Source organism: Diabrotica virgifera, chromosome 3, assembly GCF_917563875.1.
Source record: "Diabrotica virgifera virgifera chromosome 3, PGI_DIABVI_V3a".
Classification (NCBI taxonomy): Eukaryota; Metazoa; Arthropoda; class Insecta; order Coleoptera; family Chrysomelidae; genus Diabrotica; species Diabrotica virgifera.
Genome location: NC_065445.1, coordinates 138231115 through 138375293, shown reverse-complemented (window position 1 = coordinate 138375293; position 144179 = coordinate 138231115). Strand labels below are relative to the sequence as shown.

General features: G+C 33.2%; 1 protein-coding gene across 1 annotated transcript; it reads left to right on the top strand.

Annotated features, from left to right (window-relative positions):
• Positions 1-25326: 25326 nt before the first annotated feature.
• Positions 25327-29407, top strand: LOC126882570 (uncharacterized). The gene is made up of 4 exons (XM_050647542.1): positions 25327-27536; positions 27828-28503; positions 28831-29176; positions 29253-29407. The coding sequence occupies exons 1-4, from the start codon at positions 25327-25329 to the stop codon at positions 29405-29407; spliced, it is 3387 nt and encodes a 1128-aa protein (XP_050503499.1).
• Positions 29408-144179: the final 114772 nt, after the last annotated feature.

The window sequence follows — 144179 nt, the reverse complement described above, 5'->3', positions numbered from 1 at the left end:
CAAATTTTTAAAAAATATAATACATTTGCCACAGTAGGTATGTGTGTAAAAGTTAGGCCACACGTTACTATTTAACTGGACAGTGCTCACACCATTGACTGAATAAAAAATCTTTATTATTAATACTTTCTCCGCAACTGAGGGTATTTTATCAACTGTATTGTTTTTAAACAATAAATGATAAAATAAAAATATTGACAGTTCAAAAATGTGAAAATAATAACTTCATTGTGACACATTATTGCACTGTGTGTGGCGTAATTTTGGGCTGAAAAACTGAAAAATGTATTATATTTTTACAAAATTTTGGAATATGTTTAATTCGTAGAACAATTTTAACAGTTGTTTTCAATACGGATTTCAATCCTCTACAAATAGTTTCTAATGTCTTTTGGTGTAAAATAATTAGGGAAGCAGGAATTCAACAGTTTAGAATTTTACATTGAGTTTCCTATGGCCAGTTTTCCAATTCACCACCCGGTATAAGACGTTTGTAAAAAAAATATTGTATGACATACGTGTTAACAAGTACATTTTTAAGGCACTCATGTGAATTGCAGAATTCGCTTCGCTCATTCTGCAAATTTTCACATGTGTGCCTTAAACGTGTACTTTTAACACTTATATCATAAATAACTATTAATGTTTAATTTTGAAAAAACTGATTTTTTTAAATAACTTTTTAGTAACAGCTAATGATACCAAAAGTCACGAAGAGTAAAAAAATGTAGGTTTTGCTTTTCTGAATATTATGGATTTTTTGTTTTTTTGTGATTATTGACTAGTTCAAGACCTTTCAACTATAACCCCTTCAAAAATTAGTACTTTGAACCGATGAAACTTACAGATCATATAAACAATACATACACGAGTAAAGCAACTTGTGAAATGGTAACGATTAATTTCATTTTGGATGCTAATTAGGGGGCGATTTTCAGGACTTTTTTACCAAAAAAAAGGACCAACTTTATTCTGAACGTAACTTCCTTACTTTCAATGCAAGAAACTTTGTTAAATAACACAAATAAAGTTTTTTACAAAGACTTTAAAAAAGTTGTAATAAGTTTTCCCAAAAAGGTGGCACCAGATTAGGACTTGTCGAAAGTAAACTAAAATCAAGAATCTCAGATGTTGAAAAGTAAAGCGATAAATAAAACTATAAAACACATGATTAAAAAGAGCTTAATAAAAATCTAGAATGCAATAAAAAACATAATCATACAGAAAAACTAAATTTGTGAAAATGGTAATGAAGACTGGAAAGCCTGTAAGTAAATCAGACATGCCGTTCAAAACTCTATATAGAAAAAATAGATGAGACAAAGACCAGAGGGAACCTTGACGAAGGGGTTCAATCGTAGAAACATCTTATGAGTTAATAAAGACCTATAAAGTATCGTCGAGATAATGATGATGATACTGATGATGATGATGATAACGATGATGATAATTAGGTCCGATTTATTAGAGAATTCCCATGTTCTAACGGACGGGGTTGAGTTCGCTCCCAATGGTAAGAATTTTACCTGAACTAAAAAAGGTACAGTCCGAATTGGCTCCCATAGACAAAATTTATTTTACCTAAACATGTCGAAAATATCACCCAGCGTTGTCACTTCTTTCAAATTTTCTCTTTTTGTTAGAAACAGGTACCTTCCTAGAAATATCTATGGGAAAGGAGGAAGACCTAACCCTTCGGTCCTAACTTAACTTTCGGGTATTAGAATGTAGAGCGCAAACCGGCCGATTTCAGGTAAGAGCGCAAAACGGTCGAGCGCATACCGGCCGACACCGATAATTTGTGTTAAAATTGCCACATATGCCAATGTTGAACTAAAACAAACTCTAAAAGTATTTGTCTAAAAGTATAATTTTCCTATAAAAAGTCTATATCACTATGTAAATTTCCTAAGCAGTATAAATATTACACGATTTGGCAACAATATCTAATGTTTCCGCGATTATATGAGAGCCTACCCGCATTCATGCGGGAGCCAATTCGTACCCTTCTAAAATATACCTGAACGAAGCGGAGCGAACTCGACTTCACCCGTTCTAACGAAAACTGTCGATCTTCTTTACAATCAATGTCATTTTCAACACGGATTTTGCACTATCTCCACTCCTCTTTAACATTTCTTTGGAAAACATCGTCTGAAAAAGAACAACAAAATTCTAAAAGAGATGCATAATAAAATAAGGTGGTGATTGCTGCTGTTAGGTACCTACTGCAAAAATTAATGAAATCTAAAAATATATCTTGCCGTACGAAAATAATCTTCTTCTTCTTTCTTTACGTGTCAACTCTGCGACGACGGTTGGCAATCGTCATTGCTATTCTAACTTTTGGCACTACAGCCCGAAAAAGTTCGGTTGAGCTGCATCCAAACCATTCCCTGGGGTTTCTCAGCCAGGACATTTTTCTCCTAACCTATGCTGCGCCTTCCTTGAATCTTTCCCAGAATTATTAATTTTAGGAGTTTATATCTGCCATCCCTTGTTGAATATTGCAGTTTTCTTATTTTGATGGAATCCTGCTGCAGTATCTCCCTGCAGTTCTCTGTTCTTCTTAGTACTTCTTTATTATTTGTTCTTTCTGTCCAGGAGATTCTCAGCATTCTTTGATATGTCCACATTACAAATGCTCCCAATCTATTGAGACATTGTTTATTAAGGGTCCATGTCTCCATACCATACAAAAGAACAGATAGAACATAACACTTTAGTACTCGTTTTCTAAGATTTAAGCTGAGCTCTCTATTAGATAATATTTGTTTGATTTTGTTTGTTATAATCTTTAGTGCCATTAACGTTTGTCCCTAAATAGTTATAATTATGAACTCGTTCTATCGTCTTGTATATCGAACATAATTATTCAACCTTAAAAACATGCACGTGAAATATCCACGATGACAAAACAAAGTCAGAACGGACTAACAATCGTAAAAAGAATTCTGAGAGCAATAGGTACGTAATGAGAACTGAAAACTAATCGGGAATTAGAAATATTTCATATATAACCAGCCATATATTATATAACCAGCCATAATAAAATATAAACGTATTTCCTACTGTCAATTTATGCATCTGCAGTTACATAAATATGCAATTTATCTGAAGATAATAAACCAAAAGCACGCAGGGAACTTTTCTTTAATTAAGTTCAAGACACAATTGATAAACTACCACATTACTAACCAATGATTACCCTAAGAGACTTTAATGATAGTGAAGTCCGCATTTGTAATGAAGTGGTATCATGAGTCAAACAGAGAGTTACCGAAAATTTACTAAACGATAATAGAGGATTAATAATAAACATGTGCGCCTTCAACGAATTACCCATAAATAATACCATCTATGATCATAAAGCTCAGTACAAAATTTACGTTCACAAATACACGGAACCGCAAGTGGACAATCGATTACATAGTAACTAACAGACACATTCATCCGCTACATTGGGTGTCAAAACACTATACTCATCTGATGTGTGTACGTGTGTAGTGACCATTCTCTGCTTTTAAGAAAAATCTGGATGAAACTTAGATCACAAAAAAATTAAAACTAACAGCCCAAGTAGGAAAAATAATATAAAGAAACTATATGACACCAGAATAAAGCAACTTTATGTTAAGAGATAAGGAAGGCAGGCGGAATTCAAATTAGTTGGAAAAAACTAAATATAGTTATTAAAAATGCGGCGTGTAAAGCCTTTGGTATGAGAATAGTTTATAGTAGCAATAACAGAACAATAAGGAAAATCCCATAGTTAGAACTTAAACAAAAATTGTTAATGGATTAGTTAAACTGGAGCGTAACGTAGAAGCGTTTATTCTGGAAAAGACATTTCACAAACCTTGTTAGTCAGAAATCGTTTGTAGTTTCGTAGAGTTTTGCGAGCAGCCGTTGATGGTTAACTGTGTCATAGGTCGCAGTTAGATCTATGAACGCTACTCATGTTATTTCAAAAGTTAATACATTGTACTGGTCTATACAGTGATGAGCGCCCTAATAACCGACAAAATAGCGCAAAAGATGGAAAACATAATACATGCCGAAACAAAAAGAGATGAAACTAGTGCAAATGGAAATGATCGTTCATCATCATCATCATTCTCTTTGCCTTATCCCGATGCGGGGTCGGCTTCACTAATTGCATTTCTCCATACAAATCTATCTTGGGTCATATCAATGTTAATCCCCTTTACCAACATGTCCTGCCTTATTGTCTTACCCCAGGCCTTCTTTGGTCTTCCTCTCCTACTCCTTCCAGGAATCTGCACTTCAGCTATTCTTTGTATTGGGTGATCAACGTCTCAACGTTGAACATGACCAAACCATCTTAACCTATGCTCTCTCATTTTGGCATCAATTGGTGCCACACCTATACTTCCCCTAATACACTCATTCCTAATTTTATCCTTCTTTGTCACTCCACTCATCCATCTAAGGATTCTCATTTCCGCCACATGCATTCGTTGTTTCTCTTTCTTTTTCACTGCCCAACATTCAGTTCCGTACATCATAGCCCGTCTTATGTCTGTTTTATAGAATTTTCCCTTTAGCTTCATTGGAATTTTTCTGTCACACAACACACCACTCGCTTCTTTCCACTTCATCCATCCAGCCCTAATTCTACTGCATGCATCTCCATTTATTTCTCCATTACTTTGTAATAGCGATACTAGGTACTTAAAACTATTGCTTTTCACAATCATTTCACTATCCAAAGATACCATTTTATTTGTAGTAACTCCATCTATAAATGAACATTCCAAATACTCTGTCTTTGTCCTACTAAGTTTTAAACCTTTTTCTTCCAGAACTTGTCTCCGCTGTTCCAGTTTTTGTTCCAAGTCTCTTTCACTATTTCCTATTAGCACTACATCATCAGCATACATTAGGCACCATGAAATGCTACCCTGTAGTTTCGCTGTTATCTGGTACAAAACTAATGAGAATAAATAAGGACTAAGCACAGAGCCTTGGTGCAATCCTACTTTCACCTGAAATTTATCCGTCTCTCCCACACCTGTCCTAACAGTAGTCGTTACTAGACGGAAATGATCGTTATATACGTATAAATTAACATTACATTACATAGTTTTCCACCTTTAGACGTATCAAAGGAGTATGGCAACTGTCACTGTGACAGTAGAATTTTATAAAATACTCCTGTCACAGACGTCTAAAGGTGGGGAACTATGTACTGTAATGTTAACTTATACGCATATAACGATCATTTCCACATCCACTAGTTCCATCTCTTTTTCTTTCGCAATGTATTATGTTTTCCATCTTTTGCGCTATTTTGCCGGTTATCAGCTCGCTCCTCACTGTGTATTGACTTGAACACAATAATTTTTGTATTCTTTATTTTATTCTTGTTTATGAATGTAATCTTCATTTTGGTTACATACATAGGTTCATCGATTTTTGAGATCTATTATTAACGTCTGCTTTCCATTTTGCGCTGTTTTCTAATGCTACTCCTAATTATTGGAAGGTTCGTGCTTGCTCTATATTTACTACCTCTATTGTTATGTTTATCTTTGCCTTCTTCATTTTCTATCACTATAAGTTTTGTTTTACTTTTTGTTAATATAGACTAAGAGGCGGAATATATAAAATTTGCTAATCATTTTAGGCACCTTAATAGTCTATAACTTAAATAGTAGGACATAAAAGAAAACGTATGAGCACTATGCTGTCACCTTTGAGTGGCACATGCGTCATGGTCAACAGCAGCGCATCAAACTTTCCACTTATGGATGGGATAAACAAATTAAACCTCCGTAGCTTAGCCACCCGTTAAGCTACGCAATTCCAAAATTAAATTTTTTGACATTTTGTGTGATCAATAAATAAGACAGAGCAATTTTACCTCACCACCCCCTTCCTCCTTCCCCAACCATTAAAAATGTCATGGTTCGTTTTTAGTTTTATTTAGGTGTGATTAAATCAATTTTAAATTTTCAAAAAATTCACACGTATAAGTATTTGAAAATTTTATAGAACATGTCTATTGTTTATAGATACGTATATTGAGTTTACATAACATCAGAAAAAAAATTTTTTTTGAGAAAAACGTATAACTTTTTTTGGAGATAATTGCGGGCTGTAGGTCTAACTGTTTTATTTTGTGTGTTTTATCAAACACTATACTTTTAATTTTTTTAGATTTTTTTCGTAAGTTCGCCACCTTATCCGAAAAACTGTTTTTAGGGGTTTTTGGGAATTGGAACGTGTTTCACCGTGAACGTGAATGTTCACCGTAAATATTTTAGAACGTGAATGTTCTAAAATATTTAAAGGACCCAGTTAGTTCAATTTATATAAAACCTATAAAATAGGAAATATCAAGCAAAAACATCTAGAAAACTATTAGATTTTCATTAGGCAGCCAGCCCCAACTCTAGATATTTTGCTTTATCGCGATAGAAAAGAGGTTTGCTTGATAGCACAAGAACCGAAGCCTTTTTGTGATTTTTGGAAAGGCAAAGAAGTCAGTTGCTCGACAACCAACGGCTCGCTAGTTTGCCGGTGTAACAGCCTAGCTTGTAAGGCTTTTTTCGTGTATGGACTTGGTGCAGTGTTAAATGCAGCTCTGAGGGCCCTCTTGAAGACCAAAGGCAAGGATTGAAACGGTAAGTGGACCTCTTTGCGCCTCCTTTAATTATTCCATTTCTTTTTTTGCTCATGTTTAAGTTTTTTATTGAACCGGTGTCAAAGCTCCTTTAGAAAACAAAGAAGCAGCCCCTATTTGAGATCCTAACATCAAAGATCGCACATTTTAGTCACTTCGAACGTGGATATTATTTTTTGAGGTGTTTTGATAGTCGGTTTTTTAAAGAATTTAAACTTTATTCTTTTTAAAATTAATTGTTCAATAATTGTTGGGGTGGCTTGTTTTTCCTCGTTTGTATACAATTGCTTGTTAACAATTAATTTTTGAGTATTACATATAATAAAATTTGCATTTTGGAATGACGCCCAAAAAAAACATTTCGTACAGTTTTTTGCTTCTTTTCGTGTAGCAGGTAATGTCAATTGGTTGACCTTGAATGATTTTCAGGTATTCAATACACAGAATTTTGTGAGTTTTCAAATTTTAAAGTCCTCGCCTTTACGGCAGCTAGATAAGGATTTTGTTTTTTTGATAAATTTATTAGTATAATTGTCTAGGTAATTAAACCGGTAAATATTGTCTATTTAGAATTTATTTATAGTTAAAATTAGATTCCCTTTATGCCAGTGACGGCTTGACGGGGGGACGTTGATTAGTATTTTGGATTTTGATTAGGTTAAATAAATTTTTATTCTTTTTTCTCCACAATGGCTGACAAATTAAAAAAATATACTTTTCAAAGGAGAATGGCAATAAGCGATTTAGAAACGTTATTGTGTTTATCCAATTCTGCTCTTACAGAGGTTCATAAGCAGTCGCTTTTTCGTGTTCGGTACTCAGAGTTAGACGATGTTTTGGAGAATTTTAATAAAAATCATCAAAAAATCGTTACAAATCTTTTGAACTCTGAACCTACGGATGCTCAATTAGATTCTGAGGACATTATTCGTTCCCAATTTTTGAATGATTATTATCAGATCAAGGCTAATTTCGCGGATCTCTTTGAAGATGATGATAAATGATAATAGTCAAAAGAATGAGCAAAATATCGCCGCTTCGAATGCAGTACAACCTCCTAGTAATGTTCGCTTGCCACAGTTAAAATTAGTTAAATTTTCCGGTGATTTTACGTCAGCAATTACTTTTTTTGACTTGTTCGATGCGCTTGTGCACCGTAGACCTAACGTTGATGATACGGAAAAATTAACGTATTTGATTCAAAGTTTAGAAGGGTCTCCTTTAAGGTTAGCTAAATCCCTGCCTTTAGCTAGAGAAAATTATGTTAGGATTTATGATAAATAAAAAAATAGGTATTTAAATAAATGTTTGCGTGCAATGGCACATTGGTGCAAAATTGAAGAAGCTCCCGCAACTATGTTTAAGAATTCTGATAGTTATAGTAATTTAATTGATACCTTTTCAGAAAATTTATCAGCTTTAGAAAATTTAGGTTATAAAATTTCGGATTTTGTGTTAGCTTACAAAAGTCTCACCAAGCTTGACGAGGATACTCACCAACGTTTTGAATTATTACATTGGTCTAGTGAAATGCCTACTTTTATTCAATTATCTGATTTCTTGGAAAGTCAATGAATTTCGTTTGAGTCATCCTTGTTGTCGCCCTGTCCTCCCAAGGATTCTAATAGAAAAAATAAATCGCCTTCTAAACACAATGCAAATAAAAATGGTTCTAAAGTCAATAATCGCTATAGTTTTTTTTCGAAGCCTAATGCGACGACTTGTTTGTTATGTTCTGCCGATCACCATTTAAAAGATTGTTCTCTATTTTTAAATAAATCTCTTTATGAACGGTACAACGGTTGTAAGAGAATGCGTCTTTGTTTTAAATGTTTAGAAAAACACGATTCTCGTAGTTGTAGTGTCACCTCTCGTTGTGGTCATTGTAATTCATCTCACCATAGTCTTTTACATTTTAAAAGTTCTGAAAGTGCCACTCACGGCGCTATTTCGGTTGCTGCAGCTCTGACTACTGCTTCTCCTGATGCTCAGGTTAATACTGGAACATTGAGCTCACATGCTGCATCATTAGGTAGTGTTGCCTCAAAAAACTCGAGCGTTTTGTTAGCTACTGCTGTGGTAGAAATTATGGATGGTTGTGGATTGTATCAACCTGTTCGAGCTTTAATTGATGGGGGCAGCATGACCTCTTTTGTATCTCAGTCCTGTATTCGTCAGTTAAGTATTAGACATTCTTCTGCTACCTTATCGGTACAAGGTATTGGTGCTATAAAAAGTACATTGGTTGGTCGAGTTGATCTTCAGATAAAACCTGTGGATAGAGTGGATCCTATTTTTAATTGTGAGGCGTTTATGTTGCCAAAAATTTGTGAGAACCTACCCGTTGTTAGTTTGGATGTTGGGCATTGGTCTTATATGCTAATTTAAAGTTGGCAGATCCTCGGTTTCATCTATCTGGTAAGGTGGACTTATTGCTTGGAGCTGATATCTTTTCTCAGTTATTATTAGAACGTAAAGTTCAAACTCCTAGAGGTATGCCTGATGCTCTTAATACCGTTTTTGGCTATGTCCTTATGGGTCCCTGTAGTTCGGTTCCTATGACATCTGTCACCTCGTTGTTTTATCACGTGGATCAAATGGTTTCGTTGGAGGAGTCTGTAAAGCAGTTTTGGAGTTTAGAAACTGTTCCTGAAGTAGAATGTTCAGCTCCTGAAGATATTCTTTGTGAGAAAAATTTTGTTGAGAATGTTTGTCGAGACGGTTTTGGTCGTTATACCGTTGCTATACCTTTCAGGGAATTATCTCCTGTTTTTCCAGGAATGTTTGAGTTAGCTGTAAATCGTTTTCTTTCCTTAGAAAAAAGGCTTTTGAAAAATCCTAGTGTTTATCAGGAATATTGTACCTTTATGAAAGATTATCTGGATTTGCATCATATGGAGCTTGTGTCAGAAACTTCTCGTCCATTATCTTGTTACTATATTCCTCACCACGCTGTATTAAAACCTGATAGTTTGAGTACCAAGTTGCGAGTTGTATTTAATGATTCTGCTCGAATTGGCAATCAGAATTCTCTTAATCAGTGCTTGTTTACTGGAAAGAAACTACAACAAGATATTTTAACTATTTTATTGGGTTTTCGACTTCATAAATATGTCTTATCCACGGATATTAAGCAGATGTTTAGGCAGATCCGAGTTGATAAAAGGCATTGTGATTATCAGAGGATTGTTTTTAGATTCTCTCCTGATGAAGAGTTACAGGAATTTCGGTTATTAACAGTTACTTATGGTGGTATCATCAGCTCCTTTTCTTGCTTTAAGGACTTTGTTGCAGCTGAGTGAAGATGAAGGTAGAGAGTTTCCCCTTGCCGCTGAAGTTTTGCGTACGAGTACTTATGTTTGTGGTGGTGATACCTTAGAAATTGCGCTAGATCTTCGGAATGAGTTGATATCCTTGTTATCTCGAGGTCAGTTTGAATTGCGTAAGTGGTCGAGCAATGATATGCGATTATTAGAAGGTCTACCGGAGTCGCATATTGTTAAGAAACCTATCGCGTAAGAAACCTATTTCCTGTGATGATAATAGTTGTTCGTCACCTCTAAAAATCCTTGGACTTGTATGGAATGCACAGTTGGATTGTTTTTCTTTTGAAGTGACAGCTCTGGAAAAATCTTGTACGAAGAGAAGTATGTTGTCTGAATTGGCCCGAGTGTTTGATCCTGTAGGGTTTCTAGCTCCCATGACTTTGTTCACGAAGCGCCTTATCCAACGTTTATGGTTGTCCGGAATCGACTGGGATGACTCTCCTCCAGACTCAATTTGTAAAGTTTGGAACCAGTGTAAGGGACAACTGTTATCTCTTGCACAGCTTAAAATACCTAGGTGCATGTTCGTGTCCAGGTATATTTGTTGCGAGGTACATGGGCTTTGTGACAGTAGTGAAAAGGGTTATACCGCTGTTATTTATTTGCGTTTTGTTCTACCAGATGGTCAGGTTTGTGTCTTTTTTGTTTGCGCGAAGTCAAAACTGGCTCCCATAAGAACTGTAAGCATTCCACGTTTGGAGCTGTCCGCTGCAGTTCTACTATCTAAACTCATGCAGTTTGTAGTCACAGTATTAGATCCTAAACTTAAAATCGAAAAATTGGTAACTTGGTCCGATTCTCAGGTAGCTCTAAGTTGGATAAAATCCTCTCCTCATCTTTTTTTTTTTTTTTTTTTTTTTTTTTTTTTTTTTTATTTATTAAATTAACAATGCACCTAATCTTAAGACTAACCAGCATTTTACATTTAACTTAATCTACTACTGTACTGTCCTAGGTATTCCCAACGGTTCACCTTAGAAATTAATAATTATTGTTGCACACATCACTGTTGTGGCTAGGTTCACTGTCCGAATTTAAACTGACACTGACATTTTTATAGATTTATCACTATCACACAAGTTCAAAAGGTTTGGTGCGTTTGAGCCTGCGGACTAGGTTTTGATTATCTAAAAGTTCTAACACTTCCCTGTTTGTATGGTTGTGGAGTCGTTTTTCGTGACCCTTGGCAATCTTCTTTATTTCTTCTTTGATTGTTGCTATACGAAGTTCCCGATGTAGGTCTTTGTTGCGGATATACCATGGAGCGTTGACTATGTTTCTTAGTATTCGGTTTTGGACTCTTTGAAGGCAAGCATAGTTACTCTCACTAGTGCAGCCCCATAACTGTAGACCATAGGACCATACTGGTTGGAGCATTTGTTTGTAAACTAATACTTTGTTTTTGATTGTAAGTTGTGAGCTTCTACCTAATAACCAATATAACTTCTTGTACTTCAGTTTTAGTTCTTCGGTTTTCTTTCTGATATGTTCCTGCCACTTTAATTTGCTATCCAAATGTAGCCCTAGATATTTAACTGTTTTCTTGTACGGAACGATTTTATTGTTTATTCTGACTGGGTGACTATTTATTCTTTTGTAGGTGAAATCGATATGGGCAGATTTCCCTTCATTGATTTTTATGCGCCATTTATTATTCCAGGTGTTTATTTTGTTTACTGCATTTTGCAGGTGTCTAGTTGTTTCTTAGAATGTTTCACCGACTGCTAGTATTGCAGTGTCGTCTGCAAATGTTGCCAGTTTAATATTTTCTGTAACAGGTATGTCACAAGTATATAATAAATATAGTATGGGTCCCAGAACACTGCCCTGTGGGATTCCTGCTTTAATTGGCCGTAATTCTGAATATTCGCCTTCCTGTTTAACTCTAAAAGTTCTATCTTCCAAATATGATTGTATTAGATGTACAAATTGGATGGGAAGATATCTTTTTAATTTTAGTAACAAGCCTTTGTGCCACACTTTGTCAAATGCTTTTGCTATGTCTAGAAAAATAGCTGAGCATATTTTATTCTCCTCCAGAGATCTCTCTATAATATCTGTTATTCGATGAATTTGGTCTATTGTTGAATGTTTATTGCGAAATCCAAATTGGTGGGAAGGAACAATTTCCCTGTGGTCGAGTATAGGTTGCATTCGTGCTAGCAATATCCTCTCAAATAGTTTGGATAAAATTGGTAGCAGAGATATTGGTCTGTATGATTCTACCTTGTTGGTTGGTTTCCCTGGTTTGGGAATCATGATTAATTCAGATGTTTTCCACGTTATTGGTACATATTGCAACCTGAATACAGCATTTATAAGGTTTGTGACTTTTACGATGGCCTTTCTAGGTAATTGTTGTAGTATTTCTCCTGTTATTAAGTCAAATCCTGGAGCCTTTTTGGGATTGATATTGTTTTTGATTACGTTGGTAACCTCTTTAGGAGTAGTAGGCTTTATTATGTCTTGATCAGTATTGTTCAAATCAATTTCAGTGCTTTGATCATCTTCGTTTTCGGCTTGATGATTATTTCCCATTTCGTTATTTTGGAATACATTTTCCAAGTATAAAGCGAAAAGATTTGCTTTTTGTTTTCCATCTCTTGCCCATGTTCCATTTTCTTTTCTAATCGGCGGAATCTGTTGCGTTGGTCTATTTATTCTTTTTGTACATTTCCACAACGAGTAGTCAGTGGTTTGGTCATCTGTCAGATCATTTAGGTCTCCTCATCGTTGGAAAACTTTTGTTTCCAACCGGGTTTCATATATACAGGAACGCATTTCTCCTAATAGTTGGTTTTATGTTCCTTCTGCTCAGAATCCCGCTGATTTGGCTTCCAGAGGTATATTACCTGCTCTAATGTTGGAGAAATCTCATTGGTTTGCAGGTCCTGAGTTTTTGTATAACACAGATCCCATTTCAGACGCTTCCTGTCGCTTTTCTGAATGTGCTGAAATGCTTGATGAGGAGCGTACGGTAACTTTGGCTTCTGTTAATGATCATAATTTTCTTGAGAATCTATTGAATGACATTTCCGATTTCTCGTTTATACGACGACTTATATCTTGGATCTTGAGGTTTGCTTGGAATTCAAAATTCCCAATGATAAGAGAGAAGGTCCCTTAAGTTCAAAGGAACTTTATGAGTCGTTGATTATGCTAGTTAAATATACTCAACATCGATATTTTGAAAGGGAGTTCGAGGGAAATGTTTTTTCCAAACCTTTTCGAAAGTTGTCCTGCTTTATCGATTATCAAGGAGTATTACGGGTTGGCAGTCGTCTTAGATATTTGTCTGTTTCGATTGATAAGAAATTTCCTTGCATCCTACCTCGCGAAAGTCGATTAACTTATTTGCTTATTGATTATTACCATAAACGATACTACTGTCATGCTGGGCTGCGTACAGTTAGTTTTTTGCTTGCCCAGTCATTTTGGATTTTGTCTCCTAAGCGTGCTATACGCTTGGTTTTGTCAAAATGTATGCAATGTTGGAGGCCCAATCCTAGAAATTACCAACCTCCAATGAGTAACTTACTCCTAGTTAGAATTTCCCAGGTCAAACCCTTCCTGAATTCAGGTATGGATTTTGGTGGACCGTTTTATGTTGTGATGAATCGCTGTCGAGGAGCTAAATCTTGTAAGGTGTATCTTTGCATCTTTGTTCGCATGGCCACCAAAGCTCTTCATTTAGAGTTAGCTAGTGATTTATCTAGTGAGACTTTTCTCTCTGCTTTGCAGCGTTTCATAGCTCGTGTGGTAGGGTTGATAATTTATATTCTGATCGTGGCAGTAATTTTGTTGGCGCTGCTAAATAACTTAACCTCATGAAAAATGCTGCTTCAAATGAAAATATTTCCTTCCATTTTAATGCTGCATCTGCTGCCCACTTTGGCGGTTTATGGGAGGCGGGAATAAAGTCAGTAAAGACGCACCTAGCTCGCGTTATGGGTGATCAGATCTTGTCATATGAGGAACTAAACACGGTTGTTATTCAGATTGAATCGTATCTTAATTCTAGGCCCTTGACCCCTATAAGTTCTGATCCTAATGATTTGTCAGTTCTAACGCCAGGACATTTTTTAAACCTAGAAACTCTTTCGGCTGTGTTTGAACCTCTTGATGGAGCGTATATTCCTGCATCTCATTTGATGAGATGGAAGTTAATAAATCAAATGCACAAAACTTTTTGGGAACGCTGGAGCAAAGAATATTTGCATACCTTGCATCAGCGCAGTAAATGGACTTCATCCGATAATTTAAAACCCATCGAACTAGGATCGATGGTTCTTATAAAGGATGAAAATATCCCTCCCTAGCAATGGCGTTTGGGACGAATATCCCAAGTATTTCCGGGACAGGATGGAATTATTAGAGTTGCAGATGTTAAGACCACGAAGGGAAGTCTTCGACGCCCCCTGGTCAAGTTGTGTCCGCTGCCTATCTAAATAATTCCTTAGTTTTTTTTGTTAATTAGTTTCATTTTATATTATTACTATTATATTGTTTAACTTTCGTTGTTTGGGATTCATTCCAAAGTGCCATACCTTAATTTAATTTTTTAGTTGTAAGTTTGTGTTAGTTGAAAATGCACCCTTAAAAGTTGCATTTTGGTGGGGGAGAATGTTAGATTTTCATTAAATTTAAATTAATATATTTTCGCGAGGAAGGCAGCCAGTCCCAACTCTAGATATTTTGCTTTATCGCGATAGAAAAGAGGTTTGCTTGATAGCACAAAAACCGAAGCCTTTTTGTGATTTTTGGAAAGGCAAAGAAGTCAGTTGCTCGACAACCAACGGCTCGCTAGTTTGCCAGTGTAACAGCCTAGCTTGTAAGGCTTTTTTCGTGTATGGACTTGGTGCAGTGTTAAATGCAGCTCTGAGGGCCCTCTTGAAGACCAAATGCAAGGATTGAAACGGAAAGTGGACCTCTTTGCGCCTCATTTAATTATTCTATTTCTTTTTTTGCTCATGTTTAAGTTTTTTATTGAACCGGTGTCAAAGCTCCTTTAGAAAACAAAGAACCAGCCCCTATTTGAGATCCTAACATTAAAGATCGCACAAAAACAGTTTTTCGGAGTTTGAAAGTGACGAACCTTACGGAAAAGTTGGAAAAAAATAGAAATATAGTATATCATAAAGTTTACAAAAAAAATTAAACCCGCAGCTTCAAAAAAAATTTTTTTTGAGGTTATTTACACTTAACCTACCTATCTATTAAAAACATATGTCTTTTGTAAAACTATGCGTGCGAGTTTTTTAAATTCTAAAATTGATTGCATCTCTCACATAGAATCTAAAAAAATTGAATTTTGTGATTGCCTATTTTATTGGTAGGTAGTACCCTTCAATTTATTTATCCTGTCCATAAGTGGAAAGTTTGATGTGCCACTGTCCGCGTATGTGTTGAAACGTAATGGCATAGTGCTCCTACGTTTCCTTTTAGGTTCTACTATTTAAGTTATAGACTCTTAGGTGCCTAAAATTATTCGCATTTTTTACCTATGCCTGCTCTTAGTCTAATAGTCATTTCATATTTTTTAAGCACTTCATTCCATATTATTTTTATATTTCTTTGTAGTTGTTTCTAATTTTCGGCCAATACGACGACGTTGTTAGCGAATGCTCCTGCTGAAATATTTACTCTTCTTAGATTTCTATAACCTATACACATTTTAAGTTACATTACTTAATTATCTCATCCATGTATATTATAAATAGCATTGGACTTAATCCTCTTCCTCGTTTTAGATCCTCGTTTGTAATAAATATTTTGGATGTTTTTTTTTGACTGATGGCCTACTTCATATTACTGTTATAAATGTTGTTAATCACCCTGATCATTTTGTTAGTAATACACATCTCTCTATTCTAATATTTCCTATACTATTTGTCTTTTTGATATTTTGCTGATATTTTTCTGTTATTTGCTTGACGGTGCTTCATGGGTGCTTCTGACTTTTCTGAATCAAGTGATTCCTCAAGTGTGTTGTCAATTTTTACGGTTCAATATTCTTCAATATTTTCGGTACTATCTGAGCCTTATAGGTGTCAATTGGCATTTATTCTTCTCTATGTTGCAACTTCTCAACTCTGTTGTATTTTGTCCCATTTTTTCGTCATTTTACTTGTTACGTTTCACGTGTTCTGTCACACCCTGCAATAGCTTCTTGCAGCTCATTTATGGTTATAGGATCGACATTATCATCTATTCTTTGATTTAACATGTAGATATGTTAATAGTAATTATTAATTAATAAAAACAATATATCACTTCTTAACTTTAAATCATATACATACCAATACTAACATATTAAGAAAACAGCTTCTTCCTTTAAAAATATCTCTAATACATCTCTGGAAGAGTTTCAGATGCGGAGCATATTATTCAAACTTTTATGATATATATGTATCGGGGTACAAATTGGAAGGATTCTTTTATGATCTTGAGAATAATTGAGTCTCTTTTTTATGTTCGTTCATTTATGCTTTTAAAGGAAAGTTGATTTTATTAATAAAAAGTTTTCACTCGATATGTATAGAAGTATATTGGAGGATGAATTATATAAAAATTAATAAGTTCTTAAAATGAGAATAAAAAATTAAAGAGATTAGAAAGTATTTTATCCTGATCGTTATCGTTATTTTAATAAGAAAGTTTTTCGTATGACTTTTGATTTTTAAAAATATTAAAATAAGATGAACATATTAGTCTAGAGATTAACATCGCAAACAATAGGCAACTTGCACATTTTTGTCTTATTACATAATAATCTTCAGTTTCGTTTAAAAATAAGATCTCCAAAATTTCACGCCTCAAAAACCTCATAATAACTTAGAAGTAAAATCTTTTCAAACGAAAAAGCGCGCGAACTCTTGTGAAGTCATATTATCATATTTTGTATGATATTTCTAAAAGCTCATTTAAAATTACATAAAATTTTGTTTACTTTGAAATATAACACAGTTTTTAAAGAGATAATATTGAATTGTATGTATTTTTACTATTAGTCCAGAAAGCCACTGCGCATCCGCCAGGAAAAATATTCTGATTCGGCTTTTTTGCACAATCTTACTCAAAAAGGACTCCTTTTAACAAGTTTGCATGTTGCCAGGACCAAAAGGTGGTCAAAACATTTTTAAACGTTTTTTTTTTGTTTGTTTTCCTAAAATTATTTTTTTTTTTGCATGGAAAAAAGTTCTTTTAGGTTTTTTGGATCATTCCAGACAGAAAAGGTCTTTAGTGACTTTTCTCTAAAAATGATAATTTTTGACATATAAGCGATTAAGAATAGAAAAATTGCGAAGTCGGCCATTTTTAACCCTCAAAAACTATGTGAAAAACTAAAAATTTGAATGTTGCCAAGGTAGGTAGATATTGTTTAAACATCTATTGATGAAATCCTGAAGAGTTTTTTGCAATACCATATTCAAAACTCCTTTGTTTTTTAATTGCTAATCAAGCGTGCGCGACTATTTTCCACCGAGAGTATGGTGCAAATGAAAGGAATAAATTCGTTATTTCGTAAACCGGCGACTGTAAGGAAAAATCCCGAAACAGGTCGATTTTTATTTTTAAGTTATGATATTGTGTCATATCTGGTATACTAGTGACGTCATCCATCTGGACGTGATGACGTAATCGATGATTTTTTTTAAATAAGAATAGGGGTCGTGTGCTAGCTCATTTGAAAGGTTCTTCAATTCTCTATTCATTAATATAAACATTTATATAATTATTTATACAGGGTATCCAAAAAATTTTTAATAAATTAAATTATTTGACAAAAAAAGAAGTAGAAGGGCACCCTGTATAAATAAATATGTAAATGTTTACATTACTGAATAGAGAATTAAAGAGCCTTTCAAATGAGCTACCACACGACCCCTATTCTCATTTAAAAAAATCATCGATTACGTCATCACGCCCAGACGGATGACGTAACTAGTATACCATATATGCAACAATATCATAACTTAAAAATAAAAATCGACCTATTTCGGAATTTTTCTTTAAAGTCGCTGGTTTACGAAATAACGAATTTATTCCTTTCATTTGCACCATACTATACTGTATGTCGGTGGAAAATAGTGTCGCACACGCTTGATTGGCAATTAAAAAACAAAGGAGTTTTGAATAATGTATTGCAAAAAACTCTTCTGGATTTTATCAATCGATGTCTAAAGAATATCTACCTACCTTGGCAACATTCAAATGATCAGTTTTCACATAGTTTTTGAGGGTTAAAAATGGCCGATTTCGCAATTTTTTAATTTTTAATCGCTTATATGTCAAAAACTATAATTTTTAGAGAAAAGTCACTAAAGACATTTTCTGTTTGGAATCATCCACAAAACCTAAAAAAAATAATTTTAGGAAAAAAATTTTTCCATGCAAAAAAAAAATAATTTTAGGAAAAAAACAAAAAAAAAAACGTTTAAAAAATGTTTGACCACCTTTTGGTCCTGGCAACATGCAAATTTGTTAAAAGGAGTCTTTTTTGAGTAAGATTGTGCAAAAAATCCGAATCAGAATATCTTTCCTAGCGGATGCGCAGTGGCTTTCTAGACTATATGGAAAATAAAAGTAAATACTATGAAAGTGTTGTTTAATACCATTCTGTTCAATTAGAACCATTGAAACCCCTAATAAAATATTTATTAGATTACCAGTCGATAAGAAACGGAGTTTAATAAAGTGGTTACAAAAGACATTAAAGACATTTTATTTCATTCTCAGGGTTTTCATGGATGAAATGTAAGCTAATTCTGATGTAAGTATCTGTTGTTTTAATGCAATATCTGTTTTCTGCTTAAATTTTTTTTTAATAAATCAAGTGTATTGTGAGCAAAAAGAACATAAAACGTTTGAATACAGAATGAATATATATGTAAAAGATAAAAATAATAATTTAATATATAATATCAAATCTGTAAAAAAATTTCATCCTTTTTTTAATATGTGGTCACCTGGCCATTATAAACATACTTACATTGGGTAAGTTATCTTATCAGACTGCCTTTTAGCAAAACCCTCTTCGGTCATTTTAAAAAAACTGTCTTAACCAAAACACCAAAATATTATGAAATATACAGTTCACAGCAACTATCTAAAGTTTTTTTTAACTTAAATAGACCATAAAATGATTACAACAAGTAGATGAATATAAAACGTACCTAATGAATGAATGGCGCTGAGTTTAAACATTACAATGACATGACGTCACGACCAATTAGGGCGCGTTTTGGGCTAGCCGCTATAATTTGAATTTTCTCTCGATTTTAATCGTCTTTAGGGGCCAAACAAAAGACATAAACAACTTTTTTACTTTATCGTACTACGTACGTAGTATAATAGATAAAGTTGTAGGATCGTGCAAAAAAATTTTTTCAGATTTCACTTTTTTTCGACGTTTTGAGTCCCCCTGAGTCTAAAAAGCAAATAAAAAACATGTCGGAAGTATGTACGTACGTACGTATGTCGCCACCGCACAGAACTACTGGACCGATTTTGATGAAATTTGGTATGAGTAAGTTTAAGAGAATTTTGTCGAGAAACTAAGCTTTTAAGAAATATATGGGTTATTTGGGGCCCATTTTTGCATGTTTTGACCGAAATGAATGAAATTTAACTCAAAGTTAGCTCATCGATAGGTAAATAGAAATACGAAATTTGACATTTCCAAATTCAAAATGGCGGCCAACATAACATGGCCGACCGCCCACCCGATACATTTCCTTACCTATCTAAAAACTTGTTTAAGATAAGTTTAATTTGAAAAAGTCGTTATATAGCCTAAAGATGGGGCTATAAAAAGAATATTATCGTTTTTCATAAAAAGTTATGTGTTGCCTATATTTAAGGAGTCAAATTTTGACACAACTTTGAACTAGATTTTCTCAAAAATAACTCCCAGGAATTTGTTTATTTTTTGACATATGTTTGATATTCTATCGGTAAATTGAATGACATTAGACATATTTTTTAACTCCCCAAAGGAGGGGAGTTATGATTTTTTTATAAAAAAATATTCGAGTGCTCGTAACTTTCTCTGCAATAAAAGCTCAAATTTTAAATTTGGCAAACATATATGGTACTTTATTATATATGATCACAATAAATTTTACCCAAAATATGGCTTCCGGTTGAACCGGAAATGAAAAAAATATCTTAATTTTTTAGATCTGCCCTGTATATTTTCAGATATTTTGAAAGAATGCAAAATTATCTTTCCAATGACATAAAACTCGTTGCTGTAGCTCAAAAACTCGAAAAGTTACAGTAAATAGAAATTTTGCTATAATCTTGTGTGTGTCCTCTCTCACGCGATCACAGCAGAGCATTATTATGGGGCAGTCAATGAGGGTATTTGGCTCCGAATTCCATCCTACTACATCGATGTACTTGATATTTTCACAGTAAGTAGGGAATAGCTCAAGAAACAAAATCTACCCTATATACTATGGCGCTTTTATCTTGGGCCGGTTCCCACCCCTTCAAGGGGATGGAAAATTTGTTGGTCAAAATAACCACGGAAGTGGCCAAAGAACCTATTTCTAAGCAAAAACTGGTCTATACTTTTTTTTGAGAACTCAATATTTTTTGAGTTATGCGTAGTTGAAAACTGGCCATTTTCATTGAAAAATGACACCTTTTCGGACGGTTTTTTGTGAATACCTTAAAAACTATGCATCGAATTAAAAACACTATATAAAACATTTTTTTGGATTATAAATAACAAAGAGATTCGTTCTTTCGTAAATCTTCTATTTATAATACAAAAAGAGATATGGTAGGTGAAAAGAGTTTGTTTTCTGGTGCATGTTCAAATTGGTGTATTCAACTTGAAATAACAGAGGAACGGTAGGCTTTAGGTGTATAATGCTACCAACGCTTTTTGTAGTGTTTGAAAAGGCCTTTAAAACTAGAACCGTTAAATGTCGGTTACATACAAACTACACGAGATATGGTACAAAGAAATATATGAATAAAGTACTTTAAGGAAAAATACGTACATACATAATAAGTACATATTATATTTAACCCCTCATCCACAAGAATTTAAATGCATCGTTTTTTTTCTGCAGTACCTTTTAATATAATGTTATTTCTACTTTTAAAAAGTTGGACGGGTTTAAAATGAAAGGTTTTTGAAAAAAATAAGATCAAATTATAGAGCGCATTTTTAAATTTTCTTAAAAATCTTCCTTTTTCTCCATGTAATTCGAAAATAAAAATGTTCCACTCCCAAGAAAGGGTGGAAACCGGCCCCATGATAAAAGCGCCATAGTATATAGGATAGACTTTGAATTAGGAGATTGGACTACTCCCAAAATTTCATTAAAATCGATGCAGTAGGATAGAATTCGGAGGTAATATCTTGTTCTTACTCTCGCGCATTGACTGGCGTAATAAAAATAGAATGAAAATGCAAATATTGTAAACTATTAATTTCCCTGAAAAATGAACTAATTTGAAATGAAAGTATGACTAATATTCTATTGATTTATGCAATAATCTCTAGTTTGTCCCCGAAATATGGCATCGAACATTTTCTCAAATGCAGGAATTAATGATGCGTAGAACCATAAAATATTTTCAAGTATACAAGGTGTCTCTAAAATAATAAAATAACGAGTAACTTTGTTATTTCTACAGAATGCCAGTATCTAGTATGATAACGATCATTGATCGGTACGATAAAGTTCTCGGGCGGCCCTTCCGTCCAGCATTTGTTCTTTCATGTATATTTTAAATTATGTGCTGTTGTGAATTATAGCATCTTTTTCGAATTAAATATTTTATGCAGGCTCTCTATTGTGGATATTAGCCATAAACTGTAGAAACCACTACTAATGTTATTATTTTGGTCACTGTTTTGCGTGGATATCATCAGCACATTATTTCGTTTGCGAAATTCTTATTTAAAGAAACTGTTGTATTTTAGACTACTATATTCTGTGTATTGTGCAAACATTTTTTTATGGCGTGAGATTTAAACCAAAAACCGAAAAGTATTTTCTTGGCAGCTGGGCCATTAAGTCAACCAAAGTCAGGCGAATCATGCAAAAGTAAACGCAAATCTATCATAAAAATTCAAGCATAAGACTTACACAATCGATTAAAAATACATATAACAATTTGAAAAATAATCTCTGTGCCGACAAAGATATGTTTGTCGACGTTGTTGATATTTTTAAAAAGTTAAGAAAATATGTAGTTTAAGTTTAAGTGTCTTGTTCTCCAAAAACACTGTCTTTTAAAGGTTATAAATAATTTGAAAATGAGTCTTCTAGTACATTCAAAAATTGGGCAAAATACGTTTAAATCCCCAAAAAACTATGTTTTTTTTATGGTTTTAAAGGGTTTTTGCGAGTTCTTGCGAGTTTTGAAAAAACATGGTTTATTTGTGGTTTAAAGATGTTTCGCCCAATTTTTGAATGTTTTAATGGCAGCTTAATATTTTTTTTATTTGAGCTGTTTACTCAATGGTATGTACTATATTATATTTATGTATATATACAGAGTGTTTACTTAAGTTGTACACATATTGTCTGTCATGTCATCGTTCAGAAGTCTCTATCCATTTCATTGTCACTTGTTGCCATACTTTCACCATGTGAACAAGTCAAACCACAGCTCAGATATTACCTGGGGCATATTAGTAAAATACTTTAAACATCCATGCTTAAGTTAGCATGTTCAACCGATGTTCCCTTGACGGATTACTTGTACAGGGCTTTGACCCACATATTTTTATAAAATTTTATCTTGGTGGTTAGCATGTAAATTTCACGTTGTGAGTATTACCTACAACTTTTCTTAACCGTAGTCAAAATTTCAAAATATTTGCATTATTTTACCAGGTTATATTCATTTTAGGTAAGCACTGATGATGATTGGTAAACCAATCGAAAACTAGTTATGTGATCGTGATGTAGCCCTTTTTAGGGATTTTAAATATATACCTTCTATAAAGGATTTTACTGTTTTTTTAATATAAAATTTTCCCTATTATGAATTTAAATACGTAAATAAACAAAGTTTTCGTTATGATAATGCTCGCATTTTTAGCTTGTTTTTGATATACAAAACAAACAGAGGTAGACCTGCAGCCACCTTCAAAAAAGTTTACGCTTTTTTTCAAAAAAAGGGGCTAAAATTACTCTCTTATTTATTAATCACATAGAAAAAAAAAATGAGAAAATTGACTTCTGAAAATGAGGTTTGGTCTACCTTAACGGGAGTAGGTACCCTTTAGAAAAAATTAAAACGAAACAATAACCTGCACTGACTTGCCTGAAGTTCTAATAATTTACAGTTTTTGACAAGGTAAGCCTTATTACCAAATTTAATTAAAATAAGATAACTTTTCGGATTTCTAGGTCACTTAAAATATTTTTTTTTGTTCAATTTCATACATAGACAAATACTACTTTCATAGGTTGCCTATCAAAAAATTAATAATATTTGCGGTGGCATATTTCTAACGACACCGCAAAAAATGGATTTTGCGGTGGACATCAGAACTCATGAGTGGATCATGTAAAACAAAAATCAAAAAAATTTATTTACTGAAAATTATAAACTAGAAATATTAAAAATTAAAAAATTAAAATTAAAAATTTATTAATAGACGTCGCGGCAGCATTCTCATAGTGGATTTCAATCTATTTTTGAAATTCCCCTTAAAAAGACAAATTCGTTTCTTTTTGATTCAAAAGTGGGCAGGCATCTGCACTGATGAAGTAAGTTTGTAACAGAAACAGCGGCTGTCTTTAATCAAAATATAATATATCAAAATAAAGATTATTTAGGAATCTTAAATAATATCAAATAATTAAATTTTAATAACAAACGCGATGATATAGTATTATCTGATAATCATTCCATCAAATACTATAGGGTTTTTCATCGATTGTCACTTATTTCGAGCTTCTGTCATGTGTCACATAATATTAATATATCTAAGTCATACGTCTTTGGTTTGTATCATGGTATATACGAATAACGTACGACGTAGATATATTAATATTATGTGACACATGACAGAAGCTCGAAACAAATGACTATGAATGTAAAGCCCGATTGCCAGGCTTTAAAGTTTAAAAATCGGAGCAAGCCAAGTTGCTCGAGAGAGAAATTTGTCGTCTCATTTAGTATAATAAAGAAGGACGGAGCATATAAGCTGCGCGTTACGACTTCGGTGAATAGAAGAGAAAAGCATGCTCTTTTTGCATATGGTTGAGAGAGACAACATTTCTCTGTTGTGATTTTATATATGGTTGAAAGTGACAACATTTATCTGTTGTATTTTCATTTAAATTTGAATTAACTTATTTACACGAGGAAGGCAAATAGTCCCAACTCTAGTTATTTTGCCTTTTATCGCGATAGAAAAGAGGTTTGCTTTAATGAGTGCAAAAACTGGAGCCTAGTAGTGTTCGTCAAAAAGTAAGAGAAGCTAGTGCCTCTACAATCAATGGCTCGCAAGTTGTTCTACAATCAACAGCTCGTAAGTTGCTACTCAACCAATGGCTCGCTAGTTTGCCGGTGTAAAAGCCTAGCTTGTAAGGCTTTTTTTGTGTACGGACCTGGTGCAGTGTTAAATGCAGCTGAGGGCCCTCTTGAAGACCAAATGCAGGGATTGAATTGGTAAGTGGACCTCTTTGCGCCTCATTTAATTATTCTATTCCTTTTTTGCTCATGTTTAAGTTTTTTTATTGAACCGGTGTCAAAACTCCTTTAGAAAACAAAGAATCAGCCCCTATTTGAGATCGTAACATCAAAGATCGCACATTTTGGTCACTTCGAACGTGGATATTGTTTTTTTGAGGTGTTTTGATAGTCGGTTTTTTTAAAGAATTTAAACTTTATTGCTTTTATAATTAATTGTTCAATTATTGTTGGGGTGGCTTGTTTTTCCTCGCTTGTATACAATATTGCTTGTTAACAATTAATTTTGAATAATATAATAAAATTTGCATTTTGAAATAACGCCCAAAAAAACATTGCGTACAGTTCTTGCTTCTTTTCTTTTGTAGCAGGTAATGTCAATTGGTTGACCTTGAATGAATTTACAGGTATTCAATAGGTACGTAGAATTTTGTAAGTTTCGAATTTTAAAATCAGTTTGCGGCCGCTTGATAAAAATTCTTGTTTTTTGATAAATTATTAAATTTAATTGTTTAGGTCATTAGACTTGTAAAATATTAGCTATTTGAATTTATTTATAGTTAAAATTGCGTTCTCTTTATGCCAGTGGCAGCTTGACCAGGGGATCGTTGATTATTTGTATTTTTAATTTTACCGTTGATTACGTTAAATAAATTTTTATTCTTTTTCTCCACAATGGCTGACAAATTGAAAAAATATACCTTTCAAAGGAGAATGGCAATGAACGATTTAGGAACGTTATTGTCTTTATCCAATTCTGCTCTTAGAGAGGTTCATAAGCAGTCGCTTTTTCGTGTTCGGTACTCAGAATTAGACGATGTTTTGGAGAGTTTTAATAAAAATCATCAAAACATCGTTACAAATCTTTTGAACTCTGAACCTACGGATGCTCAATTAGATTCTGAGGACATTATTCGTTCCCAATTTTTGAATGATTATTATCAGATCAAGGCTAATTTCGCGGATCTCTTTGAAGATGATGATAATAGTCAAAAGAATGAGGAAAATATCGCCGCTTCGAATGCAGTACAACCTCCTAGTAATGTTCGCTTGCCGCAGTTAGAATTAGTTAAATTTTCCGGTGAGTTTACGTCAGCAATTACTTTTTTTGACCTGTTCGATGCGCTTGTGCACCGTAGACCTAACGTTGATGATACGGAAAAATTAACGTATTTGATTCAAAGTTTAGAAGGGCCTCCTTTAAGGTTAGCTAAATCCCTGCCTTTAGCTAGAGAAAATTATATTAGGATTTATGATAAATTAAAAAATAGGTATTTAAATAAACGTTTGCGTGCAATGGCACATTGGTGCAAAATTGAAGAAGCTCCCGCAACTATGTTTAAGAATTCTGATAGTTATAGTAATTTAATTGATACCTTTTCGGAAAATTTATCAGCTTTAGAAAATTTGGGTTATAAAATTTCGGATTTTGTGTTAGCTTACAAAATTCTCACCAAGCTTGACGAGGAGACTCACCAACGGTTTGAATTATTACATGGGTCTAGTGAAATGCCTACTTTTATTCAATTATCTGATTTCCTGGAAAGTCAATGCATTTCGTTTGACTCATCCTTGTTGTCGCCTTGTTCTCCCAAGGATTCTAATAGAAAAAATAAATCGCCTTCTAAACACAATGCAAATAAAAATGGTTCTAAAGTCAATAATCGCTATAGTTTTTTTTCGAAGCCTAATGCGACGACTTGTTTGTTATATTCTGCCGATCACCATTTAAAAGATTGTTCTTTATTTTTAAATAAATCTCCTTATGAACGGTACAGCGCTTGTAAGAGAATGCGTCTTTGTTTTAAATGTTTAGAAAAACACGATTCTCGTAGTTGTAGTGTCACCTCTCGTTGTTGTCATTGTAATTCATCCCACCATAGTCTTTTACATTTTAAAAGTTCTGAAAGTGCCACTCAAGGCGCTACTTCTGTTGCTGCCGTTCCAACTACTGCTTCTTCTGATGCTCAGGTTAATACTGGAACATTGAGCTCACATGCTGCATCATTAGGTAGTGTTACCTCAAAAAACTCGAGCGTTTTGTTAGCTACTGCTGTGGTAGAAATTATGGATGGTTGTGGATTGTATCAACCTGTTCGAGCTTTAATTGATGGGGGCAGCATGACCTCTTTTGTATCTCAGTCTTGTATTCGTCAGTTAGGTATTAGAAATTCTTCTGCTACCTTATCGGTACAAGGTATTGGTGCTATAAAAAGTACAGTGGTTGGTCGAGTTGATCTTCAGATAAAACCTGTGGATAGAGTGGATCCTATTTTTAATTGTGAGGCGTTTGTGTTGCCAAAAATTTGTGAGGACCTACCCGTTGTTAGTTTGGATGTTGGGCATTGGTCTTATATTGCTAATTTAAAGTTGGCAGATCCTCGGTTTCATCTATCTGGTAAGGTGGACTTATTGCTTGGAGCTGATATCTTTTCTCAGTTATTATTAGAAGGTAAAGTTCAAACTCCTAGAGGTATGCCTGCTGCTCTTAATACCGTTTTTGGCTATGTCCTTATGGGTCCCTGTAGTTCGGTTCCTATGACATCTGCCACCTCGTTGTTTTGTCACGTGGATCAAATGGTTTCGTTGGAGGAGTCTGTAAAGCAGTTTTGGAGTTTAGAAACTGTTCCTGAAGTAGAATGTTCAGCTCCTAAAGATATTCTTTGTGAGAAAAATTTTGTTGAGAGTGTTTGTCGAGACGGCTCTGGTCGTTATACCGTTGCTCTACCTTTCAGGGAATTATCTCCTGTTTTTCCAGGAATGTTTGAGTTAGCTGTAAATCGTTTTCTTTCCTTAGAAAAAAGGCTTTTGAAAAATCCTAGTGTTTATCAGGAATATTGTACCTTTATGAAAGATTATTTGGATTTGCATCATATGGAGCTTGTGTCAGAAACTTCTCGTCCATTATCTTGTTACTATATTCCTCACCATGCTGTATTAAAACCTGATATTTTGACTACCAAGTTGCGAGTTGTATTTAATGCTTCTGCTCGAATTGGAAATCAGAATTCTCTTAATCAGTGCTTGTTTACTGGAAAGAAACTACAACAAGATATTTTAACTATTTTATTGGGTTTTCGACTTCATAAATATGTCTTATCCACGGATATTAAGCAGATGTATAGGCAGATACGAGTTGAGAAAAGTCATTGTGATTATCAGAGGATTGTTTTTAGATTCTCTTCTGATGAAGAGTTACAGGAATTTCGGTTATTAACAGTTACTTATGGTTTATCATCAGCTCCTTTTCTTGCTTTAAGGACTTTGTTGCAGCTGAGTGAAGATGAAGTTAGAGAGTTTCCCCTTGCCGCTGATGTTTTGCGTACTAGTACTTATGTTGACGATATAGTTTGTGATGGTGATACCTTAGAAATTGCGCTAGATCTTCGGAATGAGTTGATATCCTTGTTATCTCGAGGTCAGTTTGAATTGCGTAAGTGGTCGAGCAATGATATGCGATTATTAGAAGGTCTACCGGAGTCGCATATTGGTAAGAAACCTATTTCCTTTGATAATAATAGTTGTTCGTCACCTCTAAAAATCCTTGGACTTGTATGGAATGCACAGTTGGATTGTTTTTCTTTTGAAGTGACAGCTCTGGACAAATCTTGTACTAAGAGAAGTATGTTGTCTGAATTGGCCCGAGTGTTTGATCCTGTAGGGTTTCTAGCTCCCATGACTTTGTTCACGAAGCACCTTATCCAACGTTTATGGTTGTCCGGAATCGACTGGGATGACTCTCCTCCAGACTCAATTTGTAAAGTTTGGAACCAGTATAAGGAACAACTGTTATCCCTTGCACAGCTTGAAATACCTAGGTGCATGTTCGTGTCCAGGTATATTTGTTGTGAGGTACATGGGTTTTGTGACAGTAGTGAAAAGGGTTATGCCGCTGTTATTTATTTGCGTTTTGTTCTACCAGATGGTCAGGTTTGTGTCTTTTTTGTTTGCGCGAAGTCAAAAGTGGCTCCCATAAGAACTGTAAGCATTCCACGTTTGGAGCTGTCCGCTGCAGTTCTACTATCTAAACTCATGCAGTTTGTAGTTAGAGTATTAGATCCTAAACTTAAAATCGCAAAATTTGTAGCTTGGTCCGATTCTCAGGTAGCTCTAAGTTGGATAAAATCCTCTCCTCATCGTTGGAAAACTTTTGTTTCTAACCGGGTTTCATATATACAGGAACGCCTTTCTCCTAATAGTTGGTTTTATGTTCCTTCTGCTCAGAATCCCGCTGATTTGGCTTCCAGAGGTGTTTTACCTGCTCTAATGTTGGAGCAATCTCATTGGTTTGCAGGTCCTGAGTTTTTGTATAACACCGATCCCATTCCAGACGCTTCCTGTTGCTTTTCTGAGTGTGCTGAAATGTTTGATGAGGAGCGTACGGTAACTTTGGCTTGTGTTAATGATGATAATTTTCTTGAGAATCTATTGAATGACATTTCCGATTTCTCGTTTATACGACGACTTATAGCTTGGATCTTGAGGTTTGCTTGGAATTCAAAATTCCCCAATGATAAGAGAGAAGGTCCCTTAAGTTCAAAGGAACTTTATGAGTCATTGATTATGCTAGTTAAATATACTCAACATCGATATTTTGAAAGGGAGTTCGAGGGAAATGTTTTTTCCAAACCTTTGCGAAAGTTGTCCTGCTTTATCGATGATCAAGGAATATTACGGGTTGGAAGTCGTCTTAGATATTTGTCTGTTTCGATTGATAAGAAATTTCCTTGCATCCTACCTCGCGAAAGTCGATTAACTTATTTGCTGATTGATTATTACCATAAACGATACTGTCATGCTGGGCTGCGTACAGTTAGTTTTTTGCTTGCCCAGTCATTTTGGATTTTGTCTCCTAAGCGTGCTATACGCTCGGTTTTGTCAAAATGTATACAGTGTTGGAGGCCCAATCCTAGAAATTACCAACCTCCAATGGGTAACTTACCCCTAGTTAGAATTTCCCAGGTTAAACCCTTCCTGAATTCAGGTATGGATTTTGGTGGACCGTTTTATGTTGTGATGAATCGCTATCGAGGAGCTAAATCTTGTAAGGTGTATCTTTGCATCTTTGTTTGCATGGCCACCAAAGCTCTTCATTTAGAGTTAGCTAGTGATTTATCGAGTGAGACTTTTCTCTCTGCTTTGCAGCGTTTCATAGCTCGTCGTGGTAGGGTTGATAATTTATATTCTGATCGTGGCAGTAATTTTGTTGGCGCTGCTAAATACCTTAACCTCATGAAAAATGCTGCTTCAAATGAAAATATTTCCTTCCATTTTAATGCTGCATCTGCTGCCCACTTTGGCGGTTTATGGGAGGCGGGAATAAAGTCAGTAAAGACGCACCTAGCTCGCGTTATAGGCGATCAGATCTTGTCATATGAGGAACTAAACACGGTCGTAATTCAGATTGAATCGTATCTTAATTCTAGGCCCTTGACCCCTATAAGTTCTAATCCTAATGATTTGTCAGTTCTAACGCCGGGTCATTTTTTAAATCTAGAACCTCTTTCGGCTGTGTTTGAACCTCTTGATGGAGCGTATATTCCTGCATCTCATTTGATGAGATGGAAGTTAATAAATCAAATGCATAAAACTTTTTGGGAACGCTGGAGCAAAGAATATTTGCATACTTTGCATCAGCGCAGTAAATGGACTTCATCGGATAATTTAAAACCTATCGAACTAGGAACGATGGTCCTTATAAAGGATGATAATATCCCTCCGTCGCAATGGCGTTTGGGACGAATATCCCAAGTATTTCCGGGACAGGATGGAATTATAAGAGTTGCGGATGTTAAGACCACAAAGGGAATTCTTCGACGCCCCCTGGTCAAGCTGTGTCCTCTGCCTATCTAAATAATTCCTTAGTTTTTTTGGTGATCTTGTTATTAGTATGATATTGTTTCATTTTTTTTTGGGATTTATTCCAAAGTGCCATGATTTAAGTTATTTTTTTTTGTTTATTAGCTTGTAATAGTTTTAAAATGCACCATTCAAAGCTGCATTTTGGTGGGGGAGAATGTTGTATTTTCATTTAAATTTGAATTAACTTATTTACACGAGGAAGGCAAATAGTCCCAACTCTAGTTATTTTGCCTTTTATCGCGATAGAAAAGAGGTTTGCTTTAATGAGTGCAAAAACTGGAGCCTAGTAGTGTTCGTCAAAAAGTAAGAGAAGCTAGTGCCTCTACAATCAATGGCTCGCAAGTTGTTCTACAGTCAACAGCTCGTAAGTTGCTACTCAACCAACGGCTCGCTAGTTTGCCGGTGTAACAGCCTAGCTTGTAAGGCTTTTTTTGTGTACGGACCTGGTGCAGTGTTAAATGCAGCTGAGGGCCCTCTTGAAGACCAAATGCAGGGATTGAATTGGTAAGTGGACCTCTTTGCGCCTCATTTAATTATTCTATTCCTTTTTTGCTCATGTTTAAGTTTTTTTATTGAACCGGTGTCAAAACTCCTTTAGAAAACAAAGAATCAGCCCCTATTTGAGATCGTAACATCAAAGATCGCACATTATCTGTTTTGATTCACCCTAAATAAGCTGTTCTCATTTTATTTTGTAAATTACTCTGCGATTTAAAAACATATTCCGGTGTGCATCACTTTTTCACTCGACAGACAAAAGAAATTGAAAATAAGAGTTGACAAATCTTTAAACGCGTTTTTCTCTAAACTGCTTTTTTCAAAGGCGGTGCGTGGACCTTGTAACTCAAAAACTACTTGTCCGATCTACCTAGTTTTGTAGCGAGGTTACGCTGTTGAGACATTTTTTGTTTTATGCTTATATTTTGTTTAAAATTAATAAATATTTTGATTTTCACCCTTTTTTGTGTAAAAATTTCGATTATGTGATTTCTGATTGATACCAAAAAGTCAAAGATCGTTAAAACTAAAAAAACCTGACAGCATTACCTCGAAATAATCATAAGCTTATAAAATCTTTTTGCTTTTTTTGGCAACCCATGCAAGCCGTATGTGTCTATGTAAGAAATTTAATAAAAAATGTTTGACCCGGAAATCATATGGGTGCAGGTCGACCTATATTCGGATCCCGTACGATTATAATTTGTAAAAAATATTTTTAGAATATTTCGATAATATATTATAAAAATTATTTACCGATTTATAATTCATCCGTATCCTGAAGTACCCTTAATAAGATATTAAAAAAACAGTTTAGTTGAGATATTCCTTACTTTCTTCGACAAAAGCAATTTACACAATCCATATTTTTTATATCGATATCGTTGTATTTAATTCTTCTTCTTCTTCTTCTTCTTCTTCTTCTTCTTCTTCTTCTTCAGGTGCCGTGTCCGTATTCAGACGTTGGCTGTCTTCATGTTTACAAGTTCATGAAACCTCTCTCTATCGGCTGCTGCGCGAAATAATTCTTCTACCGTGGAACCACACCATTGTCTAATATTACGTTACCATGAAAGTTTCTTTCGACCAATCCATCTCTTTCCCTCCACTTTTCCTTGTATTATAAGGCGAAGTAGATGGTATTTAGGCCCTCTAATTATATGGCCGCATTATTCTGTTTTCTCCTCTTTATGATGTTTATGAGCAGACGTTCTGAATTCATCATTTGGAGAACATTTAAATGAGCAAAACCCACGATATCTTTAGGATTCGTCGATAGCACCACAATTCGAATGCTTCTAATTTATTTAGCATTGTGGTCCATGTCTGACAACCATACAATAATATAGACCACACGTCAAATTTTAGGACCTTCTTGCGAATCTTCATCGACAGGTTTCGGTTACATAAAACTGGTTTCTAGGACATAAAAGCCTTACGTAATATTTCAATCCTGGTTATTATCTCTTCATCACAATCGCAATTTACATTTAACCAACTGTCAAGGTATTTAAAATGGTTTACTCGTTCTATCTCCTCTCCATCAAGAGAAAGCACGCCTTGATCTACATTTATCTTTTCAACTGCCATCCACTTTGTCTTTGAAATATCGATTTTTAGGCCTCACCGATAACTTGCTTCACTGACTAGATTTACTAATGTCTGGAGATCTTCTAAATTTTCTGCAAGAACGGCTATGTCGTCAGCATATCTGATATTGTTGATTACTTCTCCTCCCAGTCTTCTCCCTCTTGTCTGTCATCCAAAGCCTCCCTAAAGATTTCTTCAGAGTACAGATTAAAGAGACTGGGTGACAAAACACAACTTGTGATGTATGCTGACGACATAGCATTAATTAGCAGAAACCTAAACAGCTCAAAGGAAGAATGAAGTAAAAGTCAGACTTACTTTCAATCTTTATTATAACTTCCGACGACCGGTTTCGCTCTTTAAAATTTGTAGAGCATCTTCAGGTCAAAGGTAACAAGTTACAAAATGATTCGGATACAAGGTACTAACAACTCAGTATTCATTATCATGATGTTTATGTTGAAGTTATGTTAACGGGATATGGTGGAATAGACGGAGGATGCAGCATAGGTAAACAAATTTATGGGATTTAGGAATTCTTGAGGGTGATGAGGGTGAATTCCTAAATCCCATAAATTTGTTTACCTTTGCTGCATCCTCCGTCTATTCCATCATATCCCGTTAACATAACTTCAACAGAAACATCATGATAATGAATACTGAGTTGTTAGTACCTTGTATCCGAATCATTTTGTAACTTGTTACCTTTGACCTGAAGATGCTCTACAAATTTTAAAGAGCGAAACCGGTCGTCGGAAGTTATAATAAAGATTGAGAGTAAGTCTGACTCTTACTTCATTTAAAATGAACTCTCACATGCAACCCATTCAAGACTCAAAGGAAGAATTTAAAAAGTTATGTAAGGAAGCATCCAAGAGGGACTTAGTAATAAATCAAAACAAAACAAAATACCTACTTTGCTCAAAAAAAATCCAATTAATACGACAAGTTTAAATATTGGTGAATATGACTTTGAAAAGGTAGACTTTAGATATCTTAGGGTCTCAGTTAATGAAACTAATGATAGAAGCATCGTAATTAATGAAAGAATCCAGGCAGGAAACAGAACATACTGGAAATACAACTTCCTCAAAGATAAAAAGCTTACTCAGAATACTAAACTGAAAATTTACAGAGCAGCAATTAGACCAGTAATCACATATGGTGCTGAAGTAATGTGTCTGGCACCAGTGAAATGGCGACCTGTATCAGGCATACTACGAGGAAGACCCAAAATTAGATGGGAGAACCAGATAGTCGAGGGCATTAAGAAGATGGGAGCTAGAGAATAGGTAACCATAAGCAAAAACAAGAACGAATGGAGAAAAATCGTAGAAGATGCCAAGTCACACAACCAATTGTAAAACCAAAATGTTGGATTAATTCACCGCGACAAACGAATCGGAAGAGCCCAAAGAGGGCGGCAATCATTCCGCTATGAGTGTAGATGCCACGATGATATAAGCCCATAATAATATATTTAAAAAAACAGTTTAATTGAGATGTTCGTTATTTTCTTTTCGACAAAAGCAATTTAGTCCATTCTTTCACGGTTTTTGCTCTAAATTTTAAAGAACCGCTTGGATTGACATGAAATTTGGCATACGCATAGCTTACATGTCAAAGAAAAAAAGTGATATTGTGCCGATATGTGCTTTGACACTGGGGGTGACTTTCACCCCCCCCCCCCTTGGGGGTAAAAAAATATAAGTCCAAAATAAGTCCGGAACTAGATAAACTGACTAATTTTAAGTAACTTTTGTTCTATAGAGCTTTTTCGCCAAGTCAACATTTTTCGAGTTATTTGCGAGTGAATATGTTCATTTTTCAACAAAGTAACTACATTTTTAGACGGTTTTTTGCAAATAACTCGAAAAGTAAGTATTTTGTCAAAAAAAAAACATTCCTAGCAAAAATATAGCCTGTAAAAAAGTAAAAAAATGGTGTACGCGTTAGGTCTCTGGACCTCGTAAAACCAGAGTTATAGCCAATGGAAAATAGATTCATATTCACCAAATTTCAAATAGAATACTTCGAAGTGAAATATCCAAAAAATTAAGCACTTTTTCGGAAAAACCCATTATAACATTTTTAAAGTGGTTAAAAAAAGCTTTATTACTGTTCTTATAAAAAGTTTCTAGCATTAAATTAAAGCAAGTTACGCTCAAAATAAAAGTTGGTCCCTTTTTGTTTTGGCAAAAAAAATCGGAAAAACCACCCCATAATTAGCAACTTTAATGAAATTAATCGTTAGCGCTCCACAAGTTATTTTACCTATGTTTTTTTTATATGATCGGTAAGTTTCATCGATTCTAATTCATCGGTAATTTTGGAAAAAATTTGGTTTTAAAGTAAAATTTTTAAAAATTTTAATTTTGAAAAATATGTTTTTTTTCAAAATAACTTAAAAATTGTTAGAGATACCAAAAATCTCGACAAAACAAAAAAGTCAGCATTGCTTTTCTGAATATCATGTATTTTTTTTGTTTTTCTGTTAGACAAAAATTGATTAAGATTTGGTGTTTCTAAATTTTGCATACAATCGTGATCAGTGACTCGTTCAACCCCTTTTAACTACAGCCCTTTCAAAAATAAGGACTTTGAACCGATGAAACTTACAGATCATATAAACAATACATCCACGAGTCAAGAAACTTGTGAAGTCGTAACGATTAAGTTCATTTATGATACTAATTAGGGGGTGATTTTCCCGATTTTTTTACCAAAAAAAAGGGACTAACTTTATTAAGAGCGTAACTTGTTTACTTTTGGTGCTAGAATTTTTTTTTATAAAAAAAAATGAAGCTTTTTTTAAAGACTTTAAATAAGTTGTAATGAGTTTTCCCCGAAAAGTGCTTCATTTTTGGTTATCTCACGTTAAATTATTCCATTTGGAATTTGGCGAGTATGAACCTATTTTTAATTAGCTATAACTCTGCTTCTGCTAGGTATAGAAACGAGATATATATACACCATTTTTTAAATTTTTTTACAGGCTATATTTTTACTACGAATGTTTTTTTGACAAAATACTTACTATTTGAGTTATTTGCAAAATACCGTCTAAAATCGTGGTTATTTTGTTGAAAAAATGAACATATTCACTGGCAAATAACTCGAAAAGTATTGACTTAGTGAAAAAACTCTATAGAACAAAAGTTACTTAAAATTAGTCATTTTATCAATTTCTGGACTTACTTTGGACGAATACTTTTTCATCCCCAAGAGGGGGTGAAAACCACCCCCGGGGCAAAAGCACATATCGGCACAAAATCACTTTTTTTCTTTGACTTGTTAGCTATGTGTATGCCAAATTCCAAGTCAATCTATGCGGTTCTTTAAAATTTAGAGGTTTGGCAATATTTTACCGTTAAAGAACGTACCAATTTACACAATCCATATATCGATGTCGTTGTATTTCCTTACTTACAAAATAATTACCTTCTTTTTATACCGACTCGGCTCGTACCCTACAAGTGTTTGCTTTCTGGGGCCACCCTTGTTATAAATTTCAAGTAAGAAAATATGAAATTGTGAATTCTGGAGCAGAAAGAGAGGGCTAAGGGCTTTGCATCCCTTGAGCCCTTCTTCGGCGTACGTGCCTCTTGACGTCTATTGTTCAGAAGCGTGTAGCGGAGTATGCCGGATCTTTGCCCTTAGCACCGATATAATGATGGATTTAACCTTAAAAGTAGTAGGATCCCTTCGCATACGAGAGAAGAGTGAAAGAAAGAAGAAGAGACACTAAAAGACAAGTAATTAAAGAATGCTAATGGCGAATGTCGGCTTGTTCATGTGGAGAAAAAGGTGAAGAGGTCGTGTCTTTGACGACAAAAGGAATGCTGAAAAAAGCGGGATTTTTTTCTACTTATATATCGGACGCTTTAATTTACAATTACCCTCAGTAGTATTTGTTCCTTTGAGCCCAACGATTGAAAGAAGAAAGACACATCGAAAAAATCTACTTCATAAAACAATGAATTTGAAGTATTTTTTTCCACCTTTTTTATGAGCAGTATTTTTCTTTTTGCTAGCTTTTGCAAAACCTATTTGGTATCTTTAATTTAAAAATTATCGGTAAAAAAATATAATACAGGATGATCAACTTTTGTGACAAAGTCAATTATATCTGTTATTATAGGAGATACAAAAAACTGTACACAAATAGGAGGCAAGTGTAATCTTCATAATTTTAAAATTATTTACTTATTTCGTTGATTGAAATAATAATAAGGGTTGGATTGAAATATTAATAACCGTCCAATACCTCAATCAACGCTTATATACAAGATCTTGCCTAACACTGGTGCCGCATCAAAGTTTTTTTAAAAGAAATGCCCTGTATTTTAAATTTAAAATTCGGTTTACTTTCTCGTTATAAAGATATAAATCAGTTTTGTTCTATATATGGTATTTAAAAGGTTTTTATTTAAAAAGTTCAATACCCTGTATAATTGAAAGGTACAAAAGCAATAACCTGTTGAAGCCATAGTTTTTTAATGATTGCCCAAATTCATGAAAATAATTAATTTTCCTAATACAAGAAATTAATTTATTTAAATCAATTTAATTCTTTAAATCTAATACAGGGTAAGTCAAAGTAAAATTTATTATGTGCTCAGCATTTTTAAATGCATCACTTTGTATTTTATATGACCATCATAAACTTAAGTCCACGTAAACTTAAATGTCCTCCATCATAATTTTGGAGATATTTTAAATTTTAGTGAACAAAGGGGAATTTCATGAATTAAGATTATTATTTTTATTTGCATTACTATTTACTACTGTTTTAAAGGAACCCATAAAAAATTAAGAAACTAGATAAATTGTTATTTTAAATTGTGAAATGAATTCAGTTCCGGGAGAAAACAATATCGTTATAAAAGCCACAAACATTTTAAGAAACACTTTTGGAGAATAATAATAAAGGACTTCTCCAACTGGACCAAAGTGCACCACCACCTATAAGATGATACAGTGCACTTCATCATCAACCCGTACGCGTCCACTGCTGGATATAGGTCTCCCTCAGCTCTTTCCATCTTTCTCTGTTTTGTGCGGCTTGCATCCTGTTGCCGACAATACGCTTCAGATCGTCAGCCCATCTGGTTGGTGGTCGTCCTCTGCTCCGTAGTGCTTCTTCTCGTGGCCTCCACTCGATAATACGTTTTGTCCATCGGTTGTCTGACAATCTGGCAACGTGCCCTGCCCAATTCCACTTGAGCGACGCGATTCTTTCGACGATGTCCGCTGTTTTTGTACTACGACGTATTTCTTCGTTTGGGATTCGGTCCCTCAGGGAGACCCCCAACATATGGCGCTCCATAGCCCTCTGAGTTATGCGAATCTTGTTCACTACCTTTTTTGTGAGTGTTAATGTTTCCGCTCCATAAGTGAGTACAGGCAATACACACTGGTCAAAGATTTTCCTTTTCGGGCGTATGGGTAAGTCCGATTTAAATACATAGCTCAGTTTACCAAACGCTGCCCAGGCTAATCCTATGCGACGTGGGAGCTCGCAAGTCTCGTTATCTCTTCCCAACCGAATTTCATGTCCCAAGTACTTATAAGATGCAATCTGCTCAATATCCATTCCATCAACAACAATATTACGATTTAGCACCAGATTAGTCATTATTTGCGTCTTGTTGATGTTAATCTTTAGTCCGACCTCTAAGGAAGCGTGATATAACTTGTTCAACATTATTATTGCATCATCCATACGATCGGCTATAAGGACGATGTCATCTGCGAATCTCAAATGACTGAGCTTCTCTCCATTTATGTTAATACCATATTCGTTCAGATCTGCCGTCTTAAAACTGTGTTCTAAATGGGTTGTGAACAGCTTTGGTGAGATGGTGTCTCCTTGCCCTACTCCTCGCTGTATACAGAATTTATTTGTTTGTTGATCAGATAGTCTTACGCTAGCCGTTGCGTTGTGGTAGATATATTTTATCATGTTAGTGTAGCGATGGTCTATTCGGCATTATGTCAATGCTTTTAACATTTTCTGCTGATTTATGGTATCGAACGCTTTCTGGTAGTCCACGAATATCAGTGCCAGTAGTTTGTTGTATTCCGCAGACTTATCGATCAAGTTTTTTATTACCAGTAAGTGGTCGTTTTTTGTGAATTTTTGTGAAAAGTTTATATATGTGTGATAGCACACTGATAGGACGGTAGTTTTTTAGATCTGTTATGCCACCTTTCTTGTGCAATAAAACAATGACTGCATTGTTCCATTAAGAAGGCGTTTGGCCTTGGTAAATGCATTCGGTGAAAAGTTTGGCCAAAACCTGGATAATTTTATTTCCACCTTGTTTGATTGCCTCAATCACTACTCCGTCATCGCCAGGGGATTTATTATTTTGCATTTCTGAAAGTGTCTTTTTAACTTCGTATGGTGTTACTTCTGGCATTAATTCTGATCCCTGGTTTGTGATTTTGGGCAGGAGCTGATCTTGCCTTGCGTTGGTGCTCTCATACATTTCGCGATAAAACGATTCGACAACCTTAAGGATTTCGGCTCTATCCGCAGCAATGCTGTTGTCTTTGTTTTTTATTCTGTACATATTTTTGTTACCAATGTTATTCGTATTTCGCCGCAAAACTTTTAAACTTTTGTTTTCTTGAATTATTTGAGTTCTTTCTCTTGTATTGTTTTCTCTTATGTCTTTTTGGATTTACCGGTGGATATCTTTATTTAATTTCTTCAGTGTTGTTTAGTTGGAGTCGTATTTTTCCGTCAGTTGTCTTCTTTTACTCATTAACTGTTTGGTATTTTGACTTAATGTTTCTTTATGGGTCACGACCGTCGCGTCGGGCAGCACTCCCTTTCGGTTTCTTTTAGTGCCTTCGTTATGAAATTATTTGCTAGTCTGATGTCTTCTATTTCGTTTTCTAAGTCTTGTATACGTCTGGTTAGTATATCTTCATAGAGGTCGTTGTTTTCTGGGGGAATCCATTTCTTCTTTCGTGTTTTGAAGATCATCTTCGTTCTTTTCAAGTTGACATTTCATTGTATCCTTGCTAGGATTAATCTGTGGTCGCTTCCTATCGAAAATTTGTTAAGTACTTCAATATCTTTAATTATTTCTTTTAGTGCACTTACCTATTTATTATACGAAAGGGCGACCCAACAGACCTCGAGAATTACCGACCCATAAGTTTCTTAAACCACCTATACAAGTTATTCACCAGAATGACTAGAATAATAAGAAATAGACTGGAGAAAAAATTAGATTTTTACGAACCTACAGAATATGCAATTTTTGGGCACCTTTGACATTAACGATCACTTCCACTGCGTCAAAATAATTATAAAAAATCCCATCGAATAGAACCTACCATTTGTCCTGGTTTTCGTAGTATCTACGCCAGTAAATGAGAGCAACCACATGATATTACCTCCCAATTATATCCTACTGCATCGATTTGGGAGTAGCTTCTACTTATTTCCTTATTCAAAGTCTACCCTATGCCGATGTGCGCTGTTATCTTAGTGCTGTTTCCCGCCCCTTCTCGGGAGTGAAAAATTTTTTGGTCAAAATAGTCACGGAAGTGGCTAGAGAGCCTAATTCTAAGCCAAAAACATTCTATATTTTTTTTGAAAACTCAAACTTTTTTGAGTTATTTGTGGTTGAAAATTTGCTATTTTCGTTGAAAAATGTCATCTTTCCGGACGTTTTTTTGCGAATCTAACGAAAAAACTATATAAAACATTTTTGTAGCTTATGAAAAATTAAAGATATTCGTTTCTTCATAAATCTTCTAGTTATAATTCAAAAAGAGATATGGTAGGCGAAAGGAGATTTTTTTGGTATATGCTTAAATCAGTGTGTTCAAATTAAAATAACAGAGAAATGGTCGATTTCAAGGGTATAATGTTACAAATATCTTTTATAGTGCTTGAAATGACCTTTAAAACGAGCATTGTTAATTGTTGTTCATTTAAACTAAGTAAGATATGGGTCAAAAAATTAATATGGTTAATTTATTTTAAGATAAAATGCGAAGATCACCTCACCAACCAGATTTAAATGCATCATTTTACTTCTACAATTCCTTTTGCTATAGTATTATTTATATGTTCAAAAAGTTGGACGGGTTCAAAATGCATGCTTTCTGAAAAAAAGTAAGATCAAATTATAGAGCGCATTTTTAAATTTTCTTAAAAATCTTCCTTTGTCTCAATGTAACTAGAAAATGAAAAAGATATACAGTAAAGAAAGAAAATATATTATCTGAAAAAACACTACATTTTTGTACTGTATCTTTTTTTCGTATCTCTTACAATTTTCGAGTTACATGGAGAAATAGGAATATTTTTAAGGAAATTTAAAAATGCGCTCTATAATTTGATATATTTTTTTTCAAAAACCATTTATATTAAACCTGTACAATTTTTTGAACATAGAAATAACACTGTAGTAAAAGGTATTGTAGTCGTCAATTTTTTTGCACCATATCTCGCTTAGTTTAAATGAACTCGACATTTTTAACAGTGCTCGTTTTAAAGGTCTTTTCAAGCACTACAAAAGGTATTCGTGGTATTATATCCCTATAATCGACCATTTTGCTGTTATTTTAAGTTGAATACGACGATTTGAGCATTCACCAAAAAAATCTATTTTCATCTACCATATCTCTTTTTTATTATAACTATGTAGAATACTTATAAATAAAGAAATGCATCTCTTTGATTTTTCATAAGCTACAAAAATTATTTATAGAGATTTTTTCGTTAAATGCATAATTTGTAAGGTATTTGCAAAAAATCCTCTGAAAAGGTGTCATTTTTCAATGAAAATTGCAAATTTTCAACCCCGAATAACTCAAAAAGCATTGAGTTTTCAAAAAAAATTATAAAACAGTGTTTGCTTAGAATTAGATTATCTAACCACTTATTGGTTATTTTGTGGTTATTTTGACCAACAAATTTTCCACCCCCGAGAAGGGGTGAGAATCACCCCCAAGATAATAGCGCCATATAATATAGGGTAGACTTTGTTTCTTGAGCTATTTCCTACTTACAGTGAAAATATTAAGTAAATTGATGCAGTAAGATGGAATTCGGAGCCAAATACCTTCACTGACTGCACTATAGCCTTTACAAAAGAAATTAACGGCGTAACTAGGGTGGAGAATGAGGTAAGTGGTATAGACTACCTAATTCTTTTGTTTCTTACTCTTAGTCCATATTCATCTTCTATATTGCATCTTCCTTTAAATGCTTATACGTTGAACTCCCATAGGATAAAAGTGGTTTCATCATTCTTGATATGGGATAGCAATTGTTTTATTTCTATACGTACAAGGATTTAATATCTGATTCTGGTTTTGAGTTGTAAAAATATAGACATTAATGATATTTGTATCACGTCCGCCTTGACTTATATCATTATTGCCTGTCAGAAAGTGCTACGAAGTTGAGGAGCGAGTGATCCATTCTAGGATTTTGCGGAATATTAACATAGAATGGTAAAGAGTATTATTGTGTATTTGGACTTTTCTGCTGTTTGGCCATCTGGCAAAATAATAATATAAACAATAAACAATAATAACAATAAACAATAATAAACAATAATAAACAATAATAATTATTTATTATTTATTTATCTGGTTTCACTTACATTCAAGTTATTTATTTTGAGCCTGTACATTTCATGATCTCTATTGTGTATCTTACCGGATATGTACATGCCATTAATATTCCATGTGTCAATTTTCGTTAGACTTCAACAGTTGGTTTTTGTTACTTTTTTTTTCTTTATTGCTCCTACTATACCTATTATACCTTATATTGAAAATTCAGTGCGGTAGTTTCTCCTTGTTTTCCTTACTGCTGTACCCGACTCTGTGGAGGCCACTCTACAATAGCTGCCTGATTCGCGACTATACAAGTTTATATTCTCATCAGTAGTCAGTTTTCTCTCCATAATTAATTATCCTTATTAGATTGGCCTAATGGCGACAGTGCCGGTTTATCCACTGGGCGCTTGGGGCGGGCGCCCAGGGGCCCTGGCCCAGGAGGGACCCGAAGGAACCCATCCCTTCATTAATAATTGAGATACATATTTTTTAAAATAGAGAATAAGACTATGAAATACCTGCGATGTCGAAATGGTCTGATTTCAAGACTGATAGTGATAACTTTATAAGAACTATGATAACTTTTACACCAAAGAGTGATTCCTTAGAAAGTTATAAAAAATGTATGAAGCTGGAGACAAAGCTTATTAAAGAATATTAAATGAAAGCAACTCTTATAAAGTAAAACCCATGGAAGCAAAGAGAAGAGAATGGCTAATATACGACGCCAGTAGCAGTGTTTAAGCGGTTTATTATTACCTGTGCAAATTATTTTCAATTGAACAGCAATCCACTGGAAACATTTGAATGGTTTATTCAAATGTCCGAAAGAAAGTAAATTTCATCTGAACTATACTTTTTTGAAAACTCAATGCTTTTTGAGTTATTCGGGGTTGAAAATTTGCAATTTTCATTGAAAAATGACACCTTTTCAGAGGATTTTTTGCAAATACCTTACAAATTATGCATTTAACGAAAAAATCTCTATAAATAATTTTTGTAGCTTATGAAAAATCAAAGAGATGCATTTCTTTATTTATAAGTATTCTACATAGTTATAATAAAAAAGAGATATGGTAGATGAAAATAGATTTTTTTGGTGAATGCTCAAATCGTCGTATTCAACTTAAAATAACAGCAAAATGGTCGATTATAGGGATATAATGCCACGAATACCTTTTGTAGTGCTTGAAAAGACCTTTAAAACGAGCACTGTTAAAAATGTCGAGTTTATTTAAACTAAGCGAGTTATGGTGCAAAAAAATTGACGACTACAATACCTTTTACTACAGTGTTATTTCTTATCTTATTTCTCTAGACTATACTGTCTATTTTCCCCTGGATAATCAATTGCAGTAGACGGTACTTATCGTGTCTCAATATGTGGCCTAGATATTCAAGTTTTTTTGTTTAATTGTGCTCACGATTTCTTTCTCTTTTTCGATTCTGTCGATTACCTCTATGTTGGTGGCATGTTCGGTCCAGGATATATCTATGAAGAATGTATCGGTCATCGGTCCGGGATATACCCACATTTTGCTTTTAGGTTTTTCATGAGCGTCTCTGTTAATGTCCAAGCCTCCACATCATATAGTAAGATTGGAAAAATGTAGCATTTAACTAGACGACGTTTTATGGGAAGAGATAAATCTTTGCTTATTAGGAGCTTTTTCATATTGTTAAATGCTGCCCTAGCTCGTTCTATTCTCTCCTTAATTTCTCGTCTTAATTGATCGTTACACATCGTTATGTTTATACCACGGTTTATCGTTTTGTGGTGTCTTTATGTGGACTGTTCTTTGTTCTATTGCCTCTGCGGCACTACTTACAATATTAGCTTTTAGTTTTGTTCAGGATTCTTCAACGCTGTCTATTTTAAAACGTTTTTATATACTTGGCTTGGTTGGTGTCACGGACTCCGCAAACTTTGTAATCCATTTTAAAAATAGTTCTAGGCTAACTAGGTACTTGAAATTTTCAGGATAGCTCAGAGCTGACTAACAATGCAATATTTAACTGCTGTTGTATGGATAAATGGATTTTTTTAAAATTTCAAACTATTTTAAAAATGTGATTTTTTATGACATTTTATATTAACTATGACATTTGAATTCCATTTTAACGTAAGTCAAGACATTGAGAGCCGATAGCTCAGTGGTAGAGCGTTAGTTGGTGCACACAGTGAAGGCGGTTTCCGCTTACGGTTAAACCGCGCGGACCCGCTTTTTGCTAGAATGAGAATTTAGTTTTTTCCGCGCGGTTTCAATGTTTACTCGAATGAGAATTTAGTTTATTCCCTCTTTTATAATAAGAATTAATAGTTTTCCATGGATTAATTTTATAAATTGTACATTATAATAAACAAAAGTAATAAAGTCAATCTTATTGAAACCGTAATTTTGTGTGACTTAGGTATTTGTTAAATCATTCCAGTATTAACTATTAACTAAGTAAGTACTTGAAAAATAAATTTACAACAAAACTACTTACCTCAATGTTATAACAAGGCTTTCTTCCGGAAGGATAGCCTGCTTATGTAAATTACACCAGTTTTTAATTAAACGATACTCCTCCTTCTTCTTAAAGTGCCTATCCGTTCCGGATGTTGGCGATCAGCATGGCTATCTTGAGTTTGTTTACCGCAGCGCGGAACAGTTCAGTGGTAGTGGTGTTATACCACTTTCGTAAATTTTGAAGCCAGGAAATGCGTCTTCTTCCCGGTCCTCTTTTACCATTTTCACCACATTTCGAAAGCTTCGAGCCGATTCATACATAGATGCAACAGTTAGTGTCCACGCTTCCATTCCGTAGAGCAGAACTGTGAATATGTAGTATTTCAACAGACGGTATTTTGTTTTTAATGATATGTCTCGACTGTTGAAAATGGGTCTCATTCTAACGTATGCTGCTTTCGCTTTTATTATTCGCTGTTGAATTTCTGTTGAGTAGTCCCATTGGCTATTTAAATTCGTACCCAGATATGTATATTCTCAACTCTTTCGATATTCTGTTGGGGTTGACTGTAAGTTGAGCGTTTGATATTGTTTTTAATGATACTCCACTTTCTCCAAAGTATATTTAAAAGTCTCTTGAGTCATTCTCATATACTGGAAGAATCGTCCATTATCTTTTAATTTTTAAAATAGATGATGATATTCTCCATAAATTAATCTTTCTCGGTTAATAGGATGTACATCAACTCTCTTTTTTTTCAGTTTAGTCAAAACAGAATCTAAAGCAATTATATCGTCATCGGAAGACGACATTTTGCTACAAGTAGTAGACGCAACTGCCAAATTTGAACGATCGCTCTCGCTTTTACCCGTCTTCACTGTGTTACCATACACGCGCGCGAGAACCGCGCGGTTTGCCCGTAAGCAGGAACCCGCTTCCACTATGTGTGCCGCCTTAGACCGGAGATCTACATGTCATGAGTTCAAATCCTACGTGTCGCTTGCCTTTTTTTAATTTTTTTAATACATAATTAAAACTTAATATACTTAAAATTAATATTTTATAAGTTAATTATTATACAGTGCTAGTCAAAAGTTCGTACCCCCCCTCGTATCTTTTGAACGGTTGTACCTATAATAGTGAAATTTGGGGGGAGGAAATAAACGGACGTAAGCTTCTTAAGTAGTAATGACAGGTGACGTAATAGTGACAGATGACGTTACAGAGCCACTGTGACCGATAATTTTAAATGGGACCTTATGGCAGGTGATACCTCGTTTGAATGGTATTCAAAATACCTATTCAGTCATACTAATTGTTTTGGGTTTTAGTTGAATTTGATTTTGGTGAATAAATTAAATAAATATAATATTGTAGTTTCGCACTTAATTAATAAAAATTCAAATATCCGCCTATGGTTTTTTTGTCAAAAAAGTTGACGTTTTTCAATTCCCTAGTAGTTTTTAGGTCAACGTCAACCTTTTTGACAAGTAATCGTATGCGGAATTTTGAATTTTTATCAATTAAATGCGAAACTACAATTTTATATTTATTTCATTTATTCATCAAAATTAGCTTAAACTCAAACAAAATTAGTATGACTGAATAGGTATTTTCAATACCTTTCAAACGAGGTATCACTTGCCATAAGGCCCCGTTTAAAATTATCTGTCACAGTGGCGCTGTAAAGTCATCTGTCATAATTACGTCACCTGTTATGACCAGTTAAGAAGCCTACGTTCGTTTATTTCCTTCTTCCAAATTTCACTATTATTGCTATAACCGTTCAAAAGATACAAGGGGGGTACGGACTTTTGACTAGCACTGTATATGCCATTGTAAACAACCGTGGTATAAGTACTTTTTTATACTAGTGTAATTTTTGGAAAATAATCTTGACCTCGGAGGTAAACTACACTATGTTATTTCGAGTAACTGTGTTTAGCGTGTATTTACAACAAAGTTAAGAGCACTTAGGATGTTAATAAAAATCTGATATATCCCATAATTGGTTGAAAAACCATTACCTGCTATTGTATGGATAAATGAATTTTATTTAAATTTCAAACTACATATTTTAAAAATGTGACTAGTGCTCTGACATTTAAATACCACTTTAACGAAAGATAATACATTGAGACCTGATAGCTCAGTGGTAGAAAGTTAGGCCGGAGATCAAGAGGTCCTGGGTTCGAGACCTACCTGTCGCTACCTTTTTTTTAATTTTTTTAATACATAATTAAAAGTTAATATACTTAAAATTCACTTAGTTAATTATTATATTATGCCATTTTAAACAACCGTGGTATTCTAAAAAGTACTTTTTTAGACTAGTGTAATTTTCAGTGTTAAGATGGCTTCTCTAATTTCTTCTTCGGTGGGGGGTGGCTACCGATCATCTTCATTTATTTGAAGCATGGGATCCTCCATCTCGACATTTTCATGATTGCCACTAAGAAGTTCTTCGAAAAGTTTCGCCCATTTGTTTAGTATCTGCTCTTTGTTACTAATTATAGAGCCGTCCCTATCTTTACAGGCTATTATTCTGGGTTTGATTCTTTTATGCATCTGTTTATCTGTTGGTAAATTTTTCGTGAATCTTTCCCTTTATGGCAGTGAACAATTTCGTTTAGAGCGTGTTCGTATTGTTCTTTATGTTTTTTTCTAAATATTCTGTTTTCTCCTCTTCTAAGATTTTCATGATCTTCGAGAGTTGATCTCGTTCTGCACTGCTGGAGTCTCTTATATACTTCATTTTTTTGTTGGTTAATATGTCTACACTCTTCGTCGAACCAATCTTGGTTTCTTCTGGTCTTGATAGGTTTTAATATAGTTTCAGCCGCTGTGTGCATGGCTTTTTTGCATTTAGTCCAATGCTCTTCTATTCGCGGTGAGCATGTACTTAGAGGGGATACGAGAAACGATCATGCGCAAATATCGGAGAAATCTTGAAACTTTCTGAAATAATTCATATTGTCAATTGAAATTGTCAAATTGACGTATATTTCATACCTACTGTCATTGAAGAAGAAAAATGGTATGTTGCTCCACAATATTGTTATGATATGCAAATATTATATAAAATTAAATTTAATTAATTGTATTTTGCTTGCAGTACTGCATTAATAATTAATTTTATTTACTAGGTACATAACCTCAGTATTTAACCTCAGTCTTAATTTTTCTTCTTATAACTTTTTTGGGCTATGGCCTTGACACTTATCCAGCAACCGGGACTAATGCAATTGGCCAATATAATTAAAAGGCCGAAAAAAGTTGCTAAGCTGTGAAACCAGGTGTCGCTTTTCCGAACTTGCACGGTCCCAATATTTAAATTTTCATAGACGTTTGGTAACACTTCGTCTAAGATTTTCATGTAATTAGCTCTAGCAGTTTTAGATATTAGTGCAGTGTTATATTCTGTGGATTTTATGCTGTGACCTTTTTTACGTTAAATATGCGTGCTCTGAGCTTTAATTTTATAAGGTAGTGGATCGGAGTTTTCTTTGATTTATATGAGTTTAAAGTCGATTACAAAATTCTGTTATGACATAAAAATTAAAACAACAAAATAATTTTATATTGAGTCCTATAAATAATAAAAACGTTTTATTATAAAAAGTTCTTTTTTATAAAAGTGTAATTATTTATTATGCAGTTCAGGTATACCTTTTCTTCGATTCGTCATTGGTAGAGAATTTAAGTGCTATTGATTTCAAGGGATACTAGGATCCTACATTATAATTTTTTTATATTGCTCCATTCCCTTCTCCTCGTCGGTTTATATGCAATAATTACTACGTGGATTTATATCCGACAATAGCTTTGCACAAAACTAAACTATGTGGTATGATAGCATTTGCTGACGTTATCGTTCTTACGTCAAGTATGTGGCTAGGGTGCAGTTTTCTGTTAGTAATTACAAAGTCGACCATTGACTTTTGGCATTGTATTGTTTTCTGCTTCCATTGCATATCAGATGCATAGATGCTTTTAAAATGGATCCTTCCATCGGCGACATTTATTATAACCTGCATAATATTCTAGTTTACATATTTAACTCTTTTGATGCTGTTCCCAAATATCTCTCTTTTTCTGTTTTTTTTTTGTCTTTGTCAAAAAATGTCAAAATAATGTGATACATATTAGACAATGAATGCCTTCGTTAAACTGCAAATCTTATCTGAAAGTACATATTTATATAAATATATCCAATACGACAAAAATAACTTACTACTATATTTTATCGAAAAAAGAAAAATAACATGAAATACGAAAGCTAGATTTCTTTTATTAACTCCACATTTAAACGAGTTATTTGCCTTTAAATATTCTCGAAAACTGACGATCATTTATTTCCAAAAAAGAAACATTATCGAGCAGAGGCTCGTTCCTAAATTCAGTTCAGCGTAAAAATATGAATTTACAACCCCCAGTAATATTTTACTTCTATGCATACTCTTCTCTATCTGCGCTCATAATTTTAAAAGAAAAAGTCCCAAGGAGAGACTTTATATAACGAGTCCATTAACGATATTCAGCCAAGTATAAAAAGTATCAAGTTTATAATGCAGCAATTCGGGAAGTAGGTAAGTGAGGGCTTCATTGAGAGATAAAGAAAAGACAGAACACTTTGAGAGACTGCAGACGAACAACTTTGATACAGCAAAGCCATTGACTATTTGGAGCACTTGCAAATTATTATAATAAAAGCGGGAAAACTCCGGATTATGCTTTGTTCGGGGTGTTTTGCTCTATTTTCGAGCTAAAGTGTCTTTTGAATATTTGTATATAGACTTGATTATTTCGACGAATCAAACGAATTCATTATTTTCTAAGAGATTAAAAATCATTGTGGTGGTTTTTACCATCTAAATAATTTAATGGTGACAAACGTGACCATAAAAGAATATAAAAAGTTGGCTGTTCAAACATTTATTGAAGGTCTTCGTGATCATGAAATGCAGAGAACACTGTAATTGGCTCGTCAGAAGACAATGGTCGATGTGTGGTCCGCAGTCCTCGAATACGAATCAGCTACGCATTCCTCTGGTGGTACAGTAAAGTTCGGATTATGAAAGAGGAAGACTATGAAGACAAACCGGATCAGATTGTTAATATGGTGAAAGGCATTACTGCGAAAGGCAAGAAAAAAAGTAAGAACACAAATCAAGAAACTAGCCAGCAAGATGTACTAGTATTTTCCGATGACTACTCACTGACCCGTACCATCGCGATCAGTATTAAAGACTCATAAACAGAGTCAGGCAAATATGCAATAGTGCATAATGCATTTGCATATTTTTGTAGTTTCTTTTGAATTTTGCACATACTGGTATATTTAAAAATAAAGTGCATATAATAGGTTTTCAAAGCGAATTTATTTGTTTATTGATGGTTCAAATACCTTCGTACCTAATATTTCTGTGTGGATCAAGGCATCCAGAATTGGTCATTGATATGGGAAAATTATTATGCTCAGCATGCAGTAAGTAAATACAAAGTAAACCCAAATATTTTAAATTGCATAAAAATAATCAGAAAACCAAAAAATATACATTTTTAATTTAAAATGCTTTAAATAACCCCCGATCTAAAAATTATTTAGTTTACTGTAGGAATTTTTTTGCAGATTCCATGCAAAAAAAAATTCCAAATAGTCCAGCCTTGCAAAACTGCTTTACATACCGGTAAAAAAAAATAAATTAGAAACGGGAGAGAAAGCAAGATTCGAAATCTAGGTGTTTAAAATCAACTAATCGGAAATCAAGTGAGCAAGAAACATTTAACCATGATTTGTTCGAAGCATTGTTAAGCTTAGATATATCTTTGTCCAAATTATCAAAAGAAAATTTGCGAATATTTCTTGGAAAATATTGCAAATAATGGAATATTCCAAGTTAAAGAAGCTTAAGAAGAAACGAGGTCGATTCTGTAGGTATATTCTGCGGTACTGAGTAACATAAAATTAGAGACAATAGGAGATAATTATTTTTATGTATGTGTGGATTAAAAAATCGATTCTTTTGGACGTTACATCGCACATTTATTAATCGGATCTCTTAAAAATTGGCAAGCTTGTAAATCGCATGTAATTGCTTCCAAGAAGTTGAATAAAACCAACGCGCTAGGTAACAGTTTTAAGGGTTGTGCAAGACAGTTTAGCAATTTTTTTTCGTCCTTTATCTATTGCCAACGAAAAATTTTTATTTTTCTTTCAGATGCTGCACCTTACATGGTTAAAGTAGGAAGCAATTTGAAAATTTTTTATCCTCGTTTGGTACATACAAGTTGTCTAGCGCATGGTTTAAATAGAGTCGCAGAAGAAATTAGAAATAAATTTGTTAATAATTTTATTTCAAATACGAACAAAATATTTCTTAAGGCACCTATAAGGTATCAGTTGTATAAAGAACATTTGTCGAATCTTCCTCTTCCACCAAAACCTATTGTTACTGGATGAGAACTTGATGAGAGGCAATGTTTTATGCAGAAATTTTTGTTGAATTGAATCCAGTAGATTCTTCCGAACCACTTATACTTTTCAAAGAATTGGTGAAAAATAAAATAGTACCACAGCATTTTTCATACTTAAAATATTATGTACATACATACATGCATATTTGACATAAATAATACATGCATATACGTGAATATTTGACATAAATAAATGCATATACATGCATATTTGACACAAATAATATGCATATATGTATATGCGCATATATCTTCCTTTTCAGCCTGCATATTTGCCTGACTTTGCTCATAAGAGTTAGTATACGCGTTTCGAACGAAGTTTGGTCGAGATGCAGAACTTCAATTAGTCCAGGGTAATAAGGTTTTTTCCATGACACTTGAACAGCCAGGGTACTGAAGCGTTTTTTCGACAGGTAATACCTATAAGAGCAAGTTGTAACTATTTCCTGCGTAGGATCTGGCGGTCATTTTTTTTTATAGAAAATTAAGTGTCAAAAAATGGCATTTTTCACTTTTTTTCAAATCAATGGAAAACAGGGAAACTTATGGTTTTTTTAGTACAAATATCTTCGAGATTATGGAAAAAGCTTTAAAATGACGTATTACAAAGTTTGATATACTCATTTATTGTTAATATAATTGCGAAAAAAGGTCGGAATTGCGAAAAAAGGTCGGAATTGCAAAAAAAAAAATTCGCAATAACTGTTGTAAAAATTACTGCACAGCTTTGAAATTTTTGTCAAATAAGGGTTCTTTGGTGCTTAATATGTGATAAAAATTTCAAAGAAATTCATTCAATTGTTTATATTTTATTCAAATTGTTTATCCCAGAGAGCATTTCTTTTGCAATAACATAAGTCAGAAGAAAATGACGTTAGAACCATTCCACCAGTGTCAAATGAAAGAGCATGAGCTATATTTTTAACTTGGTTTAAAAAAAGTGAATAAAAAATACATTTATTAGTAATAAATAATTATGCAAAAGTATCGTAAATCTTTCCTTATAAACTTTCTATTTTTTTATATAAAAAATTATACATATTTATTACAATTTTTTATCAATTATGATATAGATAACATTACTTGGTAGTTATGCACTTAAAACAGGGTAAAAAAGTTAATTTTTTTGGAAAAAGTTATTAAAAAAGTTTATAAAGAAAAATTGACGATATTTTTGCATAATTATTTATTACTAATAAATGCATTTATTATTCACTTTTTTAAACCATGTTGAAAATGTAGCTCACGCTCTTTCCTTTGACACTTGTGGAATGGTTCCTAGGTCATTTTTTCTGACTTATGTTATTGCAAAAAAAATGCTCTCTGGGATAAACAATTAGAATAAAATTTAAACAATTGAATGAATTACCTTGAAATTTTTATCACATATTAAGCACCAAAGAACCCTCATTTGGCAAAAATTTCAAAGCTGTACACTAATTTTTACAACAGTTATTGAGAAAATATCTTTCTTTGCAATTCCGACCTTTTTTCGCAATTATTTTAACAATAAATGAGTATATCAAACATTGTAATACGCAATTTTAAAGCTATTTCCACAATCTCGAAGTTGTACTAAAAAAATCATAAGTTTCATTGTTTTCCGTTGATTTAAAAAAAAGGGGAAAATGCCATTTTTTGACAGTTAATTGTTTATAAATAAAAATGGCCGTAAGATCCTACGCAGGAAATAGTTATAATTTGTTCCTATAAGTATTACCTGTCGAAAAAACGCTTCAGTACGCTGGCTGCTGAAGTGTCACGAACAGGGTATATTTTTGTCTTATTACCCTGGCCTAAATGCCAACCGCCAGCACACGGAAAGGCTTTGAAACTCCAAGATGCATCATGTTACCTTTTCTATCTGGTAACAAAAGACACTAGCCATGCCAAATATAGAGGGCCGCCAATTAGATTGGAAGGTTGTTCGCCAATATGGTGAAACAAATCTTTAACGACACTGAAGTCCGGGTACTATACTACAATCACAATAAAAATGCACTAGAAATAAACAAACCAAGAAGACACGCTGCATATTACGAGGAGCTTTCGTAACTCATTATTTACAATGTATATACATTGTAAATTCCAAATCATGATTTACAAAGTTTATACATTGTAAATAATGATTCGGGAATGCTCCTCGTAACATTCAACGTGTTTTGGTTTGTTTATTTCTAGTGCATATTTGTTGTGTTTTTAGTACAGTCTGTTGCAATACGCACAGTTACTGATGAGGATCGAAAACTGTCCCTTGCCATTTTTATACAAATATTGACTTAATAAGTCGGAAGCTTTTGAGATATAGCTTTCTTGGAGAATTTTAAAAATACCATAGACTGATCATATTACGTACGAAATAGTGTCGTGCAGAACGGGAAGAGACAGATAACTTTTGACCACCATCAAAATGAGAAAGCACATTTGGGGCACATATTTAGAAATGATAAGTACGAGTTGTTGCAGCTTATGAAGGGTAAAATCGAAGGAAAAAGGTGTCCTGATAGACGACAAATATCCTGGCTGAAAAACGTTCGCGGCTGCACCGGGTTAAACACACATACGCGTTTAAGAAAAGCAGAAGATAGAGACGAATTTGCAATGGTTGTAGCCAACCTTACCTTCGTTAGTGGAGTCGGCACTAGAAGAAGAAGAAGAAGAACAAGAAGAAGAAGAAGAAGAAGAAGAAGAAGAAGAAGAAGAAGAAGAAGAAGAAGAAGAAGAAGGAAGTTGTAAAAGGGGGTCTAGTTGCCGATACCAGCATGCAGGTAGAATCCCGACATGGTTCCAGGAGGAACAATCTCTTAAGGAGATTCAATGTTACGGTTCCCAATATCACGGAAGTCGGTCCTGACATGTCTAGATGCTTCTGGACCGAATCGAACGAGCCGAGAACTAGTTTCGACCCCTTTCAGAAGCGGAGCGCCAACTTGTCTGAATTTATTCAATTCTATTTGATCTCCAGAAGCATCTAGAGATGTCAGGACCGGCCTGAGTAATGTTGGGAATCGTAGAAATATTATGTTGTATTACAAGCAATATCCTCTATTTTATTTTAAATTTAAAATCTGCTTCACTTCCTCTTTGCAAACATATACATTTGTTTTGTGTTATATACGGTATGTAAGAAGTTGTAATCAAATATCAATGAAAATCGTAATAAGTTGAACTCTCTGTATAATTGAACAGGGGGACAAAAGCAACAATTTGTTGTAGCTATAATTTTGTAATAATTGTCAAAATTCATAAAAATAATTGATTTTCCTCTACAGGGTGATTGATTAGTAGGGTAAAGTACCGTAGATCCGGTATAGTAATAGATAGCGATAAAAGTTAATAGCAAAAATTGTAGCCAACTTTCAGCTTCACATTACAAAATTAGTTAAAATATTACAGGATAGGATGTTCGATAACATAGTGACAGACCAAACTTATATATTTTTAAATGGAACACCCTCTATTTTATTTTATATTCGAGATCCTACTTACTTCTTCACTACAAAAATATAAAGGTTTGGTATCTTATACAGGGTATTTACAAAATTATAACCAATTTTATATGAAAATCGTAACAAGTTCAACTCCCTGTATAAATAATAATAAGCACAACGGCAATGGTTTATTGATCCCGTATTTTTTTATTTATTATCAAAATTTAAAAAAATGATTGATATTGCTAATTTTCTTTATATCTAATACAGGGTGAGTTAAAACGCAAGTACATTATTTTCTTAGTAATCTTAAAGGGAACACACTGTATTTTATATCACTGTTGAGAAGTACCATTACCGTACTTTAATTTACTTATAACATTCCCTATGTCTAACTTTATTAGTTTTCGAGATGGTTTCATTTTTCAATGGACCAGTAGCGTGGCCACCCAGATTACCAGAATTTAATAAACTGGACTGATTTTTTTGGGGTTACTTTAAAAATGAAGGTTATAAAATGCCTCCAACAACAAGAGATGAGATGAAAAATGGAATACAAAGTGTATTTCGAAGTGTTAATTTACAAATGCTTCGTAGTCTAAGCAATTCATTCAATGACCGTTTTTAAGCATGCATAAATGTGTTAGGAGATCATTTTGAATAACTTGTTCATAAATGCGTTAGGAGATCATGTTGAACAACTTGTTTATTTAAATACTTTAATAATTAGAATATTTTATTAAAAGTAGATTTTAATTGTTTCAAAAATGTTGAATGTTGTGGTTGTGTTTTTTTTTTTAAATTTATTACTAATAAATTATTTTTCTTTATTTATTTGCTACATTGTTACATTTATTATGAGACTAGCTGACCCGGTGAACTTCGTTGCACCTTAGATAATGTGTCATAATTAGATAATGTGTCATAATTTTAATTCTAGATCAGTTGGTCGAACGCAATTGCTAGAGATCAATAACTCAAAATCAACTGCTCGAAAATGAATTGCTCGATATAAAAATTGATCGAAATAAAAATTGCTCGAATAAAAAAGAAAATTATATGTCCAAATATTTATTCACAATAATGCAAAATTTGTAGGTATATAAGAGAGGTACATTTAATAGGACAAATTATTTAATATTCTACGTATATAATCACAGATATTAATTTGTGGTTCATAATATGTAATTGTTTATTAAACGCAATAACCTATCAACACTATCTCTATATCTTATATGATCATTTTGAGGTTGTTTGCCACTTATTGATACTCGTTCTCAGAGGCATCTTTCAGTGCATCACAGGTTTTCGATTTCTTTCTAACGCATTAAGTTGGAAGTGACAGAAAAAATGGTACGTCCGTGATCACAGTTTGTTATAACATTTATTCTAGTTGTTGATAGATGGCGCTATAATCGAACAAAAAATGATTTAGGAATTATATATACGACTATAATCTGTACAATTTATAAGACTATACAAATCAAAGAAAATAACATTTTATAAATGCAATAAACACAATTGATTTGTTTTTATACCAAATTGCAAATTAAAGGGTTAAACTGCAATACCCTTTTCATATTTGGCTGATTACGATTCTGACAACTGTCACAATTAACTTAAATGTCAGATTATAATAAATGTTATAAATGTGTATTACCACGGACTTACCTTTTTTGCGGCTACTTGTGACATACTGAAAAATGCCTCTGAGAAGGACCACACTGTTCAATTTTTAGTTCATTTAAACTTTGTTCTTGTTATAGAGCGGAAATAAATTTCTGCCGTTATTTTTCTTATATTTCCAAAGCTCAAACATATTTAACATTTATAATAAAGATGTTTTCAGCATAAATTAATATACGATTATACAGGGTGTAACAAAAATACAGGTCATAAATTAAAGTACATATTCTGGGACCAAAAATAATTTGAATGAACCTAACTTACCTTAGTACAAATATACACATAAAAAAGTTACAGCCCTTTGAAGTTACAAAATGAAAATCGATTTTCTCGAATATATCGAAAACTATTAGAGATTTTTTATCGAAAATAGACATGTGGCATCCTTATGGCAGGAACATCTTAAAGAAAAATTATAGTGAAATTTGTGCGGCCCCTAAAAATTTTATGGGGTTTTGTTCCCTTAAACTCCCCCAAACTTTTGTGTACGTGCTAACTAAATTATTATTGTGGTACCATTAGTTAAATTTAATATTTTCAAAACTTTTTTGCCACTTAGTATTTTTTCGATAAGGCAGTTTTTATCGAGATGCGGCTTCATTTTTAATATGTTTACATACAAAATTTATGGGGGTTTTGTGCCTTTAAACCCCCCAAATGTTTGTGTACGTTCCAATAAAACTATAACTGCGGTACCATTAGATAAACACAGTGTTTTTAAAACTTTTTTGCCTCTTTGTATTTTTCCGATAAGGCACTTTTTATCGAGATGTGGCTTCTTTTTTAATATGGTTCAAAATATACCTAAAAATGTAAATCATAAATAAATTTTTATATTACATATTAAGTCTCCATAATCGTACTTTACCATATACAAATATATGGTGGATTTGAAAAATATTCAACGTATCTCGATAAAAGCTGACTTTTCGAAAAAATACTAAGAGGCAAAAAAGTTTTGAAAACATTGTGTTTAACTAATGGTACTACAATAATAATTAAATTGGAACGCACACAAAAGTTTAGGGGGTTTAAAGGAACAAAACCCCCATAAAATTTTTAAAGGGTGTCCAAATTTCACTATAATTTTTTCTTAAGATGCTACTGCCATAATAATGCCACATGTCCATTTTCAATAAAAAATCTCTAATAGTTTTCGATATATGGGAAAAAATCTATTTTCATTTTGTAACTTCAAAGGGCTGTAACTTTTTTTATGTGCACATTTGTACTAAAGTAAGTTGGGTTCAATCGAATTATTTTTGGTCCCAGAATATGTGATTAAATTTATGACCTGTATTTTTGTTACACCCTGTATATGTGGAATATCATATAATTTGTTCTATTATACTATCTTTCTTATGTCTATATTTTGTACTATTGTGAATAAATATTTTAGATATACAATTTTCTTTTTCATTCGAGCAATTAACTTTGAGTAAATGTGACATTTCGGCAGTTGCTTTTCTCTGTAATAATTGTATAAACTCTAAAAAACGTAGGTGTTCTACAAAATATTTTATAGAAAAATTTTTTGAACAACAATAGAGTTTGATTTTATGCTTCTGTATTTTGGTAAAATTTTAAAAGCATTAAAAAGAGTAAACTGACGGACGGACCTATTGAGACAGAGAGCGAAGTGTTCTTGCGCTAGTTTTTTGGGGAAAAATTATTATTGTAGTAGAGATACACGCCTTCGCCAAAATTTTGATTATTATACCAGAGATGCGCCTCTATAAAAGCATCTGCCAAAATTTTGATTATTATACCAGAGACATGGTCCTTCGGCAAAATTTTGAAATATTTTTGGTACATTAAAAATAGTAATCGATAAATTAAAAACTTCATAATTTCACGGATGTTAGTACAATTTTCGCCCGTTTTTCTCGTGTGCTTAATGTCGTCTCTCGTGCTCTCGTGTTGTCCTACGGGCTCGTTTTGTTATCTCGGAAACTGATTGAGCTAGAGAGACGATTTATATACCGTTGGATAGCGAACTCATCAGGGAGTATAACTGCCAAATTTCATAAAAATCGGTCTAGTAGTTTCGGAGGAGTATGGCAACAAATACTGAGAAAGATAATTTTTTATATATATAGATGTTAAATATTTAAATGGCAATTAAAAAATAACGGTTGAAGATAAAAAAGTGAAAATTTAGGATTGTGTGTATATTTTGGTTCTAAATTGTATAAAATTAAGAAAAAAAAATTTGGCCAAAAAAATTTAAAATAATTTTGGGGGGGCAAGCCCCCTTTTCACTTAGGTAGAACGTTCCACTTCAGAAACCATCCCGGGTTCATGCACAACAACTTTGATTAAGGTCATCATACGATCAAATGCATAGTTTGCGAGTCTATACGGAACATACATACATACAAACATTCATTTTTATTTATATAGAAGAGGTAATATTTAGATGGCTATTAAAAATTAACGGTTGGAGATAAAAAAGTGAAAATTTAGGATTGTATGTATATTTTGGTTCTATATCGTATAAAATTAAGAAACAAAAATTTGGCCAAAAAAATTTAAAATAATTTTGGGGGGCAAGCCCCCTTTTCACTTAGGTAGACCGTTCCACTTCAGAAACCATCCCGGGTTCATGCACAACAACTTTGATTAAGGTTATCATACGATCAAATGCATAGTTTGCGAGTCTATACGGAACATACATACATACAAACATTCATTTTTATTTATATAGAAGAGGTAATATTTAGATGGCTGTTAAAAATTAACGGTTGGAGATAAAAAATTGAAAATTTAGGATTGTATGTATATTTTGGTTCTACATCGTATAAAATTAAGAAAAAAAAATTTGGCCAAAAAAATTTAAAATAATTTTGGGGGGGCAAGCCCCCTTTTCACTTAGGTAGACCGTTCCACTTCAGAAACCATCCCGGGTTCATGCACAACAACTTTGATTAAGGTCATCATACGATCAAATGCATAGTTTGCGAGTCTATACGGAACATACATACATACAAACATTCATTTTTATTTATATACAGGGTGAGTTTTTAGTGCGGGATCGGTCGATAACTCCATTATGGTATAAAATATCGAGAAAAGTTATTTAAAAAAAATGTAGGCAATCATATTCTCCACGCTTGGAAAATATGTCCATTTCTACAGGGTGATCAGTAACTGCGTGGTATATCAAACATATCATTTTTTAAATGGGACACCCTATATATTTTTTCATATTTATATTCCCCTCATAATTATTGTTCATATAATATATGGTTTTGCATCACTATACAGAGTATTTAACAAGTTATGACCATTTTTATTTCGAAATCACTATGAGATTAACCCACTGTATATAAAGAAGTAATTCGTAGACAAGAATTTGTTTTATGTAATAAGATAAACAATATACTGTAGTTTTTAAATTAAGTCCAATTCACATCATTGACGAATATTTGTATACAGGGTGAACTACAAAACCAAATTACGATTTTCTCTATTTTTTTAAATGGATCACCCTATATTTTATTTTTCAACATTGTTGTATTTAATATACTCTTTCATTTTTATATAGCATTCCCTATATCTAAACTGATGACTTTCCGAGATATTTTTAGTTTTCTTCAAATTTCGGGAATACATTCAATTTTTCTAGTAGAAATAAGTTAGTATTGAGTGATAATTAAACAAAATTATTTTTTTTTAGATAAATAACTAACACAAAATATAAACTATAGCAATATGCAGTGAATATACCAATAAATGTGATATTAAGAAATTATCATATTTCCCTAATATACAAGAATCGTAAAATTCCTACAAAAAAACTTTGTATTGTATATAATAATATAACAAGATTATTTTTATTCAATAAATAACTTACATGAAACATAAATCACAACAATATACAACTGATGTAACAGTTTTTAGATTGGTATATCAACAGCATTCTAGGCCAAGAATTTTTTAGTAGAACATTCATTTTTATAAGCACTTTTAAACTACATAACAAAATTACGATTTTCTCAATTTTTTTTTAATAGATCACCCTATATTTTTTTTTGAAATATTGTATTTATGATACTCTTACATTTTTATATAGCATCAACTATACCTAAACTTATTAGTTTCTGAGATATTTTTAGTTTTCTTCATTTGCCATGAATACATTCAATTCTTATAAATATAAATAACTTAACAAATACGTATTATGTAATAATATAACAAATATTTTCATTCAATAAATAACTAACAAAAAAATAATAAACCATAACAAAATTTAACGAATGTACCAATTAATGTGATGTTAAGGATATAGGTATAAAGTAAATGTTGAAAATGAAAACTTTCAACGTCTATGTAATTTTGTAACCGATATTCAAAGGACCGAGCCACATTTCTAACATTTTTGTAAGTCAATATTATTAAAAGCTTCTTTTATTCTATTTTTCATATTATCATCAAGCGTTGTTGTGATGCTTCTGGTATATAAGGTTTTTATATAGCCCCACTTGAAAAAAATCAATTTTGGAAGAACTGGAGCACCGTCGTATAAAAACCTCAACCGTCAAAAAATGTGGACCAATCACATAATCTCTAACAATATCACCTTAAACATTTATAGATCACCTAGTTTGAGTGTTAACAAAGTAGGGATTTCTTGATGCATATTAATGAAATTTAATATGAAAATTATATTATTAATAACTGCGGGTCACAACCTGCAATTAGGAATGTGTTACTACAAACTTCTTGGCTTAGAATGCTGTTGATATAATAATCTAAAAACTATTAAATTAGTTGTATATTGTTTTGATTTATGTTTTGTATGAGTTGTTTATTAAATAAAAATAATCTTGTAATTTTATTATACACAAGATACCTATATTTTTTTTGTTGGAATTGTATGATTCTTGTATATTAGGGAAATATGATAATTCCTTAATATCCCATTTATTGATACATTCATTGCATATTGCTATGGTTTATATTTTGTGTTAGTTATTTATTGAATAAAAATAATTTTGTTTAATTATCATTCAATACCAACTTATTTCTACTAGAAAAAGTGAATGTATTCCCGAAAGTTGAAGAAAACTAAAAATATCTCCGAAAGTAATAAGTTTAGATATAGGGAATGCTATATAAAAATGAAAGAGTATAATAAATACAATATTTTTGAAAAATAAAATATAGGGTGATCCATTTAAAAAAATAGAGAAAATCGTAATTTGGTTTTGTAGTTGACCCTGTATACAAACATTCGTCAATGATTTCAATTGGACTTAATTTAAAAACTACAGTATATTGTTTATCTTACTACATAAAACAAATTATTGTGTATGAATTAGTTCTTTATATAAAGGGTGTTAATCTCATAGGGATTTCGAAATAAAAATGGTCATAACTTGTTAAATACTCTGTATAGTAATGCAAAACCCTATATTATATGAACAAGAATTATGAGGGGAATACAAATATGAAAAAATATATAGGGTGTCCCATTTAAAAAATTATATGTTTGATATACCACGTTGTTATTGATCACCCTGTAGAAATGGACATATTTTCCAAGCGTGGAGAATATCATTTCCTACATTTTTTCTAAATAACTTTTTTCGATATTCTATACCGTAATGGAATTATCGACCGATCCCGCACTAAAAACTCACCCTGTAGAAGAGGTAATATTTAGATGGCTATTAAAAATTAACGGTTGGAGATAAAAAAGTGAAAATTTAGAATTGTGTGTATATTTTGGTTCTAAATTGTATAAAATTAAGAAAAAAAAATTTGGCCAAAAAAATTTAAAATAATTTTGGGGGGGGGGCAAGCCCCCTTTTCACTTAGGTAGAACCTTCCACTTCAGAAACCATCCCGGGTTCATGCACAACAACTTTGATTCAGGTCATCATACGATCAAATGCATAGTTTGCGAGTCTATACGGAACATACATACATACAAACATTCATTTTTATTTATATAGAAGAGGTAATATTTAGATGGCTATTAAAAATTAACGGTTGGAGATAAAAAATTGAAAATTTAGGATTGTATGTATATTTTGGTTCTACATCGTATAAAATTAAGAAAAAAAAATTTGGCCAAAAAAATTTCAAATAATTTTGGGGGGGCAAGCCCCCTTTTCACTTAGGTAGAACCTTCCACTTCAGAAACCATCCCGGGTTCATGCACAACAACTTTGATTAAGGTCATCATACGATCAAATGCATAGTTTGCGAGTCTATACGGAACATACATACATACAAACATTCATTTTTATTTATATAGATTGATAATCAGTAATCGTCAGTTTTAGACAATTCAGTCATGGCTTACTTAAAATTTAAACCCGTAATTAATAATTTGCTTTGAAAAATGAAAATATCTCGAAAACTAATAAATTTAGACATAGGGAATGTTATATAAAAATTAAAGTACGGTAATGTTACTTTTCTTCAGTGATATAAAATACAGGGTGTTCCATTTAACATTACTGAGAAAATAATCTACTTATATTTTGACTCACCCTGTATTCAATATAAATAAAATTAGCAATATCAATAATTTCTGAAAATTTTGACAATACATAAAAAACATGACAACAATAATCCACTGTTTTGTGCTTATTTTTATTTATACAGTGGGTTGAACTTGTTACGATTTTCATATAAAATTGGTTATAACTTTGTAAATACCAATGTACAACATAACAAACACCTTTATATTTTTGTAATGGAGAAGTTAAGATTTCGAATATAAAATAATATACAGGATGTTCCATTCAAAAAAAGATAAATTTGGTCTGCCACTGTGTTATCGAACACCTGTAACATTCTAATTAATTTTAAAATGTGAAGCTTAAAGTTGGCTACAATTTTTGTTATTAACTTTTATTGCCATCTATTACTATAACGGATCTACGGAGCTTTTCCCCACTAAAAAATCACCCTGTATATACATACTACATACTACTAGGTTATACATACTACAAAAAAGTTTGGTTTACTGGCACATTCAATTAGTTTGTTTTTGTGATCTTTGGATCTGTTTCTACTAGATAGAAGCGTGTGTCCCCCGCATCTAAATTATATTTTATTATAGGTTTAAATGGCTTTTTGGCTTTTTTTTAATCATCATTTCAACGAAAACGGAGTTTTTGTGAGTTTTAAAATCTTGTGTATTAATAACACGAACGTTGAGCAAGAATATAATGAGGATTTACTCATTATAGGTATAATATAATCTACAATAAATTACTACATGTTATATATCTTATTTTACCGTACTATATTTTTACACTTTGCTTTACAACTCCACATGTTATTATAATAACCATGTTTCATTAATTGATTAATTCTTTAATATATATGTACTGTTTATTGAGACTGGCTAAATGACTGTGTTCCAAGCCAAAAAAAAAATAAAAAAAACTCCACATATGCCCATTAAAATTGAAACGCTTAATTTTTACAATTTTTACATAATTAAATAACTCTAGGGACAAACAGGTATATCTACATTTTAAATGACGACTTTTTGTTCTTCTTAATTAAGATATAACAACTTCATTACTGACATGTTGTTGATACATTTCGCCATCAATATTTACTAAATACTGCATTTATTTAATTTGGTTTTATAATAAAAGATATGGACACTATCTACAGGATGTTGTTCAAATTAAAAATAAAGTAAAGGTCTCGTGGGAAAAGGATTGCTTGTTTTTTATAATACAGTGCTATTCAAAAGTCTCCTCCACCCTCGCATCTTTTGAAAGGTTATGCATAGATACTTATATTGCAATTTGGATGGAAGAAATAAACTAACTATAACGTAGGCTTCTCAAATATTCATAACAGGTGACGTAATAGTGATAGGTTACAGAGCCACTTTGACAGATAATTTTAAATGGGATCTTATGGCCACGGTTCTTAGACATTTACTACGGTTGCCGTAGTAGACATTTCGACTAACCAATGAACATTAAGACCGCGATTACGTCACGAGAGTACAGTAATTTGAATCGTTATATGATTTTAATATAAATATCATTTATAAAGATGTTTAGTGGATTACAATACCTAATTATGGAAAACTGTTGAGATTTGGGTGGTTTGGTACTTAAAATTAATCAGGACGGATTGTTCATGTTTCACATCATCCAATCTTCGCTGGTCCACTGCTGGATATAGATCTTCCTTATAATTTTCCATATATTTCGATCTTGTGCCCTTTGCATCCAATTCCTATGACAACGTTTTAGATCATCAGTCCAACGTGTTGATAGACGACCTCTGTTTCGGTAGGCATCATCTCTTGGTCTCTATTCCAGTATCCGCTTTGTCCATCTATTATCTGTCATTTAAGTCACGTAACCTGCCCAGTTCTATTCCACTGTTGCTACTCTCTCTACTGTATCAGCCCCTCCTGTTCTTGGTCGTAGCTGACAGTTTGGGATCTTCTCTCGTAGTGAAACGCCCAACATAGCACGCTCCATCGCCCTTTGAGACACATGGATCTTTTGCACTGTTCTCCTTATTATGGTCAACGTTTCCGCACCATAAGTCAACACTGGCAAAATACACTGATTAAAGGTGTTTCTTTTAAGGCATATTGGTATGTCAGATGATTTCAAAATATGGTTCAGCTTACCGAAGAATTCCCAAGTCAATCTTATACGACGGATAAGGTCAACGCTTTGGTTATCTTTTCCTAGGCGAACCTCATGACCTATGTAGGTATTTATAAGTCATTACCGGGTATATGGATCTTGTTCCTATGCATATATCTTCGCTGACTACACAAGATTTGTCATCATCTGGGTTTTAGATATATTTATTCTCAATCCCCCTTCTAGCGAGGAAAGGTAGAGTTAATTTAAAAGTTCTTTGGACTCATCTATCCTATCAGCTGTTAGTAGGTATAATATCATCTGCAAACCTCAGGTGGCTAAGCTTTACTTCGTTTATGTTTATGCCCTAATTCCAAAAGCGTAGTGAACAGTTTCGGCGACATGGTGTCCCTCTGACGTACTCCACGTTGTACTGGGAATTTCTGGGTTTGGCAATCATCCATTCTAACACTTTATGTTTATATAAATTGTGTTTAATTATATTTATATACCGATAGTCAATTTGGCATTCTGTCAAGGCTTCCAACATTTTTTGTTGATTTACGGTGCCAAAGGCCTTTTCATAGTCCACAGATATTAAAGCTAGTGATTTATTATATTCAGTGTATTTTCCTATATGAAATTTTCCATTTTTTTATTTTTTTGTTCATGTTTATCCAACGGTTAATGCAAGATTTACGGAAATCTAAGACTTCGATATCCATTCTACACTGAAAATTTGTCGCTTATACTGAATTTACATTAATACTGGATTAACAATGAAATACATACCGTCCTTAGAGGTCAGCTAAGATTATGTGAATTAGAATTACTCGTATAATTTATTGTAAAAATTTAAATAATACGTAACAAATTTGATCACACTACTGCCTTTACCTGGCATTCTAAAATTTCATCAACCTTATTATTACGTTAACACATAATGAAATTTTAACGTTTTAACGTTTTTTTACATTTAAAAATAGGCTTGTGTACTCTTGTGACGTAAGTCAAGTCTTCCCACCACAGTCGGAATGGACAACCGTAGTAAATGTCTAAGAACCGTGTCTTATGGCAAGTGAGGTCGTGTTTGAAAGGTATTGAAAATACCTATTCAATCATACTAATTTTGTTTGGGTTTAAGTTGAATTTGCAACGTCAACTCTTTTGACAAATATGCGGACGTGTGAATCTTTATTAATAATTAAATGCGAAGTGCATATATTTATTTAATTTATTCATAAAAAATATTAAACCCAAACAAAATTAGTATTATTGGATAGGTATTTTCAATACCTTTCAAACGAGATATAACTTGCTATAGTCGGTTCGCTAAACTCAGACGCAACTGGACAGATATTTTAGTCGATAATTTTTTTGTTTTTTGCCAATTTTGCAAAAATTGGCAAAATTACTAACTATTTAGTGATTATTAACTATTTAGTAATTATTTTTTGCCAATTTTACTAAAATTGGCAAAATTACCGACTAAAATATCTAGAAAGTTTCGTCTGAGTATAGCGAACAGACTATAAAAGGTCTTATTTAAAAGTATCAGTCAAAGTGGCTCTGTAACGTCATCTGTCATTATTAACCAGCTGTTGCTGAATATTGAGCGATGAATATTTGCGTTGCGAAGAATACGTTCTTTTATTTCCCCCCTCCATATCCGTTTAAAAGATACGTTTGGGGGGGGGGAAGGACCTTTGACTATCATTATGTGTGTATACAGGGTGTTTCATTGGGAAACGGAAATATTTTAACGGTGAATAGAGGTCACCGGGCCGGTTCTAGATATACTACATTTTTTGCCCTATTGACTTTTATAACCGAGTTACAGGGTGTTTTATCGATTTTGCCCATTTATTTCCTAAACCATAACTTTAGAACCTATATTTTTTTGATATTTGGTACACATATTTCTCATTCAAAACCCAGACGACCGACATACTAACCATAAGAAAAATCCAGGTCCGGAGGAACAATAAATTATAAAATAATTGTGACCTTAAAATAACACCCTGTATATTCAAATTTTGAAAATCTGTTTGCATATTTGAAAAGAGCACAAAAAAGTAAGTTTAATGGTTCCTTCAATTTTTCGGCCAGACAATTTTATGACTTTAATTTTGAAATTATATTGAATTTTTTAAGAACTCAAAATCAGGTATTATTAACTTTTAGTTATAAATTATTAAAGTTAATGAATAAATACTCATTTTAAAAATAATCAATACTTATTTACCTTATTGGAACGACCCAATTACTAATGACAAGAAAAATCCAGCTCCGGATTAACAAAAAAATATAAACTAATTGTGACCTTGAACCAACACCTTGTATATTAAAAATTTTGAAAATTTTTCTGCGCATTTTAAAAGAGCATAAAAAACTGTGATTAAAGGTTAATTTTAATTTTTTCGCCATAGATTTAATTACATCAATTTTGAAATTATACTGAAATTTTAAAGAACTCTGAGATTAAAAACCAAGTAGATATTATTAACTTTATACAGGGTGCGCCAAACCTCTGGTCTTCTTTGATTACGGCTAAACTATGAGATATACAAAAAAATGTTTATAACAAAACTAATGTGTATCAAAGAGGTCTATAATTTAAAATTATTTTCAATTATACAGGGTGAGTCAGAACGACGGTATGAACCAAAGTTGTATTTTTTTAAATGGAACACCCTGTATATTAAATCATTTTTGAATATATTCTTTAAAAATATGAAAAATTTGTATAAGGTCTTATAGGCCTAAAGTTAATAATTTTCAAAATATTTACATTTTTATTGAGAAAAAGGGTAATATTTATAGGGTTGTGGATTATGTTTCCAAGAAAATAAAAATTTAGGTGATAGGTCAAAGTTTTTAAAATATAGTGTTATTTTTAAATAATTTAATATTTTTTACTTTTAGCCATAAAATATACAGTGTGATCACTATTTGCATATACAATATTTTCTCATTTTTTTTAAATGGGACACCCTGTATATTAGTTTTGCGTTTGGTAGTAAATATTACAACCTTTCTTTTGGTATGAGGTTATATGTACCTAGCATGTTTCGTTTTGTATAAATTTAAAAAAAAACTATAGATTTTACGTTTTTGCGGATTTTTTATTTAAAAATTTTTTTGCAAAAAAAATAATTATAATCTGGTTTTAGAAACATACACTAAAATATAAAATATGAAAATAAAAACGTAATTAAAGATTAAAATAAATCGTATGCTAGTACAATTCAATTGAATTTAATAACTTTAAATTATTTTACAAAAAATATTTTATCTTATTAATGAATACATAAATTAGTTACTAAATTAAATAAACAACCAAATTTTAAATCAATCGTAGTAATTCTTCTACCGCAGCAACTTTCCTGTGCCAAATTAATTGTTAGTTATATTGTATTTACGAGTAAGATCAGTTAATAACTTTTTAATTTACCTACATCTTGAGAACGTATAAAGTATGCTTTGAAACAAATGAACGTTATGGAAGTATATTAAGAAGTAAATAGTATCTATGTACCTACTCGTGTCACATAAGCTGGTAATAATTTCTAATGGTTTCGCCCAAAACAAATGTCATATCCAAAAATTTTTCGGTTAAAAAATTAAAATTTAAAATATAAAAAATTGTTACAAAAATTTCAACTACAAAAGTATTACCAGTTTTTGTGACACCAGTAAATACTATTTATATTAATAAATAATTTGGATGGTACATTAAACATTCATTTGTTTCAAAGCATACTTTATAATAATTTTTATATTCTCAAGATGTATGTAAGTAAATTTAAAAGGTAAATTAAAAGTTTAACTAAATACAATTTAACTAACAATTAATTTGGTACAGGAAAGTTGCTGTAGTAGAAAAATTACTACGGTTGATTTAAAATTTGGTTGTTTATTTAATTTAGTAACTAATTTATGCATTCATTAATATGGTAAAATATTTTTTGTAAAATAATTTAAAGTTATTAAATTCAATTGAATTGTACTAGCATACGATTTATTTTAATCTTTAATTACGTTTTTATTTTCATATTTTATATTTTAGTGTATGTTTCTAAAACCAGATTATAATTATTTTTTTTGCAAAAAAATTTTTAAATAAAAAATCCGCAAACACGTAAAATCTATAGTTTTTTTAAAATATCTACAAAACGAAGCAAGCTAGGTACATACAACCTTATACCAAAAGAAAGGTTGTAATATTTACTACAAGACGCAAAATTAATATACAGGGTGTCCCATTTAAAAAAAATGAGAAAATTTTGTATTTGCAAATAGTGATCACACTGTATATTTTATGGCTAAAAGTAAAAAATATTAAATTATTTAAAAATAACACTATATTTTAAAAACTTTGACCTATGACCTAGATTTTTATTTCCTTGGAAACATAATCCACAACCCTATAAATATTACCATTTTTCTCAATAAAAATGTAAATATTTCGAAAATTATTAACTTTAGGCCTATAAGACCTTATACAAATTTTTCATATTTTTAAATAATATATTCAAAAATGATTTAATATACAGGGTGTTCCATTTAAAAAAATACAACTTTGGTTCATACCGTCGTTCTGACTCACCCTGTATAATTGAAAATAATTTTAAATTATAGACCTCTTTGATACACATTAGTTTTGTTATAAACATTTTTTTGTATATCTCATAGTTTAGCCGTAATCAAAGAAGACCAGAGGTTTGGCGCACCCTGTATAATTTAATGATATTGAATCATTACTTATTTTAAAAATACTTAATACTTATTTACTACGTTGGCTTCATGGATTCTCTGGATTTGTAGCTGTATGCACATCGTTAAAAATTAGAATTGCGAGAATTGGGATATTTTAATGATTTAGTAAAGAACTAAAAAAACAGCTACATATATCTAATAAAAAAAGATTCGTTTAAATAATTCAACAATTTAACATAAATTAAAAATATTTGAAATATAACAGTTGCTCAAAATGTCCGCCATTTTGTTCGATGCATTTCCTTGCTCGTTTTAAAAGATTTCGAATCGATTTTCTAATTACATTGGGATTGTTCTTAATTTTTCTGGCAGCTTCTTGTGACCTTGACAGAATTAATCAATATGATTTGAAAATTGCCGTAATTAAATTATCTGCGCAAAAATTAGACGTGCACGTTTTAACGCACCTTTTATGCTCTTTTAAAATACGCAAACAAATTTTCAAAATTTCAATATACAGGGTGTTGTTTGAAGGTCAAAATTACTTTATATTTTTTTGTTAATCCAGACCTGGATTTTTCTTGTCATTAGTAATTGTGTCGTTCCTATGTGGTAAATAAGTATTGATTATTTTTAAAATGAGTATTTATTCATTAACTTTAATAATTTATAACTAAAAGTTAATAAGATCTGCTTTTTAATGTCATAATTCAATATAATTTCAAAATTAAAGTCATAAAATTGTCTGGCCGAAAAATTGAAGCAGACCATTAAACTTACTTTTTTGTGCTCTTCACAAATATGCAAACAGATTTTCAAAATTTGAATATACAGGGTGTTGTTTTAAGGTCACAATTACTTTATAATTTTTTGTTAATCCGGACCTGGATTTTTCTAATGGTTAGTATGTCGGTCGTTTGGGTTTTGAATGAGACATATGTGTACCAAATATCAAAAAATATATAGGGTGGTTCTAAAGGTATGGCTTAGGAAAGAAATGGGCAAAATCGATAAAACACCCTGTAACTTGGTTATAAAAGTCGGTAGGGCAAAAAATGTAGTATATCTAGCGCCGTCTCGGTGACCTCTATTCACCATTAAAGTATTTCCGTTTCCCAATGAAACACCCTGTATAAGAGCAGAATGTAAATCGTCACAAAAGCTGTCTATAATAGCTTAGATGAATTTAAGACTGTATATTTGGTAGGAGCACAATTTGTGAGACAATATTTAAACCCAGTATACTATGGACATTTCAACTTCGTTTGGTATCATCAAACATGCGTAGATATGCACAAAGTCAAAGCCCCGCCGGCTCACTGTCTCTTGGGCACGGTGGACCTTTGTTAGCATCTCTCCATAAAAAAAGTTCGCCTATAAAGAAGGATTTTAAAAGAATCATCAAAACAATAATTAAACATACCTAATACATCTTCACACCACACACTAAAGATCATTTTAGAATAGTATATTAGCTTCATAATGATAATTAAATGCAAGTTGTATATAGGAAAAGTCAAATAATATGGAATGCAAATAATTTTCCCCTGGTTGTCATATTCTAAATTTGAAAAATATATAGGGAATAATCAGATTTTTTGACATGCCATTCCTATTACAGCGAGCATTTCATTGGCTAGAATTAGTGATGAGTTTATATGACGTCATTATTATATTTGGTGACATTGTAAATTGTAACTGTCATAATATTCGAGGTTAAATATAATGTCAATATAATGTTTATGTACCAAGTCAGTAAAGTGACTCTTTATCCAACGAGTCGGATATTACGAGCAGAGCGAGCGTAGCGAGCGAGGCGAGTAACAGACGAGTTCGATAAAGAGTTTTTTTGCTGACGCGGTGCATACAAAATTTATCGCCAACGATATTGGTTTCAACACTTACTTGCAATTTACAATTTAGAAACGTTTTAAATTTTTGACGTAATAAAAATTTCTGATGACAGATAACTTGGCCGCTTTAGATTTTTAATCCATAGGTATCAATTTTGAATAATCACTAAATCGGTAAAGTTTTGACTTATTTTATATGAATATAATTACAAAATAGTGAGAATTTCACTTTTTGACATAAACTTAGTTAATAATAGCGTAAATTTTGTACAATATTTTTAATTATTAAAGTAAATAATTGTTAAATTCACTCAAATATATAATCCATTACTGCCTTCGACCATTTACATTCAAACTCGGTTAATTTGATTAATAATCACGGCAGCTTATTTTTATATAGCTCCAGAAAAAAATTTTAGTTTGTTTAAATCTGGAGATCATAGAGGCCACCTTCTAACTGCTCCCCTTCCACCACATCTTTTAGGAAAATTTTGTCATTTAAATGTTTATTCATAAAAAAATTGTAAAATTGTATTTACTGGAGCGCCGTCTTGTTTGACTATGAGTAAGAATATGGTGAGGATGAGAAGTTGAGTAATAGTGGAAATTATGTTCTTTCTCAATTTGTCCTGCACCCAGCGACAAAATTATACAATACTCTTATAAGTTATCCCCGTAATCTCTTGAGTCAATAATTGTGCACGAGATTAATGCATCTTTTTTTTAATTGCAATTTTCCTCGTTCTAATATGCGGCTTTTTAATGCCACTAAAGGTACGAATCCGACATTGACTGCAGGCGACAGACGGCAACTGAAGACTGCAGTTGCAGTTGTCGCCGTGACAGACGTCACTACTTTGCACTATGTATTAATTTGTATGAAACTGACTCCGATATCTAACTGCAATTGCTGTCCAACAGAACGTCAGTTGCTAATAATTATACAAAATAATAGTGCAAAGTAAATACATATGTCATGGTAACAACTGTAACTGCCGTCTGCCGTCTGCAGTCGGTGTCGGAATCGTACCTTAAAGATTACATTTAATTTATTTTATTTTGTAATTTTACAAACGTCACATCTTTGTTATTTTATTTTTAAATAATTATTTTACTTTATTTTCTTTAATATTTCATTAATAATTATCTTCTGTATTCGTCTTAACTTGTTTTTCCGTTAAAAACCTGTTTCGCGCCCGTTCTATAGGCAACTCTCTTTTCATCTAAGTCATACTAAACATACTTCATAATCTTACATTCTAGCATCTGATCTAATCTTGTGTTCCATAGTCGTTATTTCAAATTTCATGTTCTGTGTTGTGCGTTGCACTGTGAGTTCGGATTTAAAAGCATAAAGAAACGCTTAAAAAGCATAACAATTTTACGAAAAAAAGCATTTTATTATACAAAAAAAGCATGAAAATAAGCATGTAAATTTTGACAAACCATTTTTTTAAAGAAAATATATATAATTATCTCTAGGCTTAGCTTAAGAACTAGTAAAGACTTATTATAAATTTAATAATAAAATAGAATAAACAAAAAAATAGATAACTGAAACAAAAACGCTTTAACCTAATTTTTATCGACACGCTTTAGATGAAGGAAAATATATAATTTTTGTTTAAAGCATGAAATAACTAGATACTCATTTAATTGTTCCATCGTAAAGTTTCGGCACCTATCACTCAAAATATTTTGGTATATCTAAAAGCTTCTTTCAACGTCCACACTGGTTATCGGTGCATACTTATACTTTGCCACTACTGCCGGATCCATATAATCTTCAACGTGTTCTCAATTTAAAACTGAAAATATTTTCTTCATCTTTTTAAATCCTTCGTTTTTTGTTAATATATCTTGGAATTTTGTTAATACTATCTGACCAATTTTTCCAGGGATACCTTCCATATTTTTTTAAAAACTGTTTATTTTTTAAATCGACTCAACTAATGACATTTGTTGTTTCTCCAAATATTTTATTATTTCACTCAAAAAACAAAAGTTACTTTTGATAAAAGCAAGATTGTTTTGTAATTTTGTTTCACCTAAAACTTCCTGACAATATTTTATCGATTTGCTAGCAGTCTCTTTAAGTTCCAATACAAAGCTTTTAAAATTTTCGAAATATTTGGCGTAGTCTAAAGCTGCATCTAACCATCTACCCCACCGAGTTAACACTGGTTCCTTAAACGAGCTTTAATGATTTTTTTCCATTTTTTACACTTTAAGATTTGATGCTGTTTTGATTATATACGGTGCAGCGTCGAAAAGCATTAATACTATTTTGTTGGTGGGCAGAGCCTCGGGAAGATAAAAATTTGTTAAAGCGTTATCTGCGAATCTTGGAACTGTATTGTTATTTGTTGCTTCTAGTTCTTTTGAGCACACTAAATAACCCTTCTCCAGGATTTCTTCGTGAACTACGCCTATGATTAAATTAGCGTATCTTTCACAAATATACGTAGTCTCGTCCACAGCAAACCAGATGTAATTGTTTCCCACTAGTGTTTTTACTTTTTTTCTGGTTTTATTGTAAATGCAATTAACATCTTTTTTCGCAGAGTACTTTCATCCGGCACATGTCTTCGATAGTAGGTACTTTTCCAAAAATGGTTTAAAACTTTCATTTTGCAATTTTTTTAATGGGAGATCAGAGTCCACAATTGCACTACATAGATCAAAATTAAATTTCTGCTGTTGGCAAATGCAAAAAATGATAATAGTATATAAAAAAGCACCAAATAAGCACGAAAATTTAAAAAGGCATAATAATTTTAAAAAAGCAAAAAAAGCATAAAAAAGGGCTGTCAAAATGACTTATTTTTGCATATTTCGTTCATATTTGAAAAAAAAATATTCCTGCTTGTATTATTTACCATAAGCATCATGCTTAGAAATCCGGACTCTAGTCATGACAGTGACATTTTATCTCCGCCGCTAACAAACTGAAAATGGTAAGAAAGACTTATTTAAAGACATGAAATTTAAATATTAGCTTCATTTTATTTCTAGACGATATCTCTTGGGGTAAGTTTTTATTCTAAGCCTGAATTAATTTTTTATAATCATTTTTTCTTATACCTAACCTTACATGTCTACGAGCACATGGTCAGTTTTAGATACCTATTTCTTTCATCTATTAATATGCTTTTAGTAATCAACTTATTTACCTATTCCCCTCATCTTAATTCCATTTAATTCACTCTTGCCATCTGCTAGTTTTTGAATACTATTTGGCAAAGGTGCATTTTGGTTATTAACTTATTGATTGTCACTTGTATGCATTATATCTTCTAGTTTTTGGAAAGAAGTCAAACCTATCTCCCTTCGGGTTACTCCCTAGAATTGTAAAGAGGTTATTTACTGGAGTAACTTTCTACATGTCTGTATTTTTTTACCATAACAAATGCTTAATGCCCAATGGGCAGATTTTTGTACTCAATGGAGTTAATAAAAAAAATCTCCCTTCGGGAGCCTCAAGCATGAAGCCCACATCGCCGGGGATGACACTAAGGCCGACACAATGAGGACCATGTCATCTAGACTGCAACGAATACCATCTCAACTGCAGCGGCCTAAGGCCATAACAACTGCCCAGGTCTACAAGAAGTCTACAGCAGTACCATTCGACATCAAGAAGTTACCATCGAACCAGATACCACAAGCCATAAGTATAATTTACAAATTGTTAGTTTTTGGCAAGAATTTGAATATGTTTGTTAATGCATTTAGCAAGTCATATTTTTATTATACCTTTATTGAACAATAAACATGATTGGTTAAAATACTGTTTTGTTTGCTTCCATTCTAAATTTTCAGAGTTCATCTTTAAGATTAGGATAAGACGAACACACACCTTGAGAGACTGAGCTAAGCTAGGGTGAACGGTAACTATCTTAGTTGGTTGGAATATTATTTACGAGTACTGTTTCAATTAGCTGGGGTAGTTTATCGCGTTCGTCACTTTCATTACACTTTATTTACAATAGTCTTTGTTCGATCAGATTTCTCGAAATCTACATTTCCAGTTCATTAAAACCGTTCTAATAAACTTTGAAAAGTTTCTCTTCTTGTTTGTTGTCTATCAGGGAATTTTTGATGATAAGCAAATTTTTCTTGGTAATTGCACATTTTGTTATACTCACCTAGCACAAAAACCATATCAATTAGTTCCTACTTAGAAAAATTAACTTTTTCCACGCAGCTTTAGGTATATGCAGTGATGCATTTAGTAGGTACAAAATTCAATTACTTTTAAAATGGTCTATTGTAGAAGGCTATATGAGTATTTTTAAGTAAGATATGGTTTTTCAAAATTTTATACTTTTAATGATTTTTGATATATTTACGATTATATATTTAAATTTCTCATTATCTTTTTATTTCTTGTACATTTATATATATATATATATATATATATATATATATATATATATATATATATATATACATTGTGCAATAAAAACTAAAGCTTATTTACCTTGCATTAAAATAATGTATTGTAAAAAATTCTAGGACTATTTTTAAACAAAATATGCCTTTTGAAAGTGTGACATATACACATGCAATATGTATATTGTATTGTAACAGTATTTATAAAAAAATACTGTTTATAAAATGCTTTGAATAGTCTAAAACCTAAGAAGCAATCATCAGATATAAAATTGTGTCAATAGTATACGAGGTATGTTAAAAAATACGAATTTCTCTCAGGAGTAAATACCTTTATATTTCACAATATTGAAAAGTGTTATTGAGAAAAGATATTTGGAATTAAAAATTATGTTATAACATGTAATTATGTTCTTCTAATTGAAAAAAAATAAAAAATTTCAAATTTTTTCCCAAATTACGGATACTCTTGGATATCCTACGGATATCTTGTTTAAAAATAGTAGAATTTTTACAATACACCATTTTAAAGTAAAGAAAGAAGCCTTCTTTTTTATTTGACAATGTATATACCTAAATGTACAAGAAAAAAAGTTATAACGAGAAATTTAAAAAAATAATCGTATTAAATACCAAAATTCATTTAGGACGAAGCTCTGATGATGGCACGTTATGTGCTGAAAGTACTTAGCTGATATAAAATATATTTTTTTACACACTATCAAAAGTTTTTTGAAAACATACACCTGTTTGCCGTTTTGACCTATTCAGAAGTGTGTATAAGTCTTGCAGTCTTTTCCAATTCCAAATTCATTTAGACAAGGCGAAAACGGCGGGTTCGTTGGGGAAAATATTCCCATGAGATTTTTTTGCATAATTACATTCGTGAGATATCCCAGAATAAGGTTCAAGAAGTCGCCCACGTGAAAAGTGGGCCAAATTTGTTTTAACAATTTTTTTAATCAAATTGCAAAAATCACTATTTTTGGCACGGACAATTTTTTTGTAGGCTTTCTGGACCATTCTGGATAAAAAAGGTCTCTTATAATTTTTCTTAAATTGATCGTTTCCGAGTTATAAGCAATTTAAAATTGAAAAAAAACGAAAAATATTTTTCAAGGCTTAATAACTCGGTTAAAAGTTATTATTATAGAAGTCAGAAAGTGACTAAATCAAAGTTTAATGCTCCCCCCCACCTACAAGATCCTGAAGAAATTTTTGTCATTATTTTATTACTAAGCTCTTATTTTTAAGTAATAATATTGAGCGCCATGCACGTGGTAGGCGGCCGTAAATGTGAGTGCAAGTAAGATGCACAATTGGACTGCCGGAGTGGCATCTCCCTCGCACTCAGCATTTACGGCCGGCTACCACGTGCATGGCGCTCAATATTTTTACTTAAAAATAACAGCTTAGTAATAAAATAATGACAAAAATTTCTTCGGGATTGTGTAGGGGGAGCATTAAACTTTGATTTAGTCACTTTCTAACTTTCATATTAATAACTTTTAACCGAATTTTTAAGCCTTGAAAATCGCCATTTTTCGTTTTTTTTTTCAATTTTAAATTGCTTATAACTCGAAAACGATCAACTAAGAGAACAATTATCTTCTTCTTCTTAAGGTGCCTATCCGTTCCGGATGTTGGCGACCAGCATGGCTATCCTAACTTTGCTTGCTGCTATTCTGAATAGTCCGGTTGTCGATGTATTAAACCACTTTCTCAGGTTTTGAAGCCAAGATATTCTTCTTCTCCCTGGTCCTCTCTTTCCAAATACCTTGCCTTGAAGAATGAGTTGCAACAAGCCATATCTCTGTTCATTCCTCATAACATGGCCAAGATATTCTAGTTTGCGCTCTTTGATTATGTTAATAATCTCGCATTCCTTGCCTATTCTACGTAGAACCTCAATATTAGTCACACGATCCACCCACGAAATTCTCAAAATGCGCCTGTAACACCACATCTCAAATGCCTCGAGTTTTCTCAAAGAAGCCTCGGAAAGTGTCCAGGCCTCTACTCCGTATAATAACGTAGAAAATACATAGCATCTGATGATAGAGATTTTGGTAGCAAGAGGTAAATCGTGGCTTCTGAAAAGAGACTTCATCATTATGAACGCTGATCTCGCTTTTCCTATGCGTTGTTTTATTTCACTTGAGTGGTCCCACTGGCTGTTTATGTTGGTACCAAGGTATGCGTAGCTATATATGTTGGTACCAAGGTAGAACAATTATAAGAGATCTTTTTTATCCAGAATTGTCCAAAAAATCTACAAAAAAATTGTTCGGGCCAAAAATATTGATTTTTGCAATTTGATTAAAAAAAATGTTAAAACAAATTTGGCCCACTTTTCACGTGGGCGACTTCTTGAACCTTATTCTGGGATGTCTCACGAATGTAATTATGCAAAAAAATCTCATGGGAATATTTTTCCCAACGAACCCGCCGTTTTCGCCTTGTCTAATTAAAATTATAAAACTTTGAAAAACCATAACTTGCTTAAAAATAGTCGTACAACCTTATATTTACAGTAGACCATTTTAAAGGTAGGTAATTGATTTCTCTTTCTACTAAATCTACCATTGCATTGCATATATTATGTAGAGATTCGTAGAAAAAAGTTACAGAACAATGCTTGCGGAATAATGGTGAAAATGGCCCAAAAATGCTGTGAGCGGTGAACTTTGAAAAATGATATTTCGGAAACTATATAAAGAGAAAGGATGGAAGCTTTTTTCTGTGTAGCAATGCCTAATTTTTTGAAAATGTTTTTGTAAAAAAAATATTTTTGACTTTAAAAGGTGATATTTCGATAGTAAATTTAACCTGGAACAATTTTTCTGTAGGCGTGTTTGTACCAAAAGTGCATAGAACTAACCCTAAGTCACCCTGTGTCTAGGGACTAATTCACCCCTTTCTCAAAAACACACCCTTTTAAATGGTAGCACTCCGCGGTTATTTCATATATGGAGGTCAATTGACCATATATGAAATAATAAAAGCCCGTTAACGTTGTAGTTCCTTTTAGCGCTCTTATTTTCAACATAATCAATAGCCTGTAACAGGACATGTATATTTTAAACTAAAAGGGAAGTTCCCTAGGTTGGCTGTATACCATGTAGTTAAAAAACTCTAACAAGAAGTAAAACCACTTCTATGTAAATTGGTATATTTATTAAAACTTAAAAATCCCAATGGATTGAATAAAATATGTCCAATTCAGAACGTTTTCAGACCTATCGGTCCATCATCAGTGAATCTACAATAAAATAAGTAATCCCACTATTAGAATTGAACGATGGTTGAAATTTTTTTAAAAAGCTAAAAAAGTGTGGTTAGATTACTTACGTGCATACTTGCTAAATAGCCCCAGAACCAAACAATGGTTGAATTTAAAATTCAATTTACATTATTTAAAAATAATATTTAACAGGCTAAACGCCGATGTTAACGGATATGGCCTATGGGAACATGGTGAAATCCTACCAAAACCTCAATCAACCATCTTAGGCCAACTTAGACTATAAAGTGTCACAAGTGTGTAAGGAACTGTTTGAAGTGACATTGACAGTAGAGAAAAAGGTAGTCGATTTTCAAAGTTAATTAACCAAAAGGTCATGACCCACTTGATCAATCTAATGTTATGGTATACAGTCAATATAAATAATCTTATATTCTAAATTAATTTTATATATCACAATTTCTTTTCAAAAAACCAATAGATTTAAAATGTTAGACATTTTCAGATATTAAAACTTTTATCATTTGTTGTGGGTCATGACCTTTTGGTTAATTAACTTTGAAAATCGACTACCTTTTTCTCTACTGTCAATGTCACTTCAAACAGTTCCTTACACACTTGTGACACTTTATAGTCAAAGTTGGCCTAAGATGGTTGATTGAGGTTTTGGTAGGGTTTCACCCTAGTGGCCTATGGTCTACGTTCCCATAGGCCATATCCGTTAACATCGGCGTTTAGCCTGTTTAATATTATTTTTAAATAATGTAAATTGAATTTTAAATTCAACCATTGTTTGGTTCTGGGGCTATTTAGCAAGTATGCACGTAAGTAATCTAACCACACTTTTTTAGCTTTTTAAAAAAAATTCAACCATCTTTCAATTCTAATAGTGGGATTACTTATTTTATTGTAGATTCACTGATGATGGACCGATAGGTCTGAAAACGTTCTGAATTGGACATATTTTATTCAATCCATTGGGATTTTTTAAGTTTTAATAAATATACCAATTTACATAGAAGTGGTTTTACTTCTTGTTAGAGTTTTTTATGTATATTTTAATTTAAATTCGTGCATTTATATTTATTTATTTATCCTTGTTATTAAGTTTACGTTTTACAAAAGAAATGAATAATAAATATAGTCATCCAAAGTATTTCTATTCAACATCGAGACACTTTCATGCTAAAAGTATTTTCCCATTATCGACGGAAGGAAAACAGTCTGATGGAAATATCGAGAAAAGAGAAATTCTACATCTAATTCGAGAAGCGATCAAAATCTCATTACCGGCGTTCATCCCCTTCGCTCCCCCAGCATAGGTGAAAGAAAAAAGGAGAAAAAACCTTCCACATTCTTGTAATCCCGTAGCTGGGACCCATCCAATCCAGTAAGTCGTAAGTAGGTGTTCGAATGTGAAGAGTATTGACGAAAGAAAACGCGCGTGCGTGTCCCATTCTCCACATGACCGGCGCTGGTGGCAAAGGGACAGGGGCGAGAGGGGTGAGAAAGACGAGCGTGTGTACTTTTGTACTTTTTCCTACATCCAGAACGACGACGACGCTATTTTTCATCCGGGTGGAGCCGGAACACGCTCCCCAGTGCTCCCCATCGCTCCCCATTGCCTAACGCTCCCCTCACTCCTCCCAGATCGATCGGCTAGAGTTGCATATTACGTTTTCACCTCACGTCCGCACAAAGAAATCACCTCGCATCGCTACCATTTATCATAGCATCTCAAGATTGCTCCTGCTGCCGCTTCTTGCTTGGCAACGGGTGGATAGATTCAGGGATGGGGTGAAGGCTTGGAAAAGGGCTTGCTTTTTAAACTTATTATCGCATATTTATAAATGGATTATACTTCGTCTTATTGATATATTATAATGACATAGAATAGAATAGAAATATGCTTTATTGTCACTGAAAATTTTTACAATTTTATGGACAAAGCTTTCATACGGTCAAAAGAAAAATAATATCAACAAGAAATAACAAATAACAACTACAATTCAATAAAATTAGATAAATCGTCAATATACAGTAAATAAGATATAAAACCAAAGACAAAAACAATTAATTGCAAAATTTATATACATTGCAAATTGAAAGTTGAACATACTTACAACTAAAATACAACATTAGGAATTGACAGTTTAAGCTACTGCGTATGAAACCCAATTTTCTTAGTTATTCATTAAGAAATTCTTCTATTGAATAATATGGTCTTTCAGATAGATAGGCTTTTGTCAGTTTACGGAATTTTAGGAAAGATGTTGCAGATTTAAGTTGTAAAGGCAGATGGTTGTAACGTTTTTTTGCGAAATATAATATAGATTTCTTTACTAACTCAGTGCATGGGATCGGTAAATAAATATCAAAGATTGAATTTCTGGTGGAGTAAAGATGATTGGGCCTTGCTGGAAAGGCATGAAGGTGTTTACGAATTAAACAAACCGTTTCTATAATATATAAAGATGGAAGTGTTAAAATTCTGAGATTCCTGAAGTAACTTCTGCAATGTGTAGATCTTCTGAGGCCAAACAGATACCTTATTGCTCTTTTTTGCAATTTAAAAATAACCTCAAATTGAGCAGCTGTACTAGAACCCCAAAAAGGAAGACCATATCAAAGATGAGACTCGAATAATGAAAAATATGTTATTTTAGAAGATGCTAAATTGAGTTCCCTTGAGACAGATCTTATTGCAAAGCAAGCTGAGGCGAGTTTCTTACTTAACGAATCGATATGAAGGGACCATTTGAGGTTGCTGTCTAAAAAAATACCAAGAAATTTTACAGAATCAACGGTACTGATCTGACTGTTATTAAGAGGCAAAGGTTGAAGAGCTCCTTTATAGGATAATGCTACTGTTTTATCTACATTAAAAGAGAGTAAATTAGAGTCAGACCAGGTCTTTATCGTCAATAGATCCGAAGTTATAGTTTCATGAAGAGATGCTATAGTTGAGTTGCTCCAAGTGATACTGGTATCATCAGCAAAAAGAAAAATTTTCCCATCGATTTTTAAATTAGTGATGTCATTTATAAAGATAAGGAACAGAAGAGGACCCAATACTGAACCTTGCGGTACTCCACATACAATGTTTTTGAGACTAGAGTCAGTATCATTTGCTCTAACTAGTTGTTTCCTATTATTCAAGTAGGATTGGAACCAATTCAAAGAAATACCTCTAATTCCATAGAAATTTAGTTTTTTAATCAAGATGTCGTGATTTACACAATCAAAAGCTTTGGCATAGTCACAGAAAACAGTGGCAGTATAAAAATTATTGTTTAGTGCTTGATAAACCTCATGTAGTACAGAAAACATGGCATCAGTGGTACATTTATTAGTTAAAAAGCCGAATTGATTTTGAGATAAAATGTTGTTACCAACGATAAAAGACGTAAGTCGAGTTTTAATGAGGCTCTCAATAATTTTGGAGAGTACTGGTAGTAAGGCAATAGGTCTATAGTTGCAGGCATTAGATTTTTCGCCACCCTTATGAAGAGGAATAATAATGGCTGTCTTTATGCACTCTGGAAATTGACCTTTTTCGAAGGAATCATTAATTAGTGAGACGAGGATTTCCAACACATTTTCTGTGAGATTAGAGAAAATTTTTATAGATAGTCCATCAGTACTACAGGATGATTTGCTTTTGATACTATTGATTGTTTGGGTCAGTTCAGAGTTATCGACTGGTTTTAAAAAGAATGAATTCGAGACCTTTCTTGAATTAGGGAGATAGGAAATGGGATCTTTTTGCGGCAAAATAGTTGATGTTATATTTTTACTGACATTAACGAAGTAATCGTTTAGACTCTCAGGATTTGGAAGGGAAAATGATTGAGCTGTGTGAGTTTTATTTCGAAGATCGTTTATTATAGACCAGGTTTCTTTTGCAACACTTTTAGAGCTTCCCAGACGATTTTGATAATAGGCTTTTTTAGCTGATTTGACAAGTTTTAGATAGGTTGTCCTGTACTTCGTGATATATTCAGTGACAGAAACATTGGTAGTAAATTTCTTGATGTATAGAAGTGAACGGATATTCTTGGCTGATATGCGGATACCTTTCGTAACCCAAGGTTTTCGATGTTTTGGCTTAATAGGAATTAAAGGAAAAGCTTTACTGAAGATGCGGATAAGCTTATCTAGAAAAACACTGAAATTATAGTCCACGTCCATAGAAGGAAACTGCCACTCAGAAGTTAAGCATAAATTTTGGAATTTACGAAAATTCTGGGCGGAAAAAATCCTACCTAAACGTCTGGGTTCTGAGGAGGGTTTGCTGAAGATGTTAAACTTCGTATACACTGCTTCATGATCAGATAGTCCCGCATTAATAACTGTAGAGCAGACATCAAGGGGTGAGAAATCTGAGACAATATAATCGATTATGGTAGATGTAGTTTTTGTAATCCTTGTAGGAGAATTAACGTGCATTGAGAGACCATACGATTCAAATATGTTGACCAGGGATACTTGGGTAGCACAAGCAGCAGCATAATTAATGTTAAAGTCACCGCATAGAATTTTTTTGCTTTTATGAGGCAGGTCATCTAACAAATTTAGCAGGTGTTATGTACATAATAAATACATTAATATTATGAGGAAAATATTATACTTCAGAGGAAAAAATTTACAGTCTCAAGTGTCAGACGAGTCACTAATAAAGATTAGTAGTTTTTATGAACATTCAATATGAGAAAGTTTTTGACTTTCAATTTACGTAGTCTCATTTATTATTATTTTAGGGGAGTCAATGGAGTTTTTGCTTACGGAAAAAATCAAACAAGATAGAACTTTTTGTAATTTAATTAAGAAATGTTTAGTAAACAACATATCACAATGTTCTACTCTAAAAGTGGGTGCTTTACTGTGTATTAAACAAATGAACTGCAAAATTAGTTATTTTTTTAAATAGCGGCGAAAATATAGATTTTAGAAAAAAAACTGACTTGACCATTGAAAAATTCAGAAAATTTTGTACAAAAAAATTTATATAAAGTTTTTTTTTAATTAAATCGACAGTGTCTATAATTTTTTATTTATAACGCTCAAGTTACCCCTCTCACAAACATTGGCGCATTATATAGTAGCGTCAGACGCAGCGCGCGTTTGAGTTAATTTGTAATAATTTTTTAAATAATTGATAAAATTAAATTTTACAAAATGGAAATGAACGAAGAACATTAAAGCTAACTTATAGTTGTAATAAAAGAAAAAAAATGGGCATAAGTACGGTGTGGGCGGAAAGTGAGACTTACATGAATTTTGTTTAAAAATTATTTAAAAATGGGTATCTAATACAACTTTACCTATAAAACTCTAAAATTTGCACAACTTACTTTTCAAACGTTTCACTAAACAATGTTTCATTAAAAAAATCTCAAAAATTTAATTCAAATGATATGACGCCGACGCGACGTCTCAAAAAACGTAATTTTTGAAAACTATGTAGTTTTACAGAATTACTACCACTTTAAAAGGATATTACTCAAGTTTAAACATATATTAAAATTATATGTAGTCTTTAAAATGCACTCAATTATTTTACTTTAAAAATGAAATAAACAACTTCTTTTTGAGAAAATTAAGGAAGATAAAATGTAATACAAAAACCGAAAATTATCAGTTAAAAAAATGTTTATACAAAGTCATCAAAACTTTTTTCTGTACAACTTAGCTAAAATACATTTAATATCAAGCTTAAACAATAACAAACTTAAAAAAAAATTGTTTTTGAACTCTTATACATTATGTCTGCGTAAATTGGAACCTATTGAAAACTTCTTTATCATTAATTTTACGAAAAAAAATTAGTCTTAATAAAATGCTCTGCATCGTATAGAATCTAAGATCCATTTATCAGATATTAAATTTTATTAATTTTATACGGGGTATGTCAAAAAATATGAATTTTGCTCAAGAGTAAAGTACCTTGATATTTCGCAATATAGAAAATTGTCATTAAGAAAAGTTGTTTTAAATTAAAAACTATGTTTTAATATTCAATTGCATCCCTTTAATTGAAATATTGTAAACTATATAGTTGCTTAACTCTTAATCGAAATTTATATTTTTTGACATACCTAGTATAAAATTTAAAACATTTAATACATGATTGTTGCCTCTTAAATTTTAGACCAAGTTGAGCATTTTATGAAGAATAACTTTTTTTTCGTAAAATTGATAAAAAAGTAGTTATCATAATTGTAATAAAATTATGTTGGGTATCCATAATTTGAGAAAAATTGGCAATTTTTTTTTCAGTTAGAAGAATGTATTTGCATATTAAAACATAGTTTTTAATTCCAAACAACTTTTTATGATAACACTTTTTGATATTCTGAAATATAAACGTATTTACTCTTGAACGAAATTAATATTTTTGACATACCTCGTATAAAATTGATAAAATTTAATATCTAATGGTTGAGTTTTAGATTTTATATTATGCAGAGTATTTTATGAAGAATAACTTTTTTTCGTAAAATTGATAATAAAAACGTTTCCCATATTGTTTCTAGTTACCCAGACATGTATACGAGCTCAAAAAAAATTTTTTTTACTTTTCAAATTGAATTGTCAGATTCGGATTCAGCATAACCAAAAACAAAATAGAAACATTTTTGATCAAAGTAAAATGATGAATTCAACGATATTTTTAAAATTGTTTATACAAAACAAATGTTATATTTTAAACAATTAATAAACAATTAGCGGCTAAATCTATGAGTAGAACTTTTTACTTTAACATATATATAAACTAACAAAAAAAGTTTTAGAAAAATATAAGCTTGCTTGAATTTTTTCCAAACAATGCAAATTTTCGTTCCATATTGAGTCCCCTATTAATATTGTACGGATTGATGATAAAGGATATTTGTTTTATAGAATATTTAAACATTATTATTTATCTTTTTATGTAAAACTTAAAAAAACCTTAGACACTCCTTATAACTTGTATTAAGAACCGGAAGATACCAAAATTAATACAGGGTGTTTCATTGGGAAACGGAAATAATTGAATGGTGGATAGAGGTCACTAAGGCGGTTCTAGATATACTACATTCATTGCTTCATCGATTTTTATGTCTGAATTATTGGGTGTTTTATCGATTTTGACCATTTATTTCTGAATCCATAACTTTAGAAATATCTTGTATATTTTTTTTGATATTTTGAAGACTTATGTCTCATTTAGAACCCAAACGAGTCAACTATTAATCGCAAGAAAAATCCAGGTCCGGATTAACAAAAAAATATAAAGATATTGTGACCCTATTGAAAAGAACAACAAAAACTGAGATTAATGTTTTGCTTCAATTTTCTTCGCCGACAATTTAATGACTAATTTTGAAATCATATTGAAATTTTTAAGAACTGAGATGAAAAGCAGGTATTATTAACTTTTAATAATAAATTATTAAAGTGCGCAGCGCACCATTAAACTTAGTTTTTTGTGCTCTTTTCAAATGTGCAGATGGATTTTGAAACTTTCAATATACAGGGTGTTGTTTCAAGGTCACAATTACTTTATATTTTTTTGTCAATCCGGACCTGGAATTTTGCTTGTGATTATTAAGTGGATCGTTTGGGTTCTGAATGAGACACATGCGTACCGGATATCAAAAAATTATACAGGGTGGTTCTAAAGTTTTTGATTCAGAAAGAAATGAGCAAAATTGATAAAACACCCTGTAACTAGGTTTTAAAACACCCTTAGAGACAATAAATGTGGTATATATAGAACCGCCTCAGTGACCTCTATTCACCATTTAAGTATTTTCGGTTCCCAATGAAACACTCTGTATATACACCCTGTATATTATATGCCTCCCAGTGACGTAGTACGAGCAGCAACAGTTGGTTTATTACAGTAGTACAATCCTTTTAGTAGGGGTCCTGGTTTATACAGGAAAATGTAAGCGGGTATGTGGTAATGCTGCACTTCGGTTGCATTGATGCTCTGTTGGGTAAATCGTGCAAGCATCAAATATCCGAAAATATTTTTTTCAGGCCATAAAAATGAAATCCTGTTACAATTAATTTTAGTTGGTATCATGGCTGAGTAGGCCCCGAGCTTAGGTGACTGGTGCCCTGGGCAAATGGTCTACTGGCGCCCCCTTTATTACTATAATGTAAAAGCAAATAATCTATGTTACTTATATTTTATGAACAAGAAAACACGTCTTTCATACACAAAACTGTAGACATTTATTTCTACATAATTCACACTTCCAGCAAAGATTACAACTTAAAATTATATTTTTAAGATCCTACTTTGTACAAAGCATTTTAAGTGACACATTTTTTTCTAGCCTTCAATTTGGCAAGCTTGTTTACTACATCAGAAAAATCTGTGCTTAGGGTTAAGTCTTTTTCACGACACAGTAACATGAGACAATTTAACTTGCTGTCTGAAAGAGCAGATCGCTTAACATTCTTCAGACGATTCAAAGCGAAAATCCTCTTTCTGCAGAGCAGTTGGTGACAGGTAAGGTCAGAAAAATTCTAACAGCTACTTCAAGATTTGGGAAAGTACTCTTCAATTCATTTTTTATTATGTATTCATACACGTCATGGATTCCACTAAATTCTTTCTGTTTTATATGAATATAGATATATTTTTGAAAATTTTGTGTCAGAAATTTTTTAGTGGGTAATTTGTTTCTCTAATTTATTTTTATTATCTCTTTTATTTTGCGCCCCCAAAAATTTGGCGCCCTGGGCAAATGCCCAATCTGCCCATTTATAGCCCGGGGTCTGTGGCTGAGAGAAAAAATGGACGATAACGTAGTTGAAGTTGTAAAAACGAGTGACTTTTAAAGAAGTTTTAAATCGGTCTGCAACTTAGTCTCCCAAATCGGTTGCTACTTAGTCATGTCATGAAAATATCTTCTTCTTTGTGTGCCGTGCTTGTTTTCAAGCTTTGGCTATCGTCATATTAACAAGCTGATGAAATGTTTCTCTGTCGGCAGCTATATGAAACAATTCCTCGGCCGTTCGACCGTCAAATGTTACGCAGCCAGGACAGTTTTCCAACCCACCGTTTTCCTTCGATTTTGCCCTGAATGATCAACCGGAGTAAGCCAGTAAGTGATCAACCTTTCTCATTTTTATGACGTTGATCAATTCTCACTCTTTGTGCATGGTCTCCAGCACACGTTCGTTGGATATGTGTACTGTCCATGGGATTCTGAGCATGCGAGGGTAACACCACAACTCGAACGCTTCTAACTCTAATTCTAATGAAAATATAGGAGAGAGTAATTGATTGACGTTACCGAAATGCCCGATAATCAGTTTGATTTTATTCAACGTAGATGCATATTTCATTATAAGACAGATGAGAGAAAAACACAAGAATAAATAAACAAACGTTCTTATGGTATTCATTGATATTGAGAAACCATATTATAGATCTCCTCTAGAGGTTTTGTGGTGTACTATCAGTAAGAAGAGAGTTCCCGGTAGATAAGTAAACATTGTGAGAGACATGTATGAGAAAATAACAACTAGTGTTAGGACAGGTGTGGAACGGACTGACCAATTTCACATGTAACTATTTTTGATAATAAAATGATTATGAGAAGTCATAGTTTTAAATACTTATGATCGGTAGACCTATAATATTTTATATCAGTATTCCTATGATGTTGAAGCCTGAATTAGAATTAACGGAGAATGTATCAATACCATAAAATACACGGACGATACGGTGGTATTTTCTGAGAGTTATCAAGCCTTCCTGAAGTTAATAAATAGGATAATAGAAGTAAGTCAGAGATATGGACGTTCACTAAACATTAAGGAAACAAAATGTGCATGAACATCTCTAAAAAGGGACAAAAATTTCACAAACAAATAAGTGTGAACGATCAACAAATAAAAAGCGTTAAAACATACACTCTCTTAAGAGAGGTCTCTCTTCATAGTGGTATTTTGAACCTTTTGACCATAGCTCCGAAGATGGCTTTATAAGCCGAAAGCGCTCAGCTAGGATTTATTTGTTTTACACACTTCAAAAGTACACTTTCCCTGTTCACCTGTTGCCATAAGTGCGTACAAAACTTTTTCAGTTTTTCAGTCTTTACATTTACATAATATTTGTTTCATATTAGTGAATGCACTTCCAGCCTTTTCTATTCTAATTCGGATTTCTTTGGTATAATCGTTTGTTTCGCTAATGTTTGTCCCTAAATAGTTATAATTCTGAACTCGTTCTATCGTCTTATTATTTACGTGTAGATTTATGTTTCTAATATTTTTCTTTGATATAACCACGAATTTCGTTTTCTTTATATTTAGCGACAGAGCAAATTCTTCCCTCGTTGCAACAACCTTATCTAAAATTCTTTGATAAGTATGCAAAAGGATGTCTTCATAAGTATGCAAAATGAAAAAGAGCTGTTGACTACAATATAAACAGCCAAAATCGAACACCTCAGTCGCATCATGAGAAACAGCAAATATGGATTGCTGCAGCTAATTTTATAGAGAAAAGTAGAATGAAAACGGTGTCCAGGAAGGCGATGAATTTCCTGGCTGAAAAATCTATGTACGTGGTTCAAAACAACAACCACAAACCCTTTGCAGAGCAGCAGTGTGAAAAGTACAGATTAGCATGATGATCGGCATCATCCGAAACGAATAGGTACTACAAAAAGAAGACGATTATCAGTATTACAGAGTAATGGGGAAATAGATGGGGAGACAGGTAGTATAATTAGAAAGGGACGAATAAAGGGGAAGAATGCAAGTGGTGTGTTGTCGGACAGAGGATTTGAATGAAAGTGAAGGGAAAATTCTATAAAACTGATATAACATCAGCTATGATTTACGGAAAGGTTCAAAAAGAAAGGTTCAACAAATAATTGTAACAACTACAGGCTATTAGCTCTAATATCACACGCCAGTAAGGTGATCCTCTACATACTGCAACGGCGTCTAGAAAACTTCATAAGTTGGCAAATAGCACCTGAGCAGGCTGGATTTGTAAAGGGCAGAGGTACTAGAGAACAAATCCTTAATGTAAGAAACATCATAGAAAAAGCCAGAGAATACCAGATCCCGATATTTATATGTTTCGTCGATTATACAAAGGCCTTTGATAATGTTAGATGGGACAAACTATGGAACGTATTGACGACAATGGGTGTACCTAAACACTTGATTCACCTTATTAGCAAATTGTACCAAGATAACCTGGCATATATTCGAATGGACGGATACCTGTCTGACAAATGCACTTTGGAGACGGGAGTACGCCAAGGATGCGTTTTACCTCCCTTATTATTTAACATCTATTCGGAGTTCATAATGTGCAGAGTATTGGATGGTTGGGAGGGAGGAGTAAACCTAGGTGGTGTTAAGATATCTAACTTGCGTTTCGCAGACGACACTACACTTCTAGCCTCTACTCCAGAAGAAATTACTGAATTATTAAAAAAACTCGAGGTAGAAAGTGCTAAATTTAGACTCATGGTTAACTACAACAAAACCAAAATCATGGTTATTGATCGCCAACAACAGTTTCCTGAAACCCAAACTATTGCGGGATGCGAGGTAGTCTCATCTATGATATATCTTGGAGCTCTAGTTAACAACACAGGCAGTTGTGAACCCGAAATTAGAAGACGCATTCAACTAGCAAGAGCAGCAATGAGTGAACTAAACGGGGTCTGGCGTGATCGTCACATTACTATGACAAACAAAAAGAGACTCGTTTCAACTCTGGTCTTTTCCATATTTTACTATGCATGCAAGACATGGACAGTCAAAGAATCAGATAGACGACATATGGAGAAATGCCTTTGAAATGTGGACATGGAGACGCCTGCTTCGAATCCCATGGACGGCTCGCCGTACAAATATCTCGGTTCTGGATGAAATTAAACCGGATCAGCGTCTCTCCAGTACCGTTTACTCTAGAATTTTAAAGTTCTTTGGTCATATCCATCGAAGTGATCACAAAATGGAGCGGTTGGTGGTCCAAAGAAGGCCTCAGACTCAACGCCAACGCGGAAGATCTCCACAGCGATGGGCGGACATTATTAAAAAGCTTCTCAACAAACAGTATACTGAGGCAATACATGTAACTGATGACCGCGACCAGTGGAGAAATATTATCAATCAAACTGTCCGAGCTGCTGAAGCCCAATTATGAACCACAACACATCTACTAAGATGTTAATGACTATGATGATGATGATTTACGGAACTAAATGTTGCGCACTTAAAAAGAAAAAGATTCAAAGAATGTATGCAGCGGAAATGAGAATGTTTATAAGAATGAGTGGAGTGACAAAAAACGATAAATAAACGAGTTAGGTGAAATGTTGCGACTTGGAGTTGTGGAGCCGTCAAAAAGTCCTTGGTCTTCCCCAATATTATTGATTAAAAAAAAGATGGTGGATTTCGATTTTGTGTCGATTATAGGAAGCTGAATGCTGTGACTGTCAGAGATAGTTATCCATTGCCACTCATATCTGATATCCTTGACAAATTGCGTGATGCTAAATATATTTCTAGTATGGATGTAAAGTCGGCTTACTGGCAAGTGAAACTGGCTGATGACTCGAAACAGTACACTGCTTTCACTGTCCCAAATAGAGGATTGTTTCAGTTTCTTCGCATGCCGTTTGGACTACACAATGCCCCGGCTACGTGGCAAAGATTGATAGATAACATATTAGGTCACGATTTGGAACCCTATGTGTTCGTGTATCTAGACGATATTGTGATAGTAACTCAAACATTTGAGGATCATCTAAAAATATCGGACGAAGTGTTTAAACGTTTAGGGAAGCAGACATAACTATTGGTGTTGACAAGTGTCAGTTTTGTAGACCTGAGTTGAAGTATCTGGGGTATGTTGTCGATAGAAATGGTCTACATGTTGATCCTGACAAAGTTAAAGCCATGCTTGATCTTCCTGTTCCTTGTAATGTATCAGAAGTACGTAGGGTTATCGGCACGTTCTCTTGGTATAGACGTTTTATTCCGGATTTTTCTTCCGTTTTGGCTCTGATAACTGCTCTTCTTAGAAAGAATTCTAAATTTCAATGGACAGATACTTGTGATCGATCGTTTAAAAAGATTAAGGAATGTTTAGTTCGAGCCCCCATTTTGAGTTGTCCGGATTATGAGAAGCCCTTTGTTGTACAGACAGATGCCTCCGGTTTTGGAATAGGCGCTTGCCTCACTCAACCTCATCCTGATGGCGAATAAGTGATTGCTTATTTGAGTCGTTCACTTACTAGACAGGAGCGAAATTATTCCATGACTGAAAGAGAGTGTCTGGCGGTATTGTGGGCAATTGAAAAATTAAGACCTTATTTGGAAGGCGTTTCTTTTACAGTGATTACGGACCACTACAGTTTATTGTGGCTTCAGAACTTACAAAGTTTGACAGGTCGTTTGGCTCGCTGGTCAGTACGGCTGCAGCAATACCATTTCAAGATATAGCATCGTAAGGGTAAAGATTTGGTGGTTCCGGACGCATTAAGCAGATCTGTTCCGGTAATCGATGTTGTAGGTTTACAGGACAATGTTATAAAACCCGTAGAGAATTTGAATAAATGGAAGGTAGCAGCGGAAGATGATAGTTGGTACATGACGATGATGGGTAGGGTAGAACGAGATCCTCGTCAACTAAGTAGATGGAGAGTAACATCTGGTTTATTATGGAAACACATACCTTCTGCCTACTCTGAATTAGAACCTGCGTCGGATTCATGGAGATTAGTAGTACCAAAGAAATGTCGGATGGAAGTTTTGTCCAATTGTCATGAACCTGCGACCTCGGGACATTTTGGTATCTATAAGACTTGTGCTAGGGTTAGTGAAAAATATTATTGGCCTAAGATGAGGTCAGATATTGTTACGGATGTTGGTCGTTGTAGAGTGTGTATCCAACATAAAGTATATCAGAAGCCTCCTTGTGATAAAATGGTGTCGCATTCGGAATCTCACAGGCCATGGGAACTTATCTCTGTAGATTTTCAGGGTCCCTTCCCAAGGTCGACTAGTGGAAATAGTTATTTATTGGTAGTGACAGATTATCTTAGTAAATTTTTTCTTTTATTTCCGTTAAGGACTTCCAAAGCTCGTAAGTTGGTTGAGAAATTAGAGCAGGAAGTATTCCTTATGTTCGGTGTCCCTAAAACGATTATTTGTGATAATGGCTCACAGTTACGCGGTAAGGAGTTTTCTAAATTGGTTGAAAGGTATAAACGTAAGATTAAGTTTACTGCTAATTACAACCCTAGGGCGAATCCCACTGAACGACAAAACCGTGTTATTAAGACCATGATTGCCATGTATGTGTCGGATAATCACCGGACATGGGATGCACATATTAGTGAGATTGGCTGTGCTATTCGTACGGCAAAACATGAAGGAACTAAGCTTACTCCATATTTTATCAACTTTGGTCGTAATATGATGTTAAGTGGTGAAGACCATACAAATAAGGAACTACTTGGTGTGGGAGATGGTACACAGTTGGGTGACAGTAGTCGTAATGAATACTTTAAAGGGATGTTCGCATATGTTAGAGAGCGTTTAGAAGTAGCTGGCAGAAAAAGTTGTAATAGGTACAATCTTAGGAAGAGAGATGTGGAGTATCTGCCACACCAGCTAGTGTGGTGTCGTAATTTTGTTTTATCAGAGGCTAGCCAGTATTTTTCTAGGAAGTTGGCACCGAAGTTTGTTGGGCCTTACTATATTAAAAAAAGAATCTCACCATGGACTTATGAGCTTAGGGATGCTAATTATAAATTTTCAGGTATCTGGAGCGTTAAAGACTTGAAACCAGACCCAGGGGACGACGAGGAGTAAGTTGTACAGGTGCAAGAGAGATTTTCGGGGAAAATCTCTTGTAGAAAGGGGGAATTGTTACCTTTTAAAAATTCAGTCATCTATATATTATTTTTATTAATAAGATTATTCCACTCTTTCATATCGTTTCCCACATTTTTCCTATTTTCTTAAATAAATAATCGAATAGATAGCAGACTTTGCATTTGGCAAGGGTTGTCATGGATACGTTACGGTACGTCACTTTGACAGTCGTCGAATTCTAAAATTGGGGTGCTACTTGCAGCATAAATTTTCAGGCAATTGATCTTGGATAAATCACCCTCATTGGGGATATCGGCCTGAACTTATGTTAATTGAACTTGGCATATTGTAGTGTTGCTCTAAGTACATTTTGTGTAGTTGTCAAGTTCACACCGTCAGATACGGGACTTATCTTCAAAGCACCATTCTAGATACACCGTAACGATTCCTGAAATCATTCTGAAGGAAGAGAACATCAGGTATGTCTAATTCGATTCCCTAAGCACTGAAATACGTGCATTTTTGATTTTCGAGCCTTTTATTTATTCGTTTCTCTGAGAGTTGTTATTTTTCTATTGCAGTTATTAGGCCTTAAACCACAAAATAGATAGGGGTAGATAGTACCTAGTTATTGCTGGAAATACTCTGTGGGAATTAGAAGAGTTTTTTTTATATGTACCCCTGGAAAACCCTTCTGGCCAAAGGTTAGTATAAGATCTTCTATTGTTTTTTTATTTATTGATTGATATAGAATTTGACTCGTTGCTCTGACGTCATTTTGAAGAAATCTACATTAATTTACAGTTTTCATTTTTTTCTTATTTGACATGGCTACTAAAATAGAATTATTTCTTTGACGTCATTTCAGTCAGTTTTTAGTTTTTATTTTTGTTAATTTATTACTTACTGTAGTAGTAGACGTCATTTTGAAAGTTCAGGTTAACTTAGTAATTTTAGATTTAGTTTTATAGTATATGATAGTGTAAATACAAGTAGATATTCTAATACTCTTTAGGGTTTCCATTTATTCCATTTATTCCGATTTATTTACGTTTACTTCCAATTAAGTACTTCCGATTTCTTCTTTCAGTATTTAGTTTTGTTGTGTTTGAAATCGTTTGTTTACGTCGTTGATATGTTACTGGTTATTCTTCTCATTGGAATTGGATACATCGTTGGATATCTCACTACAGAATTAAGATAAGGATTTTGATTAATTTATTTTTTTTATGCGTTTTATACAGCGGTTGCGCCTGAGCTCATGCGACGCTTATAATTTTCGGTTAAATTTTGAGGGCTAGAAGCCCTATTTGCTTTGGCGCATCTAGTTACTTTGTAGGTTATCGTTGTGGTTGTTCAATATTATGGTATTATTATGATTCAGTTTATTATATTTTGTTAATTATTGCATGGTTACGGACTAAATTTATTTATTACTTATTTAATTATTATTAATAGATAATTTTTACGTGAGGTATCGCTTAATTTCATTTGTTCCATACACCACATGATTGGTACTGCAACAATTTGGTAGGTTTGGAGTTGCAGTCTACTTTAGGCGTGGGCCGTGGGGCAAACTTGCCTGGCGCCCAGTTAATATCTATTTCAGGTTAAAAGAGAAGTCTCAACGAACCCCCCCCCCCCCCATCTCCACTAGAGCAAAGCGGGCTACGCCTTTGTTGTCATCCGACAGCCGGTGTAGCAACGTAGCGTCCGCGCACGAGCGGCGAGGCGTTGCAGTATGGCATCATCATTATCGCCAAGGATGAAATTAAGAATGAGTATGACATAGAGTGGCATTAATTGATGACGAAATGTTAAGGCTCCACTACGATTTTTATAGTAAGATTCAACTCTTTTGCTGGGTAAAAACTTAGTTCTTGAAGTTCTTTTTAAGTTTGTGATCCATTTAGAATAGTTTTAGAAATTTGAATGTTGCTAAAGATTGCACTCCTTATACTAGATAAAATTCGATCCTCAAATTCGATTTAAAAAAGCAAGTATTCGTTCCAAAACTGTTGTAGAAACTAAAATAAGGTGTAACCGTTTATGTATATTAGTTAACGGAATTCAATTAAAATTTTGCAAAATGTTTACTGTGTTTTTTTTTTAATTCTAAATAAAATTGCATGAAGAGGCAATTTTTATTGAATATTAGAGCAGTGGGTAGGAATACAAAGCAGTTATTGTCAATATCAAGGAAAGAAATTTGCATATGTCTTTGAAAAACAGACTACAGTCATTGTATATGAAATTAAATTATTATGTAATCAAAAATTTTAATCTTATTGTGTTGCACCTGTTTGAATATTGTGATTGAAATTATATGTAACCATTTTAGTCAACTGCAATGCTATAGGTAATGTTAAACGAGTTTTAATTAGTTTTGTAGATATGAACTGTATTTAATTCTATCTAACTAAAATCAGACATTTTAACGTCGATTTTAAAGTACTTATAGGTCTTGGTCTCACACTAAAAAAAATTATTACCTCCAGTATGATGACTTTCTTTATTCAGTTATTCATGTAATCTTAAACGAGTTTTAATTAGTTTTGTAGATATGAACTGTATTTAATTATATCTAACTAAAATCAGACATTTTAACGTCGATTTTAAAGTACTTATAGGTCTTGGTCCCACACTTAAAACAATTATTACCTCCCTCATGGTGACTTTCTTTATTCAGTTATTCATGTCCAGTCGGACAACTGGAGTATGTTTCTGTTCTATATGTAAGGACTGACCTCATTAGTACTTGGGACCATTTTCTGGTTACACTGTAATGATATGATGCCAGAGCTGGCGATCGGCCGGTCGACCATAGTTAATCAAAGGAGTATCCGTGTTTGCGCATCCCCTCTACATATATCACCGCTAAGCGAAACCGAAGGAGAAGTGGCATCAAGAGCGTATTTAAGACGAGTCAGGAGAATCATAGCATCAGTGGTTCGTAACGTGTTGAATTAGGAATAGCTCAATGGAAGAGATGCACCGGGTTGAGGTGTTACTTTGCCTAGGTAGGCGTCTCAGTATTGACGTGGCGTTCCACCGGAACCGTTACCGCATTGAGCGGTAGTAACGATGGATGGGTGACTGTGCGTCGCTGTTCAATGTTATCGCATTGGATTGAAATGCGATGTCTCCCAGTCTAAATGTGTGGATAGGTTGATTCCATGTAGCGATATTGTTATTGTATATATTGTGTTGTGTATTGTATCGTTTTAATATTGCTATTATGTTTTGATGACAGTAATAAATATGTAATGTTATTTTTCCTTTGCAGAAGATAGATATTATATTTTATTTTATTTATTTTGAACTGTATATAAATATCTTAAATATATTTACTTTGTTTTTAACCTGCGTTTTACTGAGTCTGTCGTCCTGAAAGAGCTACCCGTTACAACACCTCCGTGGCTTCTAAAAATGCAAGCCAATCCGATGCTGGAGCTAGAAAGATGAGAAAATTCTATAATATTCAATTCACGTCCCATCTGTCCAGCACGGAAAAATTCCAACGAAAATGCCTTACATACTTAGATAGGAGTAATACTAATAGAAATAAAAATTAATAACCATTTTCATCTCTTGGCATTACGAAACCAAAGCCGTCTTATATTTCAGTTCGTTTAGAGAGCGCAACAAGCACCCTTACCGAACGGTCTCAAAACTAGTTAGATTTTCATCAGAGAATGCATATGTTTCCTATCTCTAAACCAAACTGAAATAATCCAGATGATGTTTAACTATATCTAGTATTTATAGATTTGAGGAAAGCCTATGGCAGTGTGCGGGTAAATAGACTTTAAGAATCCCTGACAGAGAACAATGTACACTTATAATATATTAATGCGGCGAAGAGTTTTTACCAAGGAAACAACAGTTGTATCAAAACGAGAGATGGACACTCATGGAATACTTTCAGGTTAACAAGGGTCCAAGACAAGGATGCTGTCTGTCTCCTACCCTCTCTAAAATTTATATAAATACAGCTCTGAAGAAATGGTTCAAAAAATGGAAGTACGAATAGAGGAGGGTAATTTGACTACTTGGTTATTTGCTGACGATCAGGTGGTTCTAGCGAAGGATGCAGAGGACGCTGCTTATATGGTGGAGGAAAACTGGTGGAGGAGTATGAAGAGTGTGGTCTGGAAATAAATACAGACAAAACAGAATACATGACAATAGACTGTAGATGCGTAGAACTAGACTAGAACTAGAGGCGAAGGAAAAATAATAAAAAACTCTAAAGAATATAAATGCCTTTACATTGTTATTGAGAGTTACATTGACGGAAGATGGAAACGACTTATATTTTAAATTTTTAAGTTTTGTTTTATTATGTAAGGAATAAGATATGTTTTTACTGCAATAATGTTACTTTGTTATACAGTTGCGACCTATAGATGCGTACGTTCCCATTTTGGGAACATGTTTTTACCTCAATAACATCTTGGGAAGATACCCCAATAACATCTGTTTGTGAATATTTGTTTTTTTACAGTTTTTAATGATTCTGCGTTTAAAGATATTGAAAGGTTTACAAGATGTTGAAAGTTGAAGTAGCTATTTTATTGGTTATACTTTTCATTGCCCGGGGAAGTAGACTATAGTTGTTATACATTGAAAATAAACCTTATTATTTGGAAAAACCAATGTATGCTCACGGTTTGTTTATAAAAAAATTTATAGAAAAAGAGATGTGTATAACGATTACATATTTCGTATAAATAAAAAGATTTATTATCTGTGCTTCCGTTGTATCGACGTAACTTTCTTAACATTTTAGCAAGTTTCTTGTCGTATATCAATCCGCCTCAAAAACGTCTTAATTTAAGTGTTAATGTACCTTGTCAACAAATTAATTAGTCCTCATAATTTCACCATAATATATTCTTACATTTGAGATTAAAGTAGTTCCCACTCAGATGTTTTTATCTTTTATTTATGTGAGAATTATAAATTTCACGTGAATAACATTCTAATTTGAACAAATTGAAGAAGATCAGTATTTTTATACACTTTATGCATACAACGGTATTATTATTAGACCAGATCACTTAGAACAAAAATCACCGGAATAAATCGATTTATAAATACAGCACCTATCGACTTGCAACTTTTTGCATTGTGCTTAGGATGATGTCAGGAAAAAAGTCTACTATAGAAAAATGGGTGGAAATACATAAGGGCCAGCACATACGGTGAAACGCAAATGTAACGAAACTGCAACCCTCAGTTACTTTTGAGTTTTATTTGGGTTTATGCCATAGACGCTTATGAGAGACCACACATGATGAAACTATTTTGACCATTTCAAACTGACGCATGACGCTTTGAAACTCATACAAATCAGTTGCATTGAAACCGGCTTGCAGGAAACTCGTGTTTGCGTTTCATCTGATTTGGCGTCTTTGTGAATACAACAAAATTGAATATCAACAGGAATTCTATATAATTCTACAGAATACCCTTTTGTGATTCAAGACATGAATTTTGGAAACTTGGTATGAATGCGTTGCATGCCTAAAAATGACTTAGCTCATTTAATATTTAATTATACAAGTAATAATATTGATAAACACTTGATTTCTTCATTTCATCATTTTTATTTTAATCATTGATATACTTAAATGAATATTTTAAAATACTAAGTGTTATTATTAGCCGTCCTTAAGAACTCACACATTCCCTCACATTAGTACTGTGTTTCTACAGCTGAGGTGTCACTATTTCAACAAATTCAAGATAAGTAGCTCATTATTTAGTAGTTTTGCTCATACGATAACAATCCCTGAATTTTTTATCAGTTTCTTGTAATTCTTTGGCAGCCACAGACATACAACTGATATTCTTCTCAATGTACAATGTAGGGATGTATCCACACCACAGCCTCCTACATTGACATCCACACAGTTCTTCTTTTGCGCCATTTTCTTTGTCGAAGATATAAATACATAACCACTACTGCTTCATCACTTGAACAAGACATTTTACAGATATGTCTGTTCTCACAGAAAACTGAAATGATTGTGAGGTTTGAGGTTGCGGTGTGTGGTACAGGGCCCCCGTAAGGGTTACTGGCGCCTGTGTGCAAAAAAAGAATTTTGGCGCTCCTTATTTTTCTGAAGATAGGTAGGTAGGCAGGTACTTGAAATAAAGCAATAAACTGAACTTTAGAAGTCATAATAAGTTTAAATGAGTTTTCCCCGAAAAGTGCTTCATTTTTTGGGTATTTCACGTTGAAATATTGTATTTGAAATTTGACGAATAAGAACGTATTTTTCATGAGCTCCAATTTTGGTTTTACTGGGTATAAAGACTTCATGTATACATTTTCGTTTTTTTATAAGCTACATTTTTGATAATAATAGTTTTTTCGATAAAATACTTAGTTTTTGAGTTATTTGCAAAAACCGTTTAAAAACGTGTTTTTTTGTTGAAACATAAACATTTTTACTTGCAAATAACTGAAAAAGTATTGATTTAGTTAGAAAACTCTATAGAACAAAAGTTGCTTAGAATAAGTCAGTTTATCCGTTTTCGGATTTATTTTAAACCTATATCTTGTCACCCCCGAGAAGGAGTAACTTTCACACCCCAAGCAAAAGGGGTGCGGCACAAGTTCAACTTTAAAGTGGAGGGTAAATATAACCTAAATCCAAATTTTAGTGATTATCCTGAAAATTCCACACCTGTAATTTTGAACCAATCAAAATACGTTATTTTGACAGATCACCATGGCAACGGAGGTATTTTATCGGAAATTTTTTGCTCGTGGGGTACCCAACAGCGAATTATAGTGGAAATTTTTTGACGTTTACAATAACAGAACATTTTTGACAGACTGGTTTTTATTTGTTTACATAATTTAAAATAAAACACCAAAAAATAATTTTCTATCACTTGTAGTTACTCAAAACTTATGTAAAATTGAAGAATATACTATTTTCTATCTTGAAATGGTATTCCCATGCAACTACAATGAGTAGAAATTACGAATTTGAAAGCCTAAATAATTGCTGACAAAGCGCTATGGCGCTATGGCGCGCTATTAATCTGTTCATGCAGCTTTGGATTTTCAAATGCAAATTTGGTGTGGAATTTTCTTACCGAATACCACGCGAAGTCAAATTACTATCCGGAAATTTTTTTTTGATAATGAATATTTTTAGAAAATTTCCCTCGTCTGCGACTCGGGAAATTTTCAAAATATTCATGATCTCAAAAAAATTTCCGGAAATAATTTTACCTCTAGTGGTATTACTAGTGAAAATTACTTGGTATCGCCGTAGTTCACGTTCATTTACTGGGCTATAGGTACAATAGACAAATAGCTATTGTAGTAGCGATATTTTTCGAGAATTAATTACATCGTTAAAATTTATATCATCAAAAATTTGTTGTTCAATTACTAAAATTGCTAGCCCAGGTAATCTTTCTTGAAGCATCGTCCTTAAATGATTTTTAATAATAATTTTTAACTCTGAAAAAGATCGCTCGCCAAAAGCTACAAGCAATGCCAAAAGAATTCTTAGTGAAATGAGTACGTTTGGAAGTACGGAGATTAAATTGTTTTCAAATATGGGTAGGTATACCTATTGTAAAATACTTAAGGGGTCAGTATCATCAGAGAACATCTCTGGTATCATCAAGTAATGAAAATAACTTTAACGTTTTAATTTCATTAAACAAATCATTGGAGTCTATATCCGTATTATCCTGATATCTCAGTCGTTCTTCAAAATCAAAACATCTTCAAGATCAAAACATCTTCAAGAACAAAACATCTTCAAGAACAAAAAGATCTTCTTCTTCTTCTTCTTCACGTGCCACTCCTAGCGGAGATTGGAAATCATCATGGGCACTGCGACTTTGTGAGCAGCGCACCTAAAAAGTTAAATCTAACTATACCCGAACCATTCACGTAGATTGCGAAGCCACGATATTTTTCTTCTTCTTCCAGACACTTCTTTTGTCCTTAATTTTGCCCTGCATGATATTTTTTAAAAGTTCGTACTTTTCACCCCTCAGAATGTGCCCCAAGTATTCCATCTTTCTAGTTTTTATCTCATTTATAATTTGGCATATTTTGTCTAAAATTTGGAGTACTTGCGTGTTAGTGACTTTAAAAGATCGCTGTCACTTAATTTAAATACGTTTCGTGTGTATTTATACCTAATTCTATTTAATTTCTCAACTCTTATTTTAAAATTAATTTTTGTTTTTTTGCAAATTTTTGTCAATTTTTGACCCTGGGTTTTGGCGCCCCTAAAAGATGGCGCCCGTGTGCATTGCACACTTTGCACATATGCTAGCGGGGGCCCTAGTGTGGTAAACGTTTGAAACAAGTTTCAAACCAACGATTTCAAAAGGGTTTCGTTGTAGTTTCGTTTCACCGTATGTGCTGCGCCTAATTGCTTTTACAATATATGTTTTATTATTTACATAAACAATATATGTTTATATATTACAATATTTGCTTTTACAATGCAAATGAATGAAAATTTGTAGACATATGCATTCGCGGGAACAATACACGAATAGTCAATAAAAAAATTTTTTACATTTATTAATTATTTAAATAACAAAAAAAGATTTTAATGGAAAATGCTTAAATTCTCTTGTTTTTTACAATGTAGAAACTTGAAACTTTTACGGATTGTAGCTAATGATCTATACATGATTTCACTTTTTACGTTAATTGTTTACGTTATGCTTCATAAATAAACAATAAAGTTTCAAATTTTGAACGCTCATATATTTGTTTATGTATAAATCGGCGTTTATTCGTGTCAAATTTCAATACGATACCAAACAAAACTTCAACCAAAACTCGAATTAAAAAAATTCGTGTTTTTATCGTAGTCTTTAAAAAACCACCGGTAGAGACGTTTTGTGCTACAATTAACATTAGAATTCGTTTTGTCGTATTAATTAATTAAACGCTTTTCTTTTGTTCAATCGTTTGGGTCAAATCTTTGGACGTTAATTTGACTGGCTTTCCTTAAATTCAAATGACTAAAAATTTGCAGACATATGCATTCGCGGGAACAATACACGAATAGTCAATAAAAAATTGTTTATTAATTGTTTAAATAAAAAAACGATTTTAAAGGAAAATTCTTAAATTCTCTTAAAAATATTTCTAAGAAACGCTCTTCTTTAGTTACGAGTGACTAAAATTAAAATTATTATAAAAACATCAACCAAAAAGCAAAAAATAAAAAAAATGAAAAAATCTAACACATTCGTTAAAGAAAAGCGTGGTGCGAAAACCGTTTATTCGATGAAGACGCGCCACGCTTTTCTTTGACGAATGTGTTAGATTTTTTAAATTTTTTTTATTTTTTGCTTTTTAGTTGATTTTTTTATAATAAGTTTAATTTTAGTCACTCGTAACTAAAGAAAAGCGTTCCTTAGAAATATTTTTTTCATATTTTTTTATTTTGTATAAAGTCAAGTGTATAAAAAATTTTGTTTGTTTTTAACCTTTAACTACGGGCGCCCAACCATGAATCTCAAATACGGGCGCGGTGTACTTTATACACCAGTTACAAATAGCTACAAAAACAAAATTTCTTTAATAATTAGAACTATATTAAATTGTACAACTTGTGTTTAATCAATAATTAGTTATTATATAATAAAAAATAAAACTAAAAAATAATTCAAAATGGTAAACCAGTGAGAAAAAACGAAAACGGTAATTTATTACTTATTGAAACACCAACCTAAAAAAATTTGCGAAAATTTTTAAATTTTTAACTAGGTAGCAAAATAAACACATACGAGTCTTTATTCACTTTCGTCTTCTTCCTGGTTATTTGAGTTAATACACTCAGGACAAATAATGGTGGAATGTTCTTTGCAAACCATTCTCCTGCATGTCTGACACGAAATGGTTGTCACTCTATTTTTACGCCTTCCGCAGCAATAGCACCTTCCTCGTATTTTTGCTGGTGGTTCTTCTTCTTCTTGTTCCACTACAGTAGCTTTATATTTCTTCAGGAATAGTTTTAAATCTAAGGGCAAACTCTGTATTTCAGCTCGTTCTGAAAGGTGTGGTCTCAACAAAGATAAAGATAATTCCTTTATAAATATCCTTCTATATTTTTGAGGATTGTTTATATTTGCAGCATTATACAGGATTTGGCTGTTAATTCTTGCGATGTTTAGGAGCTGAAAAAATATAACCATCGGCCACCTTTGCGTTCTCCTTGATACCGAGTATGTACCGCACATTTTATCTATTGTGTCGACACCTCCTTTGTGAGAATTATAATCTAAAATTATATTTGCGTTTTTTTTCTCCGGATCTACTGCAGAATCATTATGCATGGTTGATATCAAAGGTACAGCTTTATTTTTTGCAGAGACATATGACACTATAGTTACCTCTTTTTGAAATCCGAAAAGGGACGATCCAACTTCTCTTTCTTTATGTGGTAGGAACTCCAACGGCAGCTCCCGTTTATTTTTCTTTAGTGTGCCAACCATTGTTACTTTATCTTTCAAAAGATCATTGGCCAATGAGTAACTTGTGTACTAATTATCACATGTAAAGTTCCGGTTTTTCCCTTTCCAGTCTTGAAGTAAACGATGTACAATATCAGCAGGTTTATTTGATTAGTTGTAAGGTCCTTGTGGCTGATTACCACAATACACCTCTAAATTTGTAACATAAAATGTCTGGGCATCACACAATACAAATACTTTTAACCCATACTTTGCAGGCTTGGACGGGATATATTGAATAAAACTGCATCTACCTCTGAAAGGTATTAACATTTCGTCAATTGTTAATTCTTCCCCTAAACAGTAGTTATTGTTGCAGTTGTCCACAAAACGATCCAGTGTAACTCGAATAGCAGCAAGCTTATCAGTTTCCTTGCGTATCCCTCTACTATTTTTGTCATCAAATCTTAGAGCAGCAAGCCAAAATAAAAATCGATCAGCACTCATGCACGCTCTAAATATTTCTGAGCCGGTTCCGTCTTTAGTCCACAATTCAAAAAAATGTGTATGGTTTTGCTTTTTAGTTCCTGCAAGAAGTAGTAATCCGATAAATGACATAATTTCTGTTTTTGTTGTGCCTTTAGCCCGTCTCGGCCGGTTATACTTTATTCGCATATTTCCAATTTTCAAGTTTGTACACTCAACTATATTTTCAAAAATGTCGTCACTTAAAATTTTTTCGAGAGCACTTCTCTCATTGGTAATATCTCTAGCACTCAGCTTTGGCCCAGGAAGTATTTTTACAATATTTTTGCTGGAATTTTTGCTAAATTTGCACACCACTGAATTTTTATACCACTTTGTTTGTTTTTATCTTTCGCTATAAAATACTCATCTTCATCGCTTTCTAAACTCTCACCATCGCTCTCGTTATCTGAATCAGAAGACTCTTTATCATTTAGTTCTATCTCCGACTCAGTGTTATAAACGTTGTCTTCCGTAATTTCTTCCTCCTCTTCTGACGAACTAGCATCCTCTTCTCCCCTAACTTCTTCCTCAGGTTCTTCTTCGAACAATGCTTCAGCCATAGCTCTAAGCTCATCTTGTGTGAGACTTTTAGGGTTTCTAACACGCACTCGATCACTATAAAAAATATTTCTCTTAAGTTTCCATTTCACATTTTTGTATAAAAAGTACAATGTAACATTTACTACACAGAAAATAACTCGTTTGCAGGTAATTTAAAATTTAACATTCGTTAAATTTACTTACATAACTATGTGCGTGGTGTACTGAAGGCACCGTTCGGGAACTCACTTTGATATTTTTTATCACAACTCAACTATTCGATTAAAAATCACGTATCGACTGTAAGGCTACGGCTCCACGGGCTGGAAATTGACGCTAGCAGTAGCCGCAAAACGAACTTAAGGTTCCACGGAACGGAATAGGAATAGCCGAACTGAACCGACTACGCACAAGTCCTGTAGTCGGTACAGTTCGGCTATTCCTATTCCGTTCTGCGGAACCTTAAGTTCGTTTTGCGGCTACTGCTAGCGTCAATTTCCAGCCCGTGGAGCCGTAGCCTAACAGACAATGGTTGATACTATACTGATAGGTTACGTCGAGCGCCGTAAACGCAGAAAATAGTTTTAAGAAACGGAAACCAACTTAACTCGCATGGTGTACTGTGTACACCGTAGCCCGTAGTTAAAGGTTAAAAAAGTTTCTAGCATTAAAAATAAGGAAGTTAGGCTCAAAATAAAGTTTATTTATATGTTTAAAACAAGGTTTATTTTTGTTTTTTAATGCTAGAAACTTAAAAAAAGCAAAAATAAAGCTTTTTTTAAGTACTTCAAAAAAGTTGAAATGAGTTTTCCCCAAAAAGTGCTTCTTTTTTATATCTTACCAAAACCTGGCGAGTACTTCGGACTTTACCCGGGTAATCCTAGAATTACCCGTTTACCTAACTTTACCCATAACATATAGAATGTATCCGCAAGTGCATAAACATGTCAAGTTAATAAAAATATTAAGGACCAGAATTTACTACTTGGGTGTTTTTGGCGAGGCTGGACATGAATACGTCATCAGAACCGACCCCGGAGCACCTGGTACCCAGAGTCACTGCTAAGGCACGTCATCTGGAATTTTGAGGGATTCCTCCACTAAATTGATGCAAATAGATTTTCTAGGGTTTTTGGGGTCGCTAAACACAAATATGCCATCAGAACCGACCCTCGGAGTATCTGATGCCCAGGGTCACTGCTAAGGCACGTTGTCTTCTGGAGTTTCGATGGTTTTCAGCACTAAATTGATCCAAACATATTACTCAGGGTATTTTGGGGTTTCCAGAAACAAATATGCCATCAAAACCGACCTCCGGAGTACCTTGTTCTCAGGGTCAGTGCTAAGGCACGTCATCTTCTGAAGTTCTGAAGGTTTTCGACACTAAATTGATGCAAACAGACTACTAGGATCTTTCGGGTTGCTTAACATGGAGACGCCATGCGCCATCTCGGCCCGTACTTCGTTTGCATCAATTTAGTGTCGGGAAACCTCGAAATTCCATAAGGTGACTTGATTTAGAAGTGAGACGACACCAGGTGAACCGGGGGTCGGTTCTGATTGTGTATACGTGTTCAGTGACCCCAAAACCTTGGATATTCGTAAACGCTTCATGGTATGTAACTAACAGTGTTATTGCTCGTGATCTCAAAATAAAATCTGACAAAGAAGAAACATCCTTCTTCTTCTTCCAGAAGTATGACGAACTCCCCCCATATAGAAAATCACCCCAGTCATTTCTGTTCATCGGCAACCGTTGCAAATTTGTTGCTACGATCTTCTTCACGTAGGTATATGTCAACACTTTCCCTCCATCTCAGTTGCGGTATGGGTTCGTCCGGGTGGGTATTTCATCAAAGCTTGACGTATCCTATCTATGCTATAAAGATCCATGTTATATTCGTTAACTGACTTTTTCGTACATCTGATTATGTTGTACAATATCTCTTGTAGCATTTATCAAATATTCCCTTTTGATCATCTTGATTTTCTTGTTGACCTTGATTCTCATATCTATGTATTTTCAATTTGTATTCTGTTGTTCTATATTACAAATATGAATTATTTTTATTGGAAATTATACATAAAATACTTGGAAAACATCAGATAAGAAGTTTGAGGATAGACAGACTTGGTGGCGGTCAACCGAAGTAAAAGAAAAAATAAAAGAGGAGAGAAAATTATATAAAAAGTGGCAAGAAAATAGGTTGGACACAGATCTTCTAGACTATACGGTAGCCAAAAAGGAAACGAAAGTAGCAGTTGCAAAGTCTAAAACAGAAACGCATACAAATCTATAGGATCAAAGATACCTAAGTAGGCGGAACAATAAAAAAAATATATAAAATAGCCAAACAAAGAGCCAAGAAAGCAAAAACTTTTAAGCAGATTAGATGTATCCGAGGTGAAAATAATAAAATACTAATTCACAAAAAGGATGTTAAAAAGATATGGAAAAAGTACTTTTACAGTTTATTAAAGAGTAATTGGAAGAAAACCAGTTGAGTTAACGGATACAGTAACAGCAATGGTCAAGAAAGAAAAAACAGTTGGACCAGATGATATTCCTGGGGACGTGTGGAGAGCGTTAGGAAAGATAGGAACAAGTTGGCTAACAGGTGTAATTAATAGAATTATGGAGGTTAGACAAATGCCAGATGAATAGAGAAGCAGTATATTGTGACGATAATATAATTTTATCGTCTAGAGCAGCGGTTCTCAACCACTGTGTCGCGACACACTGGTGTGCCGGAAGAACCTATCAGGTGTGTCGCGAGATTTACGAATACGATATTTTTATTTATATTTTTTTACTTGTTATAATATACCAATCATGCATTCAACCATTTTTTTACCTATTAGGTATATACCACGTTCATCATCATCATTCTCTTTGCCTTATCCCTATGCGGGGTCGGTTTCCCTAATTGCATCTCTCCTCACAATTCTATCTTGGGTCATATCAATGTTAATCCCCTTTACCAACATGTCCTGCCTTATCGTCTCCCCCAGGTCTTCTTTGGTCTTCCTCTCCTACTCCTTCCAGGAATCTGCACTTCAGCTATTCTTCGTATTGGGTGATTAACGTCTCGACGTTGAACATGACCAAACCATCTTAACCTATGCTCTCTCATTTTGGCATTAATTGGTGCCACACCTAGACTTCCCCTAATATACTCATTTCTAATTTTAACCTTCTTTGTCACTCCACTCATCCATCTAAGCATTCTCATTTCCGCCACATGCATTCGTTGTTTCTCTTTCTTTTTCACTGCCCAACATTCAGTTCCATGCATCATAGCCGGTCTTATGGTTGTTTTATAGAATTTTCCCCTCAGCTTTATTGGTATATTTCTGTTACACAACACACCACTCGCTTCTTTCCACTTCATCCATCCAGCCCTAATTCTACAGCATGCATCTCCATCTATTTCTCCATTACTCTGTAATACTGATCCTAGGTACTTAAAACTATTGCTTTTCACAATCATTTCACCATCCAAAGATACCATTTTATTTGTAGTAACTCCATCTTTAAATGAACATTCCAAATACTCCGTTTTTGTCCTACTAAGTTTTAAACCTTTTTCCTCCAGAGCTTGTCTCCAATGTTCCAGTTTTGTTCTAAATTTCTTTCACTATTTCCTATTAACACTACATCATCAGAATACATTAGGCACCATGGAATACTACCCTGTAGTTTCGCTGTTATCTGGTCCAAAACTAATGAAAATAAATAAGGACTAAGCACCGAGCCTTGGTGCAATCCTACTTTCACCTGAAATTTATCACACCTGTCTCTCCCACACCTGTCCTAACACTAGTTGTTACTCCCTCATACATATCTCTCACAATCTTTACATATTCGTCAGGGACTCCTTTCTTATTGAGTGCCCACCACAGAACCTCTCGAGGAACTCTATCATATGCTTTCTCAAGATCAATGAATACCATATGAGCGTTGGCTTCTTTATTCCTGTATTTTTCTATCAGTTGCCTTACAATGAGAATTGCATCTGTTGTTGATCTGCCCTGCATAAAACCAAATTGATTATCCGATATTTCGGTTTCTTCACGTATCCGTCTATCAATTACTCTCTCCCATATTTTCATGGAGTGGCTAAGTAGTTTTATAGCCCTGTAGTTTGTGCATTGTTATATGTATCCCTTGTTTTTGTAGACAGGTACTAATATACTGCTTCTCCATTCGTCTAGCATTTGTCCAACTTCCATAATTCTATTAACGTATAGAATATATACCTATTAGGTATATACCACGTTATACCAATCAATAAAGTGCCAATCCGTAATTGTTTCCTCTCTAACTGTTTTTAATATATATCTTTTTAATATATTCATCTGTACTGTCCTACCACTAGCAAAAATTTGTACATATAAGGGTGTCGCGAATCTGTAAGGAGTACGTTAGTGCGTCGCTGAGTAAAAAAGTTTGAGAACCGCTGGTCTAGAGTACGCCAATGAATTAAGTAAAACACGTTTTTGTACTGTTTCGAACGATATAAAAATCGGATCGAAAAGCCTGATTGATTATTATTCTTGGAGCGTTGATCGAAGAATAATAAACAAAAGCGAGGTACAAGAGGTGAGTTTATGTAGGTAGTATTTCCCGACCATTTTCCGCTGTCGTTTTGGCGAGCTGAGCGGATCCGACAGTTTTCTTCTTACCTATCCTTTTACCATCCTTATATGAGAGGTGATCGTATATCCTTTATATGTCTTTTCAATCCGGCGAGGTGAGCGGGATCTCCTTTCTCCCCTTTCCTTATACATTCATGTCGTATTAATAAAAGCAATTCCTATTTCGCGCGATCGTCAAAATAATTCATTCATGTACAAAAATATCGTCACATCGGCCCGAACAGTAAGCTAGATGAGTAGAAATTATAAATATATTTTATTAACGAACTTAATGAGCAAATAAGGCTAATTATCTTATCTTCTGTTTATGTTGATTCCAAATAAAAATGTTTTTAAAAGCGAACTCTTTTTCTTCGACTGATAGTTACCTGGAGCAACAACAACGCAACGACCTCGTTACATTGGCGCCCGAGCAGAGACCTAGGATTTCGATCCGATTTTTATATCGTTAGAAACAGTACAAAAACGTGTTTTACTTAATTCATTGGCGTACTCTAGACGATAAAATTATATTATCGTCACAATATTAGAACCTGTTTACAAAAACAAGTGAGATTTTACAGAGTAAACAAGTGAGTTTACAAACTACAGAGCCATAACACCACTTAGTCACACCATGAAAATATGGGAGAGAGTAATTGACAGACGCATACGTGAAGAAACCGAGATATCCCATAATAAATTTGGCTCTATGCAGGGCAGATCAACAATAAATGCAATTTTCATTATAAGGCAGTTAATGGAAACATACAGGAATTAAGAACGAAACGCTCATATGGCATTCATTCGTCTTAAAAAAGCATATGATAGAGTTCGTAGAGAGATTATGTGGTGGGTACTCAACAAGAAAGTAGTTCCCGGTGAATATGTAAAGATTGTGAGAGATGTGTATGAGGGAGTATCACCTAGTGTTAGGACAGGTATGGGAGAGACAGATAAATTTCATGTGAAAGTAGGATTGCACCAAGGCTCGATGCTTAGTCCTTATTTATTCTCATTATTTTTGGATCAGAAGGAAAAGTAATGAGTACATAATACTAAAAAATGGCACACATTTTATGCATAAAGGTGGCGAATACACTGGAGTGGGATTCTTGGTAAAACAAAGCCTCACACAGTTTATCGAAGAATTCAAGTCCATATCAGACAGAGTAGCATATCTCATCATCAGAATTAATAAAAGAACCACTTTGAAAGTGATCCAAGTATACGCTCCAACCAAAAGCCACGATGAGGAAGAAGTAGAAATATTTAATGATGAAATAAGAAAAGCCATGGAAAGAAATAAAGCAATTACGAAATACTATTAGGAGATTTTAATGCTAAATTGGGCATAAAAGAAGAAGATTATGAACATTTACTTGGTAATTATGACTACGGGAAAAGAAGCGATAAAGGAGAAATGCATCTCAATTTCATGAATGAACATAACGTGTACTCAATGAACTCCTTTTTCAATAAAAAACCAAGCAGAAAATGGACATGGACATGGACATGGACATCCGATAAAAAGACAAAAAATGAAATAGATTATATCTTAACGAGAAATAGAAACCTAGTAAAAGACGTATCGATATTAAATCAGTTTGACCTAGAAAGCGACCATAGACTAATAAGAGCAAAACTAATAATAAACAAAAGGCTAGAAAGAAAAAGAATACATGAAAAAAGATAGAAATGGACATCTGAAGAAATAAAAAATAGTGAATTTAATAAAAAGATAATGCATGCATCAAATCAAGTTAACATGCAGCAGATAAACTCCAATGATATTTATGATTTAAATAACTTTATAACCGAAAAAGGGAACAAAAGCATTCTCCAACTGAAAAAACCAAAAAGAACACACAATGAATTAGACAAAGAAATATTACAACAAATAGAAACAAGAAAGATCTTAAATAAATCTAACAAAGAGGGAACCGAAGAATATAGAGAACTTAATAGGCAGATTAGAAAGGGAATCAGAAAACAAAAAATAAAAGAAGAAGAAAAATTAATAACAAAAACTATTGAAAAAAATAAGAGTATGAAATGCCTCAAACCGACACTAGGACGACGTCAGATAATATAATTTATGGGAAAAGACGAAAATGAAATCACAACTAGAGAAAGCATACTGAAACAAATAGAAGAATTTTACACGGAACTCTACAGAAAACATAAACAAGACGATGAAATGAGACCAGCACGGAAATTAGTGAAAACAGTTGTTTTCACCAGGGCAAAGTCCCTAAGAGCTGAAACAACTCTAAAGTAATCTTATTACACAAGAAAGGTGATAATCGAAAGTTGGAAAACTATATGCCCATTAGTCTACTGTCACACCTGTTTAAAATACTCATCAAAGTCATAACTCATAACTACCCGACTGACAAGGAAATTAGATGAATCCCAACCATATGAACAGGCAGGTTTTAGGAAAGGCTATTCAACTTCCGATCACCTGTTAACCACAAAAATATTAATAGAAACATGTAACGAATACAAGTTTCCAGTTTTTATAGCATTTGTAGACTACGAAAAAGCTTTTGACACTATTGAACACACGGCCGTAATAAACGCAATTCAAAATTGTAAAATAAACAGCAGATATATTAAGTTAATAAAAGAAAATATGAACCAAGCTACAGCTACATAATACCTAAATGAAAATGAATATACGAACCCTGTACCATTAAAGAGGGGAGTCAAACAGGGAGAGACTCTATCACCCAAACTGTTCACCTTAGTTTTAGAGGACGTTTTTAAGAACCTAAATTGGATATTAGGGAATGAACTTCAATGGCCGCTACTTCAGTAATCTACGATTTGCGGATGACATAATCCTGATAGCCACTGACCTACAAGAATTGCAAACCATGCTTTTAGAACTACACGCAGAATCTTCTAAAATAGGATGGAAAATGAATTTAACCAAAACAAACGTCATGCTCTCCGAAGAAATCGTGACAATAATAAATGACAAAGTTATAGAAAAAGTTGAAGAATATATATACAGGGTGTCCAGAAACTCTACCGACAAACGAAGACAGGAGATTCCTCAGATAATTTTTGTGACAATTTAACCCAATTCACCTAGTCCGAAAATGCTTCCTACGGGAGCTAGAGCTCTTTGAAGATGGCGCCATGTAATTAGTTTTTCTTAAATACCTCCAGAACGCTTCTATTTAGAAAAACTAAAATTGGTTAACATATTCACTTTCCTGAAATGAATCGATTCCATCTATTGCGAATTTCTAGTACCGGTCATAGGCGTACGTTTTGGGTAGGGCAACGGTTATTTTATCGCATAACTTTTTTGTCTTCAACTTTTAAGCATTTTTGATACTGGATTATTAAATTGTGAGGTATTCTAGTACTAAAAGGTACTCTTACTTTAAGTCGATAGGATACACCGTTTTCTAGAAAAATCGATTTGAAAGTTTTTAGTTTTGGGAATTTGAAAAAAAAAGTTAAAAAAAATTAAAAAAAAAAACGATGTATTTTACCAACTTAAAGCAAGAGTAACTTTTAGTACTCGAATATCTCATAATTGAATAATCTAGTGTCAAAAATACCTAAAAATTAGAGACAATAAAGGTATGCTATAAAATAACTGTTGACCTACCCAAAACGGACGCCTATGACCGGTACTAGAAATTCGCCATTAATGAAATCGATTAATCTCTGGAATATAAATAAATGTACCAGTTTTCATCTGTCTAAATAGTTTTTTTTGTATCTTTTTTTTTAATTCAAAGAACGAAAAATTTTCAAATCGATTTTTCTATCAAACGGTGTATCCTATCGACTTAAACTAAGAGTACCTTTTAGTACTAGAATAACTCACAATTAAATAATTCAGAGTCAAAAATGCTTAAAAATTAAAGGCAAAAAAGTTAGGCGATAAAATAACCGTTGCCCTACCCAAAACGGACGCCTATGAGTTGTACTAGAAATTCGCAATGGATGGAATCGATTCACTTCTGGAAAGTAAATATGTATACCAATTTTCGTTTTTCTAAATAGAAGCGCTCTGGAGGTATTTAAGAAAAACTAATTACATGACGCCATCTTCAAAGAGCTCTAGCTCCCTTAGGAAGCATTTTCGGACTAGGTGAATTGGGTTAAATTATCTTAAAATTATCTGGGGAATCTCCTGTCTTCGTTTGTCGGTAGAGTTTCTGGACACCCTGTATTTAGGACAAAAAATAATACTAAATAGGGAAATCCAAATGGAAGAAATAAAAAGAAGAAGAAAGTTAGCATGGGCAGCATTCGGCAAACTAAACTATATACTCAGAAATCAGCAAATTCAACTACATCTTAGATGTAAAGTTTTTGATGCCTGCATTATTCCGATATTAACATATGGGACACAAACATGGACAATCACAAAAAAGAATATGAACATACTCAGAGTCACTCAACATGAGATGGAAAGAGCAATGCTTGGCATATCACTTAAGGACAGGAAAACAAACACATTGATAAGACAGAAAACCAAAGTCACCGATGTGGTACAAAAATCATTAAAATTGAAATGGGAATACGCTGGATATGTAGCTAGGAGCGATCTAAACAAATGGCACAGAACAATTATTCTAACCTGGAGACCATACCAACACAAAAGACCCAGAGGCAGACCTCCTATGAGATGGACAGATGATCTGAAACGAACTGCCGGGAAAAATTGACTACAAGTAGCGTACAACAAAACACAATGGAAAGGAAGACTTGAAGAGGCTTATGTTCAGATGTGGACGTGAATGGCTGGACGAAGAAGAAGAAGAAGAAGTTTTGGACCAGATAACAGCGAAACTACAGATTAACATTCCATGGTGCTAGCGACAGCTACTTATGTAGGAATTTAGAACAAAAACAGAGTATTGGGAATGTTCATTTAAAGATGAAATTACTACAAATTAAATTATATCTTTGGATGGTAAACTGATTATGAATAGTAATAGTTTTAAGTACCTAGGATCAGTATTACAGAGCGATGGTGAAATAGATGGAGATATATATGCAGTAGAATTAGGGTTGGATGCACATGGATGAAGTGGAAAGAAGCGAGTGGTTTATTGTGTGACAGAAAAATTCCAATGAAGCTGAAGGGGAAGTTCTGTAAAACAGCTATAAAACCAGCTATGATGTACGGAACTGAATCTAGGGGCGGTTAAAAAGAAAGAGGAAAAACGAATGCATGTGGCGGAAATGAGAATACTTTGATGGATGGCTGGAAAAAGTATAAAATTTAAAATGAGTATATTAGATGAAATATTGGGGTTGGTTGCATTATAGCAAAAGAACATATAAAGCACATGACAAGATGGGAATTTATATCTGAGAAAATATTAAAAATTGAAATGAATATAGATCAAACTAGTAACACAACAATAATAATTGTATATGGACCAGGTGAAGATGAAGTTGCAAGTAAAAAAGATGACTTCTGGGAGGAGCTGACAGATATAGTGGAAAACGTAAATGGCAGACTAATCATCATGGGAGATTTTAACAGTAGAGTAGGAAAAGGAAATGACACAATAGATGTAATTGGAATGCATGGAGAGGAGACCAGAAACAATAATGGAAATAGATTGATCAATTTTTGCATGGAGAACAACTTGATAGTAACGAATACGTTTTACATGCACAAAGATATACACAAATATACCAGAGAAGTTAGAAGCAGAAATGAAAGATCAATAATAGATTATGTACTAATCAACAGACAAAATCGAAAAGAAATAACTGACGTGAAAATTAATAGAGGCGCAGAAATCTACAGTGACCACTACTTATTAGTAGCTAAGTGGAAAATTGAGGATAATAACCATCAAGAAATAACAAAAATGACAAGCCAGAACAAGAATAGGAACGAATCAATCAGATCCTATAAGTTACAAGACAAAAAGATTGCTGAACAATATAAAAACACTACAGAAACACACATCGAAAACAGAAGACAAATATGGCGAAGTCTGAATCTAGAAGAACTCTGGCTAGAATTTAAGGATACCATTCTAAAGGCAGCAAAAGAAACATGTGGTACAATAGTAGTAAATAAAAATATAAAACAGACAAGGTGATGGAACGAAGAAATTAAAGATCAAGTGAAAAGAAAGAAAAGTTTATGGAAACAATACCTCGGAGACAGAACAGATAATAATTACACGCTATATAAAGAACAACGTACTAATGTCAAAGAACTAGTAACCCGAGCCAAACAGAGATCCTGGGAAGAATTTGGAACAAAATTAGAAGAAAATAGCCAAGGAAATCAGAAGTTACTCTACAGAGTTTTGAAGAACCTACGAAAGGACAAACAACCAAACATAAGACAGATCAAATCAAAAGATAATGTACTACTGACAGATGAAGACGAAATTATGAAAAGATGGAAGGAGCATTTCCAAGATCTACTAAATGGAACAACCACCAGTAATGAGTCACATGAACAAACGACCACCCCCAACGTAGAACACGACGACGAAGACGAAAATATCGATAAGAATGAAGTACTGGAAGCCATCTCGCATCTAAAAGTAGGAAAATCAGCAGGTCATGATAAGATCACACCAGAAATGCTGAAAAATCTAGGGGTGTCAGGGGTAGAGATGTTAACAGAAATTCTCAACAAAGCATGGCACTTGGGTACTGTACCAGAAGATTGGAAAACAGGAATTATATTGCCCATTTTTAAGAAAGGGGACACAAGAAATTGCGACAACTACAGAGGTATTACGTTGTTAAGTGTGGTGTCAAAATCGTACGAATATATTTTAAACAAAAAACTTAGTTCAATAGTTGAACACAACCTAGCAGAACCACAAAGTGGGTTCAGGAAAGGCCGGAGTACCCAAGACCACATCTTTACGATCAAACAAGTAACAGAAAAAACGAGAACTACTAAAACTGAAGTATATGCAGCATTTATAGATTTAGAAAAAGCATTCGATAAAGTTTCACAATACAAAGTATGGGAAAGTCTCGAACGAAGAAATATTGATCTCAAACTGAGGAAGGCTATACAAAGCTTATATAAACGTAACAAATGCTACATCAGGAAAGATAATACCCATTCTGAAACTTTTGAGATAAATGATGGACTGAAGCAGGGAGGAGTACTGAGCCCCACACTATTCATCGTACTCATGGATGACATCATAAAAGTAATGGAAGCAAAGACACGCAAATTACACATTGGTTACCACAGACTAGAACCTATAGGAATTTCAGTATGTGCATTTGCAGACGACCTGATGTTACTAGCACACAGCGAAGATGACCTCAAAAGGAACCTAATAATGTGGAAAGAGGAGCTGGAAGAGAGAAATATGAAAATAAACATGGAGAAAACAAAGATAATGGTCATGGGGAATGAAGATAAACAAGTAAATATAGAGATAAATAACAAGAAACTAGAACAAGTAACAACATATAAATACTTGGGTGTGAAAATAGAGAATGGAGGAAGATCAGAAGAAGAAGTCAACGAAAGGATAACCATGGCGTCCAGAATGTACCACAGCTTAAACAGAACATTCATTGGAAAGAGAGAAGTAAGCAGCAGGACAAAGATGATGGTATATAAAACAATCTTCAGGCCAATCCTTACCTATGGTAGTGAGAGCTGGGTGCTAACACAATCATCGAAAAGCAGAATAAACTCCATGGACATGAAGTACCTAAGAAAAGTAAAAGGAATTACAAGACGTGATAGAATAAGAAACAGCAGTGTGCGAGAAGAACTACAAGTCGAACCAATAACACAAATATTAGATAGGAACAAGCTTAAATGGTTTGGACATTTGTGTAGAATGAACGATGATAGACAGGTAAAACGCATATGGGAGGCAAAAGTACAAAACAAGAGAGGAAGAGGGAGACCAAAGAAAACTTGGAACGATGAAGTGGTAGAAATTCTGAGGACGAAAAATACAACGTGGACTGAAGCGAAACGAAGGGCCAAGAATAAGCAAGATTGGAGACGATTTATATATGATGTAGATGTATGAAATGTATTTGTAAACACCTTACACCGTTAGGTAGAAAGGTTTAGATTATATATATATATATATATATATATATATATATATATATATATATATATATATATATATATATATATATATATATATATATATATATATATATATATATATATTAGATGAAGTATAGAGGTGGCTCCAATTGATGCCAAAATGAGGGAACATAAGTTAAAACGGTTTGGTTCTGTTTAATTTCGAGACGTTAATTACCGAATATGAAGAATTGTTGAACTGCGGGTTCCTGCAAGTAGTAGAAGAGGAAGATCAAAGAATATCTGGCAAGATATAAACTTATGGAGAAATGCAATTAGGGAAGCCGATCCCGCATAGGGATAAAGGCAAAGAGAATGATGATGATGAATTATTTTTATTGACGACCATTCTTCAAATTGTTGTGATAAAAGAAATATCATTGATACAAATTATATCATTATTAATTATTGGCGACTGTATGGCAATGATCTTAAAATTAATAATAAAACAAAATGCAAATGCATAGTCTTAAATATTTTAAAACTACGGGTGTTACCTATTCGAACACGACTTTCCAAAAAATTAATATTCAAACTTCTCTAATTTAAGTAAATTTGACGATATTAACTAAACAGGGAGTGTTAAATCGTCGTGGGAGGTAGAAAATATAAAATTCCCATAAATAAATGTAAAAATAAATTTTTTAATTCATAGCCAATCTAAGCTATTTTAAATTTATTGGGCTATATTTTATGTATATGATTTTACATTCATTTTAATTGAAATGTTGATGGTTCTAATTTACATTTTTAAGCAGAACGTCTGCATTAGGTAACGATGTTGTTATAAAACGATACAAATCGGAATATTTAAATTTAATTATATATGCCGATATAAAATATTGATAACTACTTAATGAAAAACTGTTAGAACGTAGCGAATAGGAAATGAATTCGAATCATCTACAGAAGTTTATCAGAAAAAAGGTTCTAATTAATGTTGTTAAATATGGTAGTTTTATTATACAAGATTCAGTTAGAAAAAATATTTCACTCGCAACATTACAAATTGAGTTACAGTCATGTGACAATATTTCACATAAGTGAGATTTCAAAACAAATTCAAAACTTTTTGACAAAATTCTGATATCGTTCGCAATTTTTGAGAGTATGAAGATAATAGTATTAAGATTTTTGAAGAAGATTTTTGAGAGTATTAAATATAATTCCTACATTCATTATTATGTTATATGCTATGGGTAAATATTTACATATTATAATATAACAGTATGTCCCTGTAAGTTGAAACCATATGGAAAACTTTTTTATTATTAATTTTACGAAAAAAAGTTATTCTTCATAAAAAGTGCTGCATTGTCTAAAACCTAAGATTCAACCATCAGATATCAAATTTTATAAATATTGTACTAGGTATGTCAAAAAATATGAATTTCGCTAAAAGTAAAGTAGCTTTATTTTTCAGATTATTGAAAATTGTTATCATGAAAAGTTGTTTGGAATTAAGAACTAATTTCTTTTTTTTTTTTAATTACGACCGGATAACCAACATTCCAACTTTTCAGTTTTTTCAATTATGATAACACTTTTATTATTAATTTTACGAAGAAAAGTTATTCTTCATAAAAAGTTCTGCCTGATCTAAACTCTAAAATACAACCCTAAATTTACCGTTAAAAAAAAGGAATCACGTTTTTTGCGTTTACCTCGCTACAACTCTGTTCCATTTTAATATTTTTTTTCTGAAATTTTTACAGTCTATATTTTTAACATTTCTGAAACAACGGTACCTGTTTCAAGGTTTCAGTCTTATTCTGATAAAGGTTATGAATTTTTTAAAGTAAAAGGTGCAGATGTGTGCATTGCAAAGTTTAATCGCAAAAGTTGAGTGACGAAATTTGAAATTTAGCTTTTTAATTACGTTTATGTTAAAACATAGAGTACAGAAAAGTTTTATGGAAAGTTTTAGACCAAAATGTTTTATAGAAAAAAAAAGTGCAACTTTTAATATCGACATTAGAAATTCTCAAAATAACGCTTATTTTTTGAGATATTGAGCATGGGTGGTGAATGAGTAATTTTGGTCTCACATTATATTTTTGACATTGCTGAAAACTAAAATGAACTTTATTTTAAATTTTAAATGGGGCGATATTGTCAAAATCACGTTTTTTGTGTTTAACTCGCTACAACTCTGGTCCATTTTAATATTTTTTTTTCTAAAATTTGTACCGTATATACAGCTCACTTTTCTGAAGTGAAGATAGTGGTATTTGTGTCAAGCTTTTAGTCTTATTCTAGTAAAAGTTATGAATTTTTTAATTTACAAGGTGATTCGTGAATTGCAAAGTATAATCGCAAAAGTTGAGTCACGAAATTTGAAATTTGTCTTATTAATCACGTTTATGTTCAAACATATAGCACAAAGAAGTTTTCTGGAAAGTGTTATATACAAATTTTTTATAAAAAAATGGTGCAGCCTTTAATATAGACATTATATATCTCCGGAATAACCCTTCCTTTTCAAGATAATGACTATGGGCGGTGAATGGCTAATTTTGGTGTTACTTTATATTTTGGATGGTGCTGAAAATGAAAATGAGGTTTTATTTTGAATTTTTTGTGGGAAAACATTATCAAAATCACAATTTTAACCTGAAAATGAAAAAAAAAATGAAATCACGTTTTTTTACGTTTAACTAGCTACAACACTGTTCCATTTTAATATTTTTTTCTGAAATTTTTACATAATATAGTTCTTACCTTTATGAAGACTATGAAAACTGTTGTAGACTTTCGGTGTTTTTTTCATAAAAGTTATGAATTTTTAAAAATAAAAGGTGCAGAATCGTGAATTGCAAAGTTAAATCGCAAAAATTAAGTCACAGAATTTAAAAGTTATCTATTTTATTACGTTTATGTTAAACTACAGGGTCCAAAGAAGTTTTATGGAGAGTTTTAGATCTAGATGTGTTATAAAAAAAATGGTGCAACTTTTAATTTTAAGAGACACGTGGTTTAATTTTTTTTTAATTTTATGGCAAAATTGCGATTTTGACAATATTCTCCTAGTTAAAATTCAAAATAAACTTCATTTCCGTTTTCAGCACCATCATAAACATAAAGTAAGACCAAAATTAGCCATTCACCACCCATGATCAGTACCTCGAAAAATTAGCGTTATTTTGGGGATTTATAACGTCGATATTAAAAGTTGCATCATTTGTTTTCTATAAAACAGTTTTATCTAATACTTTTCAGAAAACTTCTTTGTATACTATGTTTTAACAAGAATGTAATTAAAAATCTAAATTTTAAGTTTTGTCCGTCAACTTTTGCGAATTATCTTTGCAATTCACGAATCTGTACCTTTTACTTTAAAAAATTCATAACTTTTATTATAATAAAACTAAAAGCTTGAAACACGTACCATTGTCTTTAGAAATGTGAGCAACATCTGCTGTACAATGGTTAGAAAAAAAATATTAGAATGGAACAGAGTTGTAGCGAGCTAAACGCAAAAAAACATCAGCTAAAATGTAAAATAAATTTCCTTTTCGTTTTCAGCACTGTCAAAATCATAATGTGAGACTAAAATAAGCACTTCACCACCCATGGTCAGTATCTCGAAAAATAAGCTTTATTTTGGAGATTTCTAATGTCGATATTAAAAGTTGCACTATTTTTTTTTTTCTATAAAATATTTTGAACTAAAACTTTCCAGAAATCTTCTTTGTACTCTATGTTTTAACATAAACGTGGTTAAAAAGTTCAATTTCAAATTTCGTCATTTAACTTTTGCGATTAAACTTTGCCCTGCACAAATCTGCACCTTTTACTTTAAAAAATTCGTAACCGTTATCAAAATAAGACTGAAAGCTTGAAGCAGATACGTTGTCTTTAGGAATGTTAGAACTATCTACTGTAAAAATTTGAGAAAAAAATATTAAAAAAAATACGTGGAGGATATTCATATTACAGGGGACCCTATCGCGGACCGCCAGGAGAATAAGAACCAAACGGAGATGCTCCCCGTGATCGTCGACCCCCGCACGTGGCTTTTTCCGTCGTGATTATCGAGGAAGTCACGGCGGCGCAAGACCACGTTCACTGGACAGCCAGGGCCAGGCTGGAGAGCTAAACGGTCAAGAAGGTGGACCACGTGGACCTCGTGAAACAAGCTACCGCAGAAGTGGCCAAGCCCGTCCAAGAGCCGGTAACTCGCAGTCAGAGTCTGCAGGAGGGAACCAACCAAATACCAAGGTTCCCGAAAAAGCTGTATCTGATAAGACCGAAGAAAGTCAACCAGTGCAGAACACAACTGCAGAGAGCAGTGCTTAAGCGTAATCGCGCTCAAGTCCATCACTCTATAATCATAAAATATTTAACAACGTTAGCGCGTGAGTTTGTAAAAGTAAAAGCAGACAAAAGACATTTTATGGCGAATGTTTGTACCACTAATAATTTTTGTCAATTTATCTGTAAGAAAAAAAAATACCAGCAAAAAGAATTTGCTACAGTTTGGCGCCTCAATTTTCAACATTTCAGCAGTTTCTAAAACATTTTTGAAACTTTTTATATTGCCATTGATGTTTTTATACAGAGATTTGTAAATTGTAAATAAGCAAATTGCAACTTGTTTGAAAATGGCGACAAACTGCTTTTTGTATTTTTTATGTAACGTGCTTGAAATGTCTGGTGACCTTATGTCATGCTGCAAAATTTTTCCTTCATAACAATAAAGTAAAAAAAACATTGTAAAAATTCGGCGCATTGTCAACATTGACGAGCGGCGTACAAAGAAAATATGATTGCAACATCTAACTTTGAAAAGTCTTTTCCATCTTGTGAGCAAAAGGAAAAGAACCAAAAAAGTTTAAAAAAAAATTAAAATGGAACAGAGTTGTAGCGACGTAAACGCAATAAACGTGATTTCATTTTTTTTTTATTTTTAGGGTAAAATTGTGATTTTGACAATGTTCCCCCACATAAAATTCAAAATAAACTTAATTTCCGTGTTCAGCGCCATCAAAAACATATAATGTGACTAAAACTGGCCATTCGCCTCTCCTTGGTCAGTATCTCGAGAAATAAGCGTTTTTTGTGGGTGTGCCGCTCGTCTATAACTGTATGTTATATTTTTTCTCTCTCGTATCTGCCGTTTTTATTTGTCTTTGTGTTGTGGCTGTTTCGGGTCTTGTTTCTGATGCATATGTTATTATTTTTATTACACTGACTTTATAAATTCTTAAATTTATCTCAGTGTTAATATGTCGGTTTCATCATATCGCACTAATAATACAATAGTGTCGTAACTCAAAATGATTCGAATTTGACATAACACTATATTCAGACGTAAAATTCAATTCCCTACAAGTCAATAAAACCGTCGTTTTAATAGTGCAAAAAATGAATAAGAGATGGCGCCATAAGACGTTATTCATTACTGACCGACTGTCGTTATCGCCCTCATAATATTGCGCAATTTTTAGTTGCGACCAACAGTGATCGGGAACGTACGTGTTGCTTTGCTCATCATTTAGAGTTTCCACGTTATTGCTGAATCAGGTATGTAATTTGCATATCTATATTTTGAGTTATTGCATTCTTGTTGATTTGAACCTAACCATAACATTGTTGTTTTTCTACTTATTACACTATTACTGATTTACACAAGCACGTTTTAAAATAATATTTTTACTAACGACACTATTATTGGTTCAGTTCATTATTTTTGACATGCTACACTATTGTTGAATCATAAATTTAAACCATTTTTTTTTGTTGTTTGTGAAACATTTATTAATCATTATCTATTTTTCGATCAACGTATAGGAATAACTCATTTAAAATGTGCAGCAGTGTTATTAAAAAGCTTACTAAATACTAAATATTTTATAAATTTAGAGTTACCACACTCTTCGTGACATTCTTGTTCATTTCGTCAATTCCCTATGTTAATAATTACTTAATTCATTTTTAAGGGGGCAATTCATAGCAACAAATAATCGTGGGCGATTACTTGTTGCTATGGCAACGGCAACAAACGTTGAGGATGACGAGCATGAAAACTCTTCACCGTCGTTATTCCCACTGGTGAGTACAAATAATGAACCTGGTGCCCAGATAGAGAACAGTGACGTTACGAAAGTACAACCAGCACCTATACCTTCACCATTTACAATTCATCAAAGTACTTCAAGAAATTGACGTAAACAATGACCTTTAGTAAGGTCAGTAATGTTAAACCTATTATAGAATCCAACCAAAGGCAATATCACATTTCACCGATGCATTCAGACCAGAGTGACTTTGATTCCGATGACTCCAACCGAGATCCGCATTTCTTTCCTGTTGTGCAAAGGAAAACCTACAGTTTGTTTCGATGTCAAACAGTAAAACCATCAAGTAGCTCTTCCTCAAGAAGCTCTTCTTCAAGAAGCTCTTCTTCAAGAAGCTCTCCATCAAGAAGCTTTTCTTCGAGTAGCTCTTCTACTAGTAGCTCTTGAAAAATGCAGAAAACGTGGCAAATTATGCGGGAAACATGGCAAACAACATACTGTGGAACCGGAGATCTATGAAGGTGTCAAACATTTTATAAACGCTATACCACGCGTCGAATTACATTACCTTAGAACTCAGACGTCACGGGAATATATCCAGTATGACAAGTCTTTAGCTGATTTATATCGAGACTACAAAGACAAATGTACAGAAGAAAACTTCAGATCATTTACGTCTGCAACTGCAACTACTTTTAACCGCATTTTTACTAAATATTTTAACATCTCCTTCCATATACCAAAAAAGATCAATGTGATCTTTGTGAAAATTTCAAAAATGCTGATGAGGATGGAAAAAACAGTATTGTTGTGACGTACGAAAACCACTTGAAAGAAAAAGAACTGTCCAGAAAGGAGAAAGAAAAAGACAAAAATGCTAACATAGATTCAACAATATTCGCCGTATATGACTTGCAAGCTGTGCTACCAGCACCAAGAGGCCAAGTGTCATTATTTTTTTAGAGAAGTAGAATTAACTGTTTTAATTTTACAATGAGCGACAAAGAGTCCGCAAAATTTCCCAAAAACTGACGTAAACCGCAGAAAAAAGTTAGTAAATCAAATTGTAGTAACACAAAATATTTCATAAATAATGTCATAACTGAAAATAATATTTCATTTCGAACATTTTGCTTAGAACAATACCGTTTTAACTCAAAATTCTTAAATCACTTCACTTGCAGTATTTTTATTTAAATAAGAGTACAAAGAATCTTCCTTTAATATTAATTAGAAACACATTATGCATTAATTTTTTGTTTACCTGCAATAGGAAGTGAGTAATGAGGTTTTCGTTGATTCTAAAAATCATCTTTTTTGAGTACGACACTATTGTATTATTAGTGCGATATAGTCTTATTAAGGCATCCTGCCAGTCTCTTTGCTTTTTGTAGTTGATCTCTCACTTCTTTGTCCAGGTCTTCATAGTTGGACAGTGAAGTTCAAGGTATTTTACTTTCATTACTTGTTCAATACAAGATGCCATTAGTTTCTGTTTTACATATGATAGTTTCTTTGCTATTTACTAATGTTTCAGATTTCTTAAATGTGATTGTCATATTAAATTATTTTGCTCTCATGTTAAATCTGTGGAATAGTATTTGCAGACTATCTTGTTTCCAATTGTGTATCTTCTAAGTTTTAAAAAAGGGGTGCATCACTGGATGCCTCCCTACATGTCATTCCTAATTATTGTCAGTCCTATTACTTATTGCCTGTTATCTACCTAAACATTTAGGTTTAGATTGTATAGATAGATTGTAATAAATGTGGGGTTAAAAAAAAATGTGTATTTTCTTCCTTTGCTGTCACTTTTAATTATATAAATTGAAGAGCATAGAGCTGAATAAGTCCCCTTGCTTTATTTTCCTCCCTTTGTCTATAGGTTCTGTAAGTTGTTCACTTATTCTGACTTCCATTTTGTTGTTTTGTTATTTATCTTTTCAATAGTTTTATGATATTAAGGGAAACTTCTCTATTACTCTATTATATAGAAGATGGATTACATCTTTAATCCTATTACTCTGTCAAATACAAGGCCGATGCCACATTATGCGTTTTGACCGGATGCGGTGAAAACGCATCAGTTTCCAACGCAACCGGACCGACCTGTCACACTATGCGTTTAGTCTGGTGCAGTTTGTAAGCGCGTACCGATGACTCAAAACGCATCCGTTTCCAACGCAACCGGACCGATCTGTCACACTATGCGTTTTCACCGGATGCGGCGGAAACGCATCCGGTCAAAACGCATAATCTGACATCGGCAACTCAGACACAGAAATGCCGATCTATTATACTCGATTGATTTCTCAGTAATTTGCTTTATCGCTGGTTATTGCAACTGCACACAATCTTTCAGTTCGAGAACCCCGTTGTTCATCTGCTAAATCCTCGTATTCATTAAGGGTTGTAAAATTTTAGTTGAAGTTTTAGGGTATTATTTAACAAGATGATGTCTCTGTAGTTTTCTGGCTGTTTATTATCTCCTTTATTTAATAAGAATAAGAGCCATTCTTCCAAAATTTTATTCTGGTTGTTAATTTTGTTAATGAATGTTGTTAATTGATCTCTCATTGCTACTCCACGGTATTTCAGTAATTTTCATTGAACAGAAAAACTGCGCAATATAGAAGACCACCTATATCTGCCACATGCTCGATTGATTGGATCCTTTTGGTTGGTAGTGTGTCAATAATTTTTAATTGTATCTTTTAAAGAGGTCGTTTAGCCACAAACTACCTGTGGAGGAAAGTCATATAATATAATACTTATGACTTTCCTATGACTGACTTCCGTTTAAAACACAGAAAAGTACTATCCTCACAAAATTTAATTGACTTGTCATAGGTATATTATACCTATGTGCGGATTTTTTTAAAAATTCTGGATTTCGATCTTGATCATCTTAACATAAATCCTAAGTCAATTAAATTTTGTGAAGATAGTAGTTTTCTGTGTTTTACAAATGTATTATATATGTTTCACTGATAAGTTTTGTAGCACGTTATTTGGTAACATCAGGTTCATCATGACATCAATCTAATTGTTTATCCTTATCGGCGATTCTTCTGACATTACTGCCATGCTTCACGTGCGGCGCTATACAAAATATCTTTACTACTTTGTTAATAATTGCAAATTATAAGATAATAAATTCTTTCTGAGTATTTATTAATTCTTATATCTTCTTGTGCGGTTATGCTTATTACTCGAGCCAAGCATTATTTAATGTCTGTTCTATAGATTTCCACTAAATGCACTAAAACGATTGTTAACAAAATCAAATAAGAAATTATGATATGTATAATGTATAATCTTCAGTAATTCATTCATGGAAGGCAATAACTATTTAAACAATTATCTTTTTTTGAATTTACCGCCGCGGCAAGACATCAGGATTTTTACTTTTTCACTACCATAAAAAGTTGAAATACTTACGTGGTTTAACTTTTTAATACCGCGAAACATGTAATATTATTAATAGAATACTCCATGAGCGGATAAATAAGTTCACACATAAAAATTGTTATTTCTACGTTTCTAACCAATTTCTGTAATTTGGTTTATTGAGGGGTATAGTATACAGTATGGTGCAAATGAAAGGAATAAATTCGTTATTTCATAAGCCTGCGACTTTAAGGACAAATTCTGAAACAGGCGATTTGCATTTTTAAACTATGATTTTTTGACATATACATATACAATACGTCCCCCTAAGTGAGAACCATACTATTATGGAAAACTTTTTTATTATTAATTTTACGAAAAAAAATTATTCTTTATAAAAAGTTCTGCATGTTCTAAAATCTAAAATATAATTATCGTATTAAATTTTATCAATGGTATAGGTACGATGTAGGTATGTCAAAAAATATGAATTCCGCACAAGAGTAAAATACCTTTATATTTCACAATATCGAAAATTGTAATTAAAAAAAGTTATTTGGATTTAAAAATTATGTTATAATATGTAATTATGGAGCTTCAAGATACGATACAATACCGATACTTTTTTTAAGTATTGATTATTGTATTGGTTATACCAATGAAGTATCGTATTGTGTATCGATATAGGTAATACTTTCTTGTAAAAATATCGTATTGATATTGATTTCGATACGATATCGATACAATAAAATATCGACATAAAAAGGATTAAATTTATAAAAAAAAAATGATTCTTTATTCATTTATTACTATTTTTATTGAAAAAATCTTAAAATATACAAGAAATTGGAAAAATTACATTGTAACCTCACAACTATTATCCTTTAAAGAGCTCTTCATGCATGTGTTTACACAAATGAGTTCTTTGACACTTTTATCTTGCAAAGAGCATCTTTTATTCGTTAGTACCAACGCTGCTTCGGAAAAAGACCGCTCGATTGGTACGGACGTCGCTTGGACACACAAAATATCCCTATCCAACAGAGATAAAACGGGGAGAACACTACCACACTAGTAAGTCTATGATTTCCACCATAATAAAATATTTGTATCTGGTCTAGGTCTTGGAGATTGCAAGTAGCTTTCAATTTACTTTTCAATAACATCGATATTGATTGACTTATTGGGTTCATCATCCTTCTCTCTCGCACTAATGGAGAGCATACGCGGTTGTGCGTCTTATAACTCTTATAATATTTTAACTGTATAATAGGCCTTATGCAGCACTCACGTGGAGTTTTTTTCTGGATATCGATATTCTCAATAATATCGAGGCAAGCGTATCAACAATACAAGAGTATTGTATTGATTTCAGATAATGAGTATCGAATCGACATTAATATTGCTAAGGTATGTATATCAATACAATATCGATATTTTTATCGAATATCGTGAAGCTCTATGTAATTATATTGTTTCTTTAAATTAATGAAATATTGAAATAAATGAAACAGGTATAATATAAAAGGACTAAAACATTACGGTAAATACAAATATATAAAAATCTGTGGCTTTATGTGAGACATAAACAGCACCCACCATAATATTTTCATTTCAGATTCAAATAGCTCTATCTTCTTTTCCTGAATCTTCTTTGTAGGCCACACTACACCGTGGTACACCAACGCAGATTTCACCACACTCTTGTATAGCTTTCCTTTCAGTCCTTCCCCGATTTGTTGAGTACATAGTACACTGCTCATTCGCTTTCAGTTAAACCAATCAGCCTGTATCCTGGTCAATTTTTCGAATCAATGTCCTATTTTGTGTTATGTACGGAACAGCGTATTTAAATTCTACTCGACCCAGTTTTTCTCTAAGGAATTCTGTCTCCAAACATTCCTGTTCCTCCCAACCACATATAGTCAATTTATGACCTCCTTTAAACCTTAAGTCCTCCCTCTTCAGTAGCCCTTATCTAACCCTTCAACTTTCTTTGCTCTTCTCTATTAACTACTACTAAGGATATCATCAGCAAAGGCCCATGAGTCCATTCCTTTACTTTCTTCAACATAAGTCCTTAAGTCATGCCGATTGAGGGTTGTTAGATAAATTGTTGCTTATTATCCACCTTCATCCAAGGCAAAATTCCAAAAATATTGGGTGCCTACAATGACCAATGACACACCTAGACCAGGCTGTATCGTCGCCCCCGTTAGGTAAATTATTCCGATTCGTTTTTTTTGCACAACTTACTCAAAAAGAGGTCCTTATAAAAAATCCACAGGGTGCCGGGAGGTGCCGCGGTCGGAAAATTGTTTAAACAATTTTTTTAAACAAATTCAAAAAATCAATATTTTCACTTCGGACAAATTCTGTTTAGATCCTTTAGGTCATTCTGAACAAAAAAGGTATCTTGTGATTTATGTTTCTCTAAAATTGACAGTTGTCGAGTTATATGCGATTTAAAATTTGAAAAACGCGAAAATGGCCATTTTCAAGACTACTTAATAACTCGGTTAATAATTAATATTATGAAAGTCAGAAAGTGACTAAATGAAAGATTAAAGCCCCCTACAAGATCCCAAAAAAATTTGTGTCATTAATTTATTACTAAGCTGTTAGTAATAAATCAGTCGATAAAAAAGTCGAGGAAACTAGGACTCGAACAGGACTATAGAGCCATAAGATCGAAACAATTTAATTGGAATAGCCAAACTGGAAAATGGATAAAAACATAGCAGTATGGAAATTGATGATCCAAGAAATTATGAATAAACTAGATCATCACGGACAAAAAAATATGCTACTTTTAAGACTTTTCTTTTGGTTGTTTGAGTGAGAACTCTTATTCTCACATATAATTCCACATAATATGTATACAATATTCGTGGGTAACTAAGAATTACAAATCAAAGTTGGTTTTCTTCATAATTTGGTTAGATACAATATTGTTGCTTTAGAAACAGTTAAAAGTAACATACAGTACGTAAATCGTTCAGGTGGACATAGGGAATATACATTGAGAGAATTGTGGCAATTCCGCTAACCTGTGTTGATTGAAGCTTCTGTTCGAGAACGAGTTTTTGGTACAATAGAGCTTTTAGAACGAATAGAATGAGTGAGTTTTGAAGCAAGGCTGTCCATAAGTAAATCAAAAACAAAGTTTATGATTAATGAGTTAATAATTTTACTTTAATTTTTACAATATTTTTTATTTAAAAACTAATTTTAAAACTAAACAGTTTTCCCATTCCCTTAGGCCAAAAATATTTAGCTAATACTATGGCTACTACATTGTCATATTTTATTATGACGTTTATGTGTGTCAGTCTAAATTAGTTGTCAATTTTGAGGTTTTTTTTTTCTCTGATTCTGGCTTTGGTTTAGAACTAGAACCTTTAGCCACGTAATTGTATAACTTATCACTAAGACAGGGGAGTAATGTGTAGTGTGTGTGTTGAGTAAGTGTCTTGTTACTTTGCAAAGTCGACGTCATTGTCTTTGCAAAGAGACGCTAATTGTTTCCGAACGTCTGCGGTCCCTAATTTTGAGGTTAATGCCCCTTAATGCTAACAACCATATTGTCATCGAGAGAGCTCAGTTGCCACAATTATCTCAATATAATACAATGTATGTATTTATATATGTATCTAAATATATACAATGTATGTTCCCTATGTCCAGCTGAACGATTTACGTATTGTATGTATCATTAATATATCCAAAAACCTTATAAAAATACCTTTTTAATGATTTTTTTTAATATTCATCTATTAGTTCGACAGAAATTAACAACTCCCACCTTCTTCTTCTTCTTTAGCCCATTTCTATCCAACTTTGGACATAGGCCGTCCCCAAATCTTTCCATTTCCGTCTGTCCTTGGCTGCGCTTTTCCAGTTAGTTCCTGAAGATTTTAAAATATCGTCCTTCCATCGCATCTGAGGTCTTCCTCTTCCTCTTATCTTCCTGTCTCGCATTGTGGCCCGCAAATCTTCCGTTTAACCCTTGTCCATTAAAATGTTACATTTAGGTTGCATTTCTTAGAGGAGTCAATTTTATTTTTTAATGTATAGGGGGTTCAGTAGAAGCTTAAGTTCAAGTTTTTGGGTCGCCACCCTTGTCCCCCGGCCGCCATATTGGAAAAAAGGGTGCAAAGGGTTTTCGCACTGTATCTTCTAAACTAGCAATCCTACAGAAAATTTAATTACACATAAAATGTAGCAAATTAAATTTTCTACAATTTTATATTTATTACTTTTTATCGTCAAGTGACCAACAAAAAAGTTATAAATAAAAATATGAGAAAATTTTTTAAGAAGTTTCCTTTTGGAGGTTGTATCTTTTTTTTTTCGTTCATTTCACAATAAAATAACATCATAGCGATTTTGTAGAGGATTTTTCAATGAACAATTTTCGCTATAAAGTTGTTTAATTTTATTTATTATCTAGGATTTACAGCGGTCCAATCTTGACCAGATTCTCGAATTCTCATAGGAATACAATAAAAAAAATACTTTTCTATCTATATATTATTAGTCGAGCGGCAGCAACCTTTATGCCGACCACGAAAATCAAATTTAAGGTGAATGGCCAATGTTGGTCTATTTTTATGTTTTCGAGGTCGCTGAATCCGAATATGAAGTTTATTTTTATCTAGATTTGGTGGAACATGTTCAAAAATCAAATTTTATACAAAAATGCCGAAAATAAATTTTGATGATTTTTCAAATTTTGGTATCTTTGGTCTCTGTAAATATTTCGTTCTGAAAATTTTACTGTTTAATCTCTGAAGTGTGTAAATAACAATGGGATTTGTCCTAAATATTTAAACACATTAAAAAAGGAGTTGTTAGTTTTTAAACATTTTTTCATCATATTTCGTTAGTTTCATGTTTACTTAAACAAATTGAGTGACAAACTTTTTAGTTTATAATTTTAACCAACACAACAATAAAATATAATTCATGAAGAAGTTTTTTGGAAAATTTTAAGTCAAAATATACAATAGGAAAAAAGTTATGTTACTTCATAAACAAGCGGCACAACCCAAAAAACGCTTATACCTCGAGAGCCTGACCACGGTGTGGTGAATGGCTAATTTTGATCATACTTTATGATTTTGAAAACAAAAATTCGTTTTTTGCTCTACTTAAGAATTTTGCAATATGCGGTTGCGTCATTCTTCTTCTGAACCGGCGAATTTGTCCTCAAACAACTTTTTGGGCCGTTTCTATATATGCTTCGGGTTATAAGTTTTATAGTGGGGAGAAAGGTCAAAAACAGATTAATAATAGCATAGGAATGTTAAAATCATAATAAATTGTATGAATAAAAAATATACATAGACAAGTAAGCCTAACTTTTGTTTTTATTATATCCCTATGAGCATTCGAGAATCTGGTCAAGTTTGGAGCGCTGTAACACTTATATAAATAAATGGAATTAAACAAAATAGTGGAAATTGTTCGCTGAAAAACCCTCTACAAAATTGCTATAATGTTATTTTATTTTAAAATGAACTGAAAAAAATTATAACCTCCAAAAGGAATCTTGTTAAAAAATTTTTTACATATTTTTGTTTATATCTTTTTTGTTGGTAACTTGACAATAAAAAGTAATGGAAATGAAATTGTACAAAATTTAATTTGCTACATTTTATGTTTAATTAGATTTTCCGTAGGGTTGGTAGTTTACGAGATATATCGCGAAACCTCTTTGCACACCATTTCCAAGATGGCGACCGGGCGACAAGGGTGGCGACCCCAAAAACTTGAACTTAAGCTTCTACTGATCCCACCTACACATTAAATAAATAAAATTGACTCCTCTAACAAATGCAAGGTACGGCTTAAAAAATGTAACATTTTAATGGAGTACCTGGTATATGTTCAGTTATATTTTTTACTTTTGTTTTCTCTCTTATCCATTTGTTTGATTTTCTGTCTTGTAGTTTTATTCCCAACATGGATCTTTCCATTTTTCTCTGAGTTATTTCAATTTTGTTTATATTGGCCTTTGTTAATGTCCATATCTCTGAGCCATCCTGTTCCGTCAGAACAGGAAGGATGCACTGGTCAAATACACGGGTTTTTAGGTACTGTTGTATCTTTGTGCTTTTTAGTATCCATCTTAACTTTCCAAATGCTGCCCACGCCAATCGGATTCTTCTCTGTACAACAACTCCCATACATTTATGTAATTAAATTGAAAAGAAATCAAACAGTATTGGTATTTTTAGTGGGCTGTCTTAATGCAAAGAATCGCAAATCTAAACCTCCCACGATGTATATATTCAACTGGCCCACAAAAAATCCGTAACTTAATAACTGCTTCAAATTACATTTCACAGAAATTCTATCAGTGTTTTTGTCGAAAGCACCAACCAGGTGTAAATAATCCGGAATTCAGAAGTCTAATTTGATACACCGAAAACCTATTACCACCACTTAATTCAATTGTAATACCCACTCATTCCAGCTGTCATAGGCCCAGTTTAAAAATTGTTATAATCTTGATTTCTTTATAGACTTCCATGTTGAAGTTAATCATAAAACATCAGATAACAACATGCCATAAAGTTAAAATAGGATTATAATTATTAATGGGGGAATGGCCGAGAATTAGTGTCTGTTTTTAAATGAAAATGGTCTTTCAATTGGAACAAGAGAATCTGATTAGGTGGCTGATACAACCATTTGAATTTTAATCATTTTTTAACATTTTCTATTTACCTTATTTTTATTGTTTATTTACTTAGTGTACAATTTAGTAAATTAAGTATGCATTAATATATTATAAAATAACGCAGTTTATCAGAAATTAGAAATTAAAGGCCATAAACTATTTAAAAGAGACACTTTATTGACGAAGAGGTATGCCAAAATTCAGTTCTTCTCTAGGTGCCGTCTCTGATTCGAAGGTTGGCAATCATCAGAGCGATTTTTACTTTTGACACCGCGGCTCTAAATAATTCGTTATTACTACATCCAAACCATTCCCTAAGGTTTTTCAGTCATGAGTTACGTCTCCTTCCTATGATGTTTTTTCCTGGGTTTTGTATAATGACCTAGTTCCTTGTATAATGACCTAGTGTATTAGGTATTTATCTCCTCTTATCACATGTCCCATATATCTTAGTTTTCCTCTCTTAATTGCTAGAAGTACTTCTCTTTCTTTATTTTTACGTCTCATTACCTCTACGTTGGTTATTGTATCTACCCATGAGATCTTTATTATTCTTCGGTACATCCACATCTCAAATGCCTCCAGTCTCCTCACGTCAATTTTCTTCATTGTCCACGCTTCCATCCCGTAGTATAATACTGATAGCACATAGAACCTCAACCAACAGTCGTACATATTTTTAACTCCTACAGCAGAGAAGCCTCTTCATTCTTGTAAATGTGCTTCTGGCCTCTTCGAATCTGATTCGTATTTCTCGAGAGCTGTCGTTGTTTTCATTAATGGTTGTACCTTGGTATTTGAATTCTCGTACTCTTTCAATAGGTTGATTCTGTACATATATCTCACGAATATCCTAAATTATTTTTGTTAATTAACGTATATTTCGTCTTTCTTATGTTGAATGTTCGTCAACACTCAACACTGAGGGTATATTTTTTTCACTTACTGCGGTGACTTTATTAAGCAGTCCCTGTAGATCTTCATGTGATTCGGTTAAAAGAACTGTATCATTAGCGTATCTTAGGTTATTTATGATCATGCCATTAATTCTAATGCCTACGTTTAGTTCAACCATTGCTTTACTTAATATGTCTTCCGAGTATATATTAAATTAATAATATTGGTGAAAGTATACACCCTTGTCGAACACCTCTTTGTATTTCTATTTCTTCTGATGTTAAATCTTCTATTCTCACTACTGCTTTTTGGTCATAGTATGTATAAGTTTGAAATTATGCTTATATCTCCGAGGTCTAATCTTCTTTTTTCTAATGCCTCAATCAGTTGGTCATGCCTAACCCTATCAAAAACCTTATTGTACATAAAACACACTACAATAAAATTCGTATGTACAAAATTCAGTAGCCAAATATAAATATGAAGAAAATTCAAGGAAAGAGATCATAAAATCACAGGAACTGACAATATACCGATTGAGCTAATAAAGAGAGACACCAAACAATAAATGGAAATGCTATATTAACAACTGTTGAATAAAATAAATATTGATTTTTTTACTAAAATATTGAAAGGAACTATTGATGATAAAATTTGTAAGAAACCATGCAGCAATTGAAATTATAGTTCGTCCGCTATAACTTTTCCCATGCGGTACGATTCATTTTCAATCAAATTAAGTCAAAACATAAATTGAAACGAACGTCGATGTGTATATACATTTTGTATACTGTATACTATATGCTACATACATCGGACTACGTTTCACTTTCTGTTTTGACTTAATTTGATTGAAAATGAATCGTACCGCTTACCGCATGGGAAAAGTTATAGCGGACGGACTATATATAAGTAAACGGAAATAACTTAATGGGTGCGAAAATAAATAACTTGATTAATCTATTCTATAACTATATACGATCTTCAGACTGGAATACGCAGAGCGGCTGATTGCCGCATCCTCTGGTATTCTTCGTTTAGCAACTTTCTAAATTACTCATACTACCACATTTTGTTTATTTCATCCGCACTTATAAGCTTGTAGCACGCCAATGGATAACAAAGGCAAAAAAATAATATGTAACTCGACAAATTAAACAAACATAAAAATATACTTGGTGCTACGTAACTTTACGGCGTGCCTCGGTAGCTCTAAGTCTTCAGAGACCAAGGGGGTGGATTCTTAATAGATTTTAAATATCACAGAAACTCAAATGCTCGGGTGGGGGGCGCCATAATTATAAAAAAATGAAAGACGAATCATACTTAAAACTTCAAAAAAAAAATAACTAAAGTAAAAAGGTAATAAAAATATATAGCTATCATAAGATACAAACACATTTACATAAATATAACATGACTTACCATAGTCTTCTCAGTTGAATATCATTTTGGACCAAGAGAAAAGGATCAGATAATAATATTTTATATTCAAAAACATTATTGCAAAATGTATAAATTTTTTATTAAAATAAAGATAAAAAAATAAAAAAGACAAATGATGGATCTTTTGTAGATGTAGTAGAAAAGTGTACAAACAATACTTTGTTATATAGTCCTGTCCTTATTCTTCACGTTGTGAATGTCCAAAGCACTACTTTTCACTGAATTTACATAAAAAGTACAAAAAAAGGTTGTTTCCATGAAAAGTTTCAGCAAGACTAAATAAACTTCCAAATGATTCTGCTCATATTGACTTTTAAATAACTTTTGAGGTACTTAGGATTATCTTTAGCACTTAATCCATAATTGCTTACAAAACGAGACTTAGGTAGTGTAGTATATACTAAAATAAACTGCTAAACCTACTTAGTATGCAACCATCAAAAATCAGTTTGCTAAGTCAGCAAACCTCTCTCAGTTCTAACAATTTAAAAAAATGTTGCTGAGTCCACGATTAACACCTGCCCTCTCTGATACTGATATTAGCACCTATGTGTATCTAAACTCCAAGATTCGTGGAGCCAGTCGATCATTATAATACAATGTAACCCTTTTTTTACATCATAACTGAACGGGCGAGAATTTAAACACAGAAAACCTAATTTAGCCATGACCGCAAAATAATATAACGTATTTCTTTTAACAAAACAGATAAACTACAATTCCATATTGAATAATTATTCTCACGTTTTTTTTTGGAACAGAAATAAATTTCTTGAATTTACTTGGGCATAGGAAGCGATATTCTTATGTCTACAGGGTGAGACAAAAATATGTTACAGTACATTTACGATTTTTGGTTTCTGGATGAGGCAAAAAATTTGAGTTCTTTTGAACCGCTTCAAGCTGTCGTATATGAGTCAAGTACTTTGATGACTTTCTTCTTCCTGATGTGCCTATGCGTGGCGAATGTTGGCGATCATCACGGCAATCTTCACTTTATCTGTAGCAACGCGGAAAAGCTTCACAGATGTTGTGTTGGACCAGATTCTGAGGTTCTTTAACCAGGATGTTTTTCTGCTTCCCGGACCTCGCTTTCCAAATATTTTTTATTGCAGAATGGCTTGTAGGAGGGCATATCTGGATTCATTTCGCATAATGTTCCAAATTATTCCAACCTTCGAGATTTGATGGTGGTTGGTACCTCTCGGTTCTTCCCCATTATTCTAAGGACCCCCTCATTTGTGACCCGATCAGTTCACGGGATTTTAATTGATGACTTGCTTTAGCATAACTGGAGGCTAGGGAAGAAATAGCCAAACAACGCAGAGTAAAAACACAGTTGCGCCTTGTCTTCTACTCTGTTATTATTCATGATACACTGAATAATGCGAAAAATATTTGATGATTTTCTTCTTCATGTGGTTTTACTCACGTCTAAAATTGGGTTTCATTATGGCTTCTTCTACTTCTAGAAGTGCTTTCTCTTATCGAAGATCGGCAACAATTTTCTCAGATCATAAATAATATTTTTTGATACGTATTTATAATGACTAAAGACTAATATCGCTGATGTCGACTTCACTTTTCCATAATCTTCTCGGTCATCCTCCCTTTTTTACCTCTTGGGCTCCATTCTGCAACCTTTTTAGCCATGTATTTTCTGCTCTACGTACGTGGCCGTACCATTTTAATCTTCTTTCATCGATATACTGCATCGCATCTTTTTCCACTTTTATTCTTCTCCGTATCTCTTTATTCGATATCATGTCCCTTCTGGTCAGGGCACAGCATCTTCTCCAGTATTCCATTTCGGTCGCCAGAATGCTCCTTTGATTTTTTTTTATGATCCAAATTTTTGCTGCATGTCATGATACTTCGTACCTACTATTGTTTGGCATATCATTTGTTTTGTTTTTTTTTTCGTATTTTAATTTCACAGTAAACTATAAAGTTGCCTTATACAAGATCTTGTTTGTCCCAATCTATCTTTTATCTTTTTTCTGTTGTTACTTTTTCGACATTATAACACCCAAATATTTAAGGAAAGGCAGCTTTAGATTAAATTCGATTCGGGGCTGCCACCATCGGCTGACCAAGGTTTCTGCTTTTCAGCGTCTTCAGAGCCGCCTGTGGTGTATCCCGAAGCGAACTGAATCCAAGCTGTCGAAGTATGCGTATTAATAAAATACTAAATGCGTACGGATGCGTTAGCGACATCTATCTAGAGACAGAGAAAATTATCTATATGGCAGAGTGCAAAATTCTTGGTACCTATCTGTTGCCTGAGCCTTTTACAAATTTATAAACAGGCCGATAATCGGCCTGTGTCTTTATAAATTTGTAAAAAGCTCAGGCAACAGATAGTTACCAAGGATTCTCCCCTCCGACCTATAGAGAATTTTCTCTGTCTCCAATTTTTTAAATTTCTTCTTTCCTTTTATTTTTACGTATTCTATTTGCAAATATTTGATGAATTCTTCTGATATTGCTAAGTATTTAGTTTTCTTCATATTTATTTACAGGGCAAACTTTCTGCATTCCTCTTTTAGGTTTTTTACCATGCAACTGATATCTTCCTCATCTTGAGCCATCACTACCTCACCTGGTGGTACATTTTGTCATACCCCTACATTTTGTCTTCCAAGTTGTTAGTGCGTGTTCTAAAAATATTTTAAATAGGGTTGGTGACGTTGGACATCCCTGTACTTGTCCTTTTGTTGTTTTGAAGTTGGTAACTACCTTGTTTCCGATGTTTATATATACCTACTTCATTTTATTTGTATATGGTTTTGATTGCTTATGTTAGGGTATGTATAAATATCCGCGCCGCGTTCTTCGCGCCGTGTGTGCGCCGCGCGTTCTTGGCGCGTTCAACGCTCGTTGAAATTTTTCATTTTGACGAACCTTCCGCGATCTAAAGGAAACTTACGAACATTTAGTCATGTCTCGGTAGCGCGATAAAACCTACGCCATTTCTGTGATGAGTGGTGCTTTCTTGGTAATGTTTCTAAACTGTTTCTAAAATGTTTCTAAAGTTTGTACAAAAAGAAAAGGAAGCAACGACGTTGATGGCACACTAACCTGTTTAAAACACGTAATGGTTCGAGTCGCAAAAAATAATGTGCACCGGAGATCGGTTCTAATGACCTATTCTTATTCAGAAACCCCAAAAACGCTCCTAGTAATCTGTTCGCAGCAAATTAGTACCGAAACCCTTTAAAACTCCATATCACGTGTCTTAGCAGTGAACGTGGACACCAGGTGCTCCGGTGAACGGTTGTGATGGCGTATTCATCTTTACCGACCCCAAAAACCCCCGAGTAACAAAATCTGGCCCTTAATGCACTTATTTTGACATGTGTATGCCCTCTTGGATGCATTTCATTCACTTTAAAATACAACGATGCATTTCCACCCATTTTTCTATATGTAGTAGACTTGTTTCCTGACATCATCCTGAACACAATGCAAAACGTTTGAAATATCTACATAAATGCTGTATTTACGATTTATTTTGTGCTAAATGCCCTGGTCTAGATGAAATATTTTATTATTTAATTTTACTTTTTATAATAGGGTTGTCGTATATATAGTAATACATAATATACTAATGTAAAAAAGTACCTACACCTACCCATTACAAAGTAATGGATATTTATTAAATAATCAACGTAACGATTTATCGTTGTTAAAAATACTCGTTTATGGGTGAACCCAAACAATAAAGAGGCCTGGCGAGGGTGCCTTATTATATCTACGTTATTTCTACAACTGCATCTACTTTAAAATGTATAATATATGTCTGAATTATGGTCAATATGAATTAGTCAAATAAAATTAGATTTTTTTTACCAAGCAACAAAAACAAAATTTGTTTAATTTATTAATGTTCTGTATTTTAAGAACGATTTCCGCGGTACCCACAATAAAGATTTTCCACGGTAAGCATCAATAAGTTTGATAATATTTCCTTCCGTCCACTCCATTACAAGAAATATTCAACTCAGGCGGGCCAAAACCAACAAACCACTCGCAAACCCGTCAAAATACGTATTGCGAACCATCAAATGGTTTGTTGAAAAACCGACAGAAGTTAGATCGTGGTGCGCCGTTTGTGCGCCACTCGAAAACACGTACTAATCTGACGAACACGCTGCGCGCGATCGGCCCGCACACCGAGCGGAGCGCATATGTATACATACCTTTAGGTTAGCTGGTATTCATGTTTTTGCTATTGCTTTGTATAGTTTTTGCCTTGGCACGGTGTCGTATGCCTTCCTAAGGTCTACAAACGCCATGTGTACATCTCTGTTAGTTTTTCTTCTCTCTTGTCTGTTGTATTGTATAGATATGATCTAGAAAAGATTTCCGTGGTGTGAATCAGAATTAAATCTATTTACAAAATATAGCTAACAAAAAAATTCGACTTTTATTAAAACTTTCACTCTTATCAATTTTTGAAATAAGTATGGTTTATTTGTAAAACTTAATTTCGTTATTTGACTACGAATATAGTGTTAACAAATATGCGTGTAAATTATAAGAAATTATAAATAAGTTAAATGGGAAGGGTCTTTCATATAATTCATATATCCATAACGTTAAGCTAAAAAATTAAAATTGTATTATACTAAACGTTAGCGTCAGTAGAGTGCTGCAAAATCTCCCTTTTGCTATTTCAATGAGAGCGTATGCAAATGAGTTTTGAGCAGAACAATGGCTGGCGGTAATCCTTGCAAAATACCGTTAAACTTTCGGGATTATTTACAGATGGGTGAAACATTCGCAATTATTAGGTCAGTAGGAACGTCCTTGAACCTGAAAACGGGAACCGCCGGTTTGTTCACTTGGCGGCCGAGGACGCTCCCGTCGGTAATTAGGCGTCGAGACGGCAGTCGCTAATTGAAGACGGGGCGCTTGCGTCCCAAATGATGATTAAAGAGACGCACTGGGTCACGAGGGGAAATAATGAACGCCGTCGATGAAATGAAAGTCAAGGGAAAGTACTTTTCAAGAGTGAAATTAGACGGAATTGGGCTAGGTCAAGATTTTCTCTTCTTCCTGACCATTCATTAATGGGAATCTCGAACTTTATACCCTTGTTCTCAACTTTTCAACTATTGATTTTGTATTAAACTTCTTTTTAAAAGTAAGGAAGTTTTGTTTCGTTCATGAAGGTATGATTATATTGATTTTAACATTTTTATTTTTCATTAAGATAAATGTTTTCCGGTTATTACCTTCATTTAGAAAACTAGTTGGAATTATAATATTAAATTACATCCTAAAGAACTTTTGATATATGTTTATCATATTCAAATTTAATCAATGAATACCATAATATGAGCGTTTGTTTCTTTTTTCCTGTATTTTTCATTAATTGCCTTATAATGAAAATTGCATCTCTTGTTAATCTGCCCTGCATAAAGCCACATTGATTATGGGTTATTTCGGTTTCTTCGCGTATTCATCTATCAATAATTACTCTTTCCTAAATTTTCGTGATAAGGAGTTTTATGCCCCTGTCGTTTGTACCTTGTTGTATATTAGGACTGGATCCCGCGTATGAAAAAAAAGTTGATTAATAGCAAGTTGAAAATTTGTTAATTGTTTAAGGGTGTCTAGTCGGACAAACTTTGATATATGGGAACACTGGCACAGGGAAAGTTTTAATTGTGGAACAATTAAAAAAATTGGAACGGTCAGACCACGAAAACGTCACATGTATTTTGTCCGACAGAACTTCCAATTGATTTGTTACCCTTTCATTAAACTCTCATACAAAAATCAGGCTGATATTTATCACCAAATGGGCATTATAGCGAGTGGAACACGTCAAACATGTCAAATGACAGGAATTATCACCTGTCATAATTCCTGTCATTTGATATTTTCTACGTGTTCCACTCGCTACAATGCCCATTTGGTGATAAATAGCGGTCTGATTGTTGCATGAGAGTTTAATGAAAGGGTAACAAATCAATTGGAAGTTCTGTCGGACAAAATACATGTGACGTTTTCGTGGTCTGACCGCTCCAAATTTTTAACCTGTTCCACGATTAAAACTTTCTTCCAGTGTTCCCATATATAAAAGTTCGTCCGACTAGACACCCTTAAGCTATTAACAAATTTTCAGCTTGCTATTAATCAACTTTTTTTTCATACGCGGAATCCAGACCTATATCTCCCTTGTTTTTGTAAACACATGCTGTTTATTTCTCCATTCGTCTGGCATTCGCCCAACCTCCCATTAGAGAATTAATTAAAATTATATTAAATTCATTATAATTATATTACTAATTAAGTTAATATAATTGGTTTAATTAAATAAAAGAAATAGTTTTAAGTACCTAGGATTGGATATACAGAGTAATGAGGATATAGATGGAGATACAAGCAGTTGGATGGATGAAGTGGAAGGAAGCGAGTGGTGTGTTGTGTGACAGAAGAATAATGAAGCTGAAGGTATCATAAAACATAATGGCTGCTATAACGTACGGAACTGAATGTTGGCCATTAAAAAGAAAGAGGAACAACGACTGTGTGGCGGAAATGAGAATGTTTACATGGATGAGTGGAGTGACACAAAATGATAAAATTAAATATGAGTATATTAGGGGAAGTCTAGGGGTGAAAGTCTAGCAACTGCGGGTTCCTGGAAGAAATAGGAGAGGAACACCAAAGAACATCTGGGGGCGACATTTAGGCAGAGTATGTCGGTAAAGGGAATTAATATTAATATGGCCCAAGATAAAAACTTATAAAAAAATGCAATTAGGGAAGTTGACCTCGCATAGGGATAAACGCGAAGAGAATGATGTTGAAATTTGATCTTTGTTTACTTCTAAAATTTAATCAAAAGTTTTGAAAAAAAAATAATCCTTCTAACACACGTTTTGTTTTTTTAATTAATAAAAAAACAGAAAAAATCGTCATGAATCTGTAAAACATGCCAAACCATGAATTTATTCCAAAGACACTGCAAATTGTGACATAATACCATCATTACTTGGCGATATATTTCTATCGCAAACAATTCCACTTCTTCTATCCCGTATCCTCCTTAGCTAGTCTCTAATCATTCCTTAATTTAAACACCACTTACAAGATACGATAAATTTATAAAACCAGGGAACTCCTTTTAAAAACTTTTAAAGAAATTATCTTTACAAAAAATACGATCTAGTGCTATGTACTGATGCTTCAAAAATAATACAGGAGTAGGCTATTCTGTTACGACGTTGCATACATCGATCACGTCATCCCTGATCCTATTGTTTTGCAGCGTTTATCTTGCGACTTATTCAGCATACTAAAGTTTTCAATACATTTCCTCAACAAATAAGCCAACTGTTATATGCACAGACTATCTAGCCGCAATCCAATCTATGCAAAATGTACTGATCATCCTATCATACATAATAGGTCCATTACCAACTTCTCCTTGCTCAAAATATAACAGTTACTCTAATCTAGTTCCCTTCCCATATTGGTATAACAAGCACTAATCTGGCAACTCACCAGCACGTAAAACTTGCCTCAATATCATCTGCTCCCGGTGTTGACATCTGAATTATA

Bases quoted from the DNA above. Each gene is read 5' to 3' on its own strand.
- LOC126882570 (XM_050647542.1), top strand. From the start codon at position 25,327: ATGGCTGACAAATTGAAAAAATATACCTTTCAAAGGAGAATGGCAATG. The intron at 28,504-28,830 runs GTACATGGGTTT...TCATATATACAG, and splicing joins CCAGGTATATTTGTTGTGAG to GAACGCCTTTCTCCTAATAG. The intron at 29,177-29,252 runs GTCCCTTAAGTT...ATATTTTGAAAG, and splicing joins CCCCAATGATAAGAGAGAAG to GGAGTTCGAGGGAAATGTTT.